Raw genomic sequence first — 144,179 nt, 5'->3', positions numbered from 1 at the left:
CTTCTTTGGTGATCACTCGTAGCCGAGTAAGATTGTCTTCCATAAACACGATTTTAACAATGGGTCCGTAAGTGACTGTGGATGCCAATTCTGGATCCACACGTCCTTCCACAGTGGGGACATTGGTTTCCAGGCAGGAGTTGATCATGGTGTGTATTTGCCAAGCATGCCTTCCTCTTAGCACATTTCTCCCTTGCGTTCTGAGTTTGAGTGTCTTCAAAGTCCATGACACCTTTGGTAAAGGCTATTCTCCAACTGGAGCGTTCGCAGGCCAGTGTTTCCCTATTGTTGGTATTTATACTACTTTTTTAAGATTTGCCTTGAGACAGTCTTTAAACCTCTTAGCAGGGTGGAATCTACACACATATAAAAAAGCTGTGAAAATGCTTTAAAAAACATTTTGAAAAATACATAGAATTTGCCATAGCAACAACCAGTTGTTGGTGTTTATACTACATTTTTTAAAGATTTGCCTCGATAAACCTTTTCTGTTGACCACCAGCATTATGCTTTCCATTTTTAAGTTCGGAATAGAGTAGTTGCTTTGGAAGACAATAATCATCCGCACAACATGACCAGTCCAATGAAGTTGATGCTGAATAATCATTGCTTCAACATTGGTGATCTTTGCTTCTTCCAGTACACTGGTATTAGTTCGTCTTTCTTCCCAGGTGATGTATAAAAATTTTCGAAGACACCGTTGATGGACTCTTTTGAGGAGTTGGAGATGGCGTTTATAAGTGGTCCACGTTTCACAAACATACAGTAAGGTTGGTAGTACAATAGCTTTGTAAACAAGCATTTTGGTTTTCCTTACTCACACTGCCAATTAAACCTAACAGCCAAATTAAGCCTTGCCCAATCAAATTCGGAGCAGAATGAAGTAGGGAAAAAAGGAGAACCTAAACATCAGAGTGCACTTAAACAATTCCTACTCAGTCCCATCTGGCAATTGGATGGGAGGGTAAGGTGCCACCACAAAGCAGAAAAGAAAGTCTCAGGAGAAGAGCATTATGTGCAATATATTATTATTCTAGCTTCCTCCACCAAGGCTATTGACCCCAAACAGGCCACATATGAGAGGAGGAGATGACCCCTTCCCTCAGAAGAAAGCCAGTGAGACACTTATCCTCATAAGAGTGGGGCAAACCCAACCTCAGCTGAAGGCCGGAAGAGAACTGATGTGGATTTTATTCTTATCATTAGTTGTTAGGCAACCTGGGCACCTACAGGAGGAAGGGGGAGATACAAAACTAAACAAACAATATTCTAATTTACAATTCTATATAGCACCCTCCCGCCAGTTCTCACTTAAGGTAAACAATAATTAAGAAAAATAGCATTAAGATTCATATTTATAAGAGGAAATGGAATGGCAGGCATGAAATGCATGAAAAGGAAACAAACAGCAGATCCATAAAATATCCCTTTCAAGATAATGAAGGATGCACAGATGCTAATATCTGGAGTGGGTGGCTTCCTCTTTTAATTACTTTAGGTGTGATGTCAGCATCTGCGATCAGGAGCTGATGCCCGAGTACAGGTAAGTGAAAACATAAGGAGGATGTCAGTTGTGCCAGTTTGTAATTCGGACCAAGGCAGAACGTGTAATTTCCAAACAATAATTCAACATAGAGACCAAAGGAATAAGGTTCTGGTCATCATTGTCAAGTCTGTTGAGAAATACAGTTGATGAGATGAAGCCCACGACTTCATAGCTGAGAAGAAGAAAAGCTGGGTCAAAAGATCACGTAGTGTGAAAATCGGAAATGTCTGCAGTGAAATATGAACCTGCTAACAGGCTGAAGAGAAACTGGCAGCAGTCCTGTCCTTCTGAGAGTTATATACCACAGTTGCACATGCTTTTAAGAGAGGTGCCGTTTCTTATAGTTGTGACAACGCACATTTGTTAACTCAGCCATCTTACCTGGCAAATTCTGGGTTTGGTTCATTGAATCATTGCTCCTGCTCATGGCCAAATGACCTCCTTATCTGCCCGGAGAGACAAGATCTGGTCCCTACTCAATATCTTCTGCCAGTAATTTCCCTCCTTCGTCAAGATAACAGTGAGCAGCGAATGCAAGATGACATCAAAACTGCTCAGAACCAGCTGCGTGTGTTCTTAGCTACAGACCACAGAAGCAATTCATGGGATTTACACTATGTAGCCCTTTGCTAGCAGTTTCAGAGGACACAGAGAAGGGAGTCTTTCACTATTGTGATTTTATCAGCTTGGTATCGTGGCAGACACCTGGGGCTTCAGACAAATACGTTGGCTGAGAGCAATACAATTAAAAATGGGAGGGTGCATTCTTGTGTGAGTAATATACCAGCACTTCTTCATATTAGCTTTAAGAACTCTGATTTTATAATGGCTTGGAAGCACAACAGCAACAATAGTTACGGTATTTTCCCAATGGCACATATAACCAAGATCACATCAGTACCATAACTTTAGAGCACATGGCTTCCCCAAAGAAATATTTGGAACTATGGTTTGCTAAGGATGCTGGGATGTGTAGTTCTGTGTGGGGCAAGCTACAGTTCCCAGGATTCTTTGTGGGAAGCCACGACCTCTAAAATGATATAAATGAGCTTTAAAAACGGGTGATGAGTAGTTTATCTACCTGCAATTGATGCAATTGAGACGTTGACCACTGGATGGCAGCAGAACAGCATCAAATAATGCTGGAATCCTGAACCACGCTGAAAAAACAAGATTCCAAGTTAGTAAGTATTTAGTGTTTTGGATGCAACATCTCTAGTTAGAGAGCTAATTACATCACGATTGGTTTTAGCATTTCACATTGCACAGAAGCAATTCCAGAAAGATGCTGCTTACTTTTTAAAAAAATAGATTCCTGCATGCAGGGGTTCAAGACCCCTTATATTGCTTCCATACATAACATGTGTTGTTGTATATCTGAGGTTGCATTTACCTAATTTTAAGACCTGCTAAGGAACAGATGATAGTTATTATGCCGAGATATGTAAAACCACAGAATTCAAAGAGGGTGTACTTTCTTTTCCCCATGAAACACTGTATATAAGAAACCTTTTAACTGCACCATCCCTCTGAATCCATTGTGGCAATGTTCTCCCCCCCCTCTCCACTGGTTTTAGTGGGTGACAATTTACTTAATTGTCTGCTCTGATTGGTTCAAAGTTGTGCTGTTGCCATGGGTAAGAACAGTGGCACTGATATGCCAGCATACGCTTATATCCAGTCCTTATTTTCTGGGGGGACGTAGGGGGACATATACCCCAAAGTCTTTGTACTTTTGTCCATTTGTGTCTATTTCGTCCATTTGTGAATCTTTGTACTTTTGTCCATTTGCTGTATTTTATTCTCCCTGATTTGAACTATAAAATGGTGGTTTTTAAAGTCAAAATGAGAGTACCCTAAACATTTTTAAAGAAAAAAAGCACTGATTATATCTGTGCAATGTTTCTTCTGTGGTGGAGACAGAACTCAAGTTTTACAGTCATCGTGAACCTTCTATAGTGTCCTCCATAACAGGTGTAACTTGAGCAAAGGATTGCACTCTTAATCAACAAGTGAGTTTTGAAAGGCTTGCCTGGTACTGCTTTATATGAATCACACAATGCAGCTTGACCAGAGACTTGCTCCTACAATGAATTCAGATAGCAGCGATTCTACGAAGCTATAGGGAGAGGAGAAATTGCACGCAATAAATGACTAGGGCACTTGCTGTATTTAGGGCAACCACTTAAGCATAATCAAAAAAGCAGAAATTGCTTCAAAAGAGCTGAAAAGTGGACATGGATTCACATAAAATTTCCATGCAGATTTAGAAATAATCTCTATAAATTAAATAGAAACATATTTCATCGCACATAGTGGGGAAGACTGTGATCAGATGGACCTGCTGCCAACCATCAATGAGCAACTTTGAGGCCCTTGTTATGGTTGTTTCTACTAAAAGGGACTTGGACCAGGAAACCTTCAGATAGAGGACTGTCCTCTGAATTGCCCTTCTCCTGAAAGCAGGGCACATGGCCATCCTGTCTAGATATTAGTAACTGTTTGTGTGTGGGTGATAGATTGAGCAATAGATTGAGAAAGCTCCTGTAGATCAAAATAAACCTACTTGTGTAAGAGAGATACCATCCTCGCAAAGCAACTGTTCTTCAGCAGGATTAAAAAAAATTAATCCTTTCTCATATACATGCAGGTGGGAGTCCGTAACCTCTTGAAGGATGGGCAATTGAACACAGCAAGTGGGCAGAATCTTAAGAAAAGGCTCCACTTCATTCTGTTTGGGGGTGAGACCAATGATTCTGCTTATACTTTCAGCAATTGCCGTGACAAGTAAGTGGAAAGGCAGCCTACTGCTTTACTAGGCACACTGAATCAGATCTGAAGATTTGTGTGCAGCAAGGCATTCCTCCGAACTGGGGATCTGATTCTTTGCAATCAGCGCCATCTTGGCAATTTGGCCCCCTTTTGTGCCATTTAGTTCTGTTAGTTCTGTATTTTTGCTTTGCAAGAGAATTTGTTTTATTATGGTAATGCCTTCCTCTCAGATGTTGTGTGCTAATTAAAGCCTTTTAATTAAGACACAGCAGTGAAGGTCCAGTATATATCGCCGGATTCATATCCTGGCTCTTAAGCCTTCAAATAATAATAATAATAATAATAATAATAATAATAATAATATATTTATACCCCGCCCATCTGGCCGGGTTCCCCCAGCCACTCTGGGTGGCTTCCAACAAAACATTAAAATACAGAAATCCATCAAACATTAGAAGCTTCCCTAAACAGGGCTGCCTTAAGATGCCTTCTAAAGGTCTGGTAATTGTTGTTCTCTTTGACCTCTGGTGGGAGGGCATTCCACAGGGTGGGTGCCACTACCGAGAAGGCCCTCTGCCTAGTTCCCTGTAACTTGGCTTCTCGTAGCGAGGAAACCGCCAGAAGGCCTTCAGCACTGGACCTCAGTGTCTGGGCAGAACGATGGGGGAGGAGACGCTCCTTCAGGTATACTGGACAGAGGCCGTTTAGGGCTTTAAAGGTCAGCACCAACACTTTGAATTATGCAATAGAGATTTTTAGGTTGAATCCAATGTTGCTGATACTCAGAGTAGACTCATTGAAATTAATGGACTTTGCCAACTGACATCTGGTAATTTAATTGTGCTACTGTGGGGGCTGGATACAGTCCATTATCTTTGGGGATGGGGGAAATGTGTGATTTTGTTGTTAAACAAGAGTGCATCCCCCCTAAAATCTAAATTCATGTGCAAATAAGAAGGGAAAAGATGTTTAAGGAGACCTCCATACATTATGATTAACAGTGCTACAGCCATGTTTTCTGTAGTAAACACAGAATGCGTAGTTCCCATACTTTCATTTACACACATCTTTAAAACTCAGTACAACCTGAATGGGCCAAGGTGCCTACATGTTTATACAGAGGTATTTAAGGATGCATGCAGTGGCGTAGCTAGCTGCCTAGCCGCCCAGGGCAGCAAACCCGAAGGCACTCCACCGGGGGGCGGGGTGTCCATTGCGCACATGCATCGCACGTCACAACACATGACGCATGTGCGCACAGGAGGGATACGATGCAGCGCTGCGGCAACACAGCAGGCAGCGGCGGGTGGCGTCCGGCAGGCCTCCCCCTCTCCCTCTGGCCCTCCCTCCGCCCGTCCTTACCGCGCTCGAGGTGGTTCTCCTCACCTGGCTTTCTTCAGGGCCACCGTGGAGGAGCCGGGCTCGAAAGCTGCCAGAGCTCTTTCCGCAGTGCACCCTGGCCTGGCCTCCACGTGGGCAGTGAGGGGTGCTCACCGCGGCAGCACGGGTCGTTGGAGGTGTTTTCTGCAGCGATAATGTGGAGCTACACTTTGACAAAAGCAACATTGACCATAACTCCCTCTATTGCCCTGAGAGCAGCACTTATCCCAGAAGAAACTGCTTTACAGATTATTAGTCCATGTACCATATTATTTCCTACTGCAGTGGGCAGCAGCTGTTCAAGGGAATATACAGCAATGCTTGCTGCCGTACGGACAGTGCAGACAGGCTGTTTTTGTAGTTTGTGTTCATTTCCAACAGGTGGCAGTCCCTCCCCACAAAAGCAGAGGGCTGGCCCATCAACTTTTCTTTGCAAAATGCTGTCAAAACTCATTTGTGACTCATTCAAAGAAATGGCAAACTTTTCTAGATGTGTTCAGTAGATAAATAATGGTATTTTCACCACTTGATTTGACAGCGAATTGATGCCTGGACAGCTATGCTTCTGTGGGTAGTTTTAAACACACAGGATCTGCTGAAACATGGTTTAAAAGGGAAAAAGTTAGAGCATATGACATCTATCTAGAATTTGGGATTCTGCAGCATGACATGTCACATTTCCATGTTGTGCGGCATTTTGAAATGCAGCAGTCCAATACGTATGTTGCTATGGATCATGGTTTATTAATAATGGCTAACAATGCATTCCTATGCATGTCTACTCTGAGTTGAGAACCAGGGCTGTGCTTGCCCCCCTATGATTCAGAGTCCAATCTGGTGCTGGGGAACTGGTCCAGTCTGACCTGGGACGATTCCAGGCCAACCCAAGCAGTCAGAGTGGTGGCTGAGCCCAGCAAGTATGTATATGATTGCAGCCTGAAACCATTAACTTTCTTTTTCATTATTATCACATTTACAGTCATACCTCGGTTTAAGTACGCCTCGGTTTGAGTATTTTCAGTTTAAGTACTCCGCGGACCCATCTGGAACGGATTAATCCACTTTCCATTACTTTCAATGGGAAAGTTTGCTTCAGGTTAAGTATGCTTCAGTTTAAGTACAGACTTCCGGAACCAATTGTGTTTGTAAACCGTGTTTGTAAACTGTATTTAGCATCTATGTAGTAGTTGAGAACATAAAAAGAACCCTGACAGATTAGGCCATCTAGTCTTGAAAGCTGTTTCACCGAAGCTTCCTGGAAGCCCCCCAAGAAGACATGAAGGCAACAGCTCCACCACACTGTTCTCATGCAGCTTCTGCTATTCAGTGGTATATTGCTTCTGCATGTTGAAAGTGATTCGGATACACACTCAGTAATCCCTACAACAACTACCCCCAAGTTACAGAGTGTAGCTGAAGTTCAGAGACAGAAACTTGGTTAAGGCCACTTAATGAGTTGATAACTAGCTGCATGAAGGGGACCGAGCCCTTTTGGCCACCCCTATATTTTAGGGGTTGGGACCACTCTCCCAATGTTCCAAAAGCACAGAGGTGAAGCAGGGAGCCGGTCGGAGGAGGTGGAGGAGGAGCCACTGGCCATTGAAGCAATGCAGCCACTCCGCCCTGGCTCCTCCCAATGCCTGTACATCATGCACATAATGTTGGGATGCTACATGTGTAGCGCAATATCATACACACAACATTGCCCCCCCCCACAATCACCCTTGTAAGCTGGCACCTCTGATCTGCAAGTGGGATAAACAACAAAATGTTGGCGTATATCTTCCCTTTTTAACAGAGTGATCAAATATATAAAAGGATGTCATATAGAGGAGGGAGAAAGGTTGTTTTCTGCTGCTCCAGAGAAGCGGACACGGAGCAATGGATTCAAACTACAAGAAAGAAGAAAGAAGATTCCACCTAAACATTAGGAAGAACTTCCTGACAGTAAGAGCTGTTTGGCAGTGGAATTTGCTGCCAAGGAGTGTGGTGGAGTCTCCTTCTTTGGAGGTCTTTAAGCGGAGGCTTGACAGCTATATGTAGGAATGCTTTAATGGTGTTTCCTGCTTGGCAGGTGGTTGGACTGGATGGCCCTTGTGGTCTGTTCCAACTCTGTCATTCTTCAGAGTTCCACCCAGTTATTTGCCCCAAGCAGGGTGCTCAACTCCCATGCCCTGCCCCACTCAAATTCAATGGCTACTAGCATGCCCAGTCCTCACTGGGCATTCACCTTTCCTTATTTTTTTTGTAAGCATGCAAATCTCAGGGTTCTCTTCAACATGCTGACACCTCCGTTGTGTTTCAATGGTCCCATTTTGCTTCTGTCAGTGCTCACTGCCTGAGTTTGCTTTTAGAGGGAGTGATCATGTGAAATGCTTTTAGAGCCTTTGTGCCGGTGATAATCACAATTTACTATAAATATAATCCTGGGTTGTCTAGCTGCTTGTGAGGAGGTGGGTTGGTTGGAGGGAATGCAGCTCAGGGGGAAAGGGTTTAAAAAACCCTTTTCCTCACATGCTGTGATCTAGATTATACTCCTCCCTGTAGCTGTCATTTAAGGAATTAAAATTGTGCACATTAAACACTTACTTGCATTTAGCATCACATATAGAGTGTAGGGCTTTTAAATGATTTGTAACTTGCTCTGGTGCATCCAGATTCTACCCCCCCCCCAAAAAAAACCCCACAGGTAGTAGGAAGTTGTTTCCTTTTTGTTTTGTATGAAAAGCTCAGGCATAAATGACAATGCTATTACCCACAGTCAGATATTTTTGTCACCTCTGTCCCCTGGCATTCTGGAAATGGAGAGAAACGTTTTGCCATTAATGCATTTCCAACTACATTTAGCATGAATAATAATGATCTCATTAAGGTTTGACAAATCTCTTTTTTTACATGGGGTGCCTTGCATTTCCATAGATAAATTGAATGTTAGCCTTTGAGTAAGTACAAATTTGTAGATAATTAAAACCGCGATTAGCCAAAAAGGAGGTGAAAAATTAGGGTCAGAAGCAAACCATTCGGAGTCACACACCTTTGCCCTCGTGTTTCTGCTGGTCAAAATAAAGTCCTAGCTGGTTTAATGTGTTGGACTAACAGTTTGAGATGCACAGGGGATCTTTCAGAGCATTTCTCTACAGAAGCAAGGGAAGGAAAGCAGTGATAAGAGGAAGGTCAAGAAATTACTGTCAGCTGCAACCTCAAATTATAAGATGTGTTTGTGAAGGAGTATACCTCACCCTGTGCCAACACCTGACGGTCTCAAGTGCAAGAAGGAGAATATTTTACAAGAATCCACAGACATTATAAGCAGTGCTATTTTTCTAGAAAAAGAGGTGCCAGAACTTACCATAAACACCTCCCTCGTTTTCTTAGAATGGCAACGGAGCCTGAACTGAGTTCTGGTGAGTTCTGCCTGAAAAAAAAAGCCTTGGTGATAAGACTGCATAGCCTTAAATAAACCTACATACTGTTATGAGCATGGGTGGGTGTGTCAGTCTGAATGGGACTCTGGGTCCCTTCCAATTCTTGGGATCCTGTATCTGTGGGGGCAGGACGTTGGAGAGCAAGCTTGTCATACCAGTTCCTTTGTCAAGTTAATGGTTTTGGCTGGCTAGCTAAGTACCATGCTTGTTGTTGTTTAGTCGTTTAGTTGTTAGTCATGTCTGACTCTTTGTGACCCCATGGACAAGAGCACACCAGGCACTCCTGTCTTCCACTGCCTCCCGCAGTTTGGTCAGACTCATGTTCGTAGCTTCGAGAACACTGTCCAACCATCTCGTCCTCTGTCGTCCCCTTCTCCTTGTGCCCTTGAAGTACCATGCTTAAGCCTAAGCAAAGACGTTGTTGCAGAACAAATGAGTGGTGCTTCCCCTTACCTAGCTGCTATGTGGGAGAACAATAGCTAGAGGTATGGAAGGTATGTGTGTGTTGAAAAGCTGAATGCTTGAAGCTGCAGACAGAGAGACATGTTTCTGATCTGCACTGGGTCCAAAGTTGTGACTTAGGAGAAACAATATCTTTTGGGGTGTTCACGTTGTGTAAAGAAAACCATATAGCCTAACAATACCACAGTCGCTGCTGAACTTCATTCCAAGGAAGCCAAACCCTGAGTAAATGCTGGAACTTCTTGAGTCTCTCACTGCTCAGAAATTAGAGTGGATTGGAAACAATATTATGCTTTCAAACAACTACATCTTTACAGTTTTCCATGAAAGGAAAGACAAATGTTACAGAAGTAACTCAATTCATTCTCACAAATCAACAAAAAGAGAGGTCAACATCTTCCAGAAGATTCTTAAATTGCACCAAATACCTTAATCAGTTACCCTGAGTTCTAGACCTTCAAATTAAAAAAACAAACAAACAACAACAAATGGACCCACTTCTCAATAAATATTTCCCCTAATATATGCAATTTTGTGCACATTGCTTGGTTGGAGAACTACATTGCAAAATTTGGATAAGGGTGTATTATGGAAGATGGCTGTGATGAGTTTCTCATGTTGTTTTGAAGAGAGCAAATTAGACAGATTCACCTTGAAATGTGAGCTGAAATGTTGAACTTCTCCCCATCCCTAGCTAGGACAGTAGCCTGAGTCACATAACCACACCGATCTCTTCACTCTCTGCATTAGCTGCCGCATATCTAAGCAGGCTGATCTGATCTATGTGATTTGCTAGAGGCTCTCTGCAGTTATCAGCAGCTTAGGTGTAGATGGAATTATGCTTTGACATAAAAACAGTAAGGCGAGACACTTACTTTTCATGACTTGTCTGGAGTTCTAAAACATTGTAGTGTTTACGACAACGCATGTTTATGACTTATGAGGAGGTGATAGTTAGGAACGAAAGACATTTCCTGGAGGTGATAAGAGTTTGCAATAATTCTACCACAGTCAGAGTTCCCTTCAGATAAAGTTCAGTTCTGTGAATTTACTTTTTTTATTATTTGAAAATTGCTGTTGCAATTGATATAAATGCTTGGAGAGCAAGAGGGGGATGTTATTAGAAACTTGTCCCTGGAGGCGTATCTTATAACACAGCGACAGGAAAAGGGAGGAACTCAGGATAGAACAATGGAAGAAAGCAATACCGTACGAACCATATATTGTAGGGCAGAAAAATGATTTTTGTTTTAAACCTGGAAAATCTAGCGTATGTTTAATGCTAGAAAATGAAATGAACTATCAGAGCTCAGCTGGTGCGCAGATTTTGGTCGCAATCCCAAAGAAAGCTAGGGCACAGCCATAGATTACTTGCCAAATGTAAGGTCCCCCAATCTGTTTACTGAGATATTGTGAGCATGAGGTCAAGGGGGTAGGGTAATCAGTATTTGGGAAGGTTTAACAGTCACATGCTGACTGCTCTTTTTGCAGCAAATGCCCCCAAGGGATTTCCAGCTGGAGGGCATTTGTAGGGTACCGTCAGGGTACGTATGAGCTAAACAAGCTATAGCTAAGGGTCCCACTCTCTTGCCCCCCTCCCAAAAAATTAAAGGAAAACAAAAACTGGATGTACATTTCCAAAATATAAGATAAAAAACAAATAAAATAAAACCTACATACAGCAACAGTGTTTTGTGTTGTGTAGGCTCCTACAATGCTAGCCTGCTCCCTAAAATATCACTGGTTTGCTCATTTCTATATATAGGGTCCCTACATTCTGCATGGACCAGTTGCATGGCAACATGTGCAAATACCTATTAGGTCCATAAATTACCATATACAGTACCATATATTCAACACAAAAAACAGTGACAATTTGTTGTTGACAAGGGACAGCTGGACACCTAAAGGGCCCCATTACCTTCAGTAGCTTAGGGCCTCATCAAACCTAAATCCGGCCCTGGGTACAGTCAGTCAGCTAGGCAGGATTCAGCGACCATTCGGTGCAATTCTATACATTTCTACTCAAAAGCAAGTCTCAGTGTTTTAAATGGAGCTTACCCCTAGGTAATCATGTGTGTAGGATTGCAACTTGATTCTGTCCTGCAGATGCACCTCCCACTTATTCATAATATGTGCTACTGCTCTTAGGCCACATAAATTTTACAAGTCAGATTGATTTAGGCCACCAAGACTCAGTCTCAGTCTCTCTCGCTCTCCATAAAAATATGGATAAGAGTTTTGGTCTTAATTGTAAATTTGTTCACAAGGGACAAATTATGTCTTTCTACCAATTAAATAATTTATAATTGTTTACTCATTTTTGTTGTTGATCTTTTTGGTTTACTGGCTACAATCCAAACAGTCAACAGAACTGTAGAGTGGGAAGGGACCACAAGGGTCATCTAGTCCAACTCCCTACAATGCAGGGGGTTTTTTTTGCCCGACGTGGGGCTTGAATCCACAACACTGAGATTAAGAGTCTCATGCTTTTACCAACTGAGCTATCCTGCCTTACTTCTGAGTAGACGTGCATAGGATTGCATTGCAGATGTAAATAAATGTGCACACCCCAAAAAGCAAATAGGTGTCTTTCTGAGATACTGGAGGAAGAGTGAGAAAACATGCAATTTAATGAATAAAAGTTACTGCACATACCGGTAGTTAGGAAAGTTTAGTACTTTTTCATTCCCTATTGCAATAGCACAGGAAGACCAAAATAGTCTCAAAAATAAAAGTGTGACCTCAATTTTCAGTTCCACTGATTAAAATTTGCCTTCACTAATCAAGTGTATGAGGCCGTTAACACCACTTAGCAGTTTTTGCAGGCCACCTGAAATCAGCCCAATTACATCAGTCACTTGATACAGAATTATTGGGACAGACAGATGTTTCTCTTTTATAAAAAGCAAAAGCTACTCTGAACTCGAACAATTTATTACTTGCTATGCACTCGCAACACACCTCAGGTTTGCAGTTTCTGGACATAACTAGATATATGGTGCCCTAGCTATATGGTGTCCTGGACAGAGTCTATCTTTAAGCTTCATCTGCAGCTCATTTACAGTGCCAATTACCCCGGCATTATACCTCACTTATATGGCCATGCTTATATGGTCAAGAGGTGAGAGAGGGGTCAAAATGAGTTCATGGTTTTCATATTTCACACAACAATTTGGGGCTTTTTGAGACAGATATATAGCAGAATCTGTACCAAATTTCCCAGCAACCAGTGAATCTATTGAAAGTGGCTTGCTGCCATTACTTGCTTCAGCAGTCAGCAGCACACCCATTTTAGCAGACAATCCAAGTGTCCCAATTTCCAGGGATGTCCCTGATTTAGAGAAACCATCCCAGTTTCTGATTTGATCCCAGAATGCCCCACCACTTCCTATTTTCATTGGAGAAATGTTGGAGGGTGTGGAGAGTTATCCGACCCCCGAGTCGTCTGAAGGCAATCCTGTGTAGGGAAGTTTTTTAAATGTTTTATTATGTTTTCTATATATGTTGGAAGCTGCCCAGAGTGACTGGGGCAACCCAGTAAGATGTGTGGGGTATAAATAGTAAAATTATCATTATGGAATGGGATGTCCCTATTTTCATTGGAGAAATGTTTTAGGTTGCTCTCATCAGGGCCTAACCGCACATGACTTGCAAATGATGTGTAGTGGGGGTTTAGTGGCCACCTTTGAACCCAGAAAAGCAGCTTTACAAACAAATTTACTGTAAACTATATAATGATACTTACCTAATAACAGTATATGGTATGATAGCGTAGACCAGAGACGAAAACACAACATAGTAATACTTTTAATACTTGGTCCTCATGGCTTACCCTAACAGATTCTGCCTGAGTCAGCTCTCAGGCATTGCGCTTTTTATTTCAGTTTTGCATCGCAAGCAATGGCTTGCTGTGTGTTCCCCCACCCCTCTATAAAGCACATAAGAGCATAAGATGAGCCTGCTGGATCAGGCCAATGGCCCATCCAGTCCAGCATCCAACATTTTTTATTTTTTTGTTATGCGTCTTCTGTGTGGCCTCTTTTTTATGTCGTCTTTCACAGAATATTTAAAAAGTCTAGAGCCCTTCAGACCGTGATCATAAACACATCAATCCTAACCACAGCCAACATATGTTGCCAGGGATGCCACCTTGTTAAACTCATCTGAATTCAATTTTCTTCCAAGCACAGATCTTACCTTCCAAGTCCCGGACTGCAGAATCCGGGACCGGCAGCCGTGTGACACCGGAAGTTGCGTCGACGTAACTTCCAGTGTCGCTTTGCCCTTCTATGGGCATCAAAAATGGCCGCCACCGGCTTCGATACTCGCTTGTACGCATTTCAGGAAGTGCGTCAACGCAACTTCTGGTGTCACTCTGCCCATCTATGGGCACCAAAATGGTCGCTGCCAACACCAGAAGTCGTGTCTATGCACTTCCGTACATGCGTAGATGCGACTTTTGAAGCCGGCGGCAGCCATTTTTGGTGCCCATAGAAGGGCAAATCGGAAAGAAAAAAAATGGCCACCGGCAGGAGAAAATAACGGAGAAAAACGGGAGACGAAGTGATACGGGGGACCACCGGGAAAAGGTAAGTAAAAACGGGGGTTTCCCGGGGAAAACGGGGTACTTGGCAGCTATGGCACAGATGCATTCTCAAATATCTTAGCAGGAAAGATGATGTGCCCAGCTCTCTGGAACTTGCTTCCAGGTAAGCATGCTTAAAGCTGGGATGTAAGTTTCATTTTGCTCACTGGTTACGTAATGTATCCATAGATGGGGGCCAGTGATTCATGCACTTGTTGCAAAGTGCACTTTTATAAATATTTCAGCAACTGTCTTTCCTGCTTTGATCAGATCTATAAATTCTACCTAAGCACAGCTGGATTATGAAAGAGGAGCTTGAAAGCTGCAGATATTCTTAGTACTGCAATATTTCTAGTCCCCTCACCTTTCGCACATCTTCCCACGGATTGCTTTGCAACAGCAGCAGCTGAGCCATCTGCCACCAATATTATTTTGGTCCTCTTTATTTTGCGGATAAATTTTGTAAAGTGTATTGCTTATACACACACTTAATTGAACAAATGTGAAACCTATCCAGCAAAAAAGGGAAGGAAAAGCTTTTCAAAGTGACAAGCAGTGTTCAATTTCCATTCAAATGGGTACTCTGGGGCTTTAAAATATGTGTGAATTCATCAAACACAGGCAGATAGACTATCTGTAGCAGATGGTGTATTTCTGCAAAAGAAGAAAAAAGTTAAGTGGCTTTTACTATCAATCTCTCCCCCACCCCATTTTTTGGCAAAGGGCTGAAATAACAAAGATGCGTGCATTACAGACATGCTCTTTAATAATTCTCCCCCCTTATGTTTTCCCTCAAGAATATGGTTAACCGAGTAGGAAAGTCTGTTCAGAAGGGTTTTTTTTAAAAAAAATATTTAACCATAACAAGCAGTTCTGAAAATCGGTGACAATCTGCTTCAAAAACCATCCTCACTTTGTAGGAAAGAATTTTTTTTCCTGTTCATGAGATTCTACTATATGTTGCAACTAGTTAATAATAATGATAACAACAACAACAACAACACCACCACTCCCTTCACTGAATGGTCCCAGGAGGATTACAAAAATTAAAACCACAGAACCAGCAAGTAACAAAATGAGAAGTGGGATCCTGAAAAGGCATTAGAGATGGAGAGGAAAATTGATTTGACTCACATTTAAAGGTCAACTCACCAAATCTGCATTTCACGAAACAATATGCGAACCGAAACCTAGCCATTGTTTGAAATTTGCCACTTCCAATTTTGCAACATAGTGTAGATTTGTCAAAACTCCACACAGAAACGTAATTACCTACTAGGAGAAATTCACACTAAAAGGCTAGCAGATTTTCTTCAGGATTATTATTAATTTTTGCTTCAGAAATGCAGAGAACTGAATTTACAATTGGAGAAGAGATGCCACATTTAGTGTGCTTTTCCCACTTACAGTTCTATTATCTGGTGGGAATCTAAAAGGCTTATCTTTATTTTTGAAAATGTGTCATTATAAAATGGTATCTGCCCCACTCCAAACCATTGCTTCTTTGAAGATTTAGAAAGCCCCCCCCCCTTACACACACAGTAAAAACCGTAAAGTTAACATTAACAGAACTATAGCAGAATCCACAGGCTTTTCTCCATTAATCAAATTCATGCTCAGTACTTCTTACTCTAAAAGTAATAAGCAGATATTGACTGCCATTGAACTCAGCATCACAATTTATCGACTGGAGAGATTGGCTAAATAAATGTCAGGGTCAACACATGTCTCTAAGGTAAAAAGTAAAGGTAAAGGGAGCCCTGACCATTAGGTCCAGTCGTGAATGACTCTGGGGTTGCGGCGTTCATCTCACTTTACTGGCCGAGGGAGCTGGCGTACAGCTTCCGGGCCATGTGGCCAGCATGATTAAGCCGCTTCTTGCGAACCAGAGCAGCGCACGGAAACACCGTTTACCTTCCCGCCGGAGTGGTACCTATTTATCTACTTGCACTTTGACATGCTTTCGAACTGCTAGGTTGGTAGGAGCTGGGACCGAGCAACGGGAGCTCACCCCATCGCAGGGATTCGAACCGCCAACCTTCTGATCGGCAAGCCCTAGGCTCTAAATAGCTCAATAGCATTACATATTTCTATTATTTTAAAAGGTTCTAGCTGTATGGCTTTGCAATGAGGCATCGTGTTCTTGAAGCCCATGGAACGTCTTCCTGTAAGTGTAGGTGCTGATTGGGTGAAATTAGGAAAAGTTCACATTGCTTGAGCACTAGTTGTGATTCACCAAGTTGCAATGTAGCACATTCAATATAATAATAATAATAATAATAATAATAATAATAATAATAATAAATTCACACCCTACCCATCTGGCTGGGTTCCCCAAGCCAATCTGGGAAGCTCCCAACAGAACATTAAAAATACGAAAAACCATCAAACATTAAAAACCTCCGTAAGCCTTCAGATGTCTTCTAAAAGTCAGACAGTTGTTTATTTCCTTGACATCTGGTGGGAGGGTATTCCACAGGGCAGGTACCACTACCGAGAAGGCCCTCTGCCCTCTGCTCTACCACTACCGAGAAGGCCCTCTGCCTGCCTGTAACTTCGCTTCTTGCAGTGAGGGAACCGCCAGAAGGCCTTCAGAGCTGGACCTCAGTGTCCGGGCTGAACAATGGGGAGGGGAAGCTCCTTCAGTTACACTGGGCCGAGGCCATTTAGGACTTTAAAGGTCAGCACCAACACTTTGAATTGTGCTCGGAAACATACTGGGAGCATGTAGGTCTTTCTGCCATTGTTCAGTGGGATTCAGAAATCCGGTGCATTTGATCCTGGATATAGTGGAGTCATCAAGACTGTTGCTGGTATCTGTCTGTGTCTGATTAATAGCCTTATCATATGTTAATTTGTCTAATTTCCATTTAAAGCCATCATCACACTTTGTGGTAGGAAGTTTCATAGGTTAATTGTTGTGGTGGAAGTTATACAATTAGTTTATTAATTGCCTTCTAAACCACTGTCTTAAGGCAATATACACATAAATTTATTTAAAACATTTAAAACCGCAAATACAACAAATACATTTAAAACAAGGCTAAAACCCTAACAAGTGGACACTCATGGTGAAGGCCCATTTATCCAGCTGGGAAAGCCCGTTGGGTCAAAAATATCTTCAACTGTTTCCAGAAAGTGCAGATAGCGGAAGCATGCTGTATCTCAATGGGAATACAATTCTATAGAACAAGGCAAGCATACAGACCTCAGCAATTTACTGAATGTTTCAGGGATAAGCTGATATGGAAATGTGCATGGATTATATGTTAGCACCAACACCTTGATAGTAAATTGGCACCCAATGTGAACCCTGAAAGCTAGGAGATATATTCTGGTGGTAGTTCAGCCCCACAAGCAACCTAGCTGCCATGTTCTGTACCAACTGCAGCCTCCAGACCAATCCCATGGCAATAATTGAAGAACATGTCATGTGAAAAGTCATTCTTTTTTGTTTGTCCTGAAGTGCCCACTATTCAGATTCGGTGGATGGCCCTGGTTTATCAAGACCATAGCGTGCCATAAAGAAAATGCTGATACACCTAGACAGCTTCCTGAACACTAAACTGTTCTGTGAGATTTGGGCAAACAAGTCAAGGCACATGTTACAAGGCAGGAGTTAAGCAGCCCCTGAAACCACTGAGTAGCTCTAAAGGGAAAAAGCTCATTGAGGGGCAAAATGCTATGTTTTCAGCTCCAGCTTTTAGACTACATTTTAAAAATTAATCTCCTAAACTGTCACAAAAAAATAATCACATTTTTATGGAATTCCACAGCATCCAATACATTCATGTACATTTACCTTTCCCTGTCAAAACATTATCACAAAGCTTATGATTCTTTTCCTTTTAGAGTACAATGATAACACAACGTATGTAGTCCACTGTGAGCAAGCCAAAGTGTTTCTAAGAGCTCAATATTTCAGCGTAAACTGTCCATTTGTCTCTGGAGCTCCTTGTTAGAAATTTGTTTTTGCTCTTAGCACTAAATGAATGTTCAATTTCCAGGCACATAGTGATGGTGCTAAAAACATTACAACCAGGATGAGTGTAAATCTTCCTGCCATGTAGTGGACTAACAAATCTCCACAGTGCTCCACATAAATCGACTTCTAGCCTGTGGCACCTATGAATTTCATTTTAGAGATGTGCATTTCAGGCTGGAGTGGGGGCTCCTCTAGATGGGGATGGAACTATTTTGGGGAGGGGGCAACTTTGCAAATCGTAGTAGTAGTAGTAGTAGTAGTAGTAGTAGTAGGTCTATAATGAGTCAAGGCACTTTCTGGATTTGGGTGTCTGCATGGCTTCACTCTGGTGAATGAATTGGAGAAGTAGGAAAGCCGGATAGAAAAGGTAGAGATGAGCCTGCAACTCTGTGTCCATATACCAGAGAGTCTTCTTCTTCTTCTTTGGCAATCACTTGTAGCCGAGTAAGATTGTCTTCCATAAACACAATTTTAACAATGGGTCCGTAAGTGACTGTGGATGCCAATTCTGGATCCACACGTCCTTCCACAGTGGGGACATTGGTTTCCAGGCAGGAGTTGATCATGATGTGGATTTGCCAAGCATGCCTTCCTCTTAGCACGTTTCTCCCTTGCATCCTGAGATCGAGTTTCTTCAAAGCCCATGACACCTTTGGTAAAGGCTGTTCTCCAACTGGAGCGCTCGCAGGCCAGTGTTTCCCAGTTGTCAGTGTTTATACTACATTTTTTAAGATGTGCCTTGAGACAGTCTTTAAACCTCTTTTGTTGATCACCAGCATTACGCTTTACTGAACTCATTGGAATTCACTTTTGGGTAGACACGCCTAGAACTGCACTGGAAACGGCACAATGAGAATATATAAGTAGGAACCAAGGTCTTATCATGTGTCCTTCTCAATAGATGTACAGGTATGCACGTGTACCCAGGCAACACATTTATTGTCAGGCCTTGAGCTAGAAGAAAAGGGGCTGAGGATCTAAACCATGTAGAGAAAACTCAAGTGTGCATGCCATTAGGGTTCAAGTTTCCTGCCATGAATGAATGCAAACAGAGTACCACATGCAGATATCTGCTTAATCTTAAATTATACTACAGGGTGCTAACATGCCTAACCATGCTTGCACTGCTTTTAGGCATGCAGCTTCCTCCTTTGGGGCACTAAAAGGTCTGAATGAGGAAGCAGCTGGGATGACTTAATTAGTTTAGAGGTTAGGTGGATGGAGAAAGTTATTTGCATGTTCTGGAGCTTCCGTGCTGGGACACATACCTGTTGTGAGTAACTCACTGTGGTCAGCAAATGCAGACTAGAGGTTTCTTGCTCTTTGTGCTTAATACAGGAAATACTGTGTGGCATGGGGGCAGGGGAGAGCTTGTTGGACAAGCATGAATCAGCACAGGGGACGTATATTCTGACTGTGTATATTCTGGGAAGAGTGTTTGTGACTGAAGCCTGATGTATGCCTATCAACCTTGTACAAGTTGTGATCTGCCAAGCCGATTAGAATCAAGGGCGTACCCACCACGGGGCAAGTTAGGGCAGCTGCCCTACTCTAGAAGCAGGGCTGGTGGGCAGAGGCGGAGCACAGCCCGGCGGAGCGCGAGTTCGCCGTTCCCGCCCGCCGCGTTGCGCCCTCCCTCCAGCTCCCCGTCGCGCCCTCTGGCAAGGCCAAACGCGGCGGGGAACCAGAAAGTGCGGCGCGGCGGGCGGGAACGCTGAATTTCGCTCCGCTGGGCTGGGCTCCGCCTCCGCCCACCAGCCCTGCTTCTAGGGAGGGGCACAGCCCGGCGGAGCGTGAGTTCGCCGTTCCCGCCCACTTTGTGGCCCCTCCCCTTCCGTGCCTTGGCCCCTCCCCTTGCCCCCCCTAGTTTTGATCCTGGGTACGCCCATGATTAGAATCCTTCTTCCATGAATGGCAGCCCACCAAGAGAGTTGTCAACTTCTCAACTGACCATAAAATATAGATGGAAGATTGCATTTGGTTTGGTGGGTCACATCAGCACAGCCAGTGGTCAAGAATTATGGAAATTATGGGAATCCAAAACAGCAGGAGGGCTTCAGGTTGGGGAAGTCTCGTCTTCAGCTTGAATAAAAGGGTTAGTTTCTGTAGGAGGCTAAGATCATTTCTGAGTCGGGCACAAAAGGCTACTGAGCAACCCATGACAAAAGACCCCAAAGAAATATAGATGGAAGGCAGATGTTGGCCTCTGCTCCTATACAAACAAGGCAGTCTCATGACACAAGATACACTTGATGCTCCATTTGCACGAAAGCGAAAGCTTGCCTTTTCATTTTCATCTAGGAATTTCTTTATTATTCCAGCTTTCTCATAGACTTTGTTTTATTCCTTTGCCTTCCCTCCCATTTCCCCCCTCAATTGAACGCAAGTACAATACCGTATGCTTCAGTAACTGGGATGATACCAAACTCCAGCAAGACTGTCTGATCCATAAATAAAACTGACACATGTCTAAATACCAGCTTGCATCTTCTTTCAGGGACAATAATTGACACGACTAAGCAGTCTGTGACTGCGTTTGCTGGCTATGATTCTTTGACAGAGGAAGCCTTGTTTGCGTAAATCCTTTGGATACAGATGGGAGTGTGATTACAGCCCTGACAAAAGGAGAGGCTGAATACAAATTTGGGAGGGATAGAAAGTGTTTAATATCTTTTTATTGTTTTCATCAGAATTCCAAATCTCTTTCAGACAGATGGCTCTGATCTTTATATCCATGTACAAAAGGAATAGAAGAAGGGATGCAAAAAGGACCCTTTGACTGAGGAACTGATTTTGTTATCACATTACAAGTGACGGTCCATTTGGAATTCTATTCAGTCATGATGACCAGACCTGGGTTTTTGTTAGGGGCCTTGCGTGGTTGGGATAGAACTGCTCTCTCTCTCTCCATGAGCATGCAATGCTGCAGCAGGGATAGCATGTGAAAATGAAATCAAAAGTTAAGGCAAGGTGGGAATTTGCGAGAATAACCGTGCCTTTGAGTGAATGTGAGCCTGATATTTTTGTAAGCTTAAAATACTTACAGCGCTATTTTTCAGTGTCAGGTTTTGCTCATGAAACAATCTGACAATCAGCCACCAGCCCAGTGACCAAATGGTGAATAAAAGGGTGTTTATTTTGCAGCAAAACCACTCATCAAGATGGGTCTTAGTATTGAGTTTCTCGATGAGATCAAGAATAAATTGAAAGAACTGCTTATTACCATTCAAGTAAGTGAGTGAACAAAGCATGGCAAATCCACACTCAGGTGTGGAAGCACCACTGGCCCTAGCCATAGCTGCCAAGTTCTCCCTTTTTTTAAGGGAAATTCCCTTATGCTGAATAGGCTTCCTCGCGAGAAAAGGGAAAACTTGGCAGCTATGGCCCTAGCTTTTCTCTCTGGCACATGTCTGCATGGTCTAGCAGGGGTTGCTGCCTTCTTAAATCTTCCATTTAATATCTTTTATTGTTTTAATCAGAATTCCAAAACTCTTAAATTGTTGGACCTTAGCACATATTATTAGTGGGTTTGTTTAATTTTATTGTATGCTCAATAATAAATACAGTGGTACCTCGGTTTTCAAACGTAATCCATTCAGGATGACTGTTCGAGTTCTGAAATGTTCGAAAACCAAAAATTAAATATGGAAGCCTCAATAGGGAAAACTCAATACGGAAAACTCAGCACAGAAGCTGTGTGGCATGCTCGACTTCCAAGGCAAAACTTGGAAGTATTTACTTCCAGGTTTACCGTGTTCAAAAACCGAAATATTCCTCAACGGAGATGTTCGAAAACTGAGGTACCACTGTATGTCAATTGCTATTAATTGAAACGTTTTGTGATTGCTAGTGGAAACCATAAAGAAGGCTGATCACCGAAGAATTGATGCTTTTGAATTATGGTGCTGGAGGAGACTCTTGAGAGTCCTATGGACTGCAAGAAGATCAAACCTATCCATTCTTAAGGAAATCAGCCCTGAGTGCTCCCTGGAAGGACAGATCGTGAAGCTGAGGCTCCAATACTTTGGCCACCTCATGAGAAGAGAAGAATCCTTGGAAAAGACCCTGATGTTGGGAAAGATTGAGGGCACTAGGAGAAGGGGACGACAGAGGACGAGATGGTTGGACAGTGTTCTCGAAGCTACGAACATGAGTTTGAGCAAACTGCGGGAGGCAGTGGAAGACAGGAGTGCCTGGCGTGATATGGTCCATGGGGTCACGAAGAGTCGGACACGACTAAACGACTAAACAACAACAACAAGTGGAAATGTCATCAGCCCAAAGAGACAAGGGTATCCACTGCCCCCTAAAATGCCAAGGCATTCTGGATGTGAGGAATGCCTGTGCCACAGCCGCAGCTTGCCATGGCAGAGAAAGGCTTTCAAACACAGGGAATAAAGAAATAGATTTATTCCCTATGCCCAGAATACTTTGCTATGAGGAAGGCCCCCTTGGCTCTACCTTCCTCAGAGAGAAGCACTGAAGCAGCGAGGAGCAGGCAGAGAGGGCTGGTTGGTCAAGTGCCAGCATTACTGTCCCTGCGGTGGAGGCAGCAAAACCAGAATAGGAAGAAAGGAGGAACAGACAGACCTTCACACAGAAGGTGTCTTAAAGTGCAGGACTATCTTCTTTAAAGTAGGACACATGGCCACCCTATCTCATAAAAGTAAACAGCTTGAACTTTGCAGCTTAATAGCCTTCTTTGGGAACCTATCCCCATGGCTGAGTGCTCAAATTTGCAGTTCGTAGCTCTGAAAAGTGTTTGGCTTTTCGAACCTAGCAGTTCGAAAGCACGTCTAAGTGCAAGTAGATAAATAGGAACCGCTACAGCGGGAAGGTAAACGGCGTTTCCATGTGTTGCTCTGGTTTGCCAGAAGCGGCTTTGTCATGCTGGCCACATGACCTGGAAGCTATACGCCGGCTCCCTCGGCCAATCATGTGAGATGAGCGCGCAACCCCAGAGTCGGTCACGACTGGACCTAATGGTCAGGGGTCCCTTTACCTTTACCTTACCTATAACAGAATCTTACCAAAAGTGGTATTGGGACAGTGTTGCCTCAAGCCACTTTGGCCCAGTTAAAAACTGAGCAATTTCTTCTAGTTCTGAAATGGCTGACATTGTTTGAAGCAGGAGGATGGCAAATCAAGGTATGGGTGCTGTGCTGACACAAAGGAAACCTACCCATCCTTACTCATTTGTTACAACTGGCAGAAAGGTAGCAAGGTGCCAACATCAGGGAAAATAAGCATTTGGGTACGCTCCAAATATGCAATTTGGAATGCACAGATTTTTGCCCACAGAACATTCTTCATGACCTTTCCCAAAAATTCAGATATCCATCTTTCTTAATACTAGCATAGAAAGGCGAATTGTCATTAAACTGCATTGTAAAGAAAATCCGCTCTAAATTGTATTGTCAGTTTATGTTTCTGTCAATATTTAATGCATCTGAAGTGGGTGCTTTAGTTTAGGTCATCAGTTTCAACGGTCTGAAAGAAATTGCTGTAAGTCTGCGTTTCCCATCAATAATATAGAGTTTGTAGGAAAATCTCTTACTGTCACATGGGGAACGAGTTTTCCATCCTGAAAGGAGACACGCTATCTCAGGCAAGTGACACAGTAACTGAAATACTATGTATAAGACCCCTTCAAATGGGATCATTTTGCTGTGCTCAATCAATCTATATAGAGTAGCTTTCCCTTCTTTGTGTTTGCAGTAAATAGGGTTCGTGGTAATTTATTGTATATTTACTATTTTGTTGTTTTATACTATTACGGTAAGCCATTTTGAGGCTAGTTACAGTGTAAGGTAGTAAGTGTGTATGTGTAATCATTTGATTGTGGTAATGTTGAGTGGCTAATTTGTATAATAACCACAATGGCTGGTTTATCAATTGTGAACATTTCTGAGTCAATATAATAATCTTCATTGGGGAATGTTCATATCTTATTGCTTTTTGTTCATTCTCCAGGCATTCTCCACATTCTCCAGTATGTCTTGGGGAATGCACACAATGACATTTTGGACATTTTCCAGGAAGTATTCACATTTTCTAGTAAAGATGTCTACTGTCCAACAAACATGCCCTTTGTTTCTGACTCTTCTTAAGAGCTGGACAAGCCGTTGGCCACTGAATACATGCAGCCCACTGCCTAATTGTCTGTGGTTTAGGGTGTTCCCTCCTGATGATCCAGCAGCGAGGAAAAGAGGGTGTGGCTGCTCACCTGTTCCCTTTTGAAACAGCTGATCAGCATTGTTTCTTTGTAGTTGTGGCTTACTTGCCCCTGATGTAATATGGAGAGGGGCAAGGATCCATGACTTGGGGAAAATGCCCTCACAGGCCTCCTATGAGTCAAAGGTTTCCCAAGCCTTACATATACCATTCATTCATTCATTCATTCATCCATTCACACACTACACACGCTTTGTGTATTCACAGTGTGTGTGGTTTTTGTGTGTTTGAATGGATTCTTCAGGTATCTGAAGAAGTGTGCATGCACACGAAAGCTCATACCAATGACAAACTTAGTTGGTCTCTAAGGTGCTGCTAGAAGGAATTTTTTTATTTTGTTTCGATTACGTCAGACCAACATGGCTACCTACCTGTAACTAGAACTGAATGGATACAATCACTCCATACTTTTTTTCAGCCCACATCCCTTTCCATCAACCACACACATGCTGTTTGGGTATGTATGTATGTATGTATGCATGGGTGGTATTTATGAATTGAGCTCCACTGTGAATGAAGACTTAACTTGATATGCAGCTCTTCCCCTTTCAAGGTTCAACCTTCTCTCATGTTGTTGATCTTCTGGGAACAGCTGAACAATGCAGGAAAGGAGCCTGATGCCACATGCTCTTAATTGTGATGTGCAGTTGCCCAGCAGGAGGGGAAACAAAATGACATAAAATTAGACGATGGGTGACCTGCTGGCAATGGGCTGCCTACCACCTCTGAACTAGACACTAGATAGAAATAAAGGGCATAACAGTTCTAAATAAATAAATACATTGGTGTATAAAGATGACTGAGCTCTGGACTTTTTAAATAAAAAAAATGGCCTTGCTTTCCAAATCTTGTTTGGGAAACATGTTGCATATGGAGTCAAAGAAAAGCCCTATAAAACTATTAAGCTGTTTTATATTTGTTATGGCTGGGAGGAAGGGAAGAGAGGAGGGTCATTTGCTGCTTGGTGTATTGTGTTATATGGTAGAATTTATCTTGCCAGTCGTAACCTGCAAAGCATCCCAGTGGCAGAGTGAGTTGTTTTTCTACCTCAGCACTTTTTATTGCTCCAATTGCCAGTCTAGCTACCTAAGGAAGCAAGCAAAAGACTGGGGGAGAGGGAAGAGCTCTTTATACTACGAGCATAGCTCATTTGTATTGTTATGCATCCCAGATTTTAAAAACCTAGAGAAAAAGCTACGTCATTGCTGGTTGGCTGCCCGACTCACAACAAACCTGTCATCTCTCTGTTTGATAGTCTAAGCAATCTCATTTATCTCAGAAGCGCTGCCTTCTGTGTCCTGGCTGGAGGAAAGGTGCCATAACAATAACAATAAAAATGTGTGTTAGAGGAGGTTGGTGGAACTTCCCACTGTGAAGGCACTGGAAGCATACTGATGGATTGAAATGGAATTCAGCCCATTTGGAACTTTGTTTCCTTGTGATGCATTTTGGATCACAGTGTAGGGAGCATAATTTTTCTTGCGGTCTGGGCAATTGTTTCTTGTCTCATTTATAGCTGTGGCTGTAATTACTAAATAGGAGCGGAATGTAAAAACGCACTTCTTATGAAACATGAAGAGGTCTGTTGTTGCAGAAACACTTATATTAAAAGGTCATAGGGAAAATCGAGACGTATCTATGGAGCCGTTGGGATGCTCAGGGAGGTTGCGATGACTTTGGCCACCAGCTTTTCCAGCCTCCCAAGGAAGTCCGTGCATTTGATGGACTGTCCATCCTTGTGGAACAGATCTGGAAGTAAGGAGACGGGGGAAGCAAGAACCTCTGCACAGGTCAAGCCTTGGGGACTTGTTATTTTTCCATTCAGGAAGAGCTGCAGGCACCTCTCCAGCAACATTGCATGGTGCTTAAAAAAAGGCATGATGGGAGATTTAAAAAAATACTTGACTTATTGCTCCTTTAAAGTATAAAGTTAAGCTGTTCCCTCATTCCAAAGCTAAAGGTCCATCTAGTCCACTGTGTTGTTCTCACAGTAGCCAACCAGATTCCCTTGAGATGTACCAAAGCAACTGAGTGCAAAAGCACTGTTTCCACTTGTGATTCCCAGCAACTGGCATTGAGGCACGACAGTGGAGATAGAGCATAACCCTTGTGGCCAGTGACCAGTGACCATCAATAGCTTAATCCTCCATTACTTTGTCTCATCTTCTCATAAAGCCATCCAAGTTGGTGGCTGTTATTAGATAGATAGATAAATCTTTATTCGGCTATAAGCCCACACTACAAAAATAAATCAGATGTAAAAAACAGAGATACAAATTTCCAACATATAAATAGAGTAGATCTGTGGGATTACACTACAGCATTCGGGGGGAAGAACCTTGGATGAACCTTGGGTGAATCTTTTTGTATTTACATAAGACATATAGGAAGCTATATTAGGGTATCAATAATCATGGAGCATTCCGGCTCGTTTCTTGTACACGAGGACTGAGACCAAAAACCTTGCAACCAATAGGGTCCTGTACGGATCATTGTCTTGTAACGCACATACTAGGTGAGACTCGGATGGTTTATCGGCGATCTCCAGGATTAACGGCTTCAGAATATTGGACCGGGCTGCAATGTACAGGGGGCAATTAAACATTATATGATAAAGAGATTCTGTTGATCTGTTGTCGCAAGCACATAGAACAGAAATTTGGCCTTTGGAAAATCTATGGTTCAGTACATTTGATGGAAAAACATTAAACCTTGCTTTGATGAATGCAAATCTATGAGATACCACGGAGAGGGCGGATAGATATGATGGAACCTGGTACATTGGGGTAATACCATGATTCAAGGGAGAACAAGCCCTACCACCAGTCATAAGATTGTGCTGTAACTCATTGTCATCTAGTCTTTGTTTAATGAGTCTTTTGGCTGAGGCGAGGTCTAGCTTTAATACGTCTGATGGAGAAATTCCATAAGACAGGAGTTTGGCATGGATTTTACTTGACCATGGACTGTCAAACTCATCTCGCCATAGGCACTGCACCAGATAATGACAAGATAGTCTATGCCAGAGGGTCAGCCAATAATTTAAGACTCGCCTCCATAAGGAAGATTCTAAGGAAGGGATCTTAAGTTCTAGGCGTATGGAGGAGTTACTAACACACGGAGGTAACTTTAAGAGCCACCTGAAAACTGATTTTGCAGCGTCACCAAGGGAATAAGGTTAACCGAGGCGGCCCATAACGGAGCAGCGTAAGCCATGGTAGCAACCACTTTTGCACTGAATACCTTCAAGGCCGAAGGTACATGCAGGGCCCTCTCAGAGAAAAAGAATTGCAACAGGGCATGTGAGAGGGCTTTTGCCTTATTTTGTATGTAATCAATTTCTGCTTTCCATCCCATATTGTATTGAAAGTAAATTCCTAAGTATTGGAATTTAAGGACTTGTTCAATTGCTATCCTGCCCAGTTTCCACTTATAAAGTTTACGACTTCTGGAAAAAATCAGCACCTTCGATTTAGAATGATTTATCGTAAGCAAATTAATTTGACAGTATAAAGCAAAAGCCTTGAGAGCCCTCCTTAAGCCAATTCTTGAATATGCTGTTATTACATCTTAAGGGAGCTAATTCCATAGGTTAATGAAGCACTGTGTGAAATAGTAGTTTCTTTTGTCTGTCCTCAATCTTCCTACAATCAGCGTCATTGGGTGACCTCAGGTGCTAGTATTATGAGAAGGGAACAGCATCTCTGTATTCACTTTTCCCACACCGGCACTGACTTCTAAAGAAAACAAAAAGTACAGAATAGAAAATGCCACTGAAACAAAATGAACAAACTATCTTTTATTGTGTGGACAAGCAGAGACACCCCCCCCCAACTCCAGGCAACTCCCTAGTGGAATAATGACCCATGACAACGTGTTATGGGGTTAAAATTGGCCACAACTTTATTACAAATTCAGATGTAGGCAGACCTTGGCTTAGGCATTGGGCGTTTATCCCTCTCAGTCCCCAACCGGGGATCTGGGGAACATCAGGGTTATCCAAAATGTGTGGGAATTGGGCTGACTCTGGAAAATGTATGTTTAAGCAGAGAGCCTGCCCCCCGTTTTGCCGCAACGCAGGGAAGACCACTGACAACCTATCGGTGTATGGCCAATGACTCCCCTCAAAGCAACCCCTTTAATGGGGAATCCTGGGATCGCCGTCACAGGGGGGGGGCATGGGTCACTGCTTTACACCCCCCCCCAATTTAGGGAAGATAAACTAAAGGATTCTGCCCAAGGCCTGAAACCACCAAAGTTGTGACATTTTGCTACGGGGAAGGCAAAACATGCCAAATGCAGAGAAATTCCTTCCCGGTCCTTTAACAGCAACCAATTACGTAGCAGCGCCCACATACATGTGGAGAAGAGGTTAACCTGCAAAAGAAGGCATAACTGAGGGAGGGCAGGGTGGAAGAAGCTCTGGAGCTGACTGAGGACTCCCAGGTAAGTTCCACCCTCTATTGTGTGGGCAGGGCGGTCCCACCCTACCTGGCCGACGCCCCTGGCAACGCCCCTCCCCAACGGGATTGGTTAACTGTCCGAGGTTAGGAAGGAAACTTCAGGTATCCAGTGTGGGAGGGGGCAAAGCTAGGTTGTATTTTAGGGAGTCATGTAGAATGGGGGTGGGGGCTGGGAATGACCATGCAAAAAATTGATTTGGGGAGCGGTCATTTAGCCTTTACTATGACTTCACCAAGGCCTGAGAAGAGCAGCTCTTTGGTAATGAAGTAGTGTCTTACGCTGAAAACAACAACAGGACTTGAGTACACAATGACCCAGTTTATTAGACTGAGATTAACATCTTGCCTGCACACTTCCCTCTCCTCTCTTGTATCCTGTAATGCGAAACCTCTGGGGTTTGTAAAGCCACTGTTTCCCATTACATCTGAATTGGGAAATAGCTGCTTAATCTCTGTCTACAAACCAGGATCAAACTGTGGTTTGATATCCTAGTTCAGGCTTCCTGAAACTCAGCCCTCCAGATGTTTTTGGCCCACAACTCCCATGATCCCTAGCTAGCAGGACCAGTGGTCAGGGATGACGGTAATTGTAGCCTCAAAACATCTGGAGGGCCGAGTTTGAGGAAGCCTGTCCTAGTTTGTAGTAGGAGATCAAGATTTTTCTGTTGAGATGTAACACTAAATTGTGGTTTAACAAATCCCAGAGGTTTTCCAGCATGGCTCTCAAGAGAAGTATGGCAAGAGTTTCACATCTCAACTGGGCCAATGAAGCACTAATGCAACTGCTTCAATATAGTAGCCATACTTCTCTCTCTTTTTCTCACCCCCACGTTGCCTTTACACTGGGATGGTGTGAATTGGCCTTGTAATTTCCTCAACTGCTTCATGGCTTTATGATTCTCCCCCACTTCCATGTATCCTTTTTCTTACTTATGCATCTGTTTTACTTACTGCCAGAAAAGTGACATCTCTTTTGGTGTACCTTATTCATCCTTGTTTTCCTCTCAAATCTCTCCAATGAAATTTCATGAAACAGAGTGCTGCCCATGCATGGAATAAATGTTCATGTGTTGAAATTGCCGCATGCAAATTTTCCCCTCACTGGGCTGCACTTACATAATTTGCATAATTATTTTAATAGTGTGAGTACACTTAATCACATATTTATAACTATTTTCTAATTAGAAGTCATTAAGAAAAATGCAAAATTGTTATCAGATACAATCATTTGCAATTGAAAAGACAGAACCCAAGCTAGCTTTACATTGCAGCAGCTGTTAAATGAGAATATAAGTAAAATGGTAGAAGCACAAAGCTTTCTAAACTTGGCTCAGCTTTTCAAATGTCCTTTTAAGCAAAATAACAGTGCACGCTACTGCTATGCCAGAAAATGAAGGCTGTCACCCAATTATATTTCTTTTAGTTGACTAATTGTATGACTTTTAATTCATTACTTGATTAAGGCTGCACTCCTAAACCCAGGACTCGGCTATACAGCTACAAATAAAACATTTTGTGTTGTAAAGTGCAATATACAAATGTGACACTAGATGGTGAAAGTGAGCTATGGCAAATTCAATTTTTTTAAAAAAAAAAAGCATTTTCACAGCGTTTTTAAAATATGTGTGTAGATTCCACCCCACTCTCCTGAAAGTATATCCTAATAACTAAATTGTCTGGAAGCATATTATAAAACATAGCAGTACTACTACATGCTGCTTTCTTTGAGAAATTCTTGCCTAATGTGTTTCTAGGAGATTAAAAAATTGACCAGCTCTCTCCATATACCACAATTACTTCAGTGCATTGGAGATCCTGAAGGAGAGTAGGAAACAGGACCTTGGGTCTGAGAGATAAGTAAAAGGAGAACCTAGGAAGAATCCCATTGTCTTGGACGTAGGAGACATTTAGCAGTGCACAGCATATCTTTCCTAAGAGTTGATACCCCTAGGAAGCACATAAACAGCCCATTACAACTGCTTATTCCCAGAATCTGGGGGCAAGGTGTGCTGCCTCTGAACACAGAGTTTCCAATTAGCTACTTAGGTTGGTTCCAGATGGTGGTGTTAAGAGACTTTGATTGTTTCCCATTGGATTTGTACTGTGGGGCTCCATGGTTCTCCATCTTGTCTCTTGGTCAGCTGAAAGTTTACAGTTTGTTGTCAGCAACTCACAAGTACTTTTTCCGTCTCCCTTGGCATCAGGTGCGGTTAGAATTCCGTGAATGGCTGCCTGAGATCAATAATGAGATGAATGAAGGTAGATAAAGTGAAATGTAATCCATACAATATGGAGAGACTTTTGGGTGACTGGCTCTAGATCAGGCATGTCAAACTTGCGGCCCTCCAGATGTTTTGGCCTACAACTCCCATGATCCCTAGCTAGCAGGACCAGTGGTTGGGGAAGATGGGAATTGTAGTCCAAAACATCTGGAGGGCCGCAGGTTTGACATGCCTGCTCTAGATTATCACTGAGGGACAACCATGTCACACTGTCACTTAAGAGAGCAGGCTCACATTTGGGAATGCTCCTGGATCGGACTTTTTAGATCAGGGCAAATTCAAGACATGTTGCTGCCCCCACAGAAGCCAAAGGAATTGGCGGTTGAATCTTCTGTCAGCACTGGTGAGGGGACAACATCCTTCACCTGGGACAGGTCATATGGCAAACACAGATCTAACCTCTTTCTTGTGCCACACGCCATCTGCAGTCTCGTGTGACTGCCTCACTGCCTAATGGTAGGAACCAGCCCTGCCTAGCTTGGCAAGGCCTACACATTCTTTCAACTTTGGATGATTCTCCAGCTGAGTTCCTTTCTAAAGTCTTGGCTACTGCTGATTTCCACCCCTTTTTTTTCTTTTGGATGGATAACTTTTTCAACTTGAGTATGTCAGTTTACATTTCTTGGTGCAGAAAGTATTGATCTGATGTGTGGAGATATTTCCTATTCTGATTAATACTAGAGGATTCTAGAAGCTACTAGAAACTTCTCTGTGTGAGAGAAGCAGGCAGAAGGGTTAATGATTGTTTGGGTTATACCTTCTGGGAAGCTGGTTTGAACTGGTTCTCTTATCTTTTCCAATTAAGGTCATGCTGACTATAAATATAGGCCAGAAGGAGCCTAGGTTTTACTTTCTCTTTCTCTCTCTTCCTTCTGGTGTGGTGTTCTGTACATAGTGTTAAGCTAAGTGTCAAAGTGTAGTCTTATTATGAGTTAAGTTTATAAGTTTTTGTAAGTGCTGCAACTGGATTTTTTTATGGACTGTGCCAATCCTGAATGTACTATATTATTGAACATTATGCTCATTTGCCTTCAGCACAAGTAAAAGCTCTGCTGGATGAAACATTGCCTCTGGTCTATTTTTGAAAACTCTGCTGCATCGTGTTTAAGTTTTTCCTCCACATGTATGGTAGAGTATTGTAATGTTCTATGCACCTACCAATATGATGGTAGATAACAAAATTCTTTGTGGAGATACTTATGAATGGGAAAGTAAGGTAAACACGGGCTCAGGGCTCAGCACCCCACACTTTCTCTTGTAAATATTAGACCTGTCACTCCTGCTTTATTTGTGAAAAAGCCAGACATACAAATAAACAAATATGGCTTTCTGGCCTTCGTTGAACAGAAGCTGTCTTTCCTGTGGCTCACTATCCACTTAATGACAACAGATTAAAGACATTGCTGGAACTCAGTTGTAAAATAATGACAAATGAATGAACGCCTTAAAATTAAGCTACCCAGTCTTTCAAAATCAAAATACTGCTGTAATTAATTATTTCATTGTTGTTGTTGTTTCAAAATACTAATAACTAGAGAAATACAGCGTTATTTCCCATCGAACAAGAATCTGTCTTACGTATATGTCTCCAGAGAGGAGGAAGCAATTTTGTACTTGGGAGCCAGCCAGAGTCTGTTTTATTCTCAGTCAGCGGGGAGTTTTGCTCATAAATCTTTCACGCACCAGCAACAGATCATGAACTACAGGGCTATGTGGAGAACTCCCTTCAGTCCTTACACCCTTTTCATTGTTCTTAATGAGTCAGGACAGACTCTTGGCAGTTCCTTCCACGCCTCTGATAGGGAGTGAGGTCTGCGCATAACTTTCAGGTCCTTAAGAAATTGAATGTGCATTTCCCACTTGGTGCAGGAGTCGTAAGGGACCTTTCTCTTCCCTCCTCACCCCTTTACCTCTTCTTTCCATGGAGCACCAGCTGTTGTGCCCATGGACCCTCTCTGTGTTTGGTTTTCACTGCCACATTTCAATACGGATGGTACCAAATTGGAAACTAACAGCCCAATAAAAGGTTTGGAAGACAAGCCATATAGAGGAACTGGATTTAAACCAAAGAAGGTTAGGTTGATCTCTGTCAACAGTTTTATTAATTTGAGATAAATGCACAGATTGCACACCTTGCAAGACCCAGAGGGCCTGACAAATGCACACCTTGAAGACCCAGAGGGCATATAAGCATAGATCAAAATGATATAAAATCAATCCCATTATGACACTATCTCTTCTTTGCTTATGTTGCTCTGTAAAGAACCCTGGACACTGATAAATTAAAATTTATTTATAAAGAAATATATTTCCTTTCCAGTGAACCACATCTGCTTGGATTTTCCTTGCTCATGTAACTAGATGATGAGAAAGGTCAACTGAAAGAGCATAGAGAGATCTCACAAAATCTCAACAAATTGTTTGTCAGTTTTCACTGCAGAATAAGTTGGGCAGATACCAGCACCTGAATTGGGAGAACCAAAGGGCTACCAGTGCAATCCTATTCCAGATTTATCCTAATCGGTGAGGTATAGGATACCAACTACTGTAAATCCTCTTGGGCTAGTACAGACTGAAGATACAAGGAAGCATAAAATCATGGGCATCTACAGGAATCTTTCCATTGTCCAGTGCAAAGTAAACAAGCAAGAACAGTTTCTCACAAAAAATCAAGAAGAAGAATGTCTGTACATTTTGCTCCTTAAAAGTGGCTAACAATCTCCTTTCCCTTCCTCCCCCACAGCAAACACTCTGTGAGGTGAGTGAGGCTGAGAGACTTCAGAGAAGTGTGACTAGCTCAAGGTCACCCAGCAGCTGCATGTAGAGGAGTGGAGACGCGAACCCGGTTCACCAGATTAAAAATCCACCGCTCTTAACCACTACACCATGCTGGCGTGAGTGGTGTGTTGGTTGTAAATAAGAGCAAAAAATACTTTGGGTTGTATCTGTCAATGTCATCCCAATAGCTCAGGGATTTCTGCCTGCACAACCTGTCTCCTTCTTCCTCCCCTCTGCTTGTGTTCCTCTGCTGCCCCAAATATGCTCTGGAGGGCTGGGGGAATCCCTAGAGCATATGTACATGTCTCTTTGTTGGTGCATGGCATGGGGAGAGAAGAGGGAAAGGAGGTTGTGCAGACAAAGGTCCTTGCCACTAATGGGACAATGTTGGTGGCTACAGTCCTGTATCTCCATCACTGAATTTGTTAAGTAACCACATGCTCCAGAAAACAGAAAGTTATGTTGAAAAGATTGGATTATATTCTCCAGTTTATAGGAAATGATAAAACGAGTTGCTGCTTCCCCTTATTACATCTGCCACTTGAAGAGTGCATTTCTCGCTGCAGTTTTCATTCCTCTCCTGTCAACACAAATGTTAACAGCAATTATTAAATGCAATCATTTGCTTCTCTGAAATAGTTGTTTATCCTATAGGTACCAACTGCTTGTAAGGAGGGAAGGTGTGTCTCTGTCTTTATTATCTGCACCCTGATCAATTTTAAAGCTCACATTGCAGTGTCTGTTCCGAACCTGAGCATAATTGCATAGAAATGTTGCATTGATGGGGAGAGTTCCCCAGAGCTGATTTCTGTCAGCTGATGAAATCAAACCATCTCAGAGGTAATGCTAAATCAGCGCCTGCCAGAAATGACTTTATCTCAAGGCTCATAACAATTCCCTTCGGCAATGCAAAATTTATTTACCTCTGGGGAAGATTAGATTGCTGCAGACAACTCAGTAGGTGTCAAAGAATCTACCAAGGTCAGAATGCCCTGGGGCCCATTTTTAGTGAGGGTTTTTTTCTTGCCCACTTCCCAACTTCCAGTGGCATATGCTGAACAATGTGCACGGCCTGTTGTGTCTTCTGTTTGGAATAAAAAGGAGATGTAAGCAATCTGAGGAATCTGGATCCTGATTGAATCACAGACGGAGACATTCACAGGCAGACTTGAGTTTGCTGTAATGCTTCCTTAATTAGTGAAGCCTATTCTCTGCTGTTTTCAGCAAGATCCTTCCTGCTGAGATGTTGCTGCAGCAGGTCTCTGCTGAAGAATCAGGCTCTTATTTCAGTTATTGATAATTTACTAGAATTATATAGCTTTTAAAATGCCTTGTGCCAGAAAAAAAAAACATGCACCAAATTTTAGACTGGGCTTGTGCTGAGTGAGGGGAAATACGTGCAACTGCAATGACTGCATCAAGTCAGGGTGAGGATATTTCTGGCAGGGAGCAGCAGTAAGTTTAGTCTCTTCACTGTTTAGACCAAGTTTGACTGAGAAGTTCCGACAAAAGATGGGGACATCAATTCCTTTGTTTTACTGCCGGGAAGGCTCTGGCTGGTCTGGCTTGCAACAGTAACCCATGCAACTGCCAGAATATTTAAAGGCTTGTATTCATTGCACCTGCCTGCACATATGTAGCACATACATGCCAGCTATGAATGGCTTAAGTTGTGGTTGGGCCCAGAGCACCACACCCTTTTAAATGAAATGTCAGTTTCAAAAATGCTGTGTCACATTTTGAACTCCCTGTTGGAAGCGTAATCTTCTGTGGTCATCATTCTTGCAGGTGCTTGAGGACTCCAGTAGCTGTTCAGCCATGAACTGCTTATTTAACATCACTTTACTATGCTCCTTTGTGAGGGTAGAGCACCAAGCAGTGAGAGCGAGATCTTACTGAATTATGGATTGCTGCTCTTTTTATTGGTCACAGGCCATTGACTTCATTGCATGCCTAAGGCTAGGACACAGGCATGGAAAAGCAATTTGTGTGTAAGGGGAGAAAACTGTGTTGTCGTTGTTGTTTTTTATAGAACATAAGTAATTTTGTTTAAACCTTTCTGCTCTTGTTTACATGGGAACTTCTGGATGAACATATCCCTTCTTCAGCTTGGATGCTCAGACCAGGTAGAAACCAATTGCTGCTGGAGGGAGCAGGTGGGTGTTGGCAGCATTGAAAGATGGTTGGAGATGGACTTTTCACAGGTGGCTGTAGCAGCTGCTGAAACAGATAGATGCCACAATCACTTGGCAATTGTTCAGATAAGCCTTGTTCCTAGTGGAGCTCAGTCAGAAGTCTTTTATATGTCCATATAAAACTTCTATATTTCTTTACGTGGTACCTCGGTTTAAGTACACAATTGGTTCTGGAAGTCCGTACTTAACCTGAAGTGTACTTAACCTGAAGCAAACTTTCCCATTGAAACTAATGGAAAGTGGATTAATCCATTCCAGACAGGTCCACAGAGTATTCAACCTGAAGCGTACTTAACCCGAGGTATGAGTGTAATTGGTTCTGGAAATCTGTACTTAACCTGAAGCGTACTTAACCTGAAGCGAACTTTCCTATTGAAAGTAATGGAAAGTGGATTATTCCGTTCCAGACGGGTCCGCGGATTACTTAAACTGAAAGTACTCACACTGAAGCGTACTTAAACCGAGGTATGACTGTATTTCCTTTCAAACCATTCAGAAAACATAAAGTTTCAGAATGGTAAGATATCAAAGAAACAAGAAAGCTTCCCTGGGCATATTTCCAGACAAATTAAAGGCAAACAAACTAGGAACATGGGAAGCTGTCTTACATTGAGTCAGGCCATTGGTCCAACTAGTTCAATAATATCTATAGCAAGTGGCAATGATTCTCTCTGGTTTCAGGCAGTGTCCTCTTTCAGGCTGACTTGGACATGCCAGGATTAAACTTGGACCTTTTGGTATGCAAGTCAAATTCTCTCACACCGTGTAAGACTAATTTATGTTCCAGACAGCCTACCCTTCAACCAGCCAGATTTGAGAGCATAGAATTCTTTCCCCTTATCAGACCACTTTTTCTATGCAACAAGTTACTGAGAATGTCTATCTAGCAAACCAATCAGAAGTGCAATCTCACAATCCTCTAACTCAATATAAAAAATCCATTGCTTTTACCAGACCAGGGTTATGTAACTAAGTAATAACCAACTGCCAGCCAACATTGGACACACTGTATTTAAACTTAACCCTTTGCACACCCCCCAATGAACTTGTGTACATTTTTTATGGCACCTCAGCAACATTTCTATGGACCACCTGAATGGTCCACCTTTCAGACCACCAGTGGTCTATGGGCCACCATTTAAGAACCTCTGACTTACACCACATTTACAGAAGTGGCTCACCAGGTGAGGTTAGAGATGAGAAGGCCTGGAAAAAACCCAGAAAAATTGGGAAACACCCCAGAGTTTTTCCCCCTGTTTTTTTTCCAAAGCCATTTTTTTCCAAAGGGAAAAAACCGGGAAAAACATGCCCCCCCAATTTCCCCCCCCAGGCCTTCCCATCTCTAGATGAGGGCAGCAAAGCCACCATGGTAGCTTCCCAGCAGGTGGGTCACTGTTGCTTATCAGGAGGAAGAGGGGGAGGGGGATGTTGCAGAAAGGTTGGTGTCATGCAGACCCACTGGCAGTGCTCCTACTGGTCCATTTGCACCACGCTGACCTCTCTGCAACCCAATGCAAAAAGCCATTGCTCATTTTGTCGCAGATAAGATGAGAGATTTAAAAATAGGGAAGCTCAGAAAGACAAGCATTTCACACAGGATTTGAATGACGTATCTTTGAAGTGAGCAACTGAGATTTTTGAAATTTTAAAAAGCATCCTTTTCAAACTGCACCCAAGCTACAAAGGAGAAAAGAAGACTAAGATCCAAGTTTAATTTGGAAGGATCACTTGAAGAACTAGAGGATTTCTGTTGTCAGATGTTTGGGCTTAAAACACACAGAAGATAACATGAAATGATTTGCAAATATGTAAGATGATCCAACAGTAAAATTCTACAGAAAAGAAGCTGGTACATTCAAAGCATAGACATTTCCGATATAGAGGCATATATCTTCAATGGACCAGATATCCTGCCTTTGGGAAAGAGTCACAAGTATAAAGAATAATTTACTAAAAGAAGAGGACAGGGAAAGACTGATGGAGTCATCTCAGAGACTTCACTGAGAAGCAGAGAACCATATTTTCAATGAAGAACACATCAAATTAATGCTGGGGACGGTGACAATATTTGCCTCATTTCTACAACTTGTAGTTCCTTGTCAACTTCACATAACACCTCATATACAGTCGTCGTCCCCCAAAAAAATCCATATTAATTTGGGGTGGGGACTGGCATTTTGATGACAATGACATCATATGGATGCTGTTAGAAAACAAAAGCAGAGCAAAACACAAGGGTGCATGAGGAGCACCAACCTTAAAATAAACACTGTCTGGAGGCATCCTCAGTCTTTGAGAAGCATCAGGCTTTGATAAGGTGCCCAAACAATGGTTTGTGTCATTGCCCACTTGTTTACACCCCCGCGAAATTCATATCAACAGTGATGGGAATAGCTTAGCGCTGGAAGCTTAAGAATCGCAGTCTAAGTAATTATAAGACCATGTTTCACTTTGATATGAAAATCATTGTGATTTACTTCTGCAGCATCAGGCCTCGGCTGTCGCAAAGGAAATGCGACTTTTAAGGACATTTTTTTGATTAAAGCTGTTGAAGAAATAAATAACATAGTAAGCTTAAGAGCTATGGAGGTGCAGAGAGAGAAATTTGATTGTAAGGATGTTCAAACACAGATACTCTAATCACATTGGCTTATAATGATTTCATTCTGCATAACAGCATTTTGCCTATATCATTACACTTAGCAAGCTCTCATGCTATCTCCCCATAATCTGTTATATAAGACAATAAAAACAGTAGGCATTTCCCCCTTTTTCCTCCTTCATGCATCTCATTTGTAATCCATCCTACAAATATTTAAGAATTAATTGTGCTACTGTTGTCCTCTGTTCCACAAAAGTACATTTAAAAATAAACAAAAACGGCTTTCATTGGGGCTTTAATAATTTCCATTGATTCAGTAATTATGGTAATTACAAGTTCATAGCTAAGATATGTCATCAACAAAATCATTACAGTATTGTTACATCTCAAGCTTTTTAAATTATGTAGAATATTGGGAGATTTAATAATACTTCTGTGAAATGATAATTCAATACCTCTCAGAATAAGACTAAAGGATGAAGGCTATCTTCTCACTAGCATGGGATTTAATTTTTTTATTTTTTGCTTATTTTAGACAATCAAAAGGAGCCAGGAAAAACCAGGTAAAGCCAATTCTTTGGGCAACTTCAGGCATACTGCTCTGTAACGGCCTCAGCCCAGTATACCCGAAGGAGCGTCTCCTCCCCCATCATTCTGCCCAGACACAGAGGTACAGCGCTGAGGGCCTTCTGGCAGTTCCCTCATTGCAAGAAGCAAAGCTACAGGGAACCAGGCAGAGGGCCTTCTCGGTAGTGGCGCCCGCCCTGTGGAATGTCCTCCCATCAGATGTCAAAGAGAAAAACAACTACCAGACATTTAGAAAACATCTGAAGGCAGCCCTGTTCAGGGAAGTTTTTAATATGTGACATTTTAATGTATTTTAAATTTTTGTTGGAAGCTGCCCAGAGTGGCTGGGGAAACCCAGCCAAGTGGGCAGGGTACAAATATATTATTATTATTATTATTATTATTATTATTATTATTATTATTACCAAAGGATACTCCATGGAACTCTACATTTGAATGCACCTTGGAGGGGCTATAGTGCAATGGAATTGAGACAAAATTAACAAATTGAGACATATGTGGTATAAAATGTGAAGAGGATGTTGGTGGGGCCCTTAGAACTGAAATGCACCAAGTGATTTATGATCCAACCAATGACATCTGATGAAAAAATCTATAGTCTTCTAGGATGCCCCTCTTTGCTTTTACTAGTGATAGAGGATTCTATCAAGTCTATCATTTTTTGTTTCTTTCAGTTTCTCATTTTCCCCGCAATCTTAAGTTCACTTTACCAGATTTTCACATCAGTTTGTGATTTTTTAAAAAAGAAATAATGACAATTTTGCATGCATTTCTCCAAATACACAGATTTTTATATGCAGTTTTGCCTATGACATTACTGCAAACCAATTCATAAAATGAATTTTGGACATTATTTTCCCTAACCTACCTATACGGTTTTGCTTTGCCGTAATATAAGCATTTTTTAAAACATACTTTTGAGTTGGGAGAACTGCATCACAAAATTTGGAGAAGTGTGAATTTTGAAAGATAGAATTTGTAGTTGACATATTGTTGTTGTTGTTGTTTAGTCGTTTAGTCGTGTCCGACTCTTCGTGACCCCATGGACCATAGCACGCCAGGCACTCTTGTCTTCCACTGCCTCCCACAGTTTGGTCAAACTCATGTTCGTAGCTTTGAGAACACTGTCCAACCATCTCGTCCTCTGTCGTCCCCTTCTCCTTGTGCCCTCCATCTTTCCCAACATCAGGGTCATGTTGTGGATATTTGAAAGAATTGACATACTTTGGGAAAAACATGATTTGTGAAGTCATTATCTCTTTGTAGAACTCATTTTGCAGCCTTCTAATTAAACTTATGATAACAGAGAGTAGAAGGCAAATTACAAAAACCCTTTCAATTTTCAGTCCAATGCTAAAAGAAATGCCGAGCGCTCAGGACAATTTATAGTATTCCTTTATCCTGATGACATATTGATCTAATTCCTTATGCCTCTCTAGCAAAATAATGTATTGATGTCAAAAACAAAGCTTACAAAAGAAAATAGAGTATTTGATTCAGCTCTCCCATCTTCCCCTCACTATATCTTTCAATACTTATTATTATAAATTCATTTCTTTTATGAATCATTTCCCAACAAGTATCTCAAAGCCATTTCACAATACTAGACTATATAGCAACAGTTTAAAACTAGTTAAAACAATTGTACAGCAGACCCACAACTTACGCACATTTAACTTGTGTGCATTCAGCTTTATGCATTTGGCAATTAAAAAATAAACAGGGGGCGGAAAGGGGGGTAGGCGTCTGGGAAAAACAACTTTTGCAACCCCACCCGCCATGGCACGCTTGACTCCAAGCGACTTTGGCTTTATGTGCTATCCCCATAATGTAACCCCCCCCCCCACACACATAAGTCGTGCATCTGATCTATATACAAAATGAAACATGAAAAATAAATAAAAAATAAATGTTGACCCCAATACAGGTGCCAATTGGGATAGAAATATCCACTTACAAGGTTCGTAGAAAGAAAGAGAACCTTCAATAGATACTACAGTGACAAAGAGGCAAGTGTTTTCATGGTGGCTGTAGAAGAAAGGGCTTCTCTCTTCAGTGGCTAGGATGAAAAGGCAGTCTGCTAGCCTCTTAGGTGGCTGGTAAGAATGTCCACAGAGAAGCATTGTTGAAAGAGGAAAGCTTTCAACAGGTGCTGAAAAAACAACAGAGGTGGCACATGTCTGATATGTAAGGGGACAGCGTTCCAAAGGGAAGGTGCCACCATATGAAATACCTGATTCCAACATCACCATCATAAATCAAGAGGTATAAAGAAAGGAATTTGTTTTGGCTCACATTTTTGCCGTAGAATTGTAGAGTTGGAAGGGACCCTGCATTTTAACACAAGCCTACTTAATTCAAACTTCCTGAAATCGTTTGTGAACTGAAATGCAGCTATTTTCACTTCTCTAATTTTCGCACTGCAGTTCTCCAATCAACAGTGTGTACAGAAATGCATATATTTGAAGAAAGGGTGCATAAAATACATCTATTGGTTAGGCTAACGTACAAAATGCATTATATTAGGGGGAAATGTCTGAAAAGTGCATCTGGAGAAATATGCACTAAAATCCTGACAAATCTTCATGAGGATTTTTTTTAAAAAAAATATTGTAAACTGAACCGGAAGACAACTGAAGTTAAAACTGGAAAAACAAGAAACTGAGAGAATCTGTGAATGGACAGATTTGTCTATCCCTAGAGATGGCAGTATCTGAATATACTGTAGACTTGATTAACCTGGACTGCAAGGCTGCACAATGTGTGATCCCTCAAGCTGAGCTCAGCTTCCATCAAGCATCTCAAAAGTCTAAAATAATAATCATATTGTACTGTTTTTGCTGTCTACTTAAGGCCAGCACCACTGGCAATCCACAAGACACGTCTCCTGGGTTGCGTTTACATGTGAGGACAGATTGTGCAGCCCTCCTCCCTAGGGCAACTAACACTTGCTTTTGAGCAAGTGGATTGCTGCAGTACCTTAATTTTATTTTCTACTTAACCTGGCCTCATTTAACATGCTGCTTGGCCACCGCTGACATCATCCTTGGTGGTAGCTCCAGCTGTCGCTCAGACTTCTTTCTCAGTGTTCTTCAATACCTAAGTGAAAGCCCCTGCTGTTTCAAATGTATTTTTATTAGGACTGCAATGTCTAATAGATTAAACAGCTAGATTAATCAATTTGGGTGTTTTTTTTATTATAAAAAAGGAACCATTAAAAAGGTGCCCTCAATTAACTGGGTAGCGGAGTTTAATTTCGTTTTACAATAAAAGTGCTTCTGAAATCTTCAGAAGACCAACACTATCTTCAGATGTTATCTTAAAAGTAAAATTCAAAAATACGTTCTTCCTTCAATTTTTTTTATTTCATGTACATGCAGATTTATGCACATTTGGATGAATTTTCTGGCTGTCCTGAAAACAGAAAGACTGAGGAGCAGGGAATAATTTTTTAATAGCAACAAAATATATTTTAACACTCCCCCATCCCCCAAATTACCTACCTACTCATCATATTTCTAGACTGCCTTTCAGGGCAGTGTACAGATTGTGTTAAAATGCAAAATAAAACATTTTTTTAAAAAAAGCCTTAGTGTAATGTTGTAGTTGCGCATACAAAAAACAAATTTGCTTTGTGACTCACTTCAGTGCTTAAGGGTTTGCTTTGGTCCAAATTGGACAAGACCCACTTCATTTCAGTTCTGAGCCAGTGACTTGCTTCAGTTTGTTTTTCAAACCTTTGTAATAAGGAAACTATATTGGCTATAAAGTTGGGGTTCTTTTGGAGCAGAATCACATGCTTTTTTCAAGCATAGTATGGTGTCGTCAAAGTATGGTGAATGTCAAAGTTTCGGCAAATAGCTTCAGAGTTTTTTCTTTGTGTACCAGGTGGCTTTAAATTGTATTGAATTACCTCACCACCTCTGCCTTTCCTCCTAGATATTACCTTGTGGGCATCATAAATTTTGTTATGCTTCTCCAGCATCCTTGGCCCTATCTGAGCTATAGATTTAAAGCAGTATCCTACAACGTTCAGGGCTTCCTCCAAAGAATTCTGGGAACGGTACTTTGTAAAGGCTGCTGAGAGTTGTTCCCTACAATTCTCAAGTCAGAGGGGACTTGGGTTCTCTGAAGAACTCCCAGCTCCCTAATAAACTACAGTTCCCAGGATTCTTTGGAGGAAGCAATGGCAGTTTAAAGTGGTATAGAGCTGCTTTAAATGTCTAGGGCAGATGGGGCCCTTGATGGAGCAGAAAATAATTTGAAAGTAGACACTATTGTAGTGCTTATGCACAATCACATACAGAAAGACACAAAGAACACAGACACGGATATGATACGATTAGGCAGGCAGGAAGATACATATTGACACTGGACTTAAATAAATCAAAATACATTTTTATATAGCCACCTTATAATATATGTATATGTGGATGGCTGAGCTGGTAAATATAATTAAACTCATTTGCTAGAGTGGATTATACCATGAACACGAAACTCTACTTGGAATCAAGGACATTATTATTATTGTAAGGTCCAACATGCTCCAATCTTGAGGCTATTCAGGCTTAATTTTTCCTGTATATTTACTCAGCGTTAAAACCCTGCTAATATCCTTTGGAGATGGTTGAATTAGTGGGTAAAGAAAGGATGGAAGGCTAATGTCTATACAGTGGACGCTTGGGTTGCAAACGTGATCTGTGCGGGAGGCACGTTTGCAACCCACAGCGCTGTGTCTGCGCACGTGCGGGTTGCGATTTGGCGTTTCTGTGCATGTGCGAGCACGAGCGCCGAAACCATTCCAGAACTTCCGGGTTTGGCGCAGTGCGCAACCCAAAAACACACAACCTGAAGCGCCTGTAACCCAAGGTATGACCTGAGGTATACTCTAGAGCTCTCATTAGCAATGATGAAAATGTGAATGGCAAAGTCCCTTTGCTGCTCTCCTGCTCATTCCAGCACTTATACCGGTGCTCTTTATGGTAGCTTTTGAGACCACTCATGTATGCAACTGTTCAAGAATGAGAGAAAAGCTTATGACAAAGGCCCCTGGATGTGACCACAATATAACATAAAAATGTAGGCATCACTCTTTGAGGTAGAATCTAAACTGCTCATAATTTTCATCCCAATAATTATTGCTTCACTCATCCTACATTCGAATGCCGAACTGGTTCCCAATCATATGAATGAAGTAGTCTTTCAGCAACTTAACACTATACTCCAGAAAATGTGAAACCAGGAAACCACTTAGAGAATAATATCCTCTCTGTGCTGGCTTTTTCTCAGAAACACAAGAGATGCTGTTCAGCACCTGCAAGTGTGTTGGGAACCATCTGAATGGAGGAATCTGTCCACGCCTCTAAGTTTTTAATGGGCTGCTTGTTACCCCAGCCAAAAGAAGGGGCTGTGATGGTTGACTTTAAGTGAAAGAGGATGAAGGGCACAGCTGTTAGACAAGAGAGATTAGGTTAGTGTGACATTTCAAAACCAAAATGCTCTCTTTATCCCAAGGCTTGAAATGCTCCCCCCGCCAAACCTTATGCGAGGATGAAAATATCCACCTTTTAAAACTGTTTAAAGCATTTAGACACACAACCCTGCAAAGAACTGAAAATAGTGCTAAGTGATAGCGCCAAATTTTTAATAACTAGGGGCAACCAGATATAGGGCTGACCCAAGACATTTTGCTAGCTGAAGCAGAGCAGCAACTGGCGCTTCCTTCCTGAGTTAAAGTGTACCTAAGCCTGGCCAAGTTACTTTGGCACAGGATGTAACAAAACAAAACAAAACAAAACAAAAAACAAAACAAGAAATGCCTCAACATCCTACCTGGATATAGTTGTGGGGCTGTCCTAATTAAAAGTGCATAATGACACCCCTCAAAGCTTGAACAGACTATAGGAAGACCCTATCTTGCCAGTGTTCATAACCATGAAGCAGCTTTAACTCCCATTAATTCCAGTGGATGAAATTTACAGTGGAATCTTATATATATCCAGAGTATATATATGTGCTGAGGAATAAGTCTCAATGAGTTCAGTGGGACTCACTCATAAGCAAGTGTGTATAGGAATGCAGCTTGAAGCACACTAACCCTTCCTCTAAAGTCAACAGGACGTTTAAGTATTGACATTTGACCAGGATCATTTAACAGTGCAATCCTATTTGTTTGTTTGTTTGTGTTTCATAAAACTTATATATTGCTTAATTGTAAAAAACAAACAAACAAACAAATGTCAAAATGGAGTATGTCTACTCAGTGGTAAGATAAATTGTGTTCATTGGAACTGACTCCCAAATAAGTGGGCATAGAATTGCAAGTTAAGAATGTTGAAACCACGTACATACATAATTTCATTTGTATGTCATCTTTTCACAGTCCAAACCATGCTTGAGGTTGCTTACAACATGAAAAAATACATAACTACAACATAATGAAAAAAGTCATAAACAATAGCTAAAACCAGTGCTTTTTTCCTTTAAAAAAATGTTTAGTGGTACTCTCATTTTCCTACTCATATTGAAATACTGCCCCTCAATGAGGCCAAACTTAGATTCACAAAATGTTTACAGGTATGCGTACCCCCAGAAAAAAAAAGCAGTGACTAAAACATTCAAAATACACATCCAAACTGAACAATTCACCCATAAATCACAAGATTGACAATAAAGGATATAAAGGCAATAAGGACCACAATGGCTCAAGAGTCTGTTCAGTGGCCTCAGCTTTTGTAGCTGGAGTCAGTCTGAGCCATGCCTTCCCAGGCCAGGAGGAAAAAGGCCTGCAAGGCAGGAAACAGGTCTTCCAGGACTCACTGCTAAGATGGTCTCATCTCTTTTGAGGAATGTATCCTGGTTTGGGGAAATGTATTTTATAAATCAGATGTTGTTGTTTTAATCAATAGATTAACATTTTATTTGCATATATAATTTTTATGAATACATTATTTCTTTCTAATTTCAGAAGCCTTTAATCAGTTAAATGGCAGTACCTTTTCAGCATTAGTAAACAAACCAGACATTATTATTTTTTTTACTCTCATCAGTAATGTAGTTTTGCCTTCCTTTCTACCTACTCCAGCAAAATGTTCTGTTGGTCTGCTTTGAAAATTACGCACAACACAGCAACCTATGCACTATATTGTAGGTGAAGCAGTGAATACTAACAAATGGCATTCTAAACTGCCAAGGTGAAATACTTTTTAAAAATAGTGTTTTAAATATTTGTTTTACTCATCTTCTATAAAGTTTTCTGGAACAGTACTTTCCAACATCAGAATTTATGGTATCCATTTGATATAAAGTGCAGTCATAAGCATTCAAATAACAGGCTGGGTACGTGAAATGTTGAAAAATGCATATATATGTAAGGAGTGAAGCGTCACTTGTAATGAGGAATCTTGTCAAGTCTGGGTGTTTTTTTTTTTTTTGCTTTCCATTTCTGTGGTACATGAGGTATTTCACGGTTACATGTGTTCTGCCTTGAATAACTGGTTGCAATTGTCCTGAACAGGTCTAAAGACTCCCCATCAACCCTGTTGAATATTTTACATGGCAAAATCCTTCCTCTGCTAATAAATAGAGTTAGAAGGAAAAGGCAAGTGGCTAACAAGCTTACACAGTCGGGGGGCAGAAGATATGAGATTGTTTCACATGAATCGAAGAGAGCAAAGGGATACAGGCTCATTACCTTCGCAGAGATTCCCATACCTTTGAAAACCTAATCCCTCTGACCGCGCTCATGAATAAAGATAATTCTCTTCCATTAAATATACATTGCAAATACTCAGGGCATTGCAACAAATGGACCACTTTGCATTCACAAATTGAATTTGGGTATTTGTGTGCCTCAGCAAAGGCATAAATTCAAATGTGTGACCCTTGAGAGGGTGTCTGAATTTTAAAATCAACAGGACTCAAGTCCGATTGTTTTCAGTGGCTCTATTCTAATGAAGCATGACAAAAGCCTGGTTTACACAGTACTTCAAACCACAGTTAAGCTTAACTGTAGTTTAAAAACTGCATTTAAAATGTTTGTTTACACGCCTCATGTATAATTTTTCCTGGAACAGCACTTTAATGGCGAACATGTCGTGTGCTTCTACTGATTTTACCATGAGTTTGTCTTTATTCAGACCACAAGCTGTATCTAATGCTTGTTCTTGACTCACTCCTTAAGATTTGCTTGATGGGAATAAAACATGAGCCCAAGTTTAGATGTAATCCTAAATCAAACCATGGCTTACAACCTGACAGGGCTGCGCAACAGGAATGAGGGGGCATGAAGCAACTGTGATTTTAACCCTGTGATACATTGTATGCTCACCTTTAAACCATGGTTTCAGTTATTTTCTCTTATTTTATTTCTATGTGGTTTTTATTGCATAGTTTTATGTGTGATTGTTGTAAACTGCTTTGACTTATTTAAACTGAATAGTGATATGTGATAGATGGATAGATAGATAGATAGATGATAGATAGATAGTACTGGGGCACACCAACCCATTGTTTGGATCCAACCCATTTTTATCGTGAGTGATTGCCTATTATACATATTAGCAAGTTATCTGCCCCATCCACAGTACAGCAGTCATTATTCTGTGCCAAGTAGGTGTGTTTAGTTCCCATTAAGTTGTTATGGGTTCCCCCCTCCCTTTAGGGCTTACTTGTAAAATCTTCTCAGTTTCCCCAAGCTTCCCTCTTCTGTTTTGGCTGTATGAGAGAATTACACTCAGGGAGAAATAGGGATAGATGAATTGGTCAGTTTTGGTTTCTCTCTGTTTCTCATTTTACCTTTCTTAAGATCAGCTCTTAGGATCAGCTGTCTACATTTCCACATCTCTCTCTCTCTCTCTCTCTCTCTCTCTCTCTCTCTCTCTCTCTCTCTCTCTCTCTCTGTGTGTGTGTGTGTGTGTGTGTTTAAAGAAAATTCCTCATGGAAAATCTGTGAGGGTTTATCCTAATATACACATTTGTGTACGCAATGTCACCTAACATACAGGTTTTTGCCATGTTACCAATATAAAGCATTTATATTTTCATTAATATATACATTTTATGCATACTTTACACTAGTATAGGCATTTTTGTAAACATCATTTGGAGGAAAAAATGGATTGCAAAATTCAGAGAGGTGTGCATGTTGACGGATAGCTGTGCTTACATCACATATTGTTTCAGAAAGTATTGATTAGGTAAATTCACCTTTTAATGAGAACCGTGTCCCTATAGAAAAAGCTATTATTTGTATACATCCTATGATATTAACTCCAAGGTACAAAAATCAAGGTTATTTGAAAGTTCAAATTTCACAGTTAAACAAATTTTCTTTTCTGACAACACGCTGACCAGCATCCTACATTTTTGAAGGCATGGTGTGATAACTGCATGCATATGTTTTTAGTGCACCAGGAAGGGCTATGGAGATGCATAGATTGCAATGTAGATTTTGTGCTGGTGGTTTTATGGAAGACCGAAGTAATCTTGAAGAATGGACCCGAGGTTATGCTGTGCTCCTGCCGGAGGAAAAGCTTTCCAAATGCCATTGGGGATCTTCATGGGGTGGCACATTTCATGTCACTGTTAATGGAAAGATACAGTGACTGAGGTTGTAAAATGATTTTATGTTTTTAATAACCTCCGCTAAAGACCAAAAGGCGAGAAAATTTTTATACTAATGACACCATAAAATCAGAAGATTCACATACTGTAAATCTACCCAAGGATAAAAAGGTGCCCTAAGTACACTTGTTTATGATGCTTAAGCAGTATTCTATTGCTGATTCCTTTCAAGCAGAGAGTGATCCTGCCTTGGCTTTAATTGAGATCTTAAAAATGTGAATAATTCTTCAGCATCCCAGCTTCTACCACTTTCTATCGCTTGACAGTATCTCTGCTGAGTGAAATCACTGTAACCACTGATTGCGTGAGGTAGTACAGTGGAACCTCGGTTTATGAACACCTCGGTTTACGAATTTTCGGTTTACGCACGCTGCAGACCCATCTAGAATGGATTAATTCACTTTCCATTACTTTCAATGGGAAAGTTCGCTTCAGTTTATGAATGCTTCAGTTTATAAACAGACTTCCAGAACCCATTACACCCATGCTTTGGGTTAAGTACGCTTCAGGTTGAGTACTCCGCAGACCCATCTGGAACGGATTAATCTACTTTCCATTACTTTCAATGGGAAAGTTCGCTTCAGTTTATTAACGCTTCAGTTTAAGTACTCTGTGGACCGTCTGGAACAGATTAATCCACTTTCCATTACTTTCAATGGGAAAGTTCACTTTAGTTTATGAACGCTTCAGTTTATGAACAGACTTCCAGAACCAATTGTGTACATAAACTGAGGTACCACTGTAGTTAGGTTTTACTCAGTCTTTTACTTATACAAACTTCAACAGATGCTAATGGGAATTTCTTCAGGTAAATTCAGTGGTTGGCACACCCATAATTTACCATGCTATGGCTCTCTTGTGGTGTCAAAATGGCACAGTGACATGAGAATTGTTCTTTTCTAGAAATGGGGGTGGGGGTGGGGAGCAATACCACTATGGTAGAGCACAGGCTTTGCATGCAAATGGTCCCAGTTCAATCCCTGGCAACTCCAGGTTGGCCTGGGAAAGATTCCTGCTTGAAACTCGGGGAACTTGAAGCCCTGACTCAGTATATACTAGCTTTCTAAGTGGAATACTTGGACTACTGCAATGCGTTCTATGTGGGGCTACATTTGAAAGTGACTCAGAAACTGCAATTAATCCAGAATGCAGCAGCTAGACTGGTGACTGGGAGTGGCCGCCGGGACCACATAACACTGGTCCTGAGAGATCTGCATTGGCTCCCAATATGTTTCCGAGAACAATCCAAAGTGTTGGTGCTGACCTTTAAAGCCCTAAACGGCCTCAGTCCTGTATACCTGAAGGAGTGTCTCCACTCCCATCATTCAGCCCAGACACTGAGGTCCAGCGCCGAGGGCCTTCTGGTGGTTCCCTCACTGTGAGAAGTAAGGTTACAGGGAACTGGGCAGAGGGCCTTCTCAGCATAATTGCCAAGTCCCAGTTAGAAAAATACGGGATCAGCAGCGCCGGCACCGGAATTCATGCGTAGAAGCAACTTCCGGTGCCGGCGCTACCCAATTTCCGGTGCCAAGACATGGGCAGAACGGCACCGGAAGAAATCCGGGGGAATTACGGGATATTTCGCCATTCGGGATGACAGTGGAAAACGGCTTTAAAAACGGGAGTTTCCCGGGGAAAACGGGAGAGTTGGCAGCTATGCTTCTCAGTAGTGGCGCCTGCCCTGTGGAACGGGCTCCCATCAGATGTCAAGGCAATAAGCAACTATCTTACTTTTAAAAGACATCTGAAGGCAGCCCTGTTTAGGGAAGTTTTTTTTAAAAATAATTTTTATTAAATTTTCCAAATAAACAAAACAAAACAAATTACATTTCATTTTACATTCACCCTTCTCAGTCTTTCCGCTCTGCCGAGCTTATGACTTCCCTCCCTCCCGCCATTCGGCTTTGTTTCTCACTCTCATCTGGTAGTTCCTTTTTGTAAAGATAAACAAGTTCACATCGTAGGATTTATTTCAGTCCTGCAAGTGCCTTTAATGCTGTATTGTGTTTTTAATATTCGGTTGGGAGCCGCCCAGAGTGGCTGGGGAAACCCAGCCAGATGGGCGGGGTATAAATAATAAATTGTTGTTGTTGTTGTTGTTGTTGTTGTTGTTGTTGTTGTTGTCTCCTCTGATCTAGTGTGGTGAGGTTCCTCCTGCCCACCATGAGTTGCTGCACCAGCATATAAATGTGTGGGGTGGTGCATACACCAACTGAGCCCAATGAATCATGGTGTTTTGCTATCTCTGCAGGGATTGCTGTGCTGCTATAGATTTCATTTTCAGAAGCTGCATCCTTAACTCCCATTACTGCAATGTATTATACGTGGGCTGCCTCTGAAAATTGTTCAGAAATTTCAGCTGGTGCAGAATTTGGTGGCCAGGTTGCTCATCAATCCTGGCCCAACTGCACTGGCTGCCAATTACTTTCAGGTTCCAATTCAATGTGCTGGTTTTGACCTATAAAGCCTTAAACAGCTCAGAACCGCATTACCTCAAGGACTGCCTCACCACATGTTAACCAACCCAGACCATGCGATCATCTGAGGCCCTTCTTCATATCCCTCTTCCACAAGAGGTCCAGAGCATGGCAACATGAGAATGGGCTTTTTCTGCAGTGGTTCCTCATTTGTGGAATGCTCTCCCCAGGGTGGCTTCACTATATATTTTTAGACGCCAGGCAAACATTTTCCTCTAAATCCAGGCATTTGGCCTTTAACTACAGTATCTGTGGCCTTTTAGAAGTGGGTGGGATGTTTTTGAATGTAGCTATGTGAGGTTTTTTCTTTGTATGTTTGATTGGTTGGTTATTGGTTGTAAGTTGCTTTGGGCAAGATAAAGCAAGTAACAAATTTAATAAATAATGATGATAATAACAATTAACATTTAAAGAGCAAGGTATTTGTCAGTAGACCTCTTCAAAAGTAATTAGCCACTAGTAGATATATATCATTTTGATTATACATTATTTTGATTATTATGTATTATAATTATTCAAAATTTGATATTTCTGGGTCATTTGCAAGCAAAAGCTAAAATCATAAACGACAAAAATGTACCATGAAAATAAAGTTTAAAACAGGGGGAAAATGCTTAAAATGACATAATTACAACAGAATTAAAAGGGTTAAAACATTTTGTAAATGAAAAGGTCTCCTGGCACCATAATGATGGCCATGTTGGGGCCATCCATGGGGAGGCCATTTCATAACAGGGGTTCGACATTGAAAAAGACCTTGTAGTAGCTGCCCACTGGACCTCATTTGGCAGAGCTACTGCGAGAAGGGCTCAAAAGTCTCTTGGTTCTGGTAGGTATAAACTGGTGGAGGCAACCCTTCAGGTAACTTGACCTCAATCTAAAGGTTAATACCAGAACTTTGAGTCGGACCCAGATATGGAATGGAAACTAGTACACATAACAAAGCGCTGCCCTATAATAACCATATCGACCAATCCCTGCTTCATTATTTTGGACCTGCTATAGTTTCTGGATAAAGCAGCCTCATGTATAAACAGTTCCCCTGAAATCTCTTCTTTTACCAAGTATTTTAACTCAGAAATTTAAATAACAGTTGTTTTGTTTGTTTGTTCCATTTTTCTTTTCTTTTCAAAGAGCAGGCGGGGACAAATTCTTTAAAAAAGTATGTGCATGAAATATGTACACACGTCTTTTCAGATTGCGTCTCAAGACTGTAATCCCGCATAAGTACCGTTGACTTCAGTGAAGTGGATGTACTTCTTGGGTGCGATCAAAACCCACAGGAAATAACTAAACAAGAAAATGCTGTGATCATTATTTTGGACCTTCTTCCGTTAGTTAAATGTTGTTAAATAGTGATAATGCCTCTTGCTTGCCTGGTTGCTGGTTGGAGGTTGGAGAGATAGGTGGGGTGGGGAGAGAGCAGAAACCTTTGGAACATAGCCTACTGTTCAACAGTAAGAGGCTTATCTCTTGCTCCACCTGCTTTTGCCTCTGACCACTCCCATTTATGCCTCTAGCTCCACCCACCAGTGACATGCATCCTCCAGGAAGTTGTGTATGAGCAATGTGGCCCTTGTGCTGATAAAGGTTCTACACCCCTTAAGTCTGGCATACACCCAACCCTTTGTGACTTAAATCTGTTTTGTTTCTTTCCTGCTGTTGGTATGAAAGGTGTTCCATTTGTCATCTGCTCACAATTGTTTCTTTGTAGTCATTTATATGGAATATTCCAAAATAAAATAAAAACCCAACAGAATGATTTTTTTTAAAGATACAGTAAAGCTGCAGGAGGATGACCCACATATTAATTCAGAGGATTTATTTTTAAAAAACCAAAATCAGTAAGTAAATCAACAAATCAATAAATACATTAATGATAAGTAAAAATCACCACAGCACTAAAATATTATTTGCAGCATAGTAAAATGAGCCATTGAAACCTTTCAAGTTTCAGTGCATTATGAAAACACTCCAGTTTCCTATAAGCTGTTGCCCTTCCTCATTCTAATGAAGTTTGTTAATTTGACTACATACATTATCCAATTTTTAATGACCATTCTGTTATTGATGCAGCCCCCCCCCCCCAGATTTTACTGGTGGCCTCTTTGGCTGCAGTGAGAAGATTTATCATCATTTCCTTTTCTCATTCTAAAATTTATGATCAAACATGCCAAAGGAATAAGATCAAGAGACTTAGTGGGATAATATAACAAGCACACCCTGCATGTTGGTCAACACTAGCTTCTGGTATCCCAGTTTCTAGCTGCTTGGTCTATTCCATTATGCTCAGCTGGTTTTGTATGTATATAGATACCATGCTGTTGAATTGTATTCTGATGACAACTGCATTCACAGCAACATCACATATCACATTTTATCTCAACAAGAAATGTGTTGCCCCCTGTTTCTTGCTTTCTGGTTTTGAGTATGATCACAATGGAAAAAGGGTTAGAAATTTCTCACAAAGCACAACAGAACACTGATAACTGGCTGATGCTATCTCCAGGCTCTTCTCTTCTCTTCTCTTCTCTTCTCTTCTCTTCTCTTCTCTTCTCTTCTCTTCTCTTCTCTCTCTCTCTCTCTTGAGCAGACAAGATTTTCCCTCAATGAGCTGATGACAGAATAATATCTCCAGATTGATTGCTCACCCCCTACAGACCTCTTGAAATATTTCTACCCTGGAAAGTTGAAGATCAAAAGCATAGTTGTTGTTTTTTTGGTTTTTTTTAAAAGGGCAAAGAACTGAAAAAGCCATCATAAAGAAACTACTCCGATTTCAGTCTGGTGATGAACAGGCTTGTTAAGCATTTTGAGAATTGGCAGCCTTTCCCATCTAATATCCAGACATACTTTTAAAAAGAATTTCCATAATGAGTGTCTCTTTCCCCATCAGAGGAGTTGGAGTATTTTCTGAAAAAAGTTCTGCTAGGCAGTGATGTTAAACACCTGATTACATGCAGCAGCACAGGATACATGGAGTACAGCTGACTCAACAGCTACAGGGGATTGGGGTAAGTGCCCTTCATGTAAGCCACTTAAAAATGGTCCAAGATCTTTTCGGTTAATCTCAATGGATGTGTACATTTTCCCCAAGTTTCCTTTGTATCATTTGTCAGGCATTAAGGGTTCGTGGGTAACTCCTGTTGAGTTGTTGGATGTTGAATATGGGCATGGAGATGCAAAGTTCTGTCAAAGTCCCAGTGTGAGAGGAAGTGTTCATTTTTTTAAAAAAAATCCTGGTTTGTAGTTGTTGAAATCCAGCTGCACATTGTTCTTTTGATCTGAGAAGTGCACTAGGACAGGAAATTGTTTTAGGATGGTGAAGTAGATCTAACACAAAACTTTGCAATTGGTTCCATCAAGTGGAACAGACAATCTTACCCAGCTAACGGTGTCAGTCTAGCAAGTTCGCACAATCAACTCAGTAAGAGTTACAAATGGGGAAGTTAGATAAGGGAGATTTCTTATCAGGATTCCATTGCAATTGAAGGGATTAATTCAATGACTGGAAGAGTAATCTCAAATTGTTGACGTGAAGACGGGACATTATTTTTGTTTCTATAAAATGGCTATGCATTTCTGAGTGAGAAATAAGTTGGCTTTGAAATAAAATCCTTTTTTGGTTATCAACGTAGTTCAGAACAGCATGCGGACATTAATAGTTAAATGTATTCTGAGAAGGTTTTCATCATCCTCTGAAGATAACCAAAGTGGGCATACAATCCCATTTACTATTACTCTCAATCTAAGGATATATTATAGTGAATGGCACATATTTCCCCTTTTTCCTCTCAACTAGATGATTCCCAAAATTGTTTCCAGTATGACTTATTTGAGTGAGAGTCAGAGTACATAAAGGAATCAGTTTTCAATTTCATCATAAAATTTACCTCCCCGCACCGAGTTTTTAAATAAAAAAAAACTGTGGGAATTGTGAATTTAAAGGCTTAGGACTCTACTGGCATTTTGTGTGCTTACTTAATGAAATATCAGAAACCTTATATACCCAAAGGTTTATATATAACTTTTCAGGATTAGATAAGGTTGTATTATACTGCAACCAAATAGCACATTTCTTAAAGACAATTTCTTTTTCTGAAGAAATGAAATCAGGAATGATTCTAACTGATAAAGGGATACCACCTTTATTTTAAAGTTGGAAGTGAGAAGCTGGCATATGATCTAATTGCTAATACCTTCAATCATATGTGAACAAATTATATGTTCACTTATTTGTTTTATCCCTCCGTCATGGGAGGTAAGTCTGGTGTCAACTCAACATACAACCATTTCTGTTCTGCCATCTGCCCCATGGAATGCATTGCAGAGTGAACTCTATTAGGCCCCATCAATATACCTATTTTAGGTGGTTGGTGAAAACCTTGGTTAACTTCGTAATTTTTAACTGGATATTTGTATGCTGGAGGAATTTGCTAAATTGGTTGTTTATTGTTTTGTGTTTGATTTGTTGTGTTTTAATGTCATTATTACCTCTTGTTAGTCACCTTCAGTCTCTTTGGAGAATACAACAGGATAGAAAATTTTATAATTGAATAAAATATTTATTTATTATTTCCTATTGATGGTTTCCTCATAACAAAAGTTATCTAGTCCACCCTCCACAAGCGTATACAGGTTCATTAAACCCAAATGATATTTACTTTGATCTGCGTTCACATCCTGGATGACCCTGGAATATGGGAATATCCTATAACATGAAGCTGCCTTCTACTGAGACAGATCATTGATCTATCTAGTCCACAGACGGACTTCTCTGAAAGAAACTGAGCATCCCTTCTGACAGTGGGGAGAAGATCTTGCTCTGCAGAGATCATGAGCATTATACTGGGACCATCTGTATCATTAAGCAACATGCTCACCAACATGTTAAAGGTCCTTCTCTCAGAACTCACAAGTGACACAAGATTCAAAGGCAACTTTCTTTTCAGAATGGAGTTAGAAGACAAAATTGCAGTGCAACAACTCTGTTTTCTCACAGCTGGAAATAAGCTGTGCATTGCAAGATTGAATAAAATTTGTTTCATTAGCATGAGTCACAGATGCATAGTTTAAAAAAATAAAAATAAAAATCACTGCTGTTATGAAAATTGTGTCATTTGCTCTTTGAAGAGTAGATGCGTGCAACCAAACAAGCCACTTATTAGCAGTTAATTTATAAAAATAAACATATCACATGCAGTGTTGGAAAAGGGTCAAAGTAGGCAATCAAGGCTGCAATCCTAACTACACTTAAGTGGGACTAAGTGTTATTGAACCCAGTGAAACTTATTCTGAATAAATATACCAAGCATCTTGCTATTATTTATTCTTTCAGAAACTCTGCTGAAAGCTCTTTGTCCTTGTAAAATTCTTAAATAATGTTTGTGTGTTGATCATTATTTAAAGAATAATGATTCTCTCTATTATTAAATATCCCAAAGGAGCATAACTCAGCAGGTTATAAAACGATGAACAGCTCGATAGTTTCTGGTTGTCTTGCATGCATTTGGTGTCTGTTAATACTTGAAGGAGTGTAGTGGACTTCTATCCTGGTTATTGAAATTTGTGGCAAGGCTTCTGTCTCATTCCACTAGGAAAGGATTTATATTCTCTCCTTCAAATAGATATTTCAAAGAATCTACTTGCATCTCTCATTCTTGAAATTGAAATGAACTGCACTAAAATTGAAATATTTTCATACTAGATAGTTACACCGAAACCTCACAATTAGATACCTCAGGTTATATGTATTTTTGAGCATTTATAAGCAGCCTTCTTTCTGAATGAGTCTTGATATGATTCCAAAACAGGCTATGTAGCCAACTGGTTATAATGCTATTATCACATTGTAATATATGCTTTTTGGAATAATCATTGAACACAACTGAATAAACTGTAGAGTCTTTAGTGAAGGGAAAGCAATAGGTGCTGGTATAAATGTCCCAAATGTCGTACTTCATATTTGATCAGTGGCTCAGCGCCACTTTCCAGATTGTTAAAAACTGTATGAACGATTGCTTTGACCACTAAGCCTCGCCGCAGATTTGTTCCAATATTATTTTGATACCCAAGTATACAGCATCACAGAACCGAAGAGCTTGCTGATAATGAACATGAGCATTTATCCCATTGGTACAGCAGACAAAAATATATAGGAAGACAAGTGATAGCCACAGTTTCACATCTTGTAGCTGGAGAAGCCTGAATTTTTGTGGAAAGAAAAACAAATGTAACAAAAGCAAGAGGTCCCTTTTGAATCCGAATGATTTTAATGTGAGCAAAAAGGAACTGCAGAATATAATCTGTAGCTATGATACTCAAATACTGGCAAGTAAAACATGCTTACATTTTGACATGTAAGTGGTATGTAAATTAAACAACAGCAGCAACCACCACCACTGCCTATAGGAGGAAGGGATGTAGCTCAGTAGTACAGCATCTCCAGGGAGAGACCCCTAACCCAAAAATCTGGAGAGCCACTTACAGTCACTGTAGATGGTACTGAGCTACATGGGCCAATGATCTGGTTCGGGCAGCTTCCAATGTTCCTATGCTTTGCACACAGAAGGTCCCAGCAGAGCAGAGGTTTTGCATGCATAAGCTCCCAGGTTCATTCCCTGGAATTTGCCTGGTCTGGGAAACGGTGCTGTCTGAAAACATGGTAACCTGCTGCCAGTTAGTGTAGGCAATTCTCATCTGAGCAGACCAGACTCAATTTAATGCATCTTCCTATGCTGTCTTACTAGAAGAAGCTATTAATGCCAATAATCTATTTTGGGTGGCACGAGGAGACCCCTGTCTGGATACTGTGCACACAATGTGACACAGAAGCAAGCACATTTACAGAGCAATCCTATACATGTGTAATAAGTCCTCTTACTGTGTTCAGTCAGGCTTGCTCCCTTGCCTAGGTTCACAGCCTGAAACCCAACTGGGAAAACAGTATGGGGCTCTGTGATGTATAGTTTAAGCACAAAAACCCAGCGGAGAACCTTGGAAGAAAAGGAGTTCAAAGCTGTGCCAGAGCACAAAGAACGCAATGAACTGAATACAAGAGGCACGAAAATAATGCCCTCTCATTTAGGTACAGGGATGTAAGTACCAGCAGAGACATTCTATGCTATGAGGTGGGTTTCCTCCTGGCGAGCCTTTGTTGATCAGCCATTCTTTTATCCATAGACCTGTTGCTTTAAAATCAGGCAAGATGGTCAACTTCACAGCGGATCCCTGTTATTTCAGACCTGATCCAATGATCACGAAACAATCACAATAAGTATCTCTGGTGCAGTAAATGGGGACACAGAATAATTGCCTCATGTTTCCCTTAGGTTTTACAATGGAACGAGTATGGTTGCCGCTTCTGCTGACTGCAAAGTTTCTCACAGTGACCGCGCAGTTCAATGGATACAACTGTGACGCCAACCTCCACAGCAGGTTTCCTGGTAAGTGTTAATTGAAACATATTAATTATAAGTCCTTTGTTAGCTTGTTTGTAGAGACTACAAAGCTTTAAAGTAAATGAAGCATTCGGAACAAACTCCTCATTAACCAACTAATGGTGAGTGAAATTCCTCTGAAATAGCACAGAGCTTGCTACCCATGGGCGCAGCTACACATAATAAAAACAGGGTTTCATCCTCTTTCGTGAAGACTGAGTTTTGTGCATTAATTGACTATGCAGAGAATACTTGCACAGATTGCTGTTGACAATATTTAAAATGGATTTTCTTTCTTTCTAGAAGTATAGGAAGCTATTTCCTTAGGCCCAAACAAGATATGGCACCATTCAAGCAAGGTTTATATTTTATAGAGTAAATACCTAATGTGCCACCTCTCTGATATGGACTGGGATTGTAGCAGAGGAATGTGTGTCCCAAAATGTAACCATGCCCTATCAGGATTTTAACCTGAATTTGAATCCCCATGGCTATTTAATCCTAAAACCCAAAAATCCTCAACCCACCTGTTCACGCTGACTATAGTTAGCAAACTACAGTTTCCATGGTTTTTGGGCTGGGGGTGGGTAGGCCAAACTGGTATGATACTGCTTTATATGCATAGTGCAGATGGAGGTCCTTGTCACTGTTCAAGGACACATTCTAACCAGACAAAAGCACTCAAGAAGGACACAGAGCAGGACAAGTGAAAATTGTGGTTTGGGGAGAGATTAGAGCATTGAACAGATTAGAACCTTGCTAGAGATTTCCTTCCTTTGCTTTAGTGCAAGTAATAGATCTTATCGAGGCTTTTTTCAGCCGTAACTGACTGGAACTCAGTTCCAGCACCTCTCAGGTGGGCATCATTGCCATTATAAGAGAACAAGGGAGGTGTTCATGGTGAGTTCTGGCACCTCTTTTTCTAGAAAAATAGGACTGGATCTTACCAAGAAGTACAACACAGGTAGTTGCCCTTAGTAAATTAGTATGTATGAAACAGATGTGTTTCCGATTCTTATATTACGTTATGTAAATAGGAATAGTTTCTTCTTCTTCTTCTTCTTCTTCTTCTTCTTCTTCTTCTTCTTCTTCTTCTTCTTCTTCTTCTTCTTCTTCTTCTCCTCCTCCTCCTCCTCCTCCTCCTCCTCCTCCTCCTCCTCCTCCTCCTCCATCATAGCAGCCAGTCCCTAATGCTTTCCCCCCATATCCAACTAAGAATGAAAATGGAGTCCAGATTATGCAGATCCTGGTCTCTGTAGACAGGATCATGTTTGATTGTCATTGATGCCCACTGAGCTCTATGCACAATAGTAGGCAGAAGTGTACCAGTAGTATTCTTGTCTGGATGAGGCTGGATCAGGAAGATGCTCTTAGAGCAGTGTTTCCCAACCTTGTGCCTCAAGATGTTTTGAGACTACAATTCCCATCATCCCTAGCTAGCAAGACCAGTGGTCAGGAATGATGGGAATTGTAGTCCGAAAACAGCTGGAGGCACAAGGTTGGGAAACACTGTCTTAGAGTAATGCACTGCACATGGGGTTGACTCTGAAAAGTGTTCAGAAATGTAAACCACTCCAGAATACAGTGACAAGGTTGTTAACAGAAAATACTAAATTCAGCACATATTAAAAGATCTGCGTAGGTTACACTGGGGATCAATTCCCCCCCCCCAATTTTCTGTTGCATGAGATTTTTCAACTGTTCTTATATGTTTTTTCAATGCCGATTTCATATCTGAAGTCGGTTTTGTTCTGTAAGCTCTAGTTTTTTTGCAATTCATGTTTTTCACTTTTCACCTGAATATTCGTTTTTCACAATGCAAGAATTAAATATTTTATTAAACACTTAGCCAAAGTAGTACAATATAATTATAAATGTAAGTGACTTATATAGCATTGAACATGACATGTATAAAATTGAAAATGACATGTATCTCTAAGTACAGTTGGAGGTATGCAAAAAAAAAAGTATTCCCTTGGGATACAGCATATACAAAAATGAAATTAGGTTAGAACAACTGCAGGTGTCAATGCATTCCCCAGTGAATTGTCAATATGTTTCTAAGTTTACCTTTGAAGGGATTAGGATATGAATATTTGAAGGACCATTCATCCAGGTCTTCACTGCAGGCCTTGCTTTGGGTGCCCCCTACATTGTGGTTATGTTGATAGGGCATTTTCAATGGAAGACCCTCCCTTGAAAGGTCTGATTAGCATCTGATTTTTTAAAAAAGAATTTTCTATAACTTTATAATTATTTGTGATAGAATTGGTTGAAATTTCCACCTACGTTTGCACCCTTTGAGACCATGAATCCTGCTACAGTTCAGAAAGAGTTCTTTTCTTGTAAGCGCATCAATTGCAGTTTTAGGGTGGGTTAAAAAGGAACCACTTAATATCCCGTGGTGTTTTGTGGGCAATTAGTCTGAAAATCATAGGCACAAGGCAGGTGCCTCTGAGTATGAAAGCTGCCAAATTGCGGACATATAGGCCAAGGGACATTTCTGCTAGGCACCATTTTCACCTCTGGCAAGCCCAAAATCATCCAAAGTGCTCCCTTTACCTTGGGATTTAGGATTTGTTTGAATCTGATGCACATCTCTAACATTTGCAGCTTATTTTACTAACATTTAGGACTTGTACTGCACCTCTTCCTTTCCTTCAAAGGTTAACATGTTATGCACTAACTCCCTCTCGAGGGGTAATAAATATTGTGTGTTCAACATAAGGAGATTGTTCTGATGGTGCAAGTATTTCTGCTTTCCTGATGGAATGATCCCCCATCTTCTACCTCTGCATGCTGTTCTGAAGGCTCACCTGATCCTCTAGAGAAGATGGGGAGAAATGGGGTGTTTGTGGAGGGAGGAGAGGGTGAATTAAGCTTCATTGCATGGGCAGGAGTTCTTCCGCTAGCTTCCAACCAGGACTGGCTGATTGAATCTGGCCCATTATTGATTTGTTTTCGCCAGAAGTGGTACCGTAGCAACACAAGAGTATCCCTGTGAGTCACTCTTGAAGTATGATTCTTCAACTGCTTTTTCACCCATATGATGAGACTTCTGCCTGAGTGGTAGCAGCTCCATATTTTGTTTGGTATGTAATGAGGATCTCACTAAAGATATAGAAAGGAGTTGGATAAAGTTTGTTTTTCAATACCAGATGTTCATGCTCTGTTCAAAAATATGCACATTTACTTAAATAAATAAAATGGGGTTACTTGTGAATGTTATGCTCAACTTTGCATTTCATAATTAAGCCCCTTAATAGATGCACTGGTGGACCTGGCACTGATTTATAACCAATGAGGTGCCCTGTAGATATTGTGAACTACAACTCCCATAATCTATCATCATTGGCTATTCTAGCTGGACTGATGATAGCTGTAGTCCAAAATACCTGGAGAGTACCACATTGGCTACCCTGGCCATAGACACTAGTTATCCTGGAACCAACTCTACGATTACAAATGGGAAACTGGAACAAACATTGTGCAATAACATTATGAAAATGAAAGGGCCCTTTTTCTACTTCAAAACACGACACTGTGAATTATTTCCTTATGTTTTCAGAAGTGTACACCTATTTCTTCATGCTTATTTTGTTAGTGGTAGCCAGCTTTTAGGAAGGTGTCTGCCAAAACAGGCATTTATTGCCTATAGATAATTTCAGATCTTTATTTTGAACAAGTGCTCACAGTTACTGCCAAGCCCACAAAGGGATCAGAAGCTAATTTGCCACCATGGGATGCATTTGGAAAGTATGCCCTGAAGACTGTAAAAATAAAGCTGATTCTAGACTTCACCTAATGTCTCTGCTGGTGATTTAATGCATCACAAAAAATATAGTTCAATCATGCTTCCACAACTTTATTGATTCAATTAAAGGTACAATAATACTGGTGATTAATTTTTTATCATCAAATTAGCAATAGTGATACATAGTGTATGCTTGGGGATTCCAAACACTTAAGGACTTTCCATCATGCTGTAACCTTTGAATTATCATGAACATAGGAAGCTACCTCATATCTAGTCGTCAATGCATTGTATTGGTCAATGCAGCTCAGTAATATCTACACTGAATTGCAGCAGTTTTCTGGCCTGGCAGTAGCGGATGGACAGTCAGGGTGGGCATTGCGGCATTGCTTACCCCGCTTCAAAACACCATGTGTCTCTGCTGGTTACTGAGAGGGAGATAGGCAAGGCAGCAGAAAGCTCAGTGTAGTGCAGTAACAGTGGTGGACCCAATCTGTTGTTGCTGCTGCCGCTGCCGTGCTTGCACCACACTGAGCTCCCTGCTGTCTTTCTCTGCTCCCTCTCCCTCTCAGTAACGGACAGCAATATGTAGAATTGGAAAAACAGATGAGAAACCCCACACCACCCTGCTGGCCGCTACTGAGATGGAAACACTGAGTGGGTGGCACATGAAAGCTGGCCTGTGAGCACAGTTCTGATACTTACTCATTCACTATCATATATACAGAGATCAAATATCTGATGCATTTCAATTTATCCTGCATTTCAATTTATTGTTGGTGATGGTTTAGTCCATTGCACTGTGTAGTGCAATATATTGTCGTACGCCACCCCAATCTCCATGAGCAGGGTGAGATTCCAGGAGTTTCAGGTGCTTAGCCATGGTTTGTGTTTCCTTCAGAAATTAGGCATAGCAGAAACTGTAGTGTCCTCATGATATATGGTTTTATTTGCACACATATACAACCTGCACCTAGATGGAGGAATTGCAGAGCACGCACATCCTATGAGGGTCTGGTTTCCCCTTTAAGGGTAGAATTGGTTTCAAATGACAGCAAAAAGCCATTCTCTGTGAATCTTAGTTCCAGCTCACATGGAGTTCTGCCCATCCTTCTCCTTCTCGCTGCTAACTCCATGGACTCCCCCAAAGCCACAATATTCAAAGTTGAAACCCTAAACCTTGCCTTTGCCTCTGCCCACTAGCTCCCAGCAAAGAAAGAGCCCAACTCCCCTTTGCCTGGAAATCTTGCCCTCTGGTTTCCTCAATGGGTTATCACTGGCCTTTGTCTGCTGAACTGGCTTGACTCATTAGCCAGCGGATTTCCATCTTTGGCAAAGTTTAATGAAACCTTGATTATTTCTAACTATTTACTAAACCCAGGAATTAGGATGAGGATATGACACCCAGGAATTGAGCACAATCTGCCCCCCAAACCCTATAACAGTGTGATGCTGAGCCAGACCAATCAGTAATGTCTACTCTGACTGGCAGTCACTCTCCAGGGTCTTAGGCACAGGTCTCCTTAGCCTTATCTACAGTAATTCTTTTAACTGCAGGTGCCAGGGAATGAACCTGGCAGCTCTTGCATTAAAAAGATGTGCTGTGCCACTGAGTTAATGCTCCTCCCTTTAGAGTATTGTAAGAATGGATTCTTGGATTGATACTACCTCCCACAGAAACCCATTATGAAGCTGATCTAGAGACAATTGCCATTTCATGCGATATGTAGAAGGAGCAGTACATTTACTTTAGACATTCAAGTCTCCTTATGTTGTCAAAAATGTAGCACGGCAATTCATCCTGGCAGTCCTAGTGCTAATAACTAACAGTTTTCCGGCACTTTAAGAGTGCTAAATCACTAAGAAGATCTAATAACTTCCCCTTTATTTAAATTAATGATCCATGCAGTGGAGCACAAAGAATAATTACAACGTGTAAAGAATTAACAAAGGCTCTGGTCTGTTCAACAATATTTACCCCATCTTATGGGCACTGAACATTGCTCTAACAAACACTACAGTGGCTGGCTCTTGATTATGATGTATTATGTTTGCAACTGGAGTCATAAATATATCCAGGATTTCAATACATTTGAACATATTTTCAGTCATCTTACTCTTCAGCAGCACTTCTACTGTTTACTTAAGACAATACTTCACTGAAAATACACATTTAAGGTTCAAACTCTTAGTATCCTTTGAGCATGTGCAAACTGTATTGGCAACCCAGAAGACTTGCACAGCTTTGACTCTCCCCTGCTTAATAGAAGCCGTCTGCATAACAAGCTGCTCTGACATGCAAGGGAGACCCAAACACAATCTGCAGTGCAACATTATAGCACTCATTCGGCCAATCAAAGTCAATAGCCTTGATATGCATGTGAAGCACAGTATATGTGAGAACTGGTTGAACATTTTGTTTTGTGCACAACCAATAGAACATTTGGGCTGGATCTATACTGATCTGTAAGAACCCTATAGAAAAACCGTAATATAGCTCTCAATGCAATTTTGCATTGATGATGGATTGCTGCTCTACAGCACCGTCTGGTGTAAATTTTTATAATGCATTTTTAACATAACTGACCAGTGTAGATTAGTTTCTGGAATGCTTTGGACAATCTTGGCATAATCCTTTGCTCTTAAACAAGGCAAAAGTATGAGAGTACGAGACTCCAGCCATCTTGTAAGGAGCAGTTCCTATGGATGAGCCCTCATTACATTTGCTCCCATACCTGGAATAAGAGACAGGACATATACAGTGTTCAAAACTCCCATTGTTCTAGGCGCATCTTGTGACAGGGAATTTCATTAGCGCAAGCAGTTTCTGAGCTCTGGGTGCAGAACTGTGCCTAAGATTTCAGTGGAAGGAGGACCTTTTTCTACTTCCAGCTACTCTCTGAAGACTGTACAAGAGACCCTCTTAAGAATATTAGGGGGGTGGGCAGGAGAAGGACTAATCCATGTGAAAAATGAACATAATATTTTAGCTGCAGTTCATTTTCAGCTTTGTTTTCTTGTTATAAAAAAGTGTGCCTAGACATTCCATTGTTGTGCCCATAACCTAGGTTTAAGGTGCCCTTTAGCTCCTAGCTTTCATATCTCAGTTTCTAACACTGAAAATATACCATTTGACTGAACTGGAGCAACAAAACTGAACTGCAGAGCAGACAAGTCATTGGATGCTGGCAGGTGCCACCTAACACAGCTCAGCCCCAGCTATGGACAAGCTTAACCTTGCTGCCTTGCTCCTGCTTCCAAGCTATGGGTAAGCAGAGTCTTGCTGCCTATCCCTGCTTCTCAGTATCTGTCACCTGAGGCAGCCACTTCACTCAGCCTAATGGTAGAGCTGGCATTGCTTGGAGAAGCATGGCGTTCAGCTAAGGATGTATATTCAAATGTGCATCTGCATCAGGACCACAGGGGAGAAATAAAGGTGTTTATATGAATGTTTTCTCTCTGAATAAGGCTGCAATGCTGAGTGCTATTCTGAGAATTACAGCTGTGATGACTAGTGGGCACTGCTCTCAAGTGAAGCTGATAAGGATTAAGGCATTAATATAGAGGGACCATGGATTGCTATAATATTTTCATAGCATTTGCTGATTTATTTTCTTTTAGCTTTTCTAACAGTTCCTAATAATGGGCTTATTGTTTTGTTGTTTTACCAAGAGTTTTCTATCACCTACCTATTCCACTGTGCTGACTGGAATTCTAAATTGCTATTAATAGCTGCTGTGTACATTTCTGGAGCCAAATGAATTGGGTGCTCAGAATACTTGCTCATCTGCATCCTACATTAAATGAGAATATCAGCGAGCAAAATGTGAGAAGAAATATTGTTTCCAAGGGCTAATTTTTGCGTAAAGGCTGCATAATGGTTCCTTGCAAGATTTAAAAAGTGCATATACTACATCATTTCGGGTGGCTTGAAAGCTTTGAATGCCCCATTTAATGAGGCTGGCTTTTTCATTATGATTCTTCTACGCCTAACCTTTTGTTCATGTAATGCTGCATTAAATGTCTGCTGTTTTGCATGGACCTTGGAATGGAATATGATACGCAAAATACGAGTGGTATCAATTTATTGCCACATTAAAGTTTTTTGGGGTGCATTTGCATGTTCACCATGCTCATCCCCGAGGGAAAAGGGGCACTGAATGTTTCTGAGAAGGGAGAGTCTCTTGTTCCTTTCCGCAAATGAAGGATGTACAAAAATGGTAAAGCAAAGTCACAAGGCAGGCTAGGTATCGTGTATGCGTGTGTGTATTCTAGTTGCTACCCTATCATGCATGCAGTACCATGTGATGCTCCTAAGGTATTAAGATAAACCAATGGGTCTTTGCTTTTACAGTGTTGTAGTTAGTTGGGGTATAAGAGAACACAGGGAAGGGTAGCTTCAGGACTTTTTCCCCCCAGAGAAGGTACAATGATGTAATCAGCTGGGGCAACAGGGTAATCGGTGGACCATCCTTGTGCTTGCCAGTGAATGTGATGATAAGGAGGCTTTCATGTTGTCCAGCTCTTTGTGACCGATTAGCATAGAGGAAGCCAGAGAACAAGGAAAATTATCAGGCCTTTCCTTTGGTAGGGTTCCTACATCAAAGCAGTGGCTTGTATGGTAATCCTTTCCTTGCAAGATTGTTTGCATTTCTAAAAGCCAGTTTAGAAGATTTTTTATTAAAGCTCAGGGTGTTCTACATGCTTATTCTCTAAACATCTATTCCATGACTGTCTGCTGATCCTAATAAATAATCTGCTATGTATTGCTGTTTTGGGGTGTGATGTGCACCAGGGCTGGCCCAAGACATTTTGACACCGGAAGTGGACCCCAAAGTAGCATCCCCCTCCCTGACAGGGAAGAAGGGATGAGGGAAGATCTATATCAGGAACAAGGGAGAAAGAAAGATGGACATCGGGAGCTACTAGCCTGGTGAATCCTGACACCCAAGGCAGTCAAATTAACTTGCCTACATCACTGGTGCAGAGCATAACCTCTTTAGTAGTGGTACCCACCCTTAATGGGAACTCTTTGTCAAAGGAGGTCCATTTATTTCCACATGAATTGCTTTGTTTTTAAGATCAAAAAATATAGATATATATAAATATATTTCAATAACTTCAATGTGTTTCCCTCCTCTTCACTTTTCATTTCAGCGGAACGAGATATCAGTGTCTACTGTGGAGTACAGGCAATTACTATGAAGATTAATTTTTGCACTGTCCTTTTTTCTGGTTATTCTGAAACGGATCTGGCATTAAATGGGAAACACGGGGATTCCCACTGTAGGGGATTTATAAACAACAACACATTTCCAGCGGTGGTCATTTTCATAATCAATCTCAGCACTTTGGAGGCCTGTGGGAATGCTTTAATGGTAAGATGCAATTCTTTTGAGGCTACGCAGTGAGATGGAGAAGAATTTCAGTTCAGTTTGCATTTTAGTTTGAATGGAACTAACTCCCAGCTCCCCAAACAATATGCAAACATTGCTATTCTTTGAAAGTCACACTTCTCTGAATTTCGTGAATTAGTAAAAACACCAGACAAAAATGTATTCTGTTTGCAAAAATGTGTGCATTAGGCAAAATTGCATTAAAGGTGTGTATATTAGAAGAAGTTTGCAGTGAAATGCTGATAATTGTTAATGAGAAATTTTATTTTTAATTGCAAACTGATGCATTGAGATTGGAAAAATAAGAAACGGGAGGAAACAAAAACTGGCAGATCATACTTGGTTACATTTCACTGCTAAAAAGAGAGAGAGATGAAGTATGAAGTAGAACATACTGCACAAGTGAGGGGTGCAATTTGCAAATACAAATGCCTGAAGTTTAAGAATGAGCAGCTCATTTTTTGAAGATTGATATGCAGTTATTGCTACAATCTTAAGTCTTACTCTTCCACTTCTGAATAAAATGTTTAGTTGTAAATGAGCCAACACATTTGCTGTAATGTTTTGTGATAATGGGACTGTTTGCACCACCCTCATCATTTCTGAAGGTGGAACTAAGCATAGGGAAATGTGTAGCTGCCGGTGTAAGAAGCATCTCCTCATCCCCTCTTCTCTTGTGGTGTCATGTACAAACACAAAACACGGCATTTCACTCTGGGTATTCCCATCCCCACAACTAGCATCCAGTGAGATGGATCTGGAGGGAAAACCTGGAGTGTGATGGCTTAGGCACATTCCTTCTGTACCTTCATGTTTTTTCATCCAGTAAATGTTGGAGTTGTGAGTATGCACAGAGATAGCACCTTTGTGGCCTTTTATTTGTTTTTATTATATATATGTGTGTGTGTGTGTGTGTGTGTGTGTGTGTGAGTGTGTGTAAAATGCCTCAAAAGGGACGCAGGTGGCACTGTGGGGTAGACCACAGAGCCTAGGGCAGGGTTCCCCAAACTAAGGCCCGGGGGCCAGATGTGGCCCAATCGCCTTCTAAATCCGGCCCACGGATGGTCCAGGAATCAGCATGTTTTTACATGAGTAGAATGTGTCCTTTTATTTAAAATGCATCTCTGGGTTATTTGTGGGGCCTGCCTGGTGTTTTTACATGAGTAGAATGTGTCCTTTTATTTAAAATGCATCTCTGGGTTATTTGTGGGGCATAGGAATTCGTTCATATTTTTTTTCAAAATATAGTCCGCCCCCCCACAAGGTCTGAGGGACAGTAGACTGGCCCCCTGCTGAAAAAGATTGCTGACCCCTGGCCTAGGGCTTGCTGATCAGAAGGTCGGCGGTTCGAATCCCTGGAAGCTCTATGCCAGCTCCCTCGGCCAATAATGCAAGATGAGCGTCGCAACCCCAGAGTCGGTCACAACTGGACCTAATGGCCAGGGGTCCCTTTACCCTTTATGTAAAATGCCTAGTATTCTGGAAATATTCTGGGAGCATGGGAGATTAGAAGAGGGATTATGTGCGTGTCTGAGCTATGTGAACCTGGTCATTGTGCTGAAATCTTGCCTGCATCTAATGATGGTTATCACGGTTTGACACCGTGCTTTTCTATCTGCTATGTCTCTCCTCTGAGATGAGCTCACAAACTGACAGCTGGATAGATAGAATCCAAGTCAATGAGTTCTTCATTCCTTAGCTGGCCATTCAAAGAATTCTAGCAATCCCAGTGTTTTTCTTGCAATAATGATAATGATACAGCATCAAGTGAAACAGTACAAGGTCAAATGCTTTGTGAGCTGGAGTTCACTGCGGAGGATGTATAACTGAGAGGGGACAATTAAATGGTTTATAAGAAAGCTAATTGAAATGAAAATTCTATTATTTGCGTATGCAAATATTCTGACACTTGGGTGTCATGGCAAAGGGTTGGTGTTAGTGTGCAAGACTAAGGACTGGGTCATGCCATCCATTTTCTTCCATTTACAGGTAGGTAGCCGTGTTGGTCTGCCGTAGTCAAAACAAAATAAAAAAAATCCTTCCCGTAGCACCTTCGAGATCAACTAAGTTTGTCATTGGTATGAGCTTTCGTGTGCATGCACACTTCTTCAGATACACTGAAACAGAAGTCACCAGACCCTTATATATAGTGAGAGGGTGGGGAGGGGTATTACTCAGAAGGGTGGAGGGAATGGGTGAATGGGTGATAGGTGTGGTAAACCTGCGCAACTTTGAGGGCATCCAAAGGGGAAATTTGCAGACCATCATACCTAACTCCTCATAATACAATGGTCTTCCAGATATGTTCCAATACACCTTGCTACCAGTACATTATTAATGAAAGTTCTAGATGGGTACGGTTATTCAATAGATGGTAGCCCTATTTATGTGTTCATAGAATATTTAGGGGGAGTGACCATGCATGTACTGGTTCTGACTCAAATATCCTTGCCTCTATTGGTACCCGATGGGACTGACAGGGCAGGAAGCAGAACCACCAACAGTAGGGGAATCCAGAGTCATTGGCAGGCAGAACCAACTAATTCTAATTTGGTTCCCATCCACCTTCTTGCTGAATTCAATGCAGGCAACACTGAGGTGAAAGAGGAGGGGAGGAAGCTGAATTTTGGAGTGTTGGTGGTCTTATCTTTCATTGTGAGTTGGATGAGGGCTCCATTATTTATTATTATATTATTATTTCATTAGCTCTAAGAGGGTTTTCTCCCTCTCCTTCTTATCCTCAGCACAATCCTCTGAGGTAAGTTGGGGTGAGAGTTGGTGACTGGTCTAAGGCTTCCCAGTGAGCTTTATGGATGAGTAGGGATTTGAACTCCCAGTTCCTAGTCTACCATACTGACACTGGTTTTCTCTCTCTTTCTCTGTATTTTTACCAAAAGAATTGAAAGTCTGGCACTGCCTCAAGTAGCAGTTTGATTGCTTGGAGCAGTTTAGTCACGCTCCTGTGACAGAATACCTCTGGCATCATGATGCCGTGTCATTTTTAGGAGCATTTATTCTTAGGAAGGGGGAGATCTCTGCCCCCATTGTTGCTATTGATAAAAAGGAAGAAAATATCTCAGTTGTTATCACATTTAAAGGTAACACCATTTCCTTCAAATGCCTGCCCCTGAAAGTTGCTGAATATTGCCCCCACTTTTCTGGGGGATAGATACATGGTTCTGTGAAAGTATTGTGGGGGATTATTTCAGAGCAGACTAATAGATTGGACTAAGGTTGCGCAACAAATCACTTTTATATATTATAGAAATGGTAGATAGCTATTGCTCCCATTTGTATATGTCATCGCATCAGTGGGATAGCAGAATGGGAGGGTGGTTATACCTTTACTGTATGCCTCTGAACACCAGGTGCTGGGAGTCACAAGTGTTGAGAGCAACATTGCCCTCAGGTACTGCTTGTGGTCTTCCTGTGGTTCTTCACTGTGAGAATAGGATGCTGGACTATGTGGGCCTTTTGCAAGATCAAGCATGGTGCTTCTTATGTCCTGGTGTAGAGGTTGTGGTGCATCAAATAATTTACAAGGATGATTTCTTAACCTTTAACAGTCATATCTTCACTATTTTAAAAATTCTATTTTCTTATAAGATTGCCTTCCCATAATTCTGTTTTCTGACCTTATCCAACTAGGTAACCTCAGTTCCAGGAATCAATGCCTATGGCAATGTATCAACAGTCCAGATAGGCAATGTTTCGGGATACATAGACACCCCAGATCCACCCACAATCATCAGCTATTTACCAGGACTTCTGTATAAATTTAGTTGCAGCTATCCCTTGGAATATCTGGTCAATAATACACAACTTGCTTCGTAAGTATGAGTATGATATTGCAAGAAGTGATGGTTCTGTGTGTCAGGAAGCCATTGCACTGTATTTATTATCATTTAGGAGTTGGCTGGAGCTTTGCATGGTGGATATGCCCTGTGAACATATCAGATTTCTGATGAAATGCATGGATTCTGGTCATTTCCCCCTCCATAATTAGAAGCGACATCCAATTTGAGAAGGAAGAGGATATAGAGAAGGAAAATAATGGCAAGAAGGAAAGTATTCCAGGGATTTGGTTTGCTATAGAATTAGCACAGCACTGAAGTCTCTGTGTTTCAGTGTTAGCTTTCATGATGAAAGTTCTTCTGCAATTCCTCTTAAAGATAGAGTGGTACTTGTACATAAGCAAAGAAATATTTACTTTCAATTCTTTTTGCACAGCAGTATATTAGTATATGTAACACAAGCAAATGCTATTTCTATGTACCGTATATCACAAGAAGTTATTTTCCCCTATCAATTTGCTTCTTAGCTAATTATTTGCCTGATCCATTGTTTCAGCAATGCCCATTGTTTCAAAGCTCTGACAGAGCTTCCACTATAAATTCCGATTTGTAGCAATTTATAAACACAAGAGGAGGGGGGAGGGAAATACTCTTGGTGGTGAATTCCAAAACCTGATTTTATAGTGAAATATGGAATTGCAAAAATAAAAAATAGATGATTCCATCAACAATTTTTTGCTTTCTAAATCTGTTCTAGATCATCAGCTGCTATATCTGTAAGAGAGAATAATGGCACATTTATTAGCACTTTGAATTTGCTCCTCTACAATGTAAGTATTAAAAAGTAGACGTTTCTTAAATAAAGCAATGGCTGCTCACCTGCCAGCTGGAGGGGAGTGGTGGCTGTGGCAGTGGAGCAATCTTCTAGGGGTGGACATCACTTCCTCCTCTGCTGGTGGCGCTGACTGCTGGGACTTGCCCACAGTTGCAGCCAATTGTGGGCAAGTTTGGGAGTGCTGTTTAGCGAGTGGACCAGAGGGAAAACTTCTTTCGTTTGGTCTGCTCTCTGGCTGTAAAAGCCAGCTACACCCTCTGCTAATGCACCTCCCATTGCTGGCTTATAGAATGCTATAAGTGGGACCAGCCCCCTCTATTTCATTCTCTCTCCCTCTGCATTTCCAGCCCATCCAAAAGAGTTGGCCAGAATGCCCACTAAGCATGTTCAATTCTCCCGTGGCTCTTTGGCGTTTTTCTCAGCTTAGAATCCTCCCCCTGCACTTCTCGAAATCTTGGAGTTCTCCCACAACTGCCTAGCCTTCCACTTGGGTATGGGCGGTACCATTTTGGCTATTTATACAATGGCGCTCACAGCCTTAGATAGGAAATATCGGAAATCATGCGTTAGATCCAGCCTAAGATAATTGCATTTGGGTCCCTTTGAAATGGAGGCTTAATTACCATGGATCGTAGTGGGAACTAAATTCAGCTCATCTAGTTTGACTGCATCCCTGGCTTGCAAGAGCAAATCTAGCAGTGAAAATTGTAACTTTAAAAGTTAATTATAATTTTTAATTATGATTTTATTAGTTACATAGCATCATCAGTGTACATGGCACCTTATATCATAATCCTGTGCATGTTTACTCAGCAGTAGCTCCCACTGAGTGCAAAGAGGCTTGATGCCTGAAAAGTCTGCAAGGGACTGCAGCCTCAGAGAGTTACACAGCAAAATTGGCAAGTCCCTGCTCTGAAGGAGCCTACAATTCTAAATAGACAATGGGAAACAACAGGGGGAGGGAGGACCCTTTGTTAGACAATTGCCTTTAACAAATATTCACACGTGCTCTAACAAGAATAGTTCAACTGGTACCTTGTGCCAGGAGTGGAACCAAACTGGTCCACACACACACCTGTACTGGTACCTTCCACTTCACAAGGAAGGACTTATTCTGGTCACCCTAACCATGTCTAGGTCATTGGTATGGTGTAAAATATAACCAGCAACTACTGTTGTGGAAGATGTAAGCAATTTCAATAGACTGATGCCAATGCTCTTTCTTTGTGGTTCTTTTGGACAGTGGGTGGGCTAAAATTTTAAGTACCTCCTCATGACTGCTGATTTTCTCTCTCTTCTTATTAGCATGGTAATCAGATTTGAATATATGTAATTGTGTAAACTTGTATTGCATAAACAGGGACATTGGAAAGGAAATTTAAAAGACTTTTACTGGCTTTTATTTATAACAGCAACACTAATCTTCCAACTGTTATTTTTGTGTTGATTAAAAATTTTATTCATCCATTCAAATGTCTGATTTAAAAATCAGCTTTCCGTTTCTCAGGCAGCATTTTAGTAAATTACAAATACATTTTTTTGGATTATTATTAATGTCATCATGGACCTGGGTTATAATTCATGCAGATGATTTAAAAGTCTGTGCTTTCAACTTGGGGTGTAATGAATGTGCTATAAATATCATAGCAGAATTTTTCCAATTGCGTTTAAATGAATTTCCTGTTTGCAAGTAAGTTTTGCTGTCTGACAGTTCAGAGATATGTTAGACTGGAGATGATATTACTTCCACTTTTAAAAATACTGTGGGTTTTTTGTAAGAAAGTAGAAAGTTTCTTAAAACTTTAGGAACAAAAAACCTTGTATTTATGGTATAGGGGATTTTGCTTCAGAAAAGTTGTTAAAATGTTCTTCTTAGAACACATGAGAATACGTCATATGGGGCCAATCAACATTCCAATCTTGCCCAATAAACACTCCATTTTACAATTTTGCTTTCGTAAATCATCCTGTAAATAATATCTTGGAGTGATTTCTAAAAGCAGTTTAAGAATAGTCATAGGAGCATCTTCATCTATGGCAGGCATCCCCAAACCGCGGCCCTCCAGATGTTTTGGCCTACAACTCGCATGATCCCTAGCTAACAGGACCAGTGGTCAGGGATGATGGGAATTGTAGTCCAAAACATCTGGAGGGCCGAAGTTTGGGGGTGCATGATCTATGGTGTGAAGCCAGATTTGCATCTTTTTGTTATAGAAATATGTTCCAACAAGTGAATGCTGGATTGTTGAGTTACTGCCTGTGTCAAAGAGGTATGTTAGCCATCAGTCTTGCTGTTATCCCATGCCTTGTACATCTGGTGGGCTGTCACCCTTCAAAGAACTACATATGTATTCTGCTACCTTCACTTAAAATAAAACCACAAGATTATTTAATTATTTTTGCCAAATTGCTCCAGAGAATGCATGTGGTGCCAATAGGTGCTCAGCAGATCTATCTTTTCTTCAGCTCAAACTGAACCACACTGAAAACCTACAGAATCATCCCACAGAGAGCAAGGATAGAACTCTACGTGCATGAGTAAAATCATTGTTGGATTGATATATAAGATATCAAGGCATGAATCGCCGTGGACAGGACTTCTGTGCCTTTAATTGCCCTGCTCTCTTTTGAGTCTGGAAACCTTAAAGAGAAACCAGCAGACCCTTTGCTTGGAAATTAAACAAAGGGTCTGCTGGTTTCTCTTTAAGGTTTCCAGACTCAAAAGAGAGCAGGGTAATTAAAGGCACATAAGTCCTGTCCACTATTGAGTCTGGCAACCCTAGTTCCTGCACGATTTTGAATCTTGAAGGAGCCAGCAATGGGAAATGGAGCTTACGAATAACTCTACTTACGAATGTTTCTACTTACGAATGGAGCTCCGTCCGCCATCTTGGATGCGGTTTAGATAGGATTTTTTCTACTTACGAATTTTTAGATAGGGTTGCTTTGACTTACAAATTTTTTCTCCCAATGCATTCCTATGGGATTCAAGTTACATTTTTTTTTTGACTTACGAATGTGCATTCGGAACGCATTAAATTCATAAGTAGAGGTACCACTGTATTGAAATAAGATTCAACTTCCAGTTTAGTTGGCTTTTGCATGTGGAAAAGAGAGGGAACCATCTTGTTGTTTGCATCAGGTAGCAGAAGGTCTTGAACTGGTCCTGCATTATGAATTAGGATGCATGACTTGGGCTGTGTGTGTGTGTGTGTGTGTGTGTGTGTGTGTGTCCAAGCTTAAAGGTCCAGCTCTGGATGAGTGGATGAATTGATTTCCCTCCTGCTGGGATTTCCACTGAATTCATACATCTGCATTAAGTCTGCCATTGGCTTTATTGAGATTTCTTGGTGAGCAAGATATGCTCATGAGTAAGGCTTTTGTTGGGGTCAAGACCTTGCTCTGTGAGGACAGCAGTTAATTAAGCATGAATATGAAGCATATTCATTTCCATACATTTAAAATTTAATATACTCAAGTCAAACTGTGCTGTGTGTGCATAATGAATTGAGGTACAATTCTTCACCATTACCAGAGGGTGACTTAAATACTTCTAGAGAAGAGCGCAGTCTGAGGAAGAAATGCTAAAACTGTTGTTTAATTCACTTCATTATCCACAACTTTCTTTTTGCTAACAAATCATTAGTGGTGTAAATTAATAATGCAAGCGTCATTATTATATATGTACTTTAATTAACATTTGACCATTTTTATACAACAGAATGTGATCAAAATCTGAATCAAACATACAGAAAATAAAGCCGAGGCAGAAAAACTCTACTAGGAGGAAATAATAAGGTGATATTTTGGCCCATGGAGGCAGAAGGAAACTGTAGGCAGTGAAATTAAGGTTCACATCAAAGGTTTGACTAAAGGGCTATATTCAGTTTTTAGTAGAGTACAAAGGATGCCATGCAAAACCAAGACCTCATTGTTGCCTCAGCTTAGGCCATGACTGAGGAACTTGTGTCTGACCCTATAGATGCTGTTGGACTCCAACTCCCTTCAGCCTGAGTCAGATGGCTTATGACACGGGTGTCAAACACAAGGCCCGGGGGCCAAATCCGGCCCGCCAGACCTCGTCATGTGGCCCGCCGAGCGCCCCAGCCAACGGGACCCAGCAGTGGGACCTTGCTGCTGAAGCGCCGCGCCGACAAAGCGCCGACAAACAGCTGGGGCCGGGGAAATGCTTTTTGCCCCCGGGTCCCTTCGCGCTCTTTTCTGGCGCTGAATCAAGGTGCAGACCCCCCCTTTCCCTTTCTTTCTTCCTCTCTCTCGTTCTTATTCTTTCTTTCCCTCTCCTTCCTTCCTTCTTTATCTCTGTCTTCTCTCCCTCTTTCTTTTTCTTTCCTTCTTTATTCCTTCTTTCCTACTCTTCTTTCTCTCACCTCTTTCCTTCCTCTCTCCCTCCTGCTCCCTCCCTCCTTCCTTCCTTCCTTCCTTCCGTCCTTCCGTCCTTCCATCCTTCCGTCCTTCCGTCCTTCCGTCCTTCCCATATTTCTTCCTCTCCCTCATTCTTATTCTTTCTTTCCCTCTCTACTTCCTTCCTTCTTTCTCCCTTTCCGTCTTTTCTCCCTCTTTCTTTTTCTTTCCTTCTTTATTCCCTTCCTTATTTCCTACTCTTCTTTCTCTCCCCTCTTTCCTTCCTTCCTCTCTCCCTCCCACTCCCTCTTTCCTTCCTTCCTTCCTTCCTTCCTTCCTTCCTTCCTTCCTCTCCCTCATTCTTATTCTTTCTTTCCCTCTCTACTTCCTTCCTTCTTTCTCCCTTTCCATCTTCTCTCCCTCTTTCTTTTTCTTTCCTTCTCTCCCCTCTTTCCTTCCTCTCTCCCTCCTGCTCCCTCTTTTCTTCCTTCCTTCCTTCCTTCCTTCCTTCCTTCCTTCCTTCCTTCCTTCCTTCCCAACTTTCTTCCTCTCCCTCATTCTTATTCTTTCTTTCCCTCTACCTCCTTCCTTCTTTCTCCCTTTCCGTCTTCTCTCCCTCTTTCTTTTTCTTTCCTTCTTTATTCTCTTCCTTATTTCCTACTCTTCTTTCTCTCCCCTCTTTCCTTCCTTCCTTCCTTCCTTCCTTCCTCTCTCCCTCCCACTCCCTCTTTCCTTCCTTCCTTCCTTCCTTCCTTCCTTCCTTCCTTCCTTCCTTCCTTCCTTCCTTCCTTCTTCCCCTCCCTCTCCCTCTCCCTCTCCTCAGAAACATAGGATGCTGCTTTATACTTCTGGCCCTTAAACCCTGGAACCAGGAGAGCAGCTCCAGTGAGTCAACCTCAGCCAGTCCCTTTGGTGAAGGGTGGTGGCTCACTGGCAGAACATCTGTCCTGCATGCAGAAGGACCCCAGCATCTCCAGGTACTAGTAGCTCTGCAAAGGTCCTGCATGAAACCCTAGCGAGCCTCCACCACCCAGTGCAGTTACCAAAAATCATTTTTCAATAAATTGTACAATAATTGTACATTTGAATATCTACTTGCCATTATTCTGACTATGTTTCTGCTTTCAGAGCTAGTTATTACTTAGGTAACGGTAAAGGTAAAGGGACCCCTGACCATTAGGTCCAGTCGTGACCGACTCTGGGGTTGCGCGCTCATCTCGCATTATTGGCCGAGGGAGCCAGCATATAGCTTCCAGGTCATGTGGCCAGCATGACAAAGCCTCTTCTGGCAAACCAGAGCAGCACATGGAAACGCCGTTTACCTTCCCGCTGTAGCATGCTGGCCACATGACCTGGAAGCTATACGCCGGCTCCCTCGGCCAATAATGCGAGATGAGCGCGCAACCCCAGAGTCGGTCACGACTGGACCTAATGGTCAGGGGTCCCTTTACCTTTACCTTTTTACTTGCATTTTGACGTGCTTTCAAACTGCTAGGTTGGCAGGAGCTGGGACCAAGCAATGGGAGCTCACCCCGTCACAGGGATTCGAACCGCCAACCTTCTGATCAGCAAGCCCTAGGCTCAGTGGTTTAACCACAGCGCCACCTGGGTCTCAGTTATTACTTACATTATTACAAAAAACAGTAATAATTGAATGCAGTGACAATAATTTATGATAATCAAGAGTGGACACATAGTCCTACGGATAAAACCGGCCCTTTGAGGGTGACCAAACTGCTGATGCGGCCCCCGATGAATTTGAGTTTGACACCCCTGGCTTATGACAAGGGGTGATGGGAACAGGATCCCAAAGCATCTGAAGAACCACAGGTTCCCCACCATTGGTGTCTAGGATTGCAATCTTGAGTTGCAATTTCTAGGCACATTAACATACAGACTCAGTGAGACTGGTTCTCAGGTACTTGTGATAGGACTGCATTGATAGTTCCATTGGATTCTGGTAGGTAGCCGTGTTGGTCTGACGCAGTTGAAATGAATCAAAAAACTAAAAAATGGTCCAGTAGCACCTTAGAGACCAACTAAGTTTGTTCTGGGTATAAGCTTTCGTGTGCATGCACATTGGAGTCGTTTGTGAGTGAGCTTGTTTTCCAACCAACTTCATTTCTTAAGGTACACAAACCATGAGCATTAGTGATGTTGGGTGGGGATTGATGGGAGTTGATTTCCAACAACATCTGGAGGGTTACAGGCTGCCCACCATCGCTATGCTCCTTTACTTGGTAATATATATTTTTGGACTTAGCGGGTATTACTTCTGTGTTTAGGGTGTCACTATAAGTTTAATAACTGTGTGCTTCTCAATGGGATTGTAGTATCTAATTATTTTAGGCTTCCTCTTGAATCCTAACTAATGGCAATGGCAGTGGGTTCTGGGGAAATTATTTTGGATAGCTGCAAAAGAGGGAATAATAGGATTAAATTTACTACTACCAGCCAAAAGACTGTAGGGTCATCTTTCTAATATTAACTAGAACTCTTTGGCAGATTTTATTTTTTACAAAATGCTGCTAAATTGGATAGAGGGATTATTTCCATGTTAATGTGTTCCACCACTTGGTTTATAGATTCTATATGACACATTTAATGATTTTGTTTTTCTATTCACATATCATGGCTAGTATTTGATTTAGTTTCTTTGCAAATTGTCTGGCACGGCTTGCTGTTGCCACATATCTTTCCACTAGATATGATCTCGATATATACTGACATCCTTTGCCTCCCGTAATCTACAGCATTATTAAACACAGTTCACTCTAAGTGCATTTGGTCATGTTGAATTATGTCTGAGTGCTGATCCACTTTTATGTGGTTCCCGATACATAAAGTGAAGCAGTGAAAGGTGAAGCCATTCTCATGCACAAGTCCCACTCATTATTTAAATGATCCCAAGGAAGGAGATCGTTTCTGATGTATCAGGTCTAAACTAAGCAATCAGTGGCAAGCTTAGCAAATCTAGGTTAGCACTTCTCTACTGCAAAGGGGGCAGAAGAGATGTGGAAAGGCAGGGTTGTTCAGCTCCCCCCTGCCTACTGTTCCACTCTGTCACCCAGTACACCTCCTTGAGACACATTGTTTCCAGATCTGTGTTTGCTTTCTTAAGTGGGGAAAAGAAAGGAAAAGTAGAGAAAAGAGTTTTGGGGAGGAAAGTCATAGAAGGGAAGGATGGATCAAGTACTCCCCTCCCCCCTATTCCTGTGACTGTAACCTGTTTTAACTGATCTAAATTCCAAATCTTAAACTGTTGTAACCTGCCCTAGGGCCTGCTGGTAAAGGGCAGGAAGTAAATTCACTACTAGTACCTCTATTACTACTGTCTTCTTGTTAATTGGTCCCATTCTCATGACTATGGAAGTGAAAAGTGGTAGCTTGGGTCACCAGACCTGCGTTTGCTACCAATATCCAATAAATAATGCAATGAGGATTTAAGGATATCTGCCTTGAAGCAATGCTTTCCAAGATTGCAAACTGTTTCACTGTTACCTGATCCTTTCAGTGAGAAATGTTCTACACACATACCCGAGACTAAATATTGAGTCTGGTAGCCTCACCAGCTGACTGCAAGCACTTCTATGTTATATAGGATCATACTGTTGGTGTGTGATAAGAACTGTTTGCTTTTCCAGGACTCCACCTACAGAGAGCAGCTGATTATCCCCAGTACAGGGTTACCGTTGAAAACAAAAGTTTTTGCAGCTGTTAGAGCAACAAACCTTGATGGCAGGTATGGTAAATGACATGTCTCTCCCACTCCCACCCCCCACAACAAAATCTGTGGTCCTAGAAACACAAGCTCCTTGGCAGAAGTGACTCTTCATGTGGAGTGAAGCCAATACATCAGCTTCCTGGCAGGTGAGTCGCTGTTGCTTAGGAGAGGTAAAAGGTTAAAAAAGAGAGAGAAAAGGTAAAGGACCCCTGGACCATTAAGTCCAGTCAAAGGTGACTATGGGGTATGGTGCTCATCTCGCTGTTCAGGCTGAGGGAGCTGACATTTGTCCACAAACAGCTTTCCAGGTCATGTGGCCAGCATGACTAAACCACTTTTGGCACACGGAAGACCGTGATGGAAGCCATTTATCTTCTGGCCGCAGTGGTACCTATTTATTTACTTGCACTGGTGTGCGTTTGAACTGCTAGGTTGCCAGAAGCTGGGACAGAACAACAGGAGCTCACCCTGCCGTGGGGATTCGAACCACCGACCTTCCGATCAGCAAGCCCAAGAGGCTCAGTGGTTTAGACCACAGTGCCACCTGCCCCCTTACACCTTTATCTTAGGAGAGGGTGGTGCAGTGCAAAAGCACTGGTGGAGCCAATCTGGCATGCCTGGCAGTGTGCTTGTACCGAGCCAGCCTCCTTGACACCTCGCCCTCCTCCTCCTCCTCTCCCACAAAACAAGCAACAGCAAGCTACTTCTGGGAAGCTAGCCTAGCAGCTCTGCCCTAGCTTGCAAGCTGCTTCTGCTCCCTGGGATACAAGGAGGCATGGATATATGTAGCTGTCTTACAGTAGGCTAGACCATCACTCTTGGTGTTGTCTATTCTATCTGGCAGCAGCACCCCAGGGTTTCAGATACAGATGGACTTATCTGTCCATTTTGGTTCCTCTCGTTTTCTCATTTTTCCAAACTTAAATCCACCTCTCCTCATTTCCACAGAAAGTTGTTGTTTTTCAAAAAAAATCACCATGAAAATTCACCAACATTTAGATACACATTTCTCCTAAAAATACGGTACAATTCTGTTCACAGTTTTAACAAATATATACATTCTGCAAACAATTTCTCCAAATATAATGCCTAGAGACAACAACAACAACAACAATAACAACAGCAACAACTTATTTATATCCTGCCCATCTGGCTGGGTTTCCCCAGTGACTCTGGGCGGCTCCCAACAGAATATTAAAAACATCATAAAACATCAAACATAAAAAACTTCCCTAAACAGGGCTGCCTTCAGATGTCTTCTAAAAGTCAGATAGTTTGTTTATTTCTTTGACATCTGATGAGAGGGCATTCTACAGGGCAGGCGCCACTACTGAGAAGGCCCTCTGCCTGGTTCCCTGCAGGTAGGGCTTGCTGAATACTCCAGCTAAGTTGCAGAATGTCAATGGTAGTTACACCTGAGTGAAACAAGTTCTTTTCTCTTTCCTTGAGCACAAGATGTAGCAGCCTCAATTTATAAAAGAGGCAAATGTGGTTTCTGGCTAAATAATAATAATAATAATAATGATCTCATGAAGTCTGAAGTAGCCAATGAAATGATAGCAAATCAGTAGCACTTCATAACTTCATGACTGTAATAGCTGTACCATTTCCTAGGTGAGCCTATAGCTTCACATTAGCTATGTTGTACTCATTGTTCAGTAATTTGTTGCAGTTAAGGCACCAGGATGTTGCTCATTTTTTGAATCATAGTGGAAGATAGAGGCATATTATCAGCCAGCACTTTCAATGCATGTATATATATGTATATGCTGAATCTCAAGAAATGCTTAGCAGTTAATTATCTTTCATTGCACAGATGGAATGTTTTGATGGACTACTGCTATACTACTCCATCTGGAAATCCAAATGATGATCTGCGATATGATCTCTTCTTTAGGTAGATTTTCTTCTTCTTCTTCTTCTAAATATAGTGTTTGTCAACCACACTGTTAAAACGGATTAATATAAAATATATTATTTTTAAATAATTAATTAAGTTCACACACACACACACACACACACACACACACACACATATATATATATATATATATATATATATATTCATGCGTAACGTTACTAAAGTGGTGAAATAAATATTGGCTCGCGTCATAAGAAACCCTATAAGAAGAACTGAACCCTAAGAAATAACTGCATAAATATTCATGTAAATAATGGCTATCATTAGCAGGTATCAACTGAGCCTATTCTACCCAACATGCTTGTTTCAATATATGCACACTAAATATATAGCCCTAAGTGTGTTTACAGGAGCCTACACAAATGACCAAAATGCCCTGGAGTAGCCTGGTGATCAGTAGGGTGATACTGTTCACCAAGCTACAGCAGGGTGCCTCACATGTCATCAGCAATGTGATAGTTTCAAAAAGAGCATTTACCGTGATGCTGATCTGCTTGGCAGGGAATGATATATAACTCGCTTTCATATGTTGGGCTGTTTCATCCAATTCTGTGAAACTATAGAGGAATATAGCACAAGTTCGGCCCTCATTTCCACACTACAGTATTTGCAAACAGTCATATCCTGGAAGCAAATAACAAGGAAATGAGCAGTAAGCTTGCACTATATTCCACTAATGTGAAAGTTCAAAAATAATATGGAACTTAACATTAGGGACAAGACATGAAAATGGAATAAACTGCCATGGGAATGCAGCCTGGCACTCCAACTTTACACCATGCTTTGCATGTAAACATGGCTAGCAGGAGCTAATGAAAAGATGAGGATGACTAGTTGAACAGATCTTCTTTTGAGCTAAGTATGAGCTGCAGTGCCAAAGCAAATGGTCTAATATGACAAGGATAAAGCATGTGTCAACTGTACATTACAATCAAGAAATGGGCTGCAAATGTAATTTTAAAAAAATACGGTTTTCAAAAGTTGAGCCAATGTATTTAATTTATGTTTAGTTCATTAATATTTTTCTTCCATCACAAAGCTCAAGGAGTTGTACATGGGTTCCAGGTGATCTATGCAAGCATTGGCCAGAAACAGATTTTTTCTGGTGGCTGCACATCATGGGCCCTTAGACCAGGCAGCCCCAAACTTTGGCCCTCCAGATATTTTGGACTACAATTCCCATCTTCCCCGACCACTGGTCCTGTTAGCTAGGGATCATGGGAGTTGTAGGCCAAAACATCGGGAGGGCCGCAGTTTGGGGATGCCTGCCTTAGACCATAGCTATCAAGTTGTCCCCCTTTTAAAGGGAAATTCCCTTATGCTGAATAGGCTTCCTTGTGAGAAAAGGGAAAACTTGACAGCTATGCCTTAGACCATGTCATGGGTTGGAGCTCCAAAGGTTTCTAGCACCATTCCCCCCCCCCCCATTTAGTAGTAGTCAGGATGCTTGAGTGTTTTTCTTTGAGACCCCAACCTCCTGGGAACCAGAAAACATCACTCCCGTTTCAATCTTTTCCTCCAGCTGCGACAAGGACCCTCAGACAACTATCATTGAAAATGGCAGGAGTCAAATGGGCCGGTTTTCTTTCGAGGTGTTCCGCTTCGTGAAGCACAAGAACCAGAAGATGTCCACAGTTTTTCTCCATTGTGTGACAAAGCTGTGCAGAGCGGATGATTGCCCCTTTCTTGCTCCTGTAGGTTTTGGAGTCTTTTGGTAATGCTGCAATTGGAACAAAACTCGGAATGTTTTGCACAGTGTAAAGACAAGTGATTAAAACAAAACAAGCCATTGACTGTCATCCGTAACATATTAAAGCAATTGTCTCTTAGAGATGCGTTTTAAATATGGAGGCTGGGATATAATCAGCTCAAGCAGTAGTTAACTTACCATGCTAAGGCAATCTCCTCACTGCCAATGTATGGCAGAAAGGGCAGATTTGTTATGAATGATCAGGTTCACATTGTCAAGCAATCATGTAACAGCTGAAATTATAATGCAAGGAATATGTAGAGCAGGCATGTCAAACCTGCGGCCCTCCAGATGTTTTGGACTACAACTCCCATGATCCCTAGCTAGCAGGACCAGTGGTTGGGGAAGATGGGAATTGTAGTCCAAAACATCTGGAGGGTCGCAAGTTTGACATGCCTGATGTAGAGGGAATCGTAGTAAAGGACAAGTTCACTTTCCCACCAAGCTTGTAATGAGCAGAGCTTTTATCTAGAACAAGATCTACTGATGAGGGGGATGCAGAAATTACATACAATAACCTGATGAATCACATCAAATGTCATACCCATTTATTTTACTTATGTCCTTGTATTTATTTCCCACCTCCGCCCACCCCCCAAGCAGCTCAAGGTGATATACAAGAGTTCCCTGCTCTACATTTAATCCCCACAGCAACCCCGTGAGCTAAGCTAGACTGAGAGGCAGTGACTGGCTCTACGACCACCCAGTGAGCTTCATGGCTGAGTGGGGATTCAAATCCTGGCCTCCCAGATCTTAGTCTGACACTCTAACCATTACAACACACTGAGTTTATCCAGAGATCAGTAAGTGGAACTGATTGATTGATTCCCATTTGTCCCCTGTGCCATTCTGACACCCTCTGAAAACCTCCTGTGGTTTGGGGAACACAAAAGCATTGAAGCTGGCACAGGAGTCTTCAGGGAGAAGGGGTTCAAAGCACCTGTGTTTGCAGAAGGGCACTGCTGGAGCCAAGCCATAGTATTCTAGATATTATATTTCCACTGTTGGAGATGGTAACTTTTTGCATACCAGTTGCTGGAAACCACAGCAAGGGTGAGTGCTACTGTGCTTAAGTTCTGCTTCTGGGCTTCCTGTAAGCCACTGTAAGAGCAGGACACCCATGTAGATGGGCCACTGGTCTGATCTCGCAGATTCTTCTTATGTTCTCATATCAAATAAACCCAGTCCTGAATATATAAGGAAACAAAGAGGCATGGACAAGACTGCACTCTCTTTCAGGAGTTGCAACAAAAGATTGCGCGCAACAAAGTTAAGAAGTTCATAGTTTCTTTTCCAATACAGTCGTAACTTGACTCCCGAATGCCCTGGAAGTTGAACATTTTGGCTCCCAAATGCCGCAAACCCGGAAGTGAGTGTTCCGGTTTGCAAATGTTCTTTGGAACCTGAACGTCCAACGGGGCTTCTGCGGCTTCCGAAGCTTGTGCTTTGGTTTCTGAACATTTTGGAAGTCAAAAGGACTTCTGGAACAGATTCTGTTCGACTTCCAAGGTATGACTGTAGAAAAATGTTCGATACAGGAGGAATGTAGTTCTCTGTCCACTGAAATCATGATTGTTTTCATTGCCCCTCCAGATCTGCAGTAACAGGAAAAAAAGAGATGCAGCAAAGATAACCACTTGGAGCCCTCAGAGTACTTCTGGAAGCGCTGTAATCTCAGCTGGCCCCATCATTACTAGAACTGGTAGGAGTGATCATATCATTGCATGATTTCAAAAACACAACCATTTTTCTGTTTAAGGATAATTTTCAGTGAGTGACATCTAATTAAGTCCTACTCATAATTTTGGTCTTGCTACTGAATCTTGACAGTTTACCTAGTTCTGCTCAAAATGCAAAGAATTCTTGTTTATTTATATGCATCATTATACATATAATATTGCACACTTGAAGTAACTAGCATGTATGCAGATGCTTGCAACAATGCATATACTGTAACTGCATAAAAATATGTGGGTATTCCATTCAGTGCCTCTGATTCAGAGCCCCCCAATAAGGTCAGCTTGCTCTGGATCAACTTGGAATCCACCTGCCCTATCCTGAATCCAGTGCCAAATTAGTTTTGGGGAGGGGCTAATGTTTAATTAGTTTTTTAAAACCCAACTAATTAAACCGACCAAGAGGGTCTGTTTTGCAGGACGCTCCTTCCTAAGTGGCTTCTCTATGGGGAAGGCATATTTGTGAGCACCCTGCGCCATGCATGGAGGCACCAATCCTATACGGTGCTACTTCACAAGCAGCTTTCCTGCAGGGCTTTCTTGCATCCCGCAACATCATTGTCTCTGCTCAGCACTCATCCTGTGGGGTGAGGTGTTAAGCAGGAAGGAGAATCAGTCGGCATTGGGCTTCTACCTTTGACTGGGAATATACAGCCAGCAGTCACATAGGCCTCTGCCTTTCTTGTGGGTTTTCCTGCCCGATGTCTGAACCTCCTTCCTGCCTGATTCCCGACAGCCTCAGATTCCTCAGAGCCACCCAACCCAACCTGTGGCTATTTCATCCCCACTTGACTGATCTTGCCCTGGATCCCTTCATATGGCCTCAATTTGGCTTGGGCCTCAGCCAAATCTGATGTGCAGCCCAAGTGTTCATGCCCTTATGCAATTATGCTGCAGAAATAAAGTACAACATAAGCCTGACTCTTTTACATGTATTATGGGTATGATATCTATAATTTTGCAATATAAATTTACATATAATTAGGCTTTTAAAACACAACAACTGTGCATGAATGGCTCAGACATAGCAAGCACTCAGTGCAAGAGGCTGTCTGGTGTAAGCAAAATTTGTTTGAGTTATAACTGTCCAATTCTGTTTATATGTTTGGAACACATGTACCCTCTACCCCAAATGTGAATAACTGTTTATAATCTCTTAGCAATCCTTAAAGTATGCAGCACAGCACTGATAATATGTCCTAGTAAATTCAATGGGACTTACTTCCAGGTAAATGTATGAGCAGAAAGATGTTCACATAATATCATTACATTTACAACTTACCTTTTTTTATATTTTTGTACAGATGAGACCCCAACTAACAATTCACAGCTTGGTAAGTTGTACCAATAAGAGTAAACAACCTTTATTGTTATTGTTTTAAAGGAGCATTTGAATGTTACACTAATGACTAGTGTCTGATATGTTGTGGTATTTTCATTGTTTAAAGACAGAACTGAATGGTAATTGTTAATTTCTTAGGACCAGTTTCTAAAAGCTTAACAAATTCTACCCTTAAAAAAAAGGTTTGACATTTAAAAAACTAGCTGTAATTCTTCTTACACTACTGCAGTGAGATATAGGTCCATATACTGTATATCACTGCCTGTCTTCCATATGAGATTTTGAGACAAATAATTACTTGAGAGTGTGGTTATACTACAGGTTACAGGTAGGTAGCCGTGTTGGTCTGGATCGAAGTAAAATAAAAAAATTCCTTCAGTAGCACCTTAAAGACCAACTAAGTTTTTATTTTGGTATGAGCTTTCGTGTGCATGCACACTTCTTCAGATACTACAGTGCTTAGATAGAAGGTGTTTAATAATCTGTCCAAAATTATGCATTTTATTTCCTGCTGATTACACTTCTGTGTATACACTATACCAGAAAGCACATTCAAATGATGTTCTTTCACTTAAATAATTGTGGGCAATGTAGTTTAGCCCTTCATAATTTAATTCCCAGCAACCCTTAAGAAACTACAGTGTCCAGAATTCTTTGAGGGGGGGGGATATGTTTTGAATGTGCTTTAAAGTTATAGTGTGCATGCAAGCTGCATCCCCATTCACACTTTCCTAGGTGTTGTAAGCACCATTGAAATCAGTGGAGCTTACTTTTGAGTGGATATGTGGACTCACACTTATCTCTCACACTGGAATCAATGGGACTTAAGTGTGAATTTAAGTCTCTTTGGTTGGATCAATTTCAGTGCTTGTAAAGTGATTCCCTAACACCTCCCTTTTCATTTCTTACTCCTTTGTAGGTAGTCCAAATGGATCTGCTTTCCAGCTGAATTCAGTCACCAGTGCTTTGATTTCAGGAGTAGTAATTTTAGGAATTATGAGCACAATTTTTTTCATATTCTCCCTCACCCTCCTCCACAGAAAGTGGTCCAGCAGTAGCCTAGTTTTGAATGGTGTGCGAAACCCAGTTTTCAACTAGAAGGAACAAATCATTTGGATTTTTTCTGTGGGCTTGCCATGAAATGTGTTCCCTTTTAAGCGTCACCAAGGCAGCATTCTGCTGCTTTCAAGTTCCAGCTATTCTTACTTATAGCCTTATAAATGCTATTGTATAGATAATAAGCAGTAAAGATAATGATTGTTCTTTTTTTCCATTCGTATATGTGCGTGACAAAGCTATTTGACATTTTGCCAATGGGATTATTGATAACCCAAACGTTTTTAAACCTCCAAGTGGGATCGTAAAGTTTAAAAATTGCTCAAGGCAGAAACCTTTCCCAAATGCATTCAAATTATACAAACACGAGCGCTATGAAACATGCATAGTTAATGAGCTCCTTTGAAAAGGACAACCTTTATTTTTCCTCTCTCTTCAGTTTTTCTACAACATTATACATTTTATGCCAAACTTTTCCGTACAAAATCTGGCACTTGAAATATAGTTTTCATTACCGACTGGGCTACAAAAAGGAGTTGCAAACCATTTAAAATTGTAAGTAGTTAAATTGCTTTGAAAATGCGATCAAATACCGCAGTGAGGTGAATTCTGCTCTGTTTCAGGGTACCTCCCCATTGAACAAAGAAACGGCCACAATGGGCACATGGTTGACTTGTGTCTAATTATATTTTGCCTAAGCCAAAATGTGTTATATTGCAAATATACAACTGAATTGAAACTGCTAATTGTTTTGTGGGATGTTTTTGGCAGTGTTGAAAAGCACCCTACTGATTTGGTGTTTTGTTCCCTGGGGTTGGGGGTTTTCAATTGCTTTGAAAACGTTCATCTATTTATTTCCATTACACTCTGTTGCTCTCTCTTCAATGCATTGAATTTGTTTGCCTTTAATGATGTCACCTCATAGCCAAGTCCATCTCATAGTGGCTACATCACATCATGATGTCATCATGTTCATTACATGATTCCTGACTGGCTAATATCACCTTTGCGAATTATCCAGGATGCATTGGCCTCACTCTGAATCGATACTGTTGTCCCTCAGTGACATCAGCAACAAGCCAGAACTGATTGGACTCTATAGAGTCATAGCACCATCATGTTCATCACATGACAACTGATTGTTGGAACCACCTGATCCAAGAGGGAGAAAGTAGCAGTAACAAGAGGAAAAGAATGATACTGAAGCAGCAGCAGTGATTTAGAGAAACAATGACACTGTGCTGAAAATATACTTGCAATGAAAGCATTGCTCAATAAATATTTCTGTCCCCTGCATATTTTTCACAAGGAAATCTAAATCGCAAAACAATAATTGCATTTCTATGCAAACTCAAATTCTTGTTTCAAAGTGTTTTTGATTTTTCATTGTTAACTAATCCAGTCCTAGTGTGAATTACTGCATCAGAATTCAATTCTGGTCCACAAAAGATGTAAACATCTTTACAAAAGGTGTTTCTAACTCTTAAAATAATTTTAAAAATCAGGCTTAGGAACCCTAAGGAAATAAAGAACTACCTGCCTTAAAAAATTATGATGATGATGATGACGACAACAACAACAACAACAACAATAATAATAATTAAAAGAATGCTTTAGACAGGAAGGTACCCAATTATTGAATGCTTAATGGACCTTACCTAGATTCAATAAATAGTCCCCCCCCCTTAATTCTAATTCTCTGTCTGGGATGAAGAGGACCTTCTATCTAGGACTTCAGTAACCTCTTTTAGGAATGGAATATATAGGAAGGGTTGTCCTGAACTTACCACCACTAAAGGAAAAGAAAGCAGATAATACCAAGTGCCTTCAAAAGTTTTTGAGACTTCAGGGACAGTTCCATTCTGATCCTAACTATGATTATATAAAAGTGATTTTACATTTTGTATGCATGGAAAACATAAGAGGCTGCAATCCTAACCGTACTTAGGAAAAAGTACATTTTGGCTTGCCGTCTCTGCATGGTCTTTACTCCACAATTTCTTTGTATACAAGACCATTTTTTACAGTCTGTAGAGGATTTGTTCCTTAGGAAAAGTGGAACAAATCCATAGAGTCTAGAAAACTGTGAACTTTGAAGTCTGTTTATTGCCTTGGGAAAATTACCGATTTAGCTAGCCCGAATGACTCTTATTAATGTATGGCCTCTTTCTTGAAGATCCCAGAACTCCACAGTGATGGCAGACATTCAAATGGTCTTTCACAGAAGGACTACTATCTTTATGATAGTGGTGACAGTTTAGGGTAGCCTTCCCCAATGGGGGACACACACTCTCTCTATTTTCCTCTTACAGCTTTCATCACCCCTGCCTTGACCATTGACCATGCTGGCATAAAGCATCTGGAGAACCCAGGCTTGGTCTAGGGCTACTTCTGTCTTCATTAAGTGGCATCCTACTGTCTCCTTAAAATTACCACTGAAAAAGTATTCCTGGCGGCGATTGGGCTTCTGCTAGCTCCCCAGTTAGGTCATCTGTTTCCTTCTACACCTGCTGCAGAAATCAGAACTGTGGATATGATGCACGTCAGTTGAGAAGGGAACTAGAAATAAAGACAAAGCTCATTTGTCTCATCTCTTGAGTCAGAGGCAGCTGTCAGCAGGGCCAGATCCAGGTATGATGGGTCGTTTGGCAATTGGCAACCTGTGGGCCACCTCTGATATTGGTGCCCTTCCCAGCTGTGGTAGGTGACTATGAGCTGCCATTTTACATTTTCCACAATGCCCCAGAGCATTGCTCTGGGCGGTTTGGGAAATTTAAGGTAATAGTTCATAGTGCTGAGGGCCAAGAGCAGGTGCCAGTACTAATAGGCCTTGCTATTACCAACAGCTGTGTGAGGTGTCAGGTCCTGACACCAGGCCTGGATATCAAGCTACCGGAGAATCTCTGGGTTGTGAACTAACATGTCTAGCTGCAACTGCAAACACGTGTGAATGTTGGTGCAGTGGGCCACTTGTATGAAGTGGATTCTGCCTCAGGTCAACCATTTGAAGGATTCCTTTCTCTTTTCATTTCCTCTCAGCAACATTATATAATTGTCCTTGAGATAACTACTGCTTGGAAAAGAAAGCCTTTTTAAGAAGAGGCGGCTATGCCATCTTATCAACATACATTGCCGCCTCACACCTCTAGCTCATCTAGTAAACTTCGGATGAGCGGAACCCAAGTGACTTTGTTTCTATAACCAGGTATTTAGGAGTAGCACCGTAGAGATTTCTGTGCAGCTCACCAAAATATGTAAGGGGTAGGCTACTGATCATAAGTGAGGCTACATAATGGCAGACTGTATAGTGGGATGTAGTTCGAATGCTAATTTTATCTTTCAAAAGCTAGCAGTCTGAGCAAGTCCAATGGTTGTGTATTGTACCTTTTGGGTATTGTCAAGTTTCCTGTGTTAATTTTGTCTGTCTTTTTGTGTGTGAACTTAACACAAGTGGTTAATTATCAGGGCTATTTGAATATCATGACTAAATACAGTAAACAACAACAACCTGTCATATCAGTTCATTCTGGACCTCCAAAATGGCCTATAAAGTTCATAAGATATCCAACCTGCCAAAGAGTTGGGTCTTCTTCCATAACAGCGTTGTGCATGGTTTCCTCCAGTCTTAATACCTCAGAAACATGTTTTTGCACTTCAGGGTTTAGATCTAATGACATGTAAAACATGATTGTTTAATAAAATAATTTGGGGAAAAAGTCAGAACAATGCTTGTACGAGTCCTTTGTTGAGCATAATAATAATAATAATAATAATAATAATAATAATAATAATAATAATAATGCCACAGCCACTCAGGATGACTTCCAATAAAAGTTGGATTTTGCTACAGATCATGTTTCATCAGCAGGTCTTCACAGAGCATAAGGTAAATGCATTTGTGTAGGGCTATATTTTAGTGACAGAGCACCTGCTTTTTATGCAGAACATCCTGGCTTCACATCTCAGCGTCTCCAGATATGGCTGGGAGAGACACGCTGCCTGAAACCCTACAGCACCACTGCCAGACAGTACTGGCAATGTTGAGCTAGATAGAGCAATGATGTGGCTTTGTATAAGGCAGATGGTGGATAAATTCATTCAGTTCCCATTTAAAAACAAATTTACTGAATTTGTACTTTTAGAATCAATATGCAAACTGAAGCGCAGCCATCCTTCTAAATTTGCACTTTTCTGAATTTTGCAATGCAGTCCCCCAGTCAAGTGATGTGCAGAAAGTTGCACGTGCTAAAGTGTCAACAGAACTCTATATATTCGTGGCACTAACCTACAAAACCACATTATTTCAGAGGAAATTGCTTTGCAAAAAATGTGAATATTAGGGAAAGTCGCATATAACAATGTGCATATTAAGAAAAATGTGCAGTAAAATGCTGACAAAATTCCACGAGGGCTTTCCTCTACCCCCCCAAGGCCAACTGCTGTGGAAACATGGACAGCTGAATTTGAGGTTGGGAAAAAATGAGAGACTGAGAAAAGATGAGAGTGACAGATTTGCCCATTTCTGCCATGGCTTTTAAAAAATGCTGTTGTGGTTTGTGAGGCATGGGGCCTAAGGAAGTACTCAACCCACAAACGCTGTGGAGCACCTCCTCCTTCCCTGAATGAGATGTGAGGTGGCAGGTAAGGAAGGGGCGTGGCTCTGTCACTGTCGTGCAGGGATATAGTTGCCACCAGCCTTGGGTGCAGCTGTGAGAGTGGGCCTTGCAGGGCATAGCTGGCCAGTCACCATCTGCCACCCCTGTGTGGTGCTAACAGAGCTGCCCCCTGGCTCAGTCACCACCCCACTTCTTCCTCAGGTGCTGCCCCTTCCCCTCCTACTATCATTTGGCACCCAAGTATTTATTGCTTCAGGCCTCACACATCACAAGTTATGTTAGCAGCTTTGAGCTTCGTAGGTGTCCTTATAGGGGGAGAAAAAAAACCCATCCCTGGGCTACCAATCTGGCACCCCTGCTTGCCGTTCAGTTCTATACAGATTCTTTGTTAAAGTTTCCTGATTTTGTTCTTGTTTTTAATTGTCCTATTTGTTCAGCTGCTCAGAATCCCTCTTGTTCCGATTGCTTTATGTGCGCAGAGCTCGGCAAGGACTCATTAGTGAGATATTCAGCGCCTAGCGTGTTGTTCTTGTGGCTTTGATTGACTTTGTTAATTCTGCTTACAGGTGTATCTCAGACAGGCAATAATCTCTCTTTACGATGGTATGCAAATTGTTTGCTTTTTACTGCCTTCCACTAGGAACACAACTGCGCTGCCTCCTCCCCCTGGCTGTTTGTAATAGATGCCCTTCCCTATTTCTCCCTGTGAGGGGGGGGGGGAATATGCCTTTTCACGATGGTATGCATGCAATCAACTTAAGCATCTACACATTTGTTGATCTGATGTCATAGGGGGAAAAACCATGCAGTGTGAGTGGCTCATAAATGTGTGAATTGTAAGTGGGAGGCAAAACATTACAATGCATATATATCTCGAGGATTTAAGCCATATTGGATTAACCATTATGAACCAAGCCACACTGGGTTAACTTTACTTTGCAAGGTGCCATCCCCTTGTATACCTTCTCTGCTCCACCATTACATGACAGGAAAGCAATGATCAGGTTTACTGCAACAGACCTACTTCTGGACTGGGACAGTAACTTCAGTGGTCATACAACACATTACATTGAGCATGCATCTTTAATAGTTTGCTGGTCTCTCCCTCCCCCCCCCCAATCCTCACTTGGATTGGAACCATGGTGTACATTGAGGAGGAGTTTAACTCTTTCGTCCCCATACCACCACCCCCTTCTTTGATTTCTCCCAGAGCTGGGAGCACTTTCAGATTAAAAAAGCAGCCAGCAATGGACTCTGTCTCTCTCTCCCTCTCCCCTGCTTCCTACCTTCCGTCCTCTCTCCCCACCCTATCAAATCCTGAGAACTAGACACACTGGCTGGCCCCTGCAATTGAGGTGGTGGTGCGATGTGCTCAGGTTACCTGTGCACACTGTGCAAATGTCACTGCAGGAAATTGAGGGGGCCCGACACCCTCCTTGAAATTTTTTTGGGGGGCCCAAGGCCCCTTGCCCCACCCTCAGCTGGTTCCCTTGATAAGAACTAAAATTAACATTTTGCCCCAATGGCAAAAGCTTAAGCTGTATGATTTCCCCTATGGGCAAACAACTACTTCATGGTGGGGTGAGGGGAAATAGGAATTTCAACTGAGAAAATGTGTGTGAAGGTCCCAGGTTCAACCCCTGCCATATCCACAAAGGGCAGGGAAAGATTTCTGCTGGAAACCCCAGAGAGCTGCAGCCAGTCTGTGTAGACCAGGCATCCCCAAACTGCGGCCCTCCAGATGTTTTGGCCTACAACTCCCATGATCCCTAGCTAACAGGACCAGTGGTTGGGAAAGATGGGAATTGTAGTCCAAAACATTTGGAGGACCGAAGTTTGGGGATGCCTGGTGTAGACAATACTGAGCTTAGAAGGGTTGAAGACCCCAGATTACGTATGGTACCTTCCTATGTTCCTATGACAGCCATTTTGTTTATTTATATTTACCGTATTGGCCTGAATATAACCTGCATCCGCAAATAAGTCGCAGCTTTAAAATTCGGTGGCTTAGGGGAGACTTGGGAGCCATGGATGGGATGGGCGCCACTGCCCTGCACTCCTGGGCTGCTTCTGGGGAGATAGGGAGCTGTGCTGCTTTGCCGGCGGTGTAAGGTCACGAATATAAGCCACACTTTAACTTTTCACAATTGGAATTGGGGGGGGGGGAATAAGTGCAGTTGATATTCTGGCCAATACAGTACTTAAGTTTGTGGGGACAGACTAGCTCAGTGGTTGAGCATTTACTTTGCACACAAAAGGTCCCAGTTTCTATCGCTGGCAACTTCAGGTAGGACTGGCAATACTGAACTAGAAGAAACCAATAGTATAATGAACCTTATACTTGTTATAAGGCAACTTTCTGTGTTCCTGTGTTCTATTTTCCTGTTGAAGGGGAGGATTAAAATCCACCCCCCACACAGTCTCAATCCTCTTTAGGAAGCATGCTACCACAGAAAACCAGAAAATATGTTTAAATAAATATTTGGAAGAAGAGTTATGTTTTAGCTAATGCTTTAAACTAGGCAAAGGCTTCTCACTTCATTTCTCACATATCCAACAGTGACGTTGATGGCATTTATCACCTGATTCTCCCTGGTTGGCCTCATGGGCTTGCCAGATTAGGGCCATAGATAACAAGACTCTTGCATTTTATTTGGTAGCAAACAGAGAATAAAATATTGCATCACTAAACTATCAGATCTTTGTGACTGATACAGAGCCACAATCGGTTTGTTAACAGTCAAGCTATTTTGTTCCCGAAGCATTATGCTTTCAAATCAATATAAGTCTGCGTGAGGGAATGCTTTTTGCCACTATTGTAAGTCTAATGCCAGCAAATTTACTGAGGCATCATATAACTGGAGTCATTAAGGTTAGTCTACATAATATCGTCGTGTCAGCGGTGCGGATGTAAGCTCACAAGCTGCTCCAAATTAGCATTGCTTATAGTGTTGTTTATGGCAGACTATGGCTCATAATTGTGGTGTTTGAGAAAATACTTCCTTGGCAGTTGTCACACTTCGCATCCAGCTGTCAGGAAAAGAAATATAATAGCATTAAAGATCAGCATTAAAAATACAATGAAAGTGTCAGGAATTTATGTACCTATAGGTAAATAAATAGTCTGAAAATTCTTGCCTTTATTCTCATAGCTGTTTGAATGCATGAGTTTAGGGGGTTTGGGATTTCTAAAGAGTAGTCAAACTGCATTCTTTTAGGGTGAGGGAGTCATTGCAACTTCTAGATTCTAAAACTTGTTGTTTTTCCATTTACCAAAAACTCCAGCACTTGAGTGGAAAAAGAACAATGAGACCTCTTCAATTTTCATCCTCTTTGAATGCACAGACATACATGGATCACGGCTTGCTGGCCATTATATGTGCACATCTCCTGACATCCCCATGACCTCAAACAATTACTATGGTACCGTATATGGAATAGAACGCAATGGAAAACCGGAATGCTGAGAACTCCTGACTGTTACAGGGCATTATCATAATGCCGGCTTTCCTTTCTTATGCTATGTCCAGATTCAGAGGCAGTTTGCTGGGTTGGGTAGCAGCTGGCTCATTGTTGCTTATGGGGAGGGAAATGGGGAGGGGCAAGGTGAGGGAGCAGGGAGGTTAGTACAGTGCAAAAGCACTGGCAGGAACATCAGATTGCCTCCAACCACATGTTTGCACTTTGCCAACCTCCTTCCTGCCTCACACCTCCTCTCCTCCTGGTAAGCAACAGTGACACAACTGCCTAGAACTTAGTGTAGTGGCTCTGCACCATCCAGTGAATCCCTTCTGACAGGAATGCTGCAATATAGTTTAGGTATATAGGCATATAATATATACCCACTACTGCTACTACAATTATTACACCACCCCCACCCACCCATCCCTATAGAAGAGGTATCCAAACTAGTGCCTCCTTTTCAGAAAAATAAATACCCAGTGTCCCCCTGGAAATCTACCTTCTTTAAGCGAACAAACAGAAAGATGCAGTGACAAATGTGCATTCTATTATGCGCCATCTTGTGTGTTTATTTGGAAAATAAAGTAATCACTACAACTTTAACTCTAAGTTACATCAGCAAGCATCATTATACAACAGATGGAACATGTACAAATGATTTTTCAAATCTTTCTTCTTTTCTTGCTTTATGCTTCCATTGCCCCATATTTTTATTTGACACCCCCAATTGCACCTGGGACTTCTACCGCCCCTGTGGATTGTTTCAGCACCCCCCCAGGGGGCAGTATCGTCCACTTTGGGAAGCACTGTTCTATAGTTTTAGGTGGTTTGTTAAGATACATATTTTTCTGTGTTTAGAGGAGAAGCATGATTACTGTTATTAGTAATTGTTATTCGGTTGTTTGTTTCTTTTAATAAAAAAAGCATTGCATTATTTTTACAGATGCTATGTGTTTATATCTGTTTGCTTTGCTGCAAACTGTCTTGTGGATTATACAAAGAGTGGCATATAAAATCGTGTAAATGAATACATTATGCCCCATGGCAATTGTTTCCACAGGTACGGTAGCGCCCTTAGGATGACTGGATATTGTTTTGCATTATTAGGTTATTTACTTAAAATATTTCTAGTTCATGGGGGGGAGGGAATGGAGGCCTACCACTAATAACAAAATGTAGCTTGATTACTTGAAAAACAAACTAAGAAATGATATCAATCAATAGCCTGTACTACAATTCTTAAATCAAAGGGACACTGTATTTGTTGGAATATGCATACATTGGAAGGTATATCATATGCCTTGTCTTCCTTCTCCATACCTTTCCATTCTGTATGGATATCATTCTATGTTTCGAATGTCTTGAGCCTCAAAGTAATGTTTGACTGTTCTGTAAGGTCAGAAAAAGGCTTGGCAACAAATTGGTTTGGAATTATTGAGCTAGTTTTTACCCTTTAGGCTGGGATCTTTATGAATGAAACCACAGTGAATGAAAGGGTGGAAAACCCTCAAAACAATCTATATCTCTGTAGAATACCATAAAAGCAAATGTTGCTGTAGGGAGGAAAACCCATAAAAATCACATCAGGAGTTTCTCAGTTGTGAAATTCAATTACAGAAGGGTTTTGCTCCTGTCTACAGTGCCAATCATTTCCATAGCCTCTTCTCATAAAAAAGGCTGGAAAGTGGAATCATTAGTAGCTTTTTCATTGCATTATGGTGTGTTAGCAAACTGTAGCAGAGACTAACCATACAATTCAAGGCCATCTATAGAACTGGTTTGCAGAATTTCTAAGCAGCCCCCTAAAATAAGTGAGAGCATCACATACAGACTGTACTTCGGTTGTCTAATAGAAGGCATATATATTTTTGTGTCAAGGACAGGGAGTTGAGGTAAAGCAAATGATCAGTAATAATAATAATAATAATAATAATAATAATAATAATAATAATAATAATAATTTATTTATACCCCGCCCATCTGGCTGGGTTTCCCCAGCCACTCTGGGCGGCTTCCAACAGAAAAATGAAATAAAATAATCTATTAAACATTAAAAGCCTCCCTAAACAGGGCTGCCTTCAGATGTCTTCTAAAAATATACTGTTATGGGCCACCCAATCTCTGCTGAGTGGTAGCAAGATTCCAGGGGCCTTGGCAGTTCCAGAGGGTTGTGTTGAGAAATCAAGGCACAATGGAGACTAGTGTCTTTCTAAAATATGGAGAACTCCACCCCACTCCTTGTCTCCTGAGGAAGCTGGCTTGACTTCAACCAGCACATATACTATTTCCAGAAATTATGGGGAGAACCTGGCACTCAGTAATTTTAGGGGATCCTTGCACCCTGAAAACCCACAACAATACTGTAAAACTAAGTGGGGGTGAAACCTTTCTTTTGGTTAATTGCTGCTTACAGCTATTGCTGGAGCGGGTGTATCTGAACAAATCGAAGAAGAAGAAGAAGAAGAAGAAGAAGAAGAAGAAGAAGAAGAAGAAGAAGAAGAAGAAGAAGAAGAAGAAGAGAGTTTGGATTTGATATCCCGCTTTATCACTACCCTAAGGAGTCTCAAAGTGGCTAACAATCTCCTTTCCCTTCCTCCCCCACAACAGACATCCTGTGAGGTGGGTGGGGCTGAGAGACTTCAGAGAAGTGTGACTAGCCCAAGGTCACCCAGCAGCTGCATGTGGAGGAGCGGAGACGCGAACCCGGTTCCCCAGATTAGGAGTCTTCCGCTCCTAACCACTACACCACACTGGAAGTAGCACACTGTTTGTACAAATCTGAGGGTTTTATATACAGTGGTCCCTCGGCTTACAAATTTAATCCGTTCCGAATGCACATTCGTAGGTCAAAAAATTTGTAAGTCGAAAAAAGTGGTTTCCCATAGGAATGCATTGGAAACGGAAAAATTCGTAAGTCGAGTAAACTGCATCTAAAATTCGTAAGTCAAGAAAACCCCATCTAAACCGCAATGGTTTTCTTTTCAGATGTCGGAAAAAACGTAAGCGTGCGGCCATTTTTTTTCATTCCTAACTCGAAATTTCGTAAGTCGAGTACTTCGTAAGTCGAGGGACCACTGTATATTAAAAGGAATTGTGTACTTTGTTTCTTCAAAATTGAGCTTGTGCCATGTGCTACCTTCCTGAGAGGCCGCCAGTTGGCCCATGCAACTAAACTTTAGGCAAGATCTGTAGCGATTGCTCTTTGACTGAAACCAGTGGCAATGTTTAATAGCATGAGCTGTGTTTGTGTGCTTAATGACAATCTCTCACCCAGCTCAAGGTACTATGTGAGTGTCAAGAAATAGTTCTGCTATTTAAAATAAAAATTCCCAAACCTGAGAGAAGCTTCTATTTCACTGTTGTTGACACATTGTGAGACTTTTGAATGACTGTAATGGGAAGTGTCCCTGAGGGTGGTTAAGATGTCTGGGGACTGATTCCACCTGAGAGAAACTTAGGGCTGGCCACAATGATCAGATGTGAAAAGCTAGAGCTGGGCTCATCCTGCGGTGGAACACCAACACCACACAGTGGAGTTGGTGCATTTTGTTTTGAGTGCAAATTTGGATTAAGGGGAAGTGGTAGCTGCGGTGTCATAGTTTGTTTGTTTTTGGACTGTTCAGGACAAAGAGGTTTATACCTGGAGAGGTGTTTTGTTCTGTGCATTTCACATACCCTTAAACATTCCTCAGATGAAAATATGGACTGTGCCTCCCACACTGTGCCTCCTCCTCCTCAGAGGCTGGGCCAGGGACGCAGATGCAAAACAAAGCAAACCGGAGCCAGGCAACCATAATGGCTTCTCTTCAGCATCCACAAATGTTCAGTGCCCTAGCAGCCATGGCAACAGCCTCACGGACAGGCCATGCCCCAACCACTCTGCCAACCCCCCACACTTTCTTTATGGGAGACTTTATGAGAGTGCAATCCTAAACATGTCAGCCCACTGAGCTCAATATTTCTAGGTTAGTGTAACAAAAAATAAACAAAATTCCTTCCAGTAACACCTTAGAGACCAACTAAGTTTGGTTTGCAGCAACACTTTTCAAATGTTCACAGCCTAAAAACCATGGAAATGCAAACATATAAACAAACTGAGTGGGGAAGGGGATTTCCTCAGCCTAAAAGCTGTGGTGTGGGAACTTCTGTGCCCCATATGCATTTTGTTAGAGAGGAAACATGGATTGCCATTTTTTTCCTCCATGAAAAAGAATTGCAAAGTGTTTCATAGCACAAATGTTTCCCCTATAGTTTTGGTTATTTTTTTTTTTAGAAATCCACTCTGTATGTTATTTTGATGTTTAGGTTAAGTAAATCCAGGTCAAAATATCAGGTATCGTGTAAGTAAATCAAAAGTTTTATTTGAAGAGAGATACCTTCGAGGTGACACTCCTGTTGTTTCTTATAACAATAAACTATTGCTAGATAATTGAGAGTCAATATTGTTTTCATGAAAAGCCATTGATGTTTTCTGGAAATAGCTTCTCTTCATTCTCTCCCCTCCTCCCCGCTGGGTCTGGAGAGTTTCCTTTTATTATCAGAGACCTGTTGATGATTGATTCTTGGAACTCAAAAGTGACATTTGAATAGTCTCAGCTTCTCTGACCTATTTCCCATAATTGCCTGATAAGGTATACCACAATGGTTTCTGCTTCGGAACAACTATATCTGAAAAAGGTGGGTGTTTTTTTTGTTTTTGTCAAGGGGACTTTAATCTCGCCTCTGCCGGTTGGCAGCTGTGTTTTACTTAAAAGCTGAAAGGGAAAAGTTACTTCATTGCAAGCCAATCCTGACATTATTCAGGAGTAAGTACTACTGATTTGAATGAGACTTGCTTCAAAGTAAATACCTTTTGTCTCCATTAATCAAAATATATCACGGTTGCAAGGGTAGCCATTCTTTGCTTGGGCATTATTATAATAATATGTTCAATATATATATATATATATATATATATATATATATATATATATATATGGTGTAGGTTATGGCAGTTAGGCCTTGGGTTGAATAGCGGTGGATCTACACACATGAAAAAATGCTATAAATAAGTCGCAAATTAAATAATTATAACCAAAGGGGAAAAAACCCTATGTAAAATCTCATAGAAAAGTTTTGTGCTCTACAGCACCATCTGGTGTTGCATGTTTATAACACGTTTGAAATGCTGTTTTTTGACTAATGCAGCTGAGTCCTAGGAATTGTTTGGGTGAACTCTGGTTGGGCTTTGGGTGCTTCTCATCTGGTTGTCGTTTTTCACCTGCTCTTAATTGGATTGGCTTTTGGCAACTTTAGGCTTTTCAATTTGGCTTCCTGTTCTTGTCATTTATGACTGACAGAATTTCTTCTTCACCCTATTAAGAAATACAACCTTTCCATCAATTCCAATTTTCTCTTCAGTCCATGTATGGGGCAGTTCATTTCAGAATTCACAAAAATTAAATTCTTCAAGCACCCTTACATGAAGCATGTGATATCATGTTGCATGGTCTGATTTTCTAACATGACTACTTCATGTAGTCATGAAGTCATGGCAGGGGGTTGGACTAGATGGCCCTTGTGGTCTCTTCCAACTCTATGATTCTATGATTCTAGGATAATTAGAACAATAATGTGAGACTAATGAGTAATCTTTGCCAGACACAAACTTTGTACAATGTTCCAACTTGCCATAGCTGATGAACATGGGCTCTTTCCATTGCCCAACCTGGTGTTTTGGTATGTGTTCTTTCTTAAAAGTGTGCAGATCCATCCAATATGGGACTTACTTGACTCTTTTTGTATCAGATGCTGGTTACGTATTCTCTGAAAAATGCCATTTTGCAGAGGTTTTGCACTATAAGTCTATATCTATTCAACAACATCTCATCAATTATGGGTAGCTGTGCTTTAAATTGAAAATATGGGACAGGCATCCAGTGCACTAGCCTTTGGTAATATATTTGATTGCTTGCTGTAGAATGATGTCATTTGTTTTGACTTCTGACACATTTTCTCCAAATACTGGGCAGCTTTTCTTTATCAAAGTTGACATGGGTAATATCAAATTCCTCATCATTTTCTCTGACAGTACTGTCAAGTGCCCTGGATAATGTGTCTCTCAGATCTTTTCCTGGCCTGTACTCAACAGTTAAGCCATATAACCGAAGTTGGAAAATGAATTTGTGGATCCTAGGGGACGACATCTGCCAGCCCTATCATTGCAAGAGATAACAGAAGCTTATCAGTTTCTGCAACATCTGCCCTTGCATAGATGAGCACATGACAATTTTTGCACAGATATGCCAAGGCCAAAGCTTCCTTTTCTATCACTTGTGTTGTCAGCATTTTGTGAGAGCTCTAGAAGCCCATGCAACCAGTCTCCAAAAATTATTGTTATTTTTGCAACAGTTTTGTTAAAATTCCCTCTTTTGAGGAAGAGGTGGCAATTTGGTTTATCTTTTACTATCAAAATAAATTTAGTATAGTGATTGTTTTGATTGGTTGATCTATTTGTGGCCCATTTTCAGGAAGCCTTTTCCCTAGGTATAGAAGTGACAGTTGTGGCCCGGCATGGTCACAGGCAAACTGGGGGGCGGGGTGGTGGGGGCGGTCTGTGTGATTTTACACTGGCCCATCATGGCCATGCTTGGGAGTGGTGTGTTGGTGGCGGACCTGAGACCTGGCTTTACTCAGGTGCATCTCCTGGGCATCAAAACTGGCTGTGCTGTCCCTTAAGGAGAACAGGTTGTAACACCCCATACCATGGCGTTGCACTTGGCAGCCATCACTGTCATTAGGAAATGCCTACAATCACTTTCATATGTGCAAGCTCTCCCAGACAGTAGAAAACCAATGAATCATAGAGTTGGAAGAGACCACAAGGGCCATCCAGTCCAACCCCCTGCCGAGCAATGTGTCTGATACATCTGATATCCCCAGGGACAAGAGGCTGTTAGGCACCATTTTTTTGGTCTGAGACAAGGCTATTCTGAGTGGCATATTCGCCCGCAATTTTCGGTGTTCTGCAGGTAAGGGAGCACACAGCTGGACAACCTGAAGCACCAGCAACCCAGGGGCTTGTGCTTGGAGACATGTGTCTCTCCTGTTCTTCCTTGAGGGGGCATACCTCACAGACCCACCAGTTAGGAAGAGGCACCATGCGGCTTCAGTGGCTTCCTCCTCCTCCTCCTCCTCCTCCTCCTCCTCCTCCTCCTCCTCCTCCTCCTCCTCCTCTCTCTCTCTCTCTCTCTCTCTCTCTCTCTCTCTCTTGCAATTTTTCTTTTATTAAATGTATCTCACTCATTTACACATATTATCCTTCAATTACACTTATTCAGTTATTTACAATATATTCTGAATTTTCATTAAAACAGTCTTCTGTATATAAGTAAATACCTCTATGTATAATGTGTATTTTCTTTATCACTATCCTTATGACTCCCCCCCCCACAACTCATCATCTTTTTATTATTATTCTTGTTGTATTGTGTTAAATAATTTGATTACTTAATCCATCTTTACTTATATTAACATTTGCTTTACAAAATTCAGTCAATGCACATCAATAAATTTATTTTGAACAATGTTTTTGTCATATATTCTTCCACATGTTCCCATTCTTTCTGCAATTTCTGATTTGAGTGAAGTCTAATAGCTGCTGTCATTTTTGCCAGTTCTATGAACTCACAAAGTTTGCTTTGCCACTCCACTTTGCTCCTCCTCATCCTGCCATGAAAGAAGGCTGAGCGACAGAGAGGAGCCGCCGCCAGCCACTGTGTTTGGCTCTGCCCCTGGCTCTTCCCAAAGTGTGACACAACATTGCGTGTCATGCATGTGACATCATAAGCGCTATGTCAGCTCCCTCAATCTTCTACACAGGTTGGCACCCCTGTTGGGACATGTGGCCCCAATAGAAACTCTAATCTTCAGACTATTAGGTCCCATCTGCACCGTACATTAAAAGCAGTATCAGACCACTTCAAAACAGCTGTGGTTTCCCCCAAAAGAATCCTGGGAAGCGTAGTTTGTTAAGGGCTTTGAGAGTTTTCAGGAGACCCCTATTCCCCCTTAAAAGGTAAAGGTAAAGGGACCCCTGACCATTAGGTCCAGTCGTGACCGACTCTGGGGTTGCGCGCTCATCTCGCATTATTGGCCGAGGGAGCCGGCGTATAGCTTCCAGGTCATGTGGCCAGCATGACAAAGCCACTTCAGGCAAACCAGAGCAGCACATGGAAACGCTGTTTACCTTCCCGCTGTAGCAGTTCCTATTTATCTACTTGCATTTTGACGTGCTTTCGAACTGCTAGGTTGGCAGGAGCTGGGACCAAGCAACGAGAGGGAAAGTTCGCTTCAGGTTAAGTACGCTTCAGGTTAAGTATGGACTTCCAGAACCAATTACACTCATACCTCGGTTTAAGTACGCTTCAGGTTGAGTACTCCACGGACGCGTCTGGAACAGATTAATCCACTTTCCATTACTTTCAATGGGAAAGTTACAGGTAGGTAGCCGTGTTGGTCTGAGTCAAAACAAAATAAAAAAATTCCTTCAGTAGCACCTTAAAGACCAACTAAGTTTTTATTTTGGTATGAGCTTTCGTGTGCTCATACCAAAATAAAAACTTAGTTGGTCTTTAAGGTGCTACTGAAGGAATTTTTTTTATTTTGTTTCAATGGGAAAGTTCGCTTCAGGTTAAGTACGCTTCAGTTTAAGTACTCCACGGACTGTCTGGAACAGATTCATCCACTTTCCATTACTTTCAATGGGAAAGTTCACTTCAGGTTAAGTACAGTATGCTTCAGGTTAAGTACAGACTTCCAGAACCAATTGTGTTTGTAAACCGAGGTACCACTGTACTCACAAAACACATTTAAATCTCCATTGGGTTCACCTGTTTATTCTCACCATGATTTGAATCCAGCTGCCAGCTCTTACTGTTCTCAATAGAAAAATGATTCCGCTTTACCTTTTGGGAATCACTTTGATGATGATGGTGATGATAAACAATCTGTATTTATATCCCACCCTCCCCGGCCGACAGTTGTCAATGAAGCTTCCCTTTTGAGCCAAAAATTGCTAAGTAGCTCTGATAAAAGTTTGGGCAAAGTTTTCCTAAGTTTTCTTCCAGCAAAATGTTCATTTGCCTGTTATCAAGGAGGAATAAATGAGGCATTACCATAATATTTTTTTCTCATTGGAATAAAGGCTGATCTCATTAAGGTATGTTTCCATAGAAATAAGTTAGGCACTAGCAATGATCTATTTCCCCCTCAAAACAAAACAAAACAGCCTCTTTAAAATATACATTCACATTTGCACTCAAATATTTTAAGAAGCAAAAATCAATGTAGTTTAAAGCGTTTTTGTTTGCAAATTAAACTCCCATGGAATCAGGTTAATTGAAAAATGTTTATTTACCAAGAGGTTGTAAAATTAAAGTAGAAAAGTGATCAATGTTCAGAAATGGCACCTCATTTTTACCGAGTCTGCCAGTAAAATCAAATAAGGAGTTTGCACCCAAGACACACCCAAAGTGACTTTAGTCTAGAAGTGTCTGCCTAAAGCCAATATAATGACTTGCGAATCCATTAAAGGTTTAACTCCTGTTCATTCATTCAAAAGGATGCTGTGGTGTCAAGTGTGTTCTGGGAAAATAGGGGCACACATACGAGCTTCACTCCCAACATTCTCCTCTGCCACATGCTTCTCTGGGTATTGAAAGCGTGGGCCAGTTTAGCATACTGGTTAGAGTGTCAGACTAGGACCTGGGAGAGCAGGGTTCAAATCCCCACCGGGCCACAGAACTCACTGGGTGAGATGTTGTTTGCAGATGACATAGCCTTGAAGCACGCTTTAGGGAAGCTCTACAAAGAGTCATCAACCATTTTGCCTAAACCAGCATGGAGTTTGGCTTGACCACCAGCCCAACAGAGGCCAACATCCTGGGTCAGGATATCATCAGCACTCCACATATCAGCATTGGTGACCACAAGTTTGAGGTGGTAGACGATTTTGTCTGTTTGGCTCCACCATAACCAGCAACCTTTCTATTGATGCTGAGCTGGACAAGCACATAGGTAAGGCAGCTACAGCAAAGGATGGCCTCTCCAAAGGGGTGTGGGAGAATAGTGCTAACTACCAATAGCAATATGAAGGTCTACCCGGCTTGAAAATGCTGCTTTATGTGAGTCATGGGCAACTTACACCTGCCGGGAGCAACACCTCAGTGTCTTCCATAGGCACTGTGTCAGGAAGGTTTTGGGCATCGCATGGCAGGACAGAGTCTCAAACAAAGATGTGCTCTTCCAAGCCCACATTCCCAGCATGTTTGCACTTCTGTGTCAGCTACATCTATACTGGCTTGGTCATGTAAACAAGAATGGAAGATAGTAGGATCGGGGAATTTTTAATGTCTAATGTTTTACAATTTTTATGTGCTGTAAGCCACCCAGAGTGGTTGGGGAAACCCACCCAGATGGGTGGGGTATAAATAATAAAACTATTAATAATTATTACTATTTAGGATCCTTAAGGGTGTGCTCTAGTGGAAGCTAGCTTCAGGCACCAAGCCCATTAGCAGACCAACCCTGGCTCTGTAGGGAAACATGATATGAAGGCTGGCAACATTAACTCCACTCAATGGGAATCCCTTGCAAACGACCACTGTGCCTGGAGACAGGTAGTCAGGTCATGTATCCACAGCAGTGACCAGAGGAGAAATGATTGCTGGGAGGAGTGCAGAGAGAAGAAACGCCATGGTGCCTCTGAAGCAGTGAATCTGGACACCTTCATCTGCCCCAGCTGCCACAAAACATGTCTCTCCTGTATTAGTCTCTACAGCCACAGCAGGCACTGTAACTCTCCAATGGTTCGACTTTAACCCCAAAGGCACATTCATTGTTTTTTGATACAGACAGATGCCAACAACTAGATGGTAGGAAGGGAGCTGCCTTATACCATGTCAGATCTTTGATCCATCTAGCTTAGTATTGTCTACACAGACTGGCAGCAGCTCTCTGGGATTTCAGACAGAAGCCTCTCCCAACCCTACCTTGAGATGATGAGGATTGAAGCTGGGACCTTCTGCTTGCAAGGCAGATGCTCTACTATATAATTATTATTATTATTATTATTATTATTATTATTATTATTATTATTTATACCCCGCCCATCTGGCTGGGTTTCCCCAGCCACTCTGGGCAGCTTCCAACCAAATATTAAAAACAATACAGCATCAAACATTAAAAACTTCCCTAAAGAGGGCCTCCGTCAGTTGTCTTTAAAAGTAAAATAATTGCTTATTGCCTTGACATCTGCTGGGAGGGCGTTCCACAGGGCAGGCGCCACTACCGTGAAGGCCTTTCCATGTTACTGCAGCAGTATATGTAATCTTTTTCATATGCATTCTTCCACAAAATGTTTTTAGCATTTAGAAGCTGACTTCTGTATGGGCAGAACTGATTTTATGAGTCCTTATCATGCAGTTGTCAGCCTTCCAGTATTTGGGGTGAGTATCAGGTAATAATGTGCACAATTTGCCCAATCCACATGGCATAGAGCATTTTAACTTGGCAGCAGTGCTATGTGATGCACCTGAAAATAAGCAGCTGCCGTTTCAATTTCTGTAATGCCAAAAGGGCACCTTCTGCCACCTGGAACAATTTGGAATCAAGTTTGGAATCAAATATACCTTCTATTCAATGCCACTTTTCATTTAATTTACAGATGCAGGAAATGCAGAAACAGTTGTAAACATCTCTCGTGAAAATAGTGTCAAACAACACAAAATCATACTAAATGCTGAACTGCCGTGAACCTATTAAATGCATTGCTTCAGAGTGTTTTGATAGCTGCTTGGATGAATAGCTTTCCAAAGTGATTTCATCTGTCAGTGGAACGCAAGCAGCTAGCTGATAACAAGGAAGGCAGCTTACCTGTTTAAAAAATAGTATGCTGTTCAATAAAATACCCTTGGGATACAGAACGAAGGAGAGACCTAATCATTCTCTGAGGTTTGTGGAGGTATCTGCTGGTCTCCATGAATGCTGAACTATAATAATAAAAATAATAATAATTTATTATTTATACCCCGCCCATCTGGCTGAGTCTCCCCAGCCACTCTGGGCGGCTCCCAATTGAATATTAAAACAATACAGCATTAAATATTAAAAGCTTCCCTAAACAGGGCTGCCTTCAGATGTCTTTTAAAATTAGGATAGCTGCTTATTTCTTTGACATCTGATGGAAGGGCATTCCACTACAGTGAAGTGCAGCGATTTTTTATTTTAAAAGCTCCCACCTCAGATTTTGCTTGAATTAGGAATTGTGGTTTTGTTTCAGCTTTACATGAATCCAGGGCCACAATCTGAACACAAATATTTGTGTTCATTCATTTGTTTAAGCTTTATTAATAACCCCATTAAAATAATGCTGGACATGAGGAGCAGGCAGGAGCCACAATTTCCCATTTCTGCCTTGACAAGCATCATGGGCCAGCCACCAGTGTAAGCTCCCTGCAGCTTGGCCAGCTGTGGAAATCGGCAGACTGGAAGACGTGCACTGTCTATCCATTGTAGGGGGGTGTTCTGCAAACATCACACCAGCTTAACGTCAGGTGGGAGGAACAGGGCCTGGACCTCAAAGCAGGACCGATGAAAGAGATGAGCACAAGTATGGGTGTGTAAGAGAGGCAAAATTGGACAAAACGGATAGGGGAGAGAGACGTCTTGAGGCCGGCAAGAAGCCTCGATGCAAGAGGGAAGGCATGCAGGAATCCCTCTCAAACCCTGGGAATTGCAATTTTCACCTCACAGAGCACTCATTCTCAGCACTCTTGTCAAACTACAGTTCCCAGGGTTCTTTGGGGAAGTCACATGCTGTAAATGTAGGTTGGGTATGTTTTTAAAGGTATGGTGTGGATGTGCCCATAATAAGCAAACCAGCACAATATTTGATCACTTTAGATGGTACAAGGTAATGAGGAAAGGAAAGCTAACAAAGGAGAAAAAGACTGAAATGTTTATCCTTGGAATTTTTTTTAAAAAAATAAAGTTAGTCAGTCAACGCACAAAGAAGCAAATGGTGATACAGAGTTGCATATACAATAAAACCAAAATATTAGCCCTTTTGCAATTTTGTAAGACTCTATTGTGGGATACAGCTGCCAGGAATGGGTTCATAAGAGCCATCAGCAATGTGTACTCTTCAGGGCCGTCTCAAGCAAGTCAGGCGCCCTGGCGCCGTGGCATGGAAATTGCTCTGGCGCCCCCGCCATGGTGGGCGGGCGCAGCGCGTAGCGCCCCCTGCCGGCCCAGCGCCCCGGCACCCCACGCCACCGAGACTACCCCTAGAGTACCCCTGGTACTCTTATCCTTCTATGTCAGGCATCCCCAAACTTTGGCCCTACAGATGTTTTGGACTACAATTCCCATCATCCCTGACCACTGGTCCTGTTAGCTAGGGATCATGGGAATTGTAGGCCAAAACATCTGGAGGGCTGCAGTTTAGGGGTGCCTGTTCTATGTGGGTTTTTTTTAATGGTTTGGGATGCGAGTGGATGACATCTGAATGGTGCTTCGGACACTCCTGTAATGCGATTGTTACTTCAGTCTGGGCTGATGTGAATGTCAGTGCAGGGCTGTAGGCCATGATATTGCATTGGCACAAGACTACCAAATTTTCCCACCTTGCAATTTGGGGCTGGGCGCACAGCAAGTTGTTGGAATAAACTGTAAAACAAACAATAAATACCAGAACTTGGCAGCTAGATATTAAAGTATCTCACAGAGTCTATAAGGACGTCCACTTTTTTAACACAGACAACAATGTCTGGATGATAATCAAGCCCTAAAATGTGAATGTTAGGATAAAGTCAAGGTTACGGAATATTGCATTTTAGCAGTGCTCTTTTTCTAGAAAAAGAGGAGGGGGAACTCACCATGAAGGCCTCCCTGGTTCTTTTATAATGGCAATGGCGCCCACCTGAGAGGTGCCAGAACTGAGTTCTGGAGAGTACGAGTTGAAAAAAAGACCTGAATTTTAGAATGTACAAGAAAATAAACAGCAGGAGTGAAGAGAAGTGCAAGGAATGAATACAGAAACATAAAGAAAAGTTCATTTCTAAGGATATACTGCCACCTTGCAACTTTTATATTAAGTACAACAACTCAAGATCATTTTTGTAGGTGAGCTACCCATCAAAGAAAACATGAAGACAAGAAGAACAATGGTGTATGTATATATAATATTAAACAGCTTCCTTGGCTACCCAGACTTTCCTTTTATCAGAAACTTGATTCTCCTTTGCTCTGCACTATACTGATAAATGTCTTAAATTAACTGTAAACTACTGCTCATACATTATGTTTTGGGTGTGAATATCTCTTTCTGGCAATCAAATTAACTTTCTGGAGAATATCTGCGTTCTTCTAGTATCATACTTTGGAAAATCCCGAAGGCAATGCAATTCAAAGCAGCCTCATCATACAAAGGTTCGTAGCTGGACTCTTTATAAGTACTATGCACTTACAAGTTTGATGGATGAATCGTGGATGAAGGTTTGCTTAACACGGCCATCCTGTCTTCTTTCTCCTTATTGCTATGATATGTGCCCAGTTCTTTCATTTCACAAGACACAGTAGTGCCCATTTCACATAAAATTAAAATCTAACCCTAGACTTCAGGTTGCAATAGCCAATATTATAAGTACTTAATCTTTCTTCAGAATTTTTTTCTATTTCATATTAGGCAGGCTTGGAAGTTTCAAAGTTTTTAGCTTTGTTTACAAAATTCAAGTAAAGAAGCTAAATTAAAGCACCCCAATTATTTTTTTAATGCAAATTACCCAAATTTGCATAAATATAATTTTTTTCCCTAGAAAACCCACATCACTGGGTGGAGCACATATGTAGCATGCAGGAATCCTGGATTCCGTCTCTAGTATCTCCTGGTAGGCCTGGAAAAGACTACTCTCTGAAACTCTGCCAATCAATGAAGACAATACTGAGCTAGATGGTCCAATCGTCTGACTCAATATAAAACACAGTAGTGCCTAATCTCAGGGGCATGGGTTTAGTCCCACATTGGGCAAAAAGATTGCTGCATTGCATGGTGTTGGACTAGATGATCCTTGCGGTCCCTTCCACCTCTACAATTCTTGAAGCAGTGTTCGGTTTGCAAACTTTAAGAGAGTTCTCTGATCCTGTAGAACCGTATATCCCCCGTCAGAAACACATAGGTTCACTTTTCATTAATCTGTTCCATGCTGTGACCTTCCAAGTATGGATGTCCATCATAATATATATAATATGGCTTTTTAAAGTTTGGCCTTTGGTTTCTCCCACCTTCCAACCCTGCAAAAAAAAAAAAGTTGGCTTCTTGAATGTGCTCTTGTACTGAACACTGCACTAAGAAAGGGAGACTTCCATACTGATGGCATGCATTATTCTGGGCCAGTGAAGTTGAGTCTCAATAACCCTGATTTCCATGCCAGCAAGTTAAGACCTTTTCAAAACATCTGTCCTAGAAATTCTGTCTTGCCATTTCATGTTACAAATGGACTGTAGGCAGCAGCGACTGTCATCACACAAAGTAAGGGAAAATAAACTGTGAGTTTATGGTACCATCCTTTTAAATCCCTTTCAAAAGTTAAAAAGGTTAAAGGCTTTACTCCCTTTTAAAGGTTAGGTAAACTTGTACGATCGTATTTCCTTCCAAGCCAGACAAGTGGTTATGAAAAGTTTATGAGCTTTATGTTGGGTAATCATCCTCATTGTTTGCTTCAGCTGCATCCCATGTAAAATGAATTCAGCGGAATGGGCTTTTATGAGAGTCTTTTGTAGATATGTTTTCCTTTGGAATCCTCCCACCAGCTTCCTAGTGGTTTTTAAATTACAAAAGTCTCAAAATGATCATTCGGTACCCTTCCTGCTTTCCTAAACATAAAGATGAAAAGGAAACCTCGTTCTCATGTAAATGCCCTCTGAGACTAATTACACTGATTTCACTTGACTAGCACTCAGATCTGAATTATAGTCATGAATAAGTTAGATCTTAATTAAAGTCATGTATGGGGTGCAAAAGGCAATGTTAGACATGCAAAGAAGCTGCTTTGTAATAAGTAGAAATTAGTATTATTAATAATAATGTGTATATGAGATTTGGCTTCCAATTTGTCTTGTGTGTTGTATTATCAATTCACTCCTCTCTCTTTTTGCCCCGTATGCCTGGAGATTTTGTGCACCATAGCAAACCACCGTCACTATCAGACCACAGATAAAGTACTGTATTATTTATTGAAAAGAAAAGAAAAAGCAGTAAACAAAGCAAATCCATTTCTGGAACACTGGTGCTTAAAAGAAGAATGGAAAAATATGTGGCCTTCCAGATATTGCCGAGCTGCAACTCCCATCATATTTAACCACTGGACATGTTGGCTTTGGCTGATGGGGGATATAATCCAACAACATCTGAAGAGCCATAGCTTCCTCTTCCCTGGTTTAAAGCATTACTTCAAGTATTCCTGGCTATCCTCTGCGGCTGTCCTTTCTGGAATCTCAGCATGGCCACATTCTCATTGTCTAGGATGGTTTTTCTGATTTTGTCTAGGATGGTTTTTCCAATTCACCGCAGCTCCCTGGATTAGGTAAAGGTAAAGGTAAAGGGACCCCTGACGATTAGGTCCAGTTGTGACCGACTCTGGGGTTGCAGCGCTCATCTCACATTATTGGCCGAAGGAGCCGGCGTACAGCTTCCAGGTCATGTGGCCAGCATTAAAAAGCCACTTCTGGCAAAACCAGAGCAGCACATGGAAACACTGTTTACCTTCCCGCTTGGAGCGGTACCTATTTATCTACTTGTACTTTGAGGTGTTTTCGAACTGCTAGGTAGGCAGGAGCTGGGACCGAGCAACGGGAGCTCACCCTGTCACGGGGATTCGAACCGCTGACCTTCTGATCATCAAGCCCTAGGAGCACACATATAGCTAAGGATATAGATCCCCTGCTTCAATTACAGGATCCATTTATACAATAGAATTCCTGCATTGTAAATCTTTTTATAGTGTCTTTGTTAAGAAAATTCTTCACATTTTTCACGAGTGTTTAATAGACACACAGAGAGACTCTGTAAGGCTTGGTTAGTTTCAATCAAAGTGATTTATTGCAGAGGAAAAAGCAACAACTGAATAATTTTCCATATTTTTGCATCACATTATATGTTATATACTTGCCAGCTTAAATTACATACATGAGATCAGAGGAAGCAATCAATCCACTCCAAGAACAATGATAATCAATATTTTTGCTTAACATGTTTCTGGGTGAAAACTGTACACATCCAAACCAACTTTAAATTAAAACACGGTTCAAAAGTTAAGAAGAATATTTCCTAATGATTCTGATTAATCTGGCAGCAGGAATCTTTAAAGTTCAGTGTACTTCAAGTGAATATCAAAAAGCTTTGACTGAAAAGGCAGTAAGTTCTTATCTACTTGATGCAGCCCCAACAACTAGCATCCCATAAACCTTTCTAAAAAGTCTGCTAACTATTAGGTCAGATTCAAGACATGCAAATGAGGAGATCACAGAACTCAATATGAACACTATATGAACATATAGCAAAAGAATACAAATATTGATTCAGGAATGTCTCCGACAGCAGAATCCTATACAACTTTTTTTTAAAAGTCCTGTTAAGTTCAACAGGGCTTAACCCAAGAAAGTACCGTAGATAAAAGACTAAAATGTGAGTTTTCCTGCACTTTAGGGGAAATATCCTGCTAGTTTCCTTTAAAAAACAACAAACAAACCATAGTATGTACCATTAATATTTTGACAGTTGCCATGAATCAATAATTTTTTTTACGAATATGTTTAGTTCTAATGAATGCACGGAGCTCCTGCTGGCAGCAATAGCTTCCTTCAGCATTCTGCCCAATAGAGTTATCGCAAATTGCATGCAAATTAATATATACATATGGATTTACTCCAGGTATTGGACTGAATGTAGCACCCTTTGTGTTAGGAGATACATGTGCAGATTTGAGAGCCCACGGATACTTGGATTTGAAAAGTTTTTATCTCACTGTTTCCCCAAGAGAGAGTCGAAAGCTGCTTACAATCATAAAATGTGTGTGTGTCCCCATGTGAAGTTGGGTTATTACTTTTTGTGGCATGCCTCTTGTGTGGGCTGAAATGTTTGAGGACACTTCTTGATGAGAGGAAGCCGTACCAGGGGCTGGTGGGTCTATAGTCTTGGATGCGGGCTATCAACCTGGTTGAGAGCCAGATTGCTATCTTGGACACTAGCATATATGTGCGAATGATAAGTGGGAATTATATATGAGTGGTTTAATTGCATCCTGATGTTTTTGCCGTACATTTTACAAACAGTGGAAGGAGAAGCTGGTGATCAAGGGGATGATGTTGGAGTGAGTAGGAGATAATGGAGTGCCTAGATACTTATAGACGCTTGTAATGTGTGCAAGTGGAATGGAATGAATAGGGGATATTGTAGGATATGTGTAGATGACAGAATTTGAGAGTGAAGTGTTAGTGAGGTTATAGTTGTGTACCAAAAGCCAGGCTGTTGCTCGGTAAGTGGGAACGTGAAAGAGGGCAGGAATCATTGACTCCTAAGATGTTTTCTAAATACGCTGTTGTGTTTTTGCTTTTTATTATTTTAAATTGCATTGTTGTTATAGCTTTACATTACATTGCACTGCAGTTGTTTTTACATATATAGTACATGCATGATCTGAGATAATGTTAATCACTTAGTTTTTAGTCGTAAGCTGCATATAAGTGTACAAAACAGATAATACAAGATCCTGATTTGGCAGTTTGGGAAGCACCCTTCTGTCGATCTGAAGTGCTTCTTAGGCTTCCACACTTAGCTTGGCATCTGTCTTTGCTTAATTTCCTTCCACTCCCATTTCACTATTGGGAAATCAACACATTTTGCTGCTAAGGGTGGTTGTAATGGAATGGTCAAGGGATGGCATGCCCGTGAGAGAGTGGCTGAATATATTGCTCTCTTTTGTCAAAAAGGACTCCAAAACCTAATACTGTTGTTGTGAACTGTCTGTCTTGGGAGACTATGGGTGAGTGTGCCTTCAGAGGTAAAGTCAAATCATTAGAGAGTTAAACAACTGCTGTGGCTGTAGAGATTGATATGGGAGAAACATGTTTTATTGCAGCTGAGGCAGATGAAAGTGTCCAATTTTGCTGCTACAGGTGCACCATGGCATTTCTTTTCTCTGTGCTCCTCCCAGCAGTCATTCCTCCTCTGGTCACTGCTATGGATACACGGCCAGACTTATTGTCTCCAGGCACTGCGGTCATTCTGCAAGGGAGTCCCACACAGTGGGCTTAATGTTGCCAGCCTTCATGTGTCACATTTGCAGAACAGGTCTGTGAAGGTGATGTACGAGTGGCATCTCTGCCCTCGGCATTTCTCCTGCAGCTGGCACAGTGACGGAAATCATGTCAACCTCTGAGCTCTAAAGCCTCATATACCAAGGACCAAACTAGGTATTTATAGGTATTGGCATCCGTCTGTCTCAAGACTCAATGGAGTGCACCTCCAGGGGTGAAATCAAACTACTGCATTAGCAGCACCAAAGCGATCTTCTACCACCATGCTGCAATTAGCTTTCAAAAAGAAAAGCTGCCATTGGCACTGATGGGAGCTCTTTTCCAAGTAATTATAGTGTCTGAGAGAGAGATTTTTGTCAGGATCGTGGCTGGGAGGGAAAGGTTAAACCTCCCCTCCCTTTGTGTTGTAGTCCCAATGAAATCACCCCCATGATCTTTAAATTGCTAAGTGCACCATTGGCGTAACAGCTAGTTTGACCAAGGAGCAGCTGCCTACATATATCTCTATGACATGTGAAGTTGTCCACAGGGTTTAGTGCTCCCAATAGTTATTTTCACATCCAGCCTGAGATTATTACCCCCCTTTTAGTTTTGATGTTCTTGCTTCACAGTTTGAAGCATCCTTATGAATGAGGTGGAGGGGGAACCTGCATAGCGTTAGATAAGATGCATTCAGGCATAGTGGCAGCTGGAATTCCATAAATGACTGCCTGTCATATTGATGGATAGACTATGATAGGTTGTAGTCAGTAAAGCCCCATGATCTGCCTATAGCCACTCACAATGAATTATTGTTCCTAAATCCAAAGCCACTTAAAGGATTAGGAATATTATATGCAACAAACAGGTGCTGCTGCGTGTTTAAAAAAACAATGTGAAAAGATTTTGAATTCATCAGGAGGGAGAATATGTTAAGTATATCTAGTAATCCTTTGTGTACGGTGGAAGTGGAGCCAAACAAAACAAAGGTCTTGCTTAAGAAAGCAGTGCTATCATATAAAACCTGAAACATGGGTTACTGTGGGGGTTTCTAACTGAGACTGTGTGCCCCCCTCATTGCATTGCAAATGACATTTGCATGTCGCTTTACATATCGGTGGGTTTGGATGGGTTTCCAAGTTGTCTGCTGTCTGTCCACGCTAGTGCGCATGGCTGTATTCATGTGACTTATTTTTTTTCAAATCAGTTCAAAGCACGTTTTCTGTGAAAGTGCATCAAAGAAACTACAGGACAGGTGTGGGTTGTGGCTGATGCCAAGGTGCACAGCTTCACAAACCAGTGCTGGGAATTCAGAGTGGGTGCAGAGTAAATGAGATGTGTGTACCAGCCAGAGTTTAATTAAACATACTAAGCATATGACAGAGCAGGGCTGCAGACAAATTGGTGCCCTTGATGTAAAGGTAAAGGGATCCCTGACCATTAGGTCCAGTTGCGGATGACTCTGGGGTTGCGGTGCTCATAATACTGCAGGATTGTTTTGAAGTTTGAGGTTTTTGGTCACAATGGACAGCACATGATTATGCTTGCGCTGTTCTCTGCTGAGCTGCTTGAAAATTCCCTAGACCTGGGAACATGCAAATAGTTCTTCTCTTAACACACAAGCAGGAGACATTTGCTTGTCTTCCATAAATGGGATTTTAAAAACATTAGCAGCCCTCTAAGCAGGCAATGGAAAAAGATAATGCTCTCTGCAGACAGCAAGTTTGGATTAACAGTTCCTGCCTGCTGATAACTTTTTCCATTCTTCTCAGCCTATACCCCACCCCATTTCCTCATATAAAGTGTGTTGCATGAACAGAGATAATCTACCTGGTTTTTTTTTTTAATGAACACAATTGGAAATGATAGGAGATTAAGGCATATATAATAGAGAGCTTTGAAGTTCTGATACATTTTAGCAGATATGAGTAGCAAGGAAAAAGACTGTGCGTTTAGACGTTTAACTGGATGAGGCTTGTGTGAGCTACATCATGGGGCTTTATCTAGACATTGAATCTGATAAAGGCAGGCTTTATCTAGACATTGAATCTGGTGTTACTAACCTGCAACCAGGCCAGTCTAGACTAACCTTTTCTCTTAATGACTAGGCAGGAAGTATATCAAGCTGCTTTCCCACCCACAGAGGCTACTCAAGCTGAGGTCCAATGCAAGCTGTGCTAGGCAACCATTTGCACATGCCAGTCAGCTAATTGTAATGCACAATTAGTACCAGTTTTGCATCCGGCAAGCATGACACGCTCTGCATTGTGTGTCACACTTTGGCCCATTCAGCTAAAGCACCAGCTCTTGCCACTGGACTCAGCGAGCTCAACCGCTGGAGGGAGATCACAAACTGTGCCAGTTCACACTGAATTGCTGCCAGCACATATTAAAAGGCTCCGAGAGAAACAGTTTATTCCATAGCCACAGGGGCATTTCACACACCACAGAGGCAAAACTAGGTTTGCCATCAAAGCTGCCTTCACAATGGACACTTATTGTGGAATAGCAAGGTTTGGTTCACTCACTTTCAACAGGGCATATGCATGACATGATCAAAACTAGGGATGTCAGAGATTGGCAACAAAAATGGAAAAGGAAGCAGAAATTGCTGCATTTTGCATGTTTGTCATAGAATCATAGAATCATAGAATCATAGAGTTGGAAGAGACCACAAGGGCCATCCAGTCCAACCCCCTGCCAAGCAGGAAACACCATCAAAGCATTCCTGACAGATGGCTGTCAAGCCTCTGCTTAAAGACCTCCAAAGAAGGAGACTCCACCACACTCCTTGGCAGCAAATTCCACTGCCGAACAGCTCTTACTGTCAGGAAGTTCTTCCTAATGTTTAGGTGGAATTTTCTTTCTTGTAGTTTGAATCCGTTGCTCCGTGTCCGCTTCTCTGGAGCAGCAGAAAACAACCTTTCTCCCTCCTCTATATGACATCCTTTTATATATTTGAACATGGTTATCATATCACCCCTTAACCTTCTCTTCTCCAGGCTAAACATACCCAGCTCCCTAAGCCGTTCCTCATAAGGCATCGTTTCCAGGCCTTTGACCATTTTGGTTGCCCTCTTCTGGACACGTTCCAGCTCATCAGTATCCTTCTTGAACTGTGGTGCCCAGAACTGGACACAATACTCCAGGTGAGGTCTGACCAGAGCAGAATACAGTGGTACTATTACTTCCCTTGATCTAGATGCTATACTCCTATTGATGCAGCCCAGAATTGCATTGGCTTTTTTAGCTGCTGCATCACACTGCTGACTCATGTCAAGTTTGTGGTCAACCAAAACTCCTAGATCCTTTTCACATGTACTGCTCTCAAGCCAGGTGTCTCCCATCCTGTATTTGTGCCTTTCATTTTTTTTGCCCAAGTGTAGTACTTTACATTTCTCCTTGTTAAAATTCATCTTGTTTGCTTTGGCCCAGTTGTCTAATCTGTTAAGGTCATTCTGAAGTGTGATCCTGTCCTCTGGGGTGTTAGCCACCCCTCCCAATTTGGTGTCATCTGCAAACTTGCTCAGGATTCCCTCAAGCCCATCATCCAAGTCATTGATAAAGATGTTGAACAAGACTGGGCCCAAGACAGAACCCTGTGGCACCCCACTAGTCACTACTCTCCAGGATGAGGAGGAGCCATTGATGAGCACCCTTTGGGTTCGGTCAGTAAGCCAGCTACAAATCCACTGAATGGTAGCATTGTCTAGCCCACATTTTAACAGCTTCTTTACAAGAATATCATGGGGCACCTTGTCAAAGGCCTTGCTGAAATCAAGATAGGCTACATCCACAGCGTTCCCTTCATCTACCAGGCTTGTAATTCTGTCAAAAAATGAGATCAGATTAGTCTGACATGACTTATTTTTCAGGAACCCATGCTGACTTTTAGTGATCACAGAGTTTCTTTCTAGGTGCTCACAGACTGTTTGCTTAATGATCTGCTCTAGAATCTTTCCTGGTATTGATGTCAGGCTGACTGGGCGGTAATTGTTTGGGTCCTCTCTTTTCCCCTTTTTGAAAATAGGGACAACATTTGCCCTCCTCCAGTCTGCTGGAACTTCGCCTGTTCTCCAGGAATTTTCAAAGATTATTGCCAGTGGTTCTGAAATCACCTCTGCCAGTTCTTTTAATACTCTTGGATGTAGTTCATCTGGCCCTGGAGACTTGAATACATCTAAACTAGCCAAGTATTCTTGTACTACCTCCTTACTTATCCTGGGCTGTGTTTCCCCTGCTGAATCATCTGCTCCATATTCTTCAGGTCGGGCGTTTTTTTCTTTCTTGGAGAAGACTGAGGCAAAGAAGGCATTGAGGAGTTCTGCCCTTTCTCTGTCCCCTGTTTGCATTTCACCATCTTCTCCTCTGAGTGACCCCACTGTTTCCTTGTTTTTCCTTTTGCTACGGACATACCCATAAAAGCCCTTTTTGTTGCTTTTAACCTCTCTGGCGAGCCTGAGTTCATTCTGTGCTTTAGCTTTTCTGACTTTGTCTCTACACGTGCTGGCTATATGTTTGAATTCCTCTCTGGAGATTTCCCCCCTTTTCCATTTTTTGTACATATCCCTTTTAAATCTTAACTCAGTCAAAAGTTCTTTAGATAGCCAGCCTGGCTTCTTTTGTCTGTGATGAGGAACAGAAATGCACCAAGTGAATGTGATTAGAATGTGATCATTGTCATTGTTGTTTTTAAGTCCATAAGAGTATCAATAATTACTTTTAAAAGAGTAATTTTCATGTAAAGGAAATGTCAAAACCATGTGAGTTACGTGAATAGTTACATAATGTATGTAACTTACATTAATTAGCAGACAGAGAGATGAAGAACATAGTATTTGGTGGAAACCAAACTGTAGTGGAACAGAAACAGCACCGATTGTAATCCCTATGGTCTTCCTAGGTTTCCCCCATTCACTTCCCCCTAAACTGTTGTAGGGGTAGGCGCTTGTGGTTAAGAGTGCAGTGATGGGGAGGGAACATTTTACATTTTCCCCACAGACAACGTTTCAAATGAAAATCACAGCACCAAGATTTGGGACTGGAGAAAGGATGTATAGTCCTTTAATTTACAGAGTGTTATTTGGATTCCAGAAGTCTGGAAATAGACTTGCTGTTCCACTTTTCCAACTTAAAACAAAACATCAATGTTTGGGTGCTGCTAAATTGTCAAGTGTATACTTAACAGGGAATTGCTGCTAATAATGGATTAGTATACCCATATGATGCAAACTTGCCTGCATTCATACTTAACGTTTTCAAGTAGGGAATTTTCACACATCTGAATTTCAAGGCAGTAGGAACCTGACTATACTCCTCCTCCTCAACTCTGTTCAGTCTACAGATTTCACAAGGCCATACCCATAGCTGCCAAGATTTTCCTTTTCTCGCGAGGAAGCCTATTCAGCATAAGGGAATTTCCCTTTAAAAAAGGGAGAACTTGGCAGCTATGGGCCATATCAGACTTGAGTACAATACATCTTCAGTTCTACAGATTAGAATTTCTTGCAACATTACATAGGCCACTAACTCCTTAGAAAACTCATGCTATCATAAAGTTATATAGGTTCACATTTCCTGCTATGCAGCCCTCAAGGTATCCTATATGTTAGCTGAATATAAGATGTAATGATAGCCCCCTGCATTTTCTAGTATATTAAATAAGTGATTCCTGCCAAAACCACACTTTAAAATTCAGTACCAAGCACAATAAATTCATTGTGGAACATGCATTAGATCTGGTGATCATATTCTGTGTCATTCATTCAGTACAGTTCATTGCTGTGTGTTTCTTGGGGCATGGTTTGTCTGCTATTATTTTTTAACTGGATGGGTTGGGGTTCCTCGAGTAATTCTATCATAGCCACAGCCGTGTGCCCCATGGCCTGTGGGCTATACTGAGCCCTTAGCCTTCCTCCTTGTGGGTCTCCAGTACCTCCATGCTACTGCCAAATGACAAAGAAGAGCCAACAGGAAGGGATGAACCAGCCACAAACTGTGGCACCTACAGCATATTTCCTATGCAACTTTAGGTGCCTACATTCTGTGGTTGGGTCACAAACAGCTAGGCATACCCATTCAACCCAACTTCAGAGCATGACACATAGAGCAGTGTTTTGGGAGGGCACTTTTATGCTCAGCATCAAACAATGACCAGTTAAATAGGAAAGTCTATTTGACAGAAGGTATCAGTTTGACATCTCTGCCAGTGTGGTTTGTAGTTGCCAGTGTGTCCTCTCAACTCTCAGTTGCTTTCACTGAAAAATAGTAGTTGAGGAAATCTCAAAGCTGTCTTCAAGAGAGGGCCATGTCCCTTTTAGTCATCACAATTGTAAAGGGTGGGCACACACACACACAAACCTTTTCAGAAACTACGCTTTTGCAGATGTCTTAAACTGAATGTTTGCATAGGCTTCCTTGTTATTAAAAGGTTGCAGGGATAATCATGTTAAATAAGGCACAGCTTGGGCTTAAGTTGGTCCATCTGTCAGGGATTCTTCAGCTATGATTCTTGAATGATAGGGGGTCACCCTAGATGACCCTTGAATCCTATCCTATACTATGATTCTGTTAGTGTAAAACAACACAAAAACAACATTTCCAATTTAACTAAATAGCTAGGTAAAGACAAATGCAAAACATTGAAACCAGGGCTGTCTTAAGCATATCCGGTGCCCTGGCGCCGTGGTGCGAAGATCCCTCCGGTGCCCCCCCCGCCCCGTTTCCCAGCCTTGCCGTAGGGCCAGCCCTGATTGAAACAAATCAAACCGCCAATGGTTTTAGCAACATTTCCCAGGCATTTTTTCACTTATGTTACCTCACTCATTCCTTTGCTGTCTCTTACACAAAGAGCTCCCCACTTTGTGCCAAAAGACTCTCAGGGCTTGTCCACACTCCCACTTGTGCCATGCCTAGGAAGCACAGGAAAATCCAAATTGCTGTTTGCTCCAATTGATCACTCTCCGATTAAAGAGTGGTTTTCCCCGGGGTAAAGCAGTGGGACAAGAGGAAGTGTGGATAAGCCTCACTCATTGGCTTTTGAGTAACATAATTCCTTTTAGCCTCACTCTCTAGCACATCCAGGCTCAGCTATATTTTCAATAAGCTATAGCTGGTGTTTCTTTCCCCTTTCCAGTCCTGAGGAAACTCCAGGTTTCAAAATCAGTAAGGCTACTGGGTATAGACATGCAGATGGATCTGCTAATTAGAAGTATGCAGGGCCAATAAATCAATATGGCCCGTGTCATTTCAAGGGTTTGGCCCCCAATTATTTTTTTTATTACTATTACAATTCTATCCCACCTTTCCTTCAAGTAACTCAAGGTGGTGTACAAGGTTCTTCCTCTCCCCATTCTATCTTCATATTTTCCTCATACATTCTTTGAACTTGTATTTTGCAGTGTGTATATTCAATAATGATAGTCATATCCTTGAACATTCCATGACATCACACCAGCTCAGCCAATGGGTGAGGTGGGGTAAGAAGCAAGGAAAGTAGTTAGCATATAATGTGTTTAGGAAAAACAACAGAAACAAAACCTGCACCATTATAGCATTTTATTTCATGAGTCATCTTTAGGCATATAGCAGAAATGGCATGCAGCTAATCTGTTCCTGCTCTTGATTTTTTTTTTAAAAAAAACTTAATGTTATTAGTTTCATTTCCTGTGGAGCTTAGTGCCAACAAAATGCCTATTAATAAATAAGCTGTCTATTAATGCTGGATTATCTCTGGCTTTTGGCTTGTAGTAATTAACTAGTCTCAATCCTGCGAAATTGTTTGACTTCAGTAGGAGCTACACATGTACAGAGATTGCAGACTGGGGTTTACATTAACTCTGTTTCCTTGGACAGAAGATTCCAATTTGCAGTAGACTTCTTGAAAACAATGCCAGAGGAAATGAAACGCTCTTCCAAGTTCACTGGGGGAAGGGACTTAGTTGCAGCAGTCTAATTAAGATGGTTATCTCTTAGTAAACAAAGAATGCAGCACAGAAGGTAAAGGGTTTTACAAAAGAAGAAATTGCTGTCAGCTGGAAGAGGTGTTCAGTGATCCTAGATACACAAACACATGCAGTGCCGCCAAGCATAGCTGGAAAAGTCTGGCTTTTGGAGAATATGAAGTTTTACAGGCATATTATTGATGGCATTTCAGAAAATTCATCAATGGCAACACCATAGACTATACATATTTAGATTGGATAGTGTTGGCTCCATGTTGAATATATACACCCTGGCATGGAGCCATTTGTTGCAGCCCTTGCATTTAAAGGGATGATCCAGCTGATAATTTATGTATCCAAAGAATCTAGACTTCTTAGTTCTGTTTTAACAGCACACTCTTGCCCAAAACATGCATTGCGATTTATAAGTGGACCTTGTGCCACCCCCAACCTCACCCCAGACCTTTTCATAATTCAGGAATGATACTGTCCCAACACAGTGATGGGTGCTATACTTTTAGCTGCTCCGCATCAACTGGATTGCTCTACTGTTGTTTGGCAAAATCCTATGCATGCTTATGCAGAAGTAAATCTCATGACGTTCTATATATGTCTATTCAAAAGTAAATTCCATTGATTTCAATGGGGCTGATTCCCACATTTGATTGAGGCATGGTTAGTCAGTTTTCTCGCTCTCCCCAGCCCTTTCTCACCTTCTTTTTCAGCAGTGTGCCTTTGCATTATCACACAGCAACTAGCAACATCCATTAGTTTGCAGTAGCGAAATAAACTTTGGGTTTCCTTTCCTTGACTAATGATTGAAAATTGCTCCCTGCTGGGCTAAGCTACCAGATGAGTTCACCTGGTATATTCTGGAGCTTCAGCATTTGCTAGGACCTCAGTCTTTCCTAGCCAGAAAGAAATTTAGAGCTGGTTCATACCTTACTTAAATGCAAGAAAAGCAGAAGGGTAAGAGAAACTTACACCTCTTTCTCTGTTTCTGCTGTGATGTGCAAAAGGAGACTTGTGCATCTCATCAATAGTCTGATCCATGAATTTAGGCTATCTCTGGGTGAGATATGCGAGTCCCAAGTCACACATTTCTGAGTTTAAGGCTTGAGAGGCATGCTGACAGGGCTGTAAGGAAATACTGAGAAGCCCTTTGCTTTTAACAGAGCATTCCTGATGTTCTGTGTCAAGATTTACAAGTGGCTGTTCCTCCCCTGAGGTTGAATCACGACTTTCCTCACTGGTACTGGAAGCATCACACTCTGTCCTTGATTGATTGAGCATCTCATTAAATGTCTCAAAGGTTACCCTTGGATTATGGAAGACGCGTTTTAACAGCCTAACTCCATTCTGCGCCGTTCCAGAGCTTGTTAGACATCAAGGACACGAGGAGATGGCTCTGTGATTGAATATGTCTGTTTCTGTGTGTGTTTGCAGATAGGAAATGCTGAAAAGAAATAACTAATTATTTAAATAAATATGAGCCGGTGCAATGAGGGTTGAACAAAAATGCTTCTTCTGATTCCCTGTTCACTTTGCAGGTGATGGAATTTCAGCCATTATTTGGGGAAGGTAAAAAAATAAATAAATGTCTGCAGGCACAGATTATGGTGTACCGAGGAGAACCTTCTTTCCATTTTGTGTTTTGCTGCTGCCACAAATTTCCCTTATTTCCTCTGGGATTATGCTACCATTCCATGAGGGCACTATGGGGGGGGGGGAGCATGAGGTGTGTGTGAGAGGGGAGATGGGTATCTTGGGTCCTGGCAGTCAGTTGCTGAAATGAGCTCTGCTGCTGATAAACTGCAAACATGCAAATAATTCCAGACCCCTAAATCTCCCTCCTCCCTGAGTTTTCAGATCCTTGAATTTCATCTTTCCCCAGCCCCACAATTATGACCTGAAAGCTCTCAATAGAAAGTTAGCTTTCTCTTACTGAAAATCCTACCCTTAGGCAAGAACAAAAATCCCATTCCGTGTCACATTCACAGTTGTGCTCCCAGAATTCTCCTCTATTGAAATGATATATTTTTTAAAAAAGAAAGAGCAGATTTATAAAATGAAATAAAGAAATGTGTGAGTTGGTGACAAAAAGAGCAACTCACACATTTCTTTATTTCCTTTTTGGAGGTCCACTCAGCATACATGGTATTATGAGGTTGGGATGTTAAATTGGGTGCCAAACCCCTCTAATCTCTGGATCTAGCTAGTGTTAGAATTTAACCAAGGCTTCTAATTCTTGAGATAGCCTGGTTGATGAGCTGTTAAGGGGAATTAAGGGGCTCAGTGTGAGACAGAAAATGGGCGGGGGCTCCTCTCTCAATAGAAGTTTGGAGTTGAATGTGGTAGTCATGTGACCTAGAAGCAAAGCAGCAAGCTGGAGAGAGAGCCAGGGCTATGTTGGAGAGCAATGTTTGATTTCTGTTTTGAATCAAAGTCTGTATGAGAGAAACAATACTGTGAACCCCTTCATCATAGGCTCAGATTGTATATTTGTGTAAATAAATGAAAAATCATAAAGACACCACAGTCTCTGTTGTGTCTCAATCCCAAAGGAAACATAAACTCGGGGTAAGTGCCTGGAATCACTGGAATCTTGCATGGCTCAGAGATTGGGGTGGCATGCAACAACATTTCCCGATAGATTGCTGCGAGTTAGGGCTATTAGCTACCCTGAGGCAATGCCTGGCCAGCATCTTAGAAATGATAAAAGTGTGTTGATATCTTGTGATGTTCTAAGTGATGCATCTTGACAGGGAGCTAAGAAGGCTAGGTAATGATTAGAAGAGATGGCCTCTGGATTCCCCACCAGGGGGAAGGAACAATCCATGAGAGTATGTGAAAAAGAACAATAGACTGCAATCTGAGCCAAAGGCAGACAGAGACAGGCATTTGCTTTTCATTTGTGTCCTTCACAGGCACAAATTTAACTATCTTACTCAGTACGTCAACTTGCAGTGCAGAAGGCAATTCTCATTAGCATCTGGATCCCTCCTGGATTCTTCTTCATAGACAAAGGTTATGGCTTTCTCTCTTTATCTTTATTCCGAGGCACACATTTTGATCCTTTTCAAGCCTCCTATTCCTACCACAGTGTTTAGCCATATATTTTGCATGCTGAGGAGGACTGGGCTTTTACCACACCGTTAATGCCCTGTGCTGGAGGGCCCAGAAGAAGCTAGAGAGAGAACACCTGGGCCCAGTTTGCCTGATGGAACTTTCAGTGGAGATGAAAATGTTGCCTTTGCAAGGCAAATACCACCTTATGGGTATCTGGAATATTAGCAGATGAAAAGAGGAGGCAAGCAGGGTTGCACCTAGAAATCCCCCTCTGCAGAGCAACAGTCTAACCACATAGCCACAGAAACAGACAGGTAAGGAACCCATTATGGGATATGTCAAGAACCTTCCCCTTCTCATGTCATCGCAACATGATGACTCCAGCCATATAGCTATAAGTTTCCCTATGTGTAGATGTAGCTCATGCTCAATATGCCAGAGGCTCTAGGTTCAATCTTCTCCTGGGAGGAAGGGAAAGCTGTGTTGGGGTTTCTGTTGATATCAGTGGCTACATACCATAGTTACTTGCAACAGATCCATTTTTTCTTAACATTGTACAGCTGGGAAGAGAAAGAACAGGATCTGATCTAAGCTAGCCACTCTACCAATTCCTAGCACACCGCATCAGCAAAGTCACCCATTCCCTCTGCTTTATGCCGGTTTTTAGCTCTGGTGGCATAGGCCTTACACTGACTTAAGTTATAGCATAAGTAATGTCATTGTAATTACATTACAACTTTCCTACATTGCCATAGAGTGGGAGGTGTGTAGGTGTAAGGTATTTAGGAGCAATCATATCCATCTGGCATAAATTGAAGACAGAATTGGGCTGTTAATCTAGCAGTTTAGTTCATAATGGAAGTTTGGACAAATGCCAATTAATGATGATTGAACAATGACCAATTGCCTGAAATTACAACAACTAATCTATATTGGAAATGATTTTAAGAAGCTTGGAACTATCAATTTATACAATATAGCCTGTTCAACTACAGAACAGAATGTAAATGAAAAATAAAGAGCAGATCTGTACTACATATCCATTAAAAAGTCAGAACGAGAAACATCTCTCCAACAAAAGCATGGTAAATTTAATAAAATGCTGGATTAAAAAAAAATACTTACAAAATGAAGTTGCCTAGCAATGCTTGCCTTAAGCTATGTCTCTGTTACATCCTTCTGAAAGTGATGTCATGACTCAAATGTACTTGTGGAAGCACAAACGATGGTGGTAGCACAAGGAACTATACATGCACAAGGTCTCAAGGTCACAGTCATTAGCACCTCCAAATAAAATGATGGAAGAATGACTGGAAGACCCATTGCCCAAGGGCACATATAATACTTGGTCAGAAGGACCAATGGCTTGGCAGCCTAAGGCAGCTTTATGTGTTTACAAATCTGCATTCATAACACAAGTGAGCTTGTATTCTTGAATAAACAGCATGCTTGAAGGCTATTCCTCCCCTTCCCCAGAACTAGGATGTTAGGAGAAAATGTTTGGTAGGAGTTTTGTTAACTTTTCACAACATGGAGAAGCAAATTGCAGTCATGCAGATCTGAATCTGAATGCTGAAGTGCCACAATCCCAGGGTAGCTGTATTGCATCCTTCTTTTGAATATGTAGACCAGCCCTAAATAAATGTATTTGGTCATAGCCAACAATTTCTTATACATTGAACAAGGAACACTTATGACAGAGCAGATACTCTGTCTTGACTAAATGCTTACCATTTCAAGGGTCTCTAGAAATGCAGCAAGCATCTTGGAAGACCTGGCGTGCCCCAGCATCTGTCCCTGTGTTTTTAACAGAAAATTGGTATGGAGATAAAAAAAACTTTGCCTGGTTAATTTATTTGTGTCAGAACACTATTAAAGACACAGAAACAGGGCTATGGAACATGCCAGTTCTACATAGAAACGATACCTGGTCTGAACATTTCTCCTACTACTACCACTACTACTAAATTTATTCCCTGCATTTAGCCTTCTCCATTCATTAGTTTTAACATCTGACCCAAACAATTTCATATGCTTCTGCTCAAAATCCATTTAAATTCCCTTATAAAAAAAATCAATACAAATCAGTTGCGGATATAATTGTGTTTTTCAAAGTTTCCCAAAGTTATCATGGTCGCAAGAATTCATTAGCAGTGGGTTACTTCTAAACTCCCAAATGCATATTATGTGAAAAGCATAAATAAAGTGATGGATGAGCAAGCCCAAAGCTTGTTTTGTAAGGTAATGTGAAGGCTATTTTCAGAGATTGCAAATGAGAATATAAAAACAGCCTTGCTGGAGAATACCAAAGGTCCATCGAGTTCACCATCTTATTTTGCTATAATGACCAGCCACATGTCTCTTGGAAAGCCCATAACTAAGGCTTGATGGCAAGAGCTCTTTCTCTGTAGCTCTCAGCAGCTGGTATTCAATGGCACATGATGGCTCTTCTATGTAGCGCTAATGGAATGTTATCAAGTACAGGGCTATAGTACTGTAGTGACACTTCTTCCATCATTGCCATAATAACAACAACACTCTATTTCCTTCCCAGTTTCATCCCATATGTAAAATACTATAAATGTCAAATGCATGACTTTTCCTGGAGCGAGCAAACCCGTGACCTTGTAGATGTTGAAATCCAACATCTACTAGCTCAAGCCCACCTGGGCTATGGTCAGGGAAGATGGGCTGACCATCTAGAGGCCCACAGGTTCCCCAATCCCTGCCTTAGCCAAATAACTTGTCTGGGAATAGACTTCAAGTTATTATGTGAGTGGGGTGTGTGTGTGTGCGCGCATGCATACGCACACACACACACACACACATATAATCACAGGATAATGCAGAAATGGCACAGAATTATGGGTACAGAAATCCATACCAAAATGAGATGGATTGGAAAAACAGAGAGAATCCCCCATCACTTCTTTATCCACACAAGTGGATGCAACTGTTAGAAACCAATATACAGTGGTACTTCGGTTTGCGCTCGCGATCCGTTCTGCAGAGCCGGTCGCTCCCCGAATTGGTCGCTCCCTGATGCGTGCTTCTGTGCGTGTGTGAAGCGCCAATAGAGCGCTTCTGCGCACACGCACACTGCGCAGATTGCTTCTGCGCATCCGAGCGCCGCGGAACCCGGATGTAAACACTTCTGGGTCCGCGGTGGTCGGAAACCAAAGCGGTCGCAAACGGAGGTTTGACTGTAAATGCTATGATGTTGTGAAGCAATGACAACAAAAAGACAGCACAGTCCCATTTGGGTCTACCCAGAGCAGGTCTAAGTCCTATTGAATTCAGTTGGGGCTTTCTCCTAGGTGAATGGGCTAGGACTGCAGCCCTAGTTATCCCCACCCTCCTTTGGCCATGACATCTCCTTAAGAAATTAGCTCTCTCATAGCACTCCTGGCTCTTCTGTTCTCCTGCTGCTCTTTCTGGCAGTGCCGGCCACGCTCCACAAAGTGTCAGGAACGGTTCCTAATCAGCTTGAAGCTCTGGCAGCTGCGCTTTCTTCCAGAGGACCAGATCAGATCAGCCTGACACCACACATGGTTGGCACCTCTACACTCTCACATGAGAGCTGTTTAATAGCGATTGGCAAATGGCTTCCAGTGCCTAAGTACCATTTCTTATATTACTTAAATACCAGAATGAGCAACCTACTTTCTCTTGAGGGGCTCATTTCCCTCAGGGGAGTCTTGCATAGGAGGAAAGTGCCAGCTGGGGGTGGAACCAGGGCCAGTGAAGGGCTGAGTCAGCACCCTGAATAGCACCCTGTTCCATTTTTCACTATGGCTGCCTCAGACTGGAATTTCAAATCCTGTGTAGGTTTACTCAAAAGTACACCCTGCTGGGTTTGACGGAGTTACTCTCAAGTAAGTAAGTGGAGGAAGGGACGCGGATAGCGCCGTGGGTTAAACCACAGAGCCTAGGGCTTGCTGATCAGAAGGTCGGCGGTTCGAATCCCTGTAACGGGGTGAGCTCCTGTTGCTCGGTCTCAGCTCCTGCCAACCTAGCAGTTCGAAAGCACGGCAAAGTGCAAGTAGATAAATAGGGACCGCTCCAAGCGGTAAGGTAAACGGCGTTTCTGTGCACTGCTCTGGTTCGCCAGAATTGCCTTTGTCATGTTGGTCACATGACCTGGAAGATGTACGCCAGCTCCCTCGGCCAATAGAGCGAGATGAGCGCCGCAACCCCAGAGTCGGCCACGGTGGGACCTAATGGCCAGGGGTTCCTTTACCTTTTTAAGTAAGTGGAGGATATTGTTTTAGTACAATAGATAAATACAGCTACTGTTCTGGAAAACATGAAATTAATATTTTTTTCTGATTTTCAACTACACACAGAGCAGAAACCTACCAGTTTGTTATCAGAAGGCTGGGGGAGGGGCACATGTCTTTGCTCCAAGTTATTAATTTTTTTTAAAAAAATCAGTTAATTTTTCTCAAATAAAATGCTGACGCTTCCAGGTGGAACTACCTTGAAAGAGGGAGAAATCACTCCTTCAAAAGAGGGAAAGAAGTCAAATGAAATGGAAGAATGGGGTAGCTTCAGGAGCTGCATAGAATGAGATATGGAGATGCACATAGCTGCTCCAAAGAATTCTGGGAGTTGTAGTTTACCCCACACAGAGTTACAGTGCCTCAAACCCTTAACCAACTACCCTTACCAGCAGTGCTTTTTTTCAGGGGGCGCTCAAAGGAACGCAGTACCAGCAGTTATTTTGTTATTGTTGTTAAAAAGTGTGGCATTACTGTAACAACTTCATGGTGAGTACCGACACCTATTTTTCTAGAAGAAAAGCACTGCTTTCCAGGATTCTTGTGGGGAGGGGAAAGCCATGTACTTTTACTGTATCACACAGATGTGTGAAACAGCCTCCTGCCAATGGCACCAGACTTCTCGGGTAGCATAAAAACCATACCTGAGACCATAGCTGCCAAGTTATCCCTTTTTTACAGGGATTTTCCCTTATGCTGAATAGGCTTCCTCGCGAGAAAAGCAAAAACTTGGCAGCTATGCCTGAGACTGCCCCTGGGTGTCAAGTCCTATGCAGTGAGGAGGAAATGGAACTTAAATGAAAGTTGTTCCACCTCCCTGAAATTATAGATAGCAGCTTTACTAAAGCTTTACTTTGTTAACCACATTAAAGAGCACACAATATAGAATCATAGAATTGTAGCATTGGAAGGGACATCTAGTCCGTGTTTTGTGTGTGTGTGTGTGTGTGTGTGTGTGTGTGTGTGTGTGTTTTAATCCTCATTCTTGGAATGGAAGGTCAGAAACCAGGCTCAAAATACAGACCTTTGATAAGCAAAGCTCTCAAAAACAAAGGATCTTCATTTTCCCCCTGTAGCTGAAATAAACAAACAGCTGCTGCAGATGGAAGTGTGGTGATAACACCCCCACCCATAAAACTGTGAAAGAAAACACACCTGTGCTCTGGAGCCCAAAGAGAATAAACTATATGGTTTACCATGATTTCTCTTCTTTTTGAAAAGTCATATAACTCCAAACCACCTAAAACATACTGAAAGTAAAGGCCTGTACCCTTTTTGAATGCTTGCATTCTGAAAATAACGCTGCAATAATTCCTTCAGGGCTGTGCTTTATTTTATCCTACATTGCTTTTACCACACAACCTTGTATCTATTCCATTGGGAGGGACAGTGTGTCACAATGTCTTCCTATATGGCATCTCTGTTTAGCAGATGGTTCTGCCTCCCCTTCGTCCTAAGCAACCAGATAGACTTATGAACACATGAAAACTATCCTGGGCAAGATGAATGGGTAGGATAGTTTTCATGTGTTCATAAGTCTATCTCACCTTTCTGAGCAGCTTTTCAATTTCTTAAGACCCAAATCTTTCCCAGTCTTGCTACATGAAATCCTTTAACTGTCTGGTAAAGCTCCCAGGTCCAAACCCTGGCAACTCCAGTTAGAGCTAGGAATGTCTCCTGCCTGGAGAACAGCTGAGAGCCTCCAGATGTTCTTGGACTTCAACTCCCGTCAGTTTTGTGATGGGAGCATGCCCAATAGTCAGGGATAATGGGTGATGTAGCCTAATTTTCTTCTATTTCTGAAGTGGAGGGAAGCTTTTCTGGAGCTAGCAGTAAGTGAGAGGCTCAACTATGTGTTTATGTGTAAAAAGGTAAAAGAAAAAAGGGAAAAAAGTAAAGAACCCCTGGATGGTTAAGTCCAGTCAAAGGTGACTCTGGGGTTGCAGCACTCATCTCGCTTTCAGGCTGACGGAGCCAGCGTTTGTCCACAGACAAATTTCCAGGTTATGTGATGGAAACCAGAGCGCACAGAAATGCCATTTACCTTCCCACCACAGTGGTACCTATTTATCTACTTGCACTGGCAAGCTTTCAAACTGCTAGGTTGGCAGGAGCTGGGACAGAGCAATGGACGCTCACCCCGTCAAGGGGATTCGAACCGTCGTCATTCTGATCGGCAAGCCCAAGAGGCTCAGTGGTTTAGACCACAGTGCCACCTGCGTGTGCAGAAAAAGACCAGTTCTGTGATAAGGCAGAGTGAAGTGGTCGTTTCAGGCAGGAGATGCCATGCCCACTAAATTAGCTTGTTTTCCCCAGCCGCAGTGTTGAAGGGAGATTCATCTGCCAATTTTGTTGGTTTCTGTACATGGAAATGGGAAGGATAGCCTGTTCTTTGCCTCAGGCAGCAAAATATCTCCAGCAAGTTTGTTTGTGTAAGACTTCATTGTGCTAAGATTTCATTAATAATCAAAGACTGAGGTATGCATAAAGATTAAGACACTAGATGGAAATGAAATGTTAAAAGCAGCTGACATGACATCATCTTATGGCCCGTAACTTTATTATGTGGCTAACATCAATGATTGAGTTCACTGGGCTATTGGACACCGTAGCTCAGATCTGGCTTTGCAATTTAAGATTAGACAGTTGTCAGTACGCCACTTAAATTTTCTGCTAGCAGCTGTCTAAACCCCCAGACTGTTTTCTTCTTCTATCTTACCTATTCTGGTTTCATCTCATTGCAGTCCCTACTCTTCTTCTTCTTCTTCTTCTTCTTCTTCTTCTTCTTCTTCTTCTTCTTCTTCTTCTTCTTCTTCTTCTTCTTCTTCTTCTTCTTCTTCTTCCATCTCTTACAGTGCTCTTTGTTTTCTTTCTCTTAATCAGTAGCAATGACTTAACTATCCCCTCGCCCACCCAGAATTCCGGATCTAAACAATCTGCTAGCAGATCTGTGACTTTTACCTTGACATAATATGAAAAGCAGAGTTCAGTCAGCCAGCTATTGGAGATTCCTACCAAACCCCCAACACAGTCTGAAGTGTTTTGTGGGTGAAGGTGGCCAGCTGCTGTAACACGGCAGACAACATGACTTCTGTGCATTGGCGTAGCAAGGGGGGTGATGGGGGCGGTCCACCCTGGGTGCTATCCTGGAGGGACACTTGGCGCGCCCCTGCACCCCCCAAGCTGAGTGGTGCCGCTTCAGTGCCATGCGGATGGTGCTGGGATCTTCTGCTTGTGGGTGGAGGGCCATGGCGCCATCCCTGCGCGGCGCTGGAGCGGTTTGCCGGTGCCGCTGCTGCGTAGTGCGCATGTGTGTAGTGTGCATGTGTCATGCTTGGTGACGCCCTGCCCCCCGGGAGCACGCCCCCGGGTGCCGCTCTGGGTGCCGGAGCGACTTCTTCCGCCCCTGCTTCTGTGCCTTTATTTATTTATTTATTTGAACTGTTTATATGCTCCCTTTGAGAGAAAAAACCTCTCTCAAGTGGCTTCCATAAAAGCAGTATTTACAATGCAATGCCATAACAAATATTTAAAAATTTGTAACAATGAAGTTACAAATTAAATTACTATTCAATTAAATTAATAGTGGAGCATGGGAAATATGGAGGGCACAAGAAGCATGGGAAAGAGCATGGGAAAGATTGAGGGCACTAGGAGAAGGAGATGACAGAGGACGAGATGGTTGGACAGTGTTCTTGAAGCCACCAACATGAGTCTGACCAAACTGCGGGAGGCAGTGGAAGACAGGAGTGCTTGGCGTGCTCTGGTCCATGGGGTCACGAAGAGTCAGACACGACTAAACGACTAAACAACAACAATAGTGGAGAAGACTATGTTCTGCCTCCTTGCAGCCAGTCTACTTCTGAATACCAGTTGCTGAGGATCACAAGTCAGGTAAGTGCTGTTGCGCTCAGATGCAGCTTGATGGGCTTCCCATAGGCATCTGAGAAGAGGATGCTGGGCTGGATGAGGCTTTGATGTGATCCAGAAGGGCTATTCTTATTATGAATAAAGCCAAAATCAGCAATAGGGGTGCCATTCAAGGAATAGCCAATGGGAACATGCAGGTTTTCATATCTTTCCCAAAGGCCTGAGGTGCTGTGTCTGATGTAGTCAAATTGAGCTGTAGGCCTGCTGCTACAGAAGAAAGACAATTTATTAGATGTATTATTATTTTTCCTAATCCAGGAAGAGCCAACATTATACCCTTCGGCTCCAGCCATCACTGCAAATTGTCAGGGATGGTAAGAGATGTAGATCAACATTATCTGGAAGCTACCACATTGCCCACCCCTGCTTTTTCTGAGCCTTATAGCACAGTAACCAGAAAAGCTGCTCCTAGTCTTCAGCATAGCTGCCAAGTTTTCCCTTTTCTCGCGAGGAAGCCTATTCAGCATAAGGGAAAATCCCTTTAAAAAAGGGATAACTTGGCAGCTATGGTCTTCAGTGCAGTTATTAAAGACACAGGAAGCCTTTGACTTACCTGGTCGCTATTGATACTGGGCCCATTGGACTGAACCAGGATTGGGCAAGATCTGTGTAGGAACAGAATGTTATTTATTTATCTGAGCTCCATTCTTCATTCAAAAGCCCCAGGGTAGCAAACAAAAGCATTACAGTATCAATTAACAATAAAAAAATACAAAAATTAAAATCTGCTGCTTCTGTTCAGCAGAAGCAAACATAAAATATTTGTAGTATCTCTATGACTTGCTGATGATCGCATATATTTTTTACTTCTGCACAACAGTTAACACTGTGGTCCCATCTGCACTATACATTTAAAACAATAGCATCCTGCTTTTAACTGTCATGGCTTCTCCCAAAGAATCGTGGGAAGTGTAGTTTCTTTCTTTCTTTCTTTCTTTCTTTCTTTCTTTCTTTCTTTCTTTCTTTCTCGGCTTCATAGGTTTCGATTAATAAAACATAACTTTTCAAGAGTTCTCATCTGCACTTTGGCTCAGCAACCTTGGCATGCAGCAATTTCATCAGAATGGGTATGGCTAATTGGTTAATTAAAATTGCTTAATCAACTTCCTAGCTAAAGGGACACTGGATGCACTCAATCACACTGTGTCAGATTGGAGAGAGCAATTATCACCAGAACCTGGTCTTTGGCAGTGACCCATTTTATAAATAGCTTGTTGTTCATTTTGAGTTCACAGGCAAACACCCTCAGAGAGTGCACATGCCAATATCTAGTCCATTATATGCTGGCAGCTTGAGCAGTGATGGGTTTCACACCTCAAAACCAGAGGGAAATGCACCTCTCCAGTTTTGGAAATGGAAATTTCAGGTAGCATCCTAAAGCCTGTCATCATTTGCTATATAGCTGATTAAGCTGGGGAACAAGGGCTTCTGGTGTTTCCTATAGGTGGCACTAACTTATTAATTCACGTAGAGGCCATTTCGCAAAGGTGCATCACAGCTACGTCCTCTCCATCTGACTCCAGCTGAACACATGTAGAGTTGCCACCATAATTTCACCTAGAGCGAGATTGAAAACAGTTTTAAGATTATGAAATATCTGAATTATTCTGAGTGAACTCTCAATAAATTTTGCAAACGCAAATGGTGTGTGAAGGTATTGTTGCCTAGATGCTGCCTCAATGTAATTACTTTGTAGCTTACTGTTTTTTTCCTGGTAATGAACCACACTTTTGAGTACTTCTTGGTGTGAAGTTCTTTATTGGGAAGAAGGGTAAAAAGTATTCATGCATTTAAACATGCATGCTTCTCTCTCTGTGTCATTTGTCTCAAAGTAGGCACCTGTTGAGGCCATATGTGAACTGGGTATGCATGTGGTTTCAGACATGCACATGTAACATAATCAAATCTCTAGCAGGGGTAGACAGAGGGTTGGAGGGGCTCCATGTTCCACAGGATTGCACATAAACAGTACTGTATTTCCCACCCTACCTTGCTAGGAAGGCACTGGATTTCAATTACATTATGCCAATAAACCAGCATTAGTGATGCAGCAGGACCATCTAGATGTCTAGGTGGGTCAAACTAAACCTATGCTAGGCCATGATTGCTTAGCTTCATTGCGTGTTGTGGCCCTTGCTTCTTTTCTTTGCTTGTTTCTTATCTTTTCCTCTTATATATTAGCAGCACTTTCCTGAGCATTATATGATTCACCAAAATGTGTCAAGTTTTGTCTTCACTAGTCATTTTGTAATTGTCTTTAAAAACAAAAATAGAGATGCTAACCTTATCAACTGATTTAGCGCACGACTGCCTTAGTGCTATGTTTAGTCTTTGGAAATCAGGCATATTTAATGACGGTTTCAGTTCTTTTGAACTTCATGTGTATAAGACATTTTTCAGATTCATTGGAAAAGGAAAGTTATGGTTAAACATTCCACAATGGCCACAATCCATTGCCATGGGAGGATTTGGGAGGATTTGAGGAGTACTCTGGTTCCTCTCCCTTGCAGTGGATTATATTATAGCAACTGAGTGATGTCATCATGCCACCTCCATATTTGTGAAACCCTTATATATGATTGGGGGACTTTGCTTGCAAGCTATTGCCTCCATGTTCCCATGCATGTTGACTCCACTTCATACCTACCCATGTTGAGAAATAAGGTGTGAAGAAGGGTCCTACTAATGTTTGAGTGAATACTCTTGGATTCCTCCTGATAAGACAGGGTTCCCAATCATGGGGAAGATAATAGAATTTCCAGGGAATATCCTTAGAATGTTCCCTTCAGATATTCACTTTCAATGTGAGGTCAAAAGTGGAGCTGGTTGTAGGCATGGATGTGGGGAGGCAGACTTACATGAGTGCCCCAGTCCTATCCCAACTTTTAGCCCCTACACACACAGCCTGAATAGAACTTGGATGGCACCAACACTACAGCAGAGCTTGAACACAACTGTGCAGCAAATTGTACTTTTGACCACTGAACAGGTACCTGGAGATTTGAGGGGTTGGCTATCCTTGTATTATACACCATGAAACAACTACCTCAGGGCTCTATGGAAGGACATGACATGGAAGGACATTCACCGAGGATTATGAGTTGGAATGAATTTGGCATTTGAGTCCAGAGTATTCTATAATTGATTGGTAATCATAGCATTGTACGAGTGCTTCAAAATCATGCCTTCAGTGACCAGTTCAGTGGATTAGATAAATCACACTGAAGGATTCAGACAGTCTCTTTGATAATACTTCTAGATGTGGAGTGATTATAACATCTGGTTTCCAGCACTTTTCTAGAAGCCAGTTTGCCATGGATTGACTACAATCACAAGTGTCAAAGATGGGTGTTTTTAGTATGCTGATTATAGCTTCCCTTACAAACCTTTAAGAGTTTGAAAAACAGTTGGTACTAAATGTAATTTTTATCCATGGCCAAACCTCCATCACTGGTATGACACAGCAGCTTTCTAGCGTATGGTAATAGGGATAACAAATTCTCCTAACAGCTGCTGTGCTTCAGACCAACTGGTTTGTTGCACTGCAAATTCTGGGGCTGTTTTCTTCTCTCTTACCCACTTCCTTTTTTAAACAAAAGTGCTTCATCTATGCAGTACTTCATCTATGCCTATGTGAAAAGTATTTCCAATTAGACTGACTAAATGGAAAAAATGAGTTATGTTTTCAAAGGCTGTGCATACAGCAACAAGACTGTTAGCTAGGATTACCAGGGTGATTTTCCTGATGCTTTGCAGCAAACTGCCACTGATGATGCCCCATCATTGGACGGCTGCAGAGGCCCACCACACCTTAGTAAGGCCCACCACTGCCTGCCTGTTTCTGTGCTCTCCCTCCCCAAGATGATTGGGCCTTCACAGGTGGAACTCACATACACACCCAACCCTTTGGATCATGTGGCAGCAACCCCTGTCTCTCCCCACCCTCTCTCATGAGCTGGCTGTGTGAGTGAATACATGGCAGCAGAAACAGCTGCCACCAATCATGTTCCCTCCCCAGAGAGGCAGTGGTGGCTCTTTCTCTTGCCACCAAACACTCCTGAATCCAGCAGAGTTAGGAAAAGAGAAGCTAGGGTATCCAGAAGTAGCATTGCCTGAACAAAGAAGAGCAAGTGGCTGGCGCTGGAGCACTGAGAAGCAATTAGAAGGAGCTGCTGATTCGGGGAGGAAGAGTCAACTCATTGCTGGTCTCTTCTTTTTGTCACCTAGGAGAGAGCAAAGTGGAAAACCTACCTTGCTAAGGGACCTACCAAACATGGAGCCACCCCTGACTGTCAGTACTGTAGGCGCTATCCATATACTGGCAAATTAAAGTTGTGCAATTAAAGTTAATTTCAAACTCTTGAGCAACAACAACACACACACCAATTTGGGCATTTTGGAAAGTGTGGGACAACATTTGTTTGATGCAACATTCTGCATTCTCCCTTCAAACACATCCGAGTGAATACTCAGTAAGTAGCCGGCATTGTCTTACCTCTCTGCAAACTTCAGGATGAATGCTCAATAAACAGGTCACCTGGAAGTAACCTCTCTCTTTAAGACTTGTGGCACTTATGGTGCTGATGACATATGCTGATGGAAACTTTTATAACATCTAGCAAAGGAGGAGATGCCTGCTTTAGAGAGAACACTCTGCAGAGCCATAAATGTTATCTTTACTAATAAATCATGTTGGGATTTTTTCCCCTTCAAAATCAGAAGTCTGGTTTATGCATAGAGAAAGCATAACACTCAATATTTCGGCTCACACAGCAGCACAAAAAGTTAAATTACAAAGTTGGGAGCAGAACAAAGGGTAGTAAACAGAAAGGAATATTAATGTGCCAAATAGAATCATAGACTTGTAGACTTGGAAGGGACCATGAGGGTCATCTAGTCCATAATGTGTATAATCAAAATAATTCCCAACTAGCATGGGCCAATGATCAGGGATGATAGGAATTGTAGTCCAGCAATATCTATACTGTCACAGGTTCCCTGCCTCTGCTTCGTGGGTATGCTTCAATTACCAGTTACCCATTTTCAAAGGGTGTTTAGGATTACTTGTAATGTGTGTGTATGTGTGTGTTGGGGGGGAGAGTTATGGTTATAAGTACAGCACATTAAAACACTAATAATAATACAATGCCTAACATAGGAAACAATTTTAAAATATTTGCTAAACATACTGATAAACTAACCCACAAATGCAAAAATGTCTGTGATACAATAATGGTAAGGACATATTTACCTAACCTAATCTAGCAAAGAAAAGAGCAGACTAATATGAAAGCATAAAGTGCTACTCATTGTATTTGATTGATTTAATGATTGCACAATCATTTCTTCTACAGCAGCAAGGCTACTTATTTCATTGATATGTATGCATCATCTACAATAATGCGATTGCAATGTTTCATAAAATGTGTAATGTGACTGGCTTTAATTTATGACAATTATTGTCTGATGAGTTCTTCTGTTCAAGAGGGCAAAGAGCAAGGTTGTAATAATGGATTAAACACGGGAAATATGCAAGAATTTTCTCTGCCTAGCCTTTTAAAAGTGCTGCATGAAAAGGCAGAGTTTAATATTTCAGGGGCACAAATTGTATGGTTGATATGCCTCTGCTTGCACTGGTTGATGTCAGCTCATTCAAATTTGTGTAAGGACTCATGATTAACTTCTCCAAAAGCTCTCCGAAAAGTGTGTCCCCCCTTTTTCTTTTGTGCAGATCACATTGACTAGGTAGCTATAAAAGGCCTTCAGCGAATAAGTTGTATTCATGGTCAAAAATGTGTTCAGTAGTTCACAGCATATGCTTCAGCAGCAAAAACAGGTTTGTAAGCACTAGGCGAGATTTTGGATGTACCCATAATGCTCTTCTGATCCTCACAGCCAAAATGCATCAAAAACTTTGCTGTTTTCTCACTATTTTTCTCTGAGGTTCACATCTGCTGTATATACTGTCTTGCCTGCCAGTTAGGGTTGAGTGGAACCCCCCCCCCCAGTTCAGTTTCTGTAGGGTCTGCATTCTCTATGGCAGTTTACTTTATTTCCCCAGATTATCGCTGCTACCTGTTAATTTGCACATTTAATTTGATCTTTCACATGGCATTAAAAATCACTTCTGCATGTCTAGCAGAATATAGTGGTAGTTTAGAGCTCATTTCTGCACTATTTGCTTCAAAACAAATCTTAACCAGGAAAACCGCAGGAGTTTTGTGCTGTAATTCCTCCACCATCAGCTTGGTTCACATCATATGATGAATTTTCGGGTGGTATTCCACCATACAGTTCTTTCCTGCCACTTTCATGGGTGAATCTTGGAGGAGCAGAAGCACTCATGTACATACAGGGTGGCAACGTGTCCAGTGATGTTCTGTCTCCCAGTCAATGGTGAATAGTTTCTGTTTTGGCTCTTCTGAGCTATCCCCTGCACTTCCAGGTATGCCAGGTTCTACATTTATGGATTCCTGCTCTCTAGCAACTCTTTGCATGAGCCATAACTGCCCTCCCACTTCACACTGTTCCTATGAGGTTGAATCCTGACAAGACAGAAGTACTGTTTGTGGGGGACTCCCTGGTCTTGAATGGGGTAACTGTGCCCCTGAAGGACCAGGTGTGCAGCCTGGGAGTCATTCTGGACTCACAGCTGTCCATGGAGGCTCAGGTCGATTCTGTGTCCAGGGCAGCTGTCTATCAGCTCCATCTGGTATGCAGGCTGAGACCCTACCTGCCTGCGGACTGTCTCGCCAGAATGGTGCATGCTCTAGTTATCTCTCGCTTGGACTACTGCAATGCACTCTATGTGGGGCTACCTTTGAAGGTGACCCGGAAACTACAACTAATCCAGAATGCGGCAGCTAGACTGGTGACTGGGAGCAGCCGCCGAGACCACATAACACCGGTCTTGAAAGACCTGCATTGGCTCCCAGTACATTTCCGAGCACAATTCAAAGTGTTGGTCCTGACCTTTAAAGCCCTAAACGGCCTCGGTCCAGTATACCTGAAGGAGCGTCTCCACCTCCATTGCTCTGCCCGGGCACTGAGGTCCAGTGCCAAGGGCCTTCTGGTGGTTCCCTCGCTGCGAGAAGCCAAGTTACAGGGAAATAGGCAGAGGGCCTTCTCGGTAGTGGCACCCGCCCTGTGCAACGCCCTCCCACCAGATGTCAAAAAGAAAAATAACTACCAGACTTTTAGAAGACATCTGAAGGCAGCCCTGTTTAGGGAGGCTTTTAACATTTAATCGATTATTTTATTTTATTTTATTTTTCTGTTCGAAGCCGCTCAGAGTGGCTGGGGAAACCCAGCCAGATGGGCGGGGTATAAATATTATTATTATTATTATTATTATTATTATTATTATTATTATTATTATGTGTACAGGTGAAAATGGCACGCTGGGCAGGGAGGAATATATTCACGTTTATAGGGGGATGGGAAGTTCCGTGCGCCAGGGCCTCCAGTTTTCGATCGTCTTTTTAATCGTCTTTACTGCCCTTTCCTCTGCGCCGCTTTACACCCTTGCACCCCGAAAGTTTCCTTCGTGGGTTCCGACCTTCCGTTGCCCTCGGAGGGTCTTTTACTCCCCTATAATAAGCCAAAATAGTGGGAGTGTCTCGCCCACCTTTTCGGCCACGTCTTGACTCAGCCGCGACCAACCCGGAAGTCCTTGTTGGACAGTATCAAGGGTATAAATATTATCTGATCCTGCCCAGTGTAGCAATCTAATCAGGAAGCCACATATGACAGACAAATCAGCTGAGCTCAAGCTCTTGAGCATGCTTCTTTTATTTTAATGCTGGGGAAGAACATGAGGGGCTCATTGCACCTTTAGTTGACAGCATTGTACAGCATGCCTTGAAGTCTTGTTGTGAAGGACTCAGTCATATATATTGTTTTTTAAAAGCAGCTAGGAAATCTGGAAATGATAGGCAAGTCATTGGCTTTGATAGGCATTTTAATATTCTAACAATTTGATCAGTCATACCCACAGATTTATTTGATGCTCTAAATAACACACAAAAATGAATAAAGGCAAATCATCAGTTAAAAAACCATCCCACATATGGGCAACATTTCATTTACCTACTCTTGTGGCAAATAACATGAAGAAGTAGAAGGGGGAAAATGAATTTTCTCTGCACATTTGATAGCATTCTGTGAGTGAACCCTTTAATCTTTTCCTTTATAGAGTCAGTTTTGTTTGATGTTTGTATAGGTTTTCCACAAAGCTAGGAAGATTAATTTAAAAATAAAACAAACTTGAAGAGTAAATTTGATTTTAAAACCACAAATATTGTCAGGGAGGCTCAAAGATTTGTATTTTCTGGTATGGCAGTTTTAACTCATGCTTTGAGACTGATTACATTTCAAGTAGATGGTCTTTCAGCCAGAAAAGATGGGTCTGTGGTAGTTGTGTTTTTAAAAATGACATTCTTACCTGAATAATCCAATTCTGTTTGTTCACAACAAAGTAGGGGAGTCTGTACTTTGTTTTCACTAGTACCATGCAGAACTGCATTGAGATTAATTATTGAGAATGTTAGAAGTCCCACGTTCAATCCCTGGAATCTTTAAGCAGGGTTAGGAAAGAAGAGCCCTATTTGAATCTCTGGAGAGCCACTACCACTACCAATTAGGGGTGGGACTCTCAGGTCCAGGGGCCAAGTGTGTGTCGGGTATAACGAGCAGGGGAGGGAGGAACGATCCCCCAGGTATAACACAGGAACGTCTCCAGCCTTTCTCCCTGACGTCTTCATGACCCGTGCCTTGTTGTTGACACCGGGCACATCTTCCATAAATCTTGCAGAGTAAACAGAAGTGGAATGAGGCAGGGTTGTGAGCTACAAACTACTTTATTGCTACGGAAAAGGCAGAACAAAAGAAAGCATGTCTCCTCTCGCTGAGAGAAGTCTAAAGAAGAAGAAGGGGGGGGAAACGGAAACAGAATTCAGTGGTACCTCAGGTTACAAACGCTTCAGGTAACAAACGCTTCAGGTTACAGACTCCACTAACCCAGAAATATTACCTCGGG

General features: G+C 41.7%; 1 protein-coding gene across 1 annotated transcript; it reads left to right on the top strand.

Annotated features, from left to right (window-relative positions):
• The first annotated feature begins 58,719 nt into the window (after window positions 1–58,719).
• On the top strand, window positions 58,720–88,649 carry ZPLD1 (zona pellucida like domain containing 1). Its single transcript, XM_035116443.2, has 10 exons — window positions 58,720–58,846; window positions 67,752–67,972; window positions 71,639–71,820; window positions 72,542–72,614; window positions 80,626–80,723; window positions 82,522–82,602; window positions 84,149–84,320; window positions 85,970–86,078; window positions 87,417–87,446; window positions 88,374–88,649. The coding sequence occupies exons 1-10, from the start codon at window positions 58,720–58,722 to the stop codon at window positions 88,550–88,552; spliced, it is 1,272 nt and encodes a 423-aa protein (XP_034972334.2). The 3' UTR covers window positions 88,553–88,649.
• The last annotated feature ends 55,530 nt before the right edge of the window (window positions 88,650–144,179 follow it).

This window comes from Zootoca vivipara, chromosome 4 (genome assembly GCF_963506605.1).
Source record: "Zootoca vivipara chromosome 4, rZooViv1.1, whole genome shotgun sequence".
Taxonomy (NCBI): domain Eukaryota; kingdom Metazoa; phylum Chordata; class Lepidosauria; order Squamata; family Lacertidae; genus Zootoca; species Zootoca vivipara.
This window is presented reverse-complemented; position numbering and strand designations above follow the sequence as displayed.

Coding starts and splice junctions, on each gene's coding strand:
- ZPLD1 (XM_035116443.2), top strand. CDS start 58,720: ATGTTTCCCTTAGGTTTTACAATGGAACGAGTATGGTTGCCGCTTCTG. Junction 82,603..84,148: donor CGATATGATCTCTTCTTTAG/GTAGATTTTCTT, acceptor CTTTTCCTCCAG/CTGCGACAAGGACCCTCAGA. Junction 84,321..85,969: donor ATTGCCCCTTTCTTGCTCCT/GTAGGTTTTGGA, acceptor TTGCCCCTCCAG/ATCTGCAGTAACAGGAAAAA.